General features: G+C 41.2%; 4 protein-coding genes across 6 annotated transcripts in view; 2 read left to right on the top strand and 2 right to left on the bottom strand.

Moving 5' to 3' along the window:
* LOC120533472 (gastrula zinc finger protein XlCGF26.1-like) overlaps positions 1–2,982 on the bottom strand; it is a 48,382-nt gene extending 45,400 nt beyond the window's left edge. Inside the window, exon 1 of the mRNA XM_039760387.1 lies at positions 2,899–2,982. The gene's annotated coding sequence lies outside the window, so the exon portion shown is untranslated. The remainder of the gene's footprint in view (positions 1–2,898) is intronic.
* A 14,684-nt stretch (positions 2,983–17,666) lies between these two features.
* On the top strand, positions 17,667–37,694 carry LOC120533458 (gastrula zinc finger protein XlCGF7.1-like). Its single transcript, XM_039760369.1, has 3 exons — positions 17,667–17,760; positions 26,552–27,009; positions 32,955–37,694. The coding sequence occupies exons 2-3, from the start codon at positions 26,589–26,591 to the stop codon at positions 33,485–33,487; spliced, it is 954 nt and encodes a 317-aa protein (XP_039616303.1). The 5' UTR covers positions 17,667–17,760; positions 26,552–26,588; the 3' UTR covers positions 33,488–37,694.
* A 9,720-nt stretch (positions 37,695–47,414) lies between these two features.
* Positions 47,415–71,099, bottom strand: LOC120533393 (gastrula zinc finger protein XlCGF26.1-like). The gene is made up of 3 exons (XM_039760245.1): positions 71,072–71,099; positions 55,038–55,493; positions 47,415–49,764 (listed from the first exon to the last, which is right to left on the bottom strand). Exons 2-3 carry the CDS (start codon positions 55,450–55,452, stop codon positions 48,257–48,259), a joined length of 1,923 nt encoding a protein of 640 aa, XP_039616179.1. The 5' UTR covers positions 55,453–55,493; positions 71,072–71,099; the 3' UTR covers positions 47,415–48,256.
* A 23,204-nt stretch (positions 71,100–94,303) lies between these two features.
* Positions 94,304–117,934, top strand: LOC120533432 (gastrula zinc finger protein XlCGF17.1-like). 3 transcript variants are annotated; one of them, XM_039760317.1, is made up of 4 exons: positions 94,304–94,417; positions 105,746–105,985; positions 106,067–106,386; positions 116,481–117,934. In XM_039760317.1, the coding sequence occupies exons 2-4, from the start codon at positions 105,858–105,860 to the stop codon at positions 117,257–117,259; spliced, it is 1,227 nt and encodes a 408-aa protein (XP_039616251.1). In that variant the 5' UTR covers positions 94,304–94,417; positions 105,746–105,857; the 3' UTR covers positions 117,260–117,934. The 3 variants fall into 3 exon arrangements, with proteins under 3 accessions (XP_039616251.1, XP_039616253.1, XP_039616252.1); XM_039760319.1 differs by lacking the exon at positions 105,746–105,985 and having other exon boundaries at positions 106,070–106,386; XM_039760318.1 differs by lacking the exon at positions 105,746–105,985.
* Positions 117,935–144,179: the final 26,245 nt, after the last annotated feature.

Below are 144,179 nucleotides of genomic sequence, written 5' to 3'. Positions count from 1 at the left end.
TGTAAAGGCTCAGCTCTTTTAATCTTTCCTCATAATTCAACCCCTGTAGCCCTGGAATCAGCCTAGTCGCTCTTCTCTAGACCACATCTAGTGCTGCTGTGTCCTTTTAGTAGACTGGAGACCAAAACTGCACTCAGTACTCCTGAAGAAGGGGCCTGAGTTGCCTCGAAAGCTTGCATATTGTAATCTTTTTAGTTAGCCAATAAAAGGTGTCATTTTGCTTGGCTTTTCTCTACATTCATAATGGCTAACACGGTACAACAACCTAGTACTACTAAGTGCTCCAGAAATCTGTACATACAAACTATATACATGATGATAAACTTCTGGAAATTATTTTCTTATCCCGCTCCCAAGGTGCAGCCCTATGAAGAGGAAGATATTCTATTTTTTTACACACGGAGCTCGAGTCACTCCTGAAAGAGTCTTATGTTTGTTCGAAGTGTTTGAATAACGTTTCTGTCTCTAAAATCTCCTGTGTATCTGTGCAACTCTGTGACCCAAGCGTGACAGCGTTTGTGGATTTCACTTTCACCAAACAACAAATCTTTTAATTCTCGCAGATTGGCCTCTTCATTGGGAAGAAACAGTACTTCTCCCTGATGGCAACACAAATTAGACGATCTACAAGTCTCTGACTTAAAGTTTAAAGCCAAACAATATCTACATACTTCTGTCATATCACCTATGTCCATATATTTTATATATTTTGATTCCATAGGTGGAATTACATCATGACAACGCAACCTATAACAGCTCATGAGTGAGTATCGTTTCTTTCTCTCTTACACAAACTGCGTCTGACAATAGCAGTCACACAAATGAGAAATGATTGAACCGTGTGTGTGGTTGTAAATGTTTTAGATGCAGGCAGGACTCTTCCCAAATCTCTTTGCATAAAGTCTTGTCTCACGGGCTTGAAATTTTTTCTCACGGGATTTCACTTTCACCAAACAACAAATCTTTTAATTCTCGTGGATACGCCTCTTCATTCGGAAGAAAGACGACTTTTCCCTGATGGCAACACAAATTAGACAATCTATAAGTCTCCAACTTAAAGTTTAAATCCGAACAACATATATTCGATCTCTTTTTGCTGCTCCGTTATTTCACAAAGTAATGATTTCCATTTGTTTGCGCTAATGTGATCTTTACTATCATTTTTTTGAGATTTTCGAATTTTCATACTTCCATTATCTCTAACCTGCTCTGCGTGTGCATCGCGCCAATGATTTTGAATTCTTTATGACGCTCTACTTTGTCATCTACTCTTTGTCTTTTATTTCCGGCCCTGGGTGTGGTTCAATCTCTTGGCACAAAGTCTGGTCTTACGGGACATGATATTGTCTCTTTGAGGAAATCATGCCTCTTCTCTCTTCCCAAAGTGTATTTATTATAATAGAGAGATGTCTATTAAATGTAGCTAGCATGATACAGTAGTAATAGCATGTAACAACATTACAGGGAGATTTCCATAGGAATTCTTAATCAAGTTCACTTTTTTGTTTGCTTAGCGCACTTCACCGAGCGCCGGCGCAGGGAGCTGCGACAAGTTCTCATGTAAACTACAAGTATAGACTTTGTAAATGTCAAAATACAGAATTAGTACATTGATTGAACTTAATCCCCAAGAATGAAATTTGGCTTTTAACAGAAAATAAATAAATAAATTACATTTTCACAGCTGCTTGGATTGATACCATTATTAAAGTTTTAGTTAAGTTTTACCGCAGGATGCCCTTCCTGACAATAGCCCTCTCTGTTTTTTCTTGGCTTGGGACCAGCACCAGGTTGGGCTGGCTTGCCACCTAGTTTCTAGATTTAAATAAATATATTAATAAATTATAATAATAGGACTAAAAAGGAAGAAAATTAAAAAGAAAAACACTTCAGACTTGGCAGTTGGTCCCAGAGAGTCATTATGCAGACGTAACCAACAACATTTGTCTAACTAATTGCTGAAATATGGCCAGTTGACAGCATGGAAAATGAAAAATATATAAGCATAAAACATGGGTCAATTACAGTTTTACATTACACTTAAACTAATTGGATCTGAAAAGCATTAATAGGATAAAAAAGAAAAAAAAAAGCATAAACAGCAACAGTATTAATATGGATTTTTAAATTAATCGAGATTGAAAAGCATTAACAAAGTAATTGATGTACCTTTTTTTCTTTCTATTGTGACATCGCAAACTCGTTAATGCTGTTGAATTATTTAATAACTCAGTACATCCAAACTGTACAGCTGATGGTTTCCTACTGGAATTACTTTTCTTCTGTCTATAAAACGTAACTAGTATGATGTAGTAATTATATTGCAAGGCGTTCGTCTGAGCTAAAGGAGACATTATCCAAATGTAATGATGTGTTGACAACTTTGAAGGTGGATCTTCGTATATTATTAAGAAAAGGATCAACAGATTCTGTATCCCCTTCATATACGAAATATGACAAGTGAGAGAAAACCATTCAGTCCATGCAGCTCTTCTCTTTAACCAACAGCTAAACTGTCCCATTGGCTGCCCTTTGACTGAACTTTGCGTCACTTGTAGCTGTGGGTTTTCTTGTAAACAAACAGGAAATGCAGAAAAGAACAAGGCGCTATTTCTGCGTGATGTTGCTTCCTTCTCGAGCTCAAGGGATTCGGCGATCAACAGAGGACACCAACGGAACGTGTCTGGGAACTTTGAGATGGAAATCGGAGTCGACAACGTGTCGTGTTTTGAGTCTCAAACAGGAGACCAGGCGTCCGTGAACGGCAAAGAGAAATTCACTGGAGCAGGACCCTTAAGACTCGGCTTGCCTGTGATTCAAATCGCGTAACACTGACTAGAGCAAATAATGAAAAATCCATCATCCGTAAAGTCACGGCCCAAAACTCGGATCACTTACCTTGTGCCTCTTGGTAATATGAGAAAGGCAACTGCCTCGTTCTCTGCTTGTAAGACACAGACACACGAGCCGACATCCCTTTTCGTCGCGTTTGTGACGTCACGCGGCTCGTCGCGTTGCCTGCCGTTTAGGCGCACGCGCGCTCTTTTGTTTACATGCAGCTGCTCGCGGCTGTCTCTGCTTCCCTTTAAAACGAAGAGTGAACAATTAGGAAAAATATTTTGTAAAGTGACGTAGATGTGCTGTAAACGTATAATCTGTGTGAACATTTTGCCTTACTTTAAGACAGAAAGCGTGATATTGCTTGAAGGTTTGTATAGATTCAAGTCTCAGTATTAGACATCAAAATGTTATGAGCATCTGTCTTTATTCTACTCGGATTTGAATACCGCTTTTCATAAACCGTTCGATTGTATTTTCCCTCGGTCTGATTTCTCTGTGACATAAGTTTACCAAAAATCTCATGGTTCTGACACGAACACCAAATAGAGTAAGCAGTTGAGTATGAAGTAAAATTGACGAGTCCATAAACCCGGGGACCCCAACTCCGGTCCTGAAGGGCCCCTGTGGCTGCAGGCTTTCATTCTATCCTTTTTCTTAATTACCAACCTGTTTTTGCTCCTAATTAACTTCTTTTGAATTCATGTCATTTGACTTGCTCTTAAAGACTCAGACCCCTTAATTGTTTCTTTTTCCTTAATTAGCAGCCAAACAATAATGAGATACAAAATGAGCCAAAACGTGACCAGCAAAACATGACCAACACTGTTGATCATACAATATCCGAAAATAAAGAGAGGTGAAGGCCTGAGTAATGCAGATCTGCTCAGGTCCCCAAAACATTTTGACAGCGCTCTTAAAAAAGAGAAAATCAACATATATTTTATATATATATATATATATATATATATATATATATATATATATATATATATACACACACACTCACCTAAAGGATTATTAGGACCACCATACTAATATGGCGTTTGACCCCCTTTCGTGGCATTGATTCAACAAGGTGCTGAAAGCATTCTTTAGAAATGTTGGCCCATATTGATAGGATAGCATCTTGCAGTTGATGGAGATTTGTGGGATGCACATCCAGGGCACGAAGCTCCGTTCCACCACATCCCAAAGATGCTCTATTGGGTTGAGATCTGGTGACTGTGGGGGCCATTTTAGTACAGTGAACTCATTGTCATGTTCAAGAAACCAATTTGAAATGATTCGAGCTTTGTGACATGGTGCATTATCCTGCTGGAAGTAGCCATCAGAGGATGGTGGGCATGAAGGGATGGACATGGTCAGAAACAATGCTCAGGTAGCCTGTGGCATTTAAACGATGCCCAATTGGCACTAAGGGGCCTAAAGTGTGCCAAGAAAACATCCCCCACACCATTACACCACCACCACCAGCCTGCACAGTGGTAACAAAGCATGATGGATCCATTTTCTCATTCGGTTTACGCCAAATTCTGACTCTACCATTTGAATGTCTCAACAGAAATCGAGACTCATCAGACCAGGCAACATTTTTCCAGTCTTCAACTGTCCAATTTTGGTGAGCTTGTGCAAATTGTAGCCTCTTTTTCCTATTTGTAGTGGAGATGAGTGGTACCCGGTGGGGTCTTCTGCTGTTGTAGCCCATCCGCCTCAAGGTTGTGCGTGTTGTGGCTTCACAAATGCTTTGCTGCATACCTCGGTTTTAACGAGTGATTATTTCAGTCAAAGTTGCTCTTCTATCAGCTTGAATCAGTCGGCCCATTCTCCTCTGACCTCTAGCATCAACAAAGCATTTTCGCCCACAGGACTGCCGCATACTGGATGTTTTTCCCTTTTCACACCATTCTTTGTAAACCCTAGAAATGGTTGTGCGTGAAAATCCCAGTAACTGAGCAGATTGTGAAATACTCAGACCGGCCCGTCTGGCACCAACAACCATGCCACGCTCCAAATTGCTGAAATCGCCTTTCTTTCCCATTCTGACATTCAGTTTGGAGTTCAGGAGATTGTCTTGACCAGGACCACACCCCTAAATGCATTGAAGCAACTGCCATGTGATTGGTTGATTAGATAATTACATTAGTGAGAAATTGAACAGGTGTTCCTAATAATCCTTTAGGTGAGTGTAAATATATATATATATATATATACACATACATACAGTATATGCTATTGCACAATGAGAGCAGCAACAAGTCATGGAATTAAAGAGCGGGTTGCGGGTTTAATCAACAACAAAAATTAGCACCTAATTAAGGTTGGAGTGAAATTGGTTGGAGTTTCAGGCCCTGACTTAGTTGGTCTTCTGTTGGCTCATTCACTTCACATTTCATTTCCCTTTGGGTGCAATTTAAGGAAAGAAATGAAACAATTCAGAGGAACAATGAAGAAATTCAGGGGAACAAATCTTAAAAAAAACAAATCAATTAAATTTAATTCAAAAGAAGTTAATAAGCAACAAAAACAGGTTATTAATTAAGAAAAAGGTTAGAATGAAAACCTGCAGCCACTGGGGCCCTCCAGGACCGGAGTTAGGGACCCCTGCCTTAAGCAAATGGGCAGATTGTTTGAAGAAACACTAACAGCGCTGCTCCTCACTTATTCGGTAGATTCAGCGAGCTGGTATAGTTTTCAAAGCGCATGCTCGACACTTCAAATTACATTCTTGATATTGAATTCATAAATAATGGTTGTTAGTATTACCGAATAAAAAAAAAATCTTGCATTTATTTTTAACACACATTTCACGTGTGCCTGTGGTGGAGTGTGGCGTGACGTCATCAAGTACGACGGACACTAAAGGTATACCAAGATAAAAAAGAATCCCACCACCTTCAGGCAGACAGAGATGGAGGGTAAGTGCTCGGGGTTTGGGTGACGACACTGCATATGGCTACGTGAATCTTCATTTCCTCCACTCAGACTTACCGCACACCTCCAACGTTCTGAAGATGCACAGTTTTACTTGACTGGCAAATCTAACTTGGCTTTGTGTGGCCTTGGACACGAATGCGAGTGACTTTGTAATTAGGACGATCTAGATGAGATCAGACTATTCAGCTCAACAAAGCTCGCCAGTCCTATCCACGTAATTCTTTTAAAACACCAAGTCGAGTTTTGAAAGTCCCTAAAGTCCTACTGTCTACCACACTACTTGGTCGCTTATTCCAAGTGTCTATCGTTCTTTGTGTAAAGAAAAACTTCCTAATGTTTGTGTGAAATTTCCCCTTAACAAGTTTCCAACTGTGTCCCCGTGTTCTTGATGAACTCATTTTGAATTCACCGTCTCGATCCTCTGTACTAATTCCCTTCATAATGTTAAACACTTCACTCATGTCATGTCTTAATCTTCTTTTGTTTAAACTGTAAAGGCTCAGCTCTTTTAATCTTTCCTCATAACTCAACCCCTGTAGCCCTGGAATCAGTGTAGTCACTCTTTTCTGGACCTTTTCTAGTGCTGCTGTGTCCTTTTTGTAACCTGGAGGCCACAACTGCACCCAGGACTCCAGATGAGGCCTCACCAGTGTGTTATAAAGCTTGAGCAGAACCTCCTGTGACTTGTACTCCACACATCAAGGCACTATATAACCTGACAGTCTGTTAGCCTTCTTAATGGCTTCTAAACAACACTGTCTGGAAGTCGATAGCTTAGAGTCCACTATGACTCCTAAATCCTTCTCATGAGCCGTACTCTCGATTTTCCGACCTCCCATTGTGTATTCAAACCTCACATTTTTACTTCCTATGTGAATACTTTACATTTACTGACATTAAACTTCATCTGCCACAAATCTGCCTAAGCCTGTTTGCTATCCAAGTCCTTCTGTGATGATATAATAAATTCCAAATTATCTGCTAATCCACCTATCTTGGTATCATCTATAGACTTTACCAGCTTGTTACTTATATTCCTGTCTAAATCATTTATATATATTAAAAATAGCAGTGGTCCCAGGACTGACCCCTGTTGGTCACCACTATTAACATCGTCCAGTTCTGATGAGGTTCCTCACACCATCACCCTCTACTTCCTGTGTCTGAGCCAATTCTGTACCCATCTACCCACCACACCCTGAACTCCCACTTGTTTTAGTTTGATGCCCAAACTCTCATGTGGCACCTTCTCAGATGCTCTCTGAAAGTCCAGATAAATAATCTCATCTGCTCTACTTTGATCGTATCCTTTTGTTGCCTCCTTATAGAATTCCAGCATGTTAGTAAAACACGACCTCCCTCTTCTGACTCCATGCAGACTGTTCAGTACAATACAGTACAATACAATACAATACAATTTATTTTTGTATAGCCCTCAAATCACACAGGAAGTGCTGCAATTGGCTTTAACAGGCCCTGCTTGACAGCCCCCAGCCTTGACTCTCTAAGAAGACAAGGAAAAACTCCCAAAAAATCCCAGTAGGGAAAAAATGGAAGAAACCTCAGGAAAGGCAGTTCAAAGAGAGACCCCTTTCCAGGTAGGTTGGGCATGCAATGGGTGTCAAAAGAAGGGGTCAATACAATAGACAGAACAGAACAAATCCTCAATACAGTATACAAATAAAAATTTTAGAAGTACGTAGCAGAATTTAACAGTAGATGATATCACATAATATGATTTGGATTTGTTTAGAGTCCTGGAGACCTCTTCCATCAAGCTGCCTCCCCCATTTGGCCATTCCACAGCCAATCCAATGAAAGGATCCCTCTTTCCCATGATTCCTGCGATCCTCCATCAGGGATGACTTTACCATAGGCAAGCACAACAACTTGGCAGGTGGGCCGTGACACCAAGAGCCACATTTGAGTACCGAGAAGAGAAACAGAATAGGTGAGGGTTAGTATCCAATTATAACAATCATGTTACTTATGTTTTAGTGCTGATGACTGACAACAGAGATGCAGTCTGTACAGTTAATCAGCAGCTCTAGTCAGGATATGCTAAACTGAAGTGGTGAGTCGGGATTTAAAAGCTGAGACTGATGGCGCATCTCTTATAGTAACAGGTAGACAATTTCGGGGCCCTGTAACTAAAAGCTTGACCTCCCACTGTTAGTTTATTAATCCTTGGAATCCCAAGCAGACCGGCATCTTAAATCTTAATGTGTGTTTTGGTTTATAACTCATGGTAAGTTCAGACAAGTAAGTCGGACCTTGGCCATTTAATGCTTTATTTGTTAAAAGGAGGATATTGAAATCTGCCCTAAACTTTAAGAACTGGAGTTATGTGTTAGTATTTTCTTGTTCTTGTGATAATTCTTGCAGCAGCATTAAAACTCCTGTTCTTGACATGTATGGTTGCTCAATCTTATTCTTAATAATAATGGCCCATAGTTGATTCATTTCCTGTACAGGTACTCAGGTTTTCCCCCCATCTCCCTATGACTTTAATGGCTAATGTCATATCCCATTTGAGCTTGTGGTGTACCAGATCATGTTGGTGATGTAGGAGATAAGTCCTGTATATGTAGCTTTATCATGTTGAGCCCATCTAGGCTGCATGCCACCAGGCACTCTTTGCTGAATGCAACTGCCAGGTCCTCTTTAATGTAATTAGAATATTTATGAGGATCAATAATCTTTTTGTCTGACTGCTCTATTTTGGGTTCCCTGTGGTAAATTGGTCAGTCAGGAACACAAACCTCCAGACAACAGAGCTTCTGATGAGGCCTCCACCACACTGAGCTCACACTACTGGAAGGAGCCGGCATGTAGTAGGTGTTTGTTGCTATGTTAAATATGACATTATTTATGATGTTCTGCATTTGTGTGCAACGTTTACTTCCACAAGATGAAAAGCGAGTCCATTTGGCTGAAATTTCATTGCATCAACTCCAAATTGTACTTAGTAGTTTATATGCCCCCAATGTGTTTGTATGCATGCCTGACAAAGTCCTAATGAGATAACAGATGGTGTCCTGAGGGATCTCCTCCCAGATCTGGACCAGGGCATCACTGAGCTCCTGGACAGGCTGAGGAGCCAGATGGACCCGAACATAATGTGACATCCAGAGGACTGAGGTCAGGCGAGTGAGTGGAGTCGGCCAGTAAGTGGTATCAATTCTTTCATACTCTCATAAACACATGAGGCTGGGCATTGTCATGCACCAGGAGGAGCCCCGGAGCCACTGCACCAGCGTAGGGTCTGACAGTGGGTCCAAAGATTCATCCTGATACCTAATGGCAGTCAAGGTGCCGTTGTCTAGCCTGTAGGGGTCTGGACCTCCTTCCATGGATATTCCCCCCCAGATATACCATCACTGACCCACCACCAAAGCGGTCACGCTGAACGATGTTACAGGCAGCATAATGATCTCCATGGCTTCTCCAGACCCTTTCACGTCTGTCACATGTGCTCAGGGTGAACCTGCTCTCATCTGTGAAAAGCACAGGGCACCCACCAGTGGTGGACTTGCCAATTCTGGTATTCTATGGCAAATGTCAATCGAGCTCCATGGGGCCCACTAGAGGACTTTGGGCCCTCAAGCCACCCTCATGAAGTCTGTTTCTGATTATTTGGTCAGAGACATTCACACCAGTGTTCTGCCTGCCTGCTGAAGGTCATGTTGTAGGCTCTGCCAGTGCTCATCCTGTTCCTCCTTGCCCAAAGCAGCAGATACTGGTGCATCCTGATGATGGGTTAAGGACCTTCTACAAGGAGCCCTGTCCAGTTCTCCTAGAGGAACTGCCTGTCTGTCTCCTGGAATCTCCTCCATGCCCTTGAGACTGTGCTGGGAGACACAGCAAACCTTCTGGCAATGCAACATATTGATGTGCCTGCCATCCTGGAGAAGTTGGACTACCTGTGCCACCAAACACTGTAGGGTCCGGGTATGGCCTCATGCTACCAGTAGTGACACTGACCATAGCCAAATGCAAAATGAGTGACAAAACAGATGAGGAGGGAAAAATGTCAGTGGCCTCCACCTGTTAAACCATTCATTCCTGTTTTGGGGGTCGTCTCTCTCATTGTTGCCACCCTCTAGTGCACCAAAGCAGCTGAAACTGATGAACAAGCCCCTCTGCTATTTCACTGATCAGATCAATAGCCCACAAGTGTCAGGGACTTGATGCTATACTCTGATTCAGAAGGGTTCCTTTCATTTTTTTTGAGCAGTATATATAGTATCGATAGATAGATAGATAGATAGATAGATAGATAGATAGATAGATAGATAGATAGATAGATAGATAGATAGATAGATAGATAGATAGATAGATAGATACACACACATACACACTATGGTCTGTACACACACCAGAATGAAAAAAAAGAAAGATAAGAGAACCTCTGTCTTCTCAGTCCCAGCTCCAGAGTGGCACCACACAGACGTTTTGCTGTTGATATAATGGAGCTCTAGTCGCGTTTCTTCACACACTTTTGCTAAATAATTTGTTGGCTGGATGTCCTCAGTGTTAGAGTGTTCTTTTTCACTATTACTGTATTATGTACAGCACCCCCACTAATTTTAACATCCCAAAACAAGTTAGTTCAGAGCCCATGGTTGCCCCAATCTAAACACAGACTAATATTCCAAGTTCAGCTAAGAACTGAAGACAAGTGGTTTTAAATTTCATAAACCAGCCATGCAAAGAGAGTTACTATTGGTAGGTTCATAAAAGTAAAAACATAAAAAATACAAAGTGAATTAAAGTTGGTGTCAAACATATGCATAGTTAGTGTAATAAAGAAGCATTCAGTTTCTCTGTGCTGCAAATTACAAAGTCATTAAAAAAATGCAGTTTAAATGTGAATTTCCCCTTGGAATTTAATGAAGTATCTATCTATCTATCTATCTATCTATCTATCTATCTATCTATCTATCTATCTATCTATCTATCTATCTATCTATCTATCTATCTATCTATCTAAAAATCCTGCAGACCCCCACCACTAAACTGAAGCTGCTTGTTCTTCTCCCCACCGTAGCATATCCACCGCTGACAGGTAAAATGACGTGATGGATGGCAGTAGAATATTTCCTCCTCGGCTCCAGATGAGACACATTCTCTGTGTAACGGGATCACTCTGTCTAACTGGATATAAATAGTAGGGGGTGTACTTTGTGTGGTGGTGAATTACAAACTAATAAAAAAAAAAATTCAAAAACCTGCAGACCTCCACTAGTAAACTGAAGCTCATATAACAAAAAATAAAAACGTGGTGCAAATTGAATTCAGCCTCTGAATGCCAGCCAAATGAAACCGCCACCCTAAAAGAAAAATAAAAGAAAATAAATCATTAAAACCTAAAGAAACAACAGCCAGCCACAGCTGAGAATAAAAAGAAAACGCATCACTCTCTTGTAATCAAGTTAGGGACGAGTTAGCAAACGAAGCTACGATTTTCCACTGCATTGTCTGCTGAAAGGATCACAGCACCAGCCTTAAATCCCAGTCCTTTAAAATAAAATAAAACTGAAATCATCAAATCCATTTAAAAACCACAAGCGGCACGAATGGTTACGTCACCCACCTGTCTCCTTCAATGCACACCATGACTTTAGCACAGTACAGTAATCACCTCCTGAGAAGAAGCACGTCCATTCATCCATTATCCAATCTGCTATATCCTAACTACAGGGTCATGGGGGTCTGCCAGAGCCAATCCCAGCCAACACAGGGTGCAAGGCAGGAAACAAATCCCGGGCTGGGCGCCAGCCCACCGCAGGGCACACACACACACTAGGGACAATCTAGGATCACCAATACACCTAACCTGCATGTCTTTGGACTGTGGGAGGAAACCCACGCAGACACGGAGAGAACATGCAAACTCCACACAGGGAGGACCTAGGAATCGAACCCAAGTCTCCTAACTGCAAGGCAGCAGCGCTACCCACTGCGCCACCGTGCCACCCCGGTTATCTTTTATTCACATTGTAAATGAGCAGCTACTAGCCTACTAAAGTACTGGCACTTGGGCATGATTTGACATGACATTTGACATGCACTCTAATAATGTGTAAGCCCTGTTACAAATTTTTTATTTTTCATTAAATTTTATTTCTAAGCATGTCGTCAAATTTTTAGTTGTGTCTAAACAACAGTGTACTGTACAGATTAAGTTTGGCAACAGTTTAGATAGAGTTCATATTATAGACTCATAGTAAGTAGCAAGCCGTGTATTCATCACAAATTTTAAGAAAATCATAATGAATAACGGGCCGTGTGGGCCGACCTCGTCACGTCAGTCGTTGAAGGATATCCGGGCCGGTTAGGAAGAAATCGTAATTATTATCTGATACTTAATCGCATTGTTGCATTTACTTGTGTACTGCACACAAACCTGCACACTAATGAGTCTATTAAGTAGGGCTGGGTGATATGGCAAATAAATAAAACCTGTATTTTTGAAAATAAACGTATGGACGATTCATGATTTGTTTAGATATTTCAATGCAAAAATCATTTTTGATTAGGAAAAAAATACAAAAAAAAAAATACAAAATGAGAAGGTTGCCCACATTTTGCAAACTGAAAATACACGACTGTATCCTCCTTAACATTACAAAAACATGTTGTGGTTGAAACAGAAGTCTGAACAATCTTTAAGAAGAATCTGGATGTTACTTACCCCTCCGGAATTAAGAAAGTACATCAAATCAGAAATCCAAAACGAGGCATTGGGGACAGCCTAGCTATTAGCTAAACAAACGGGCTCGATGGAGTGAATGGTCTCCTGCCGTTTGTCGAATTTCTTATGTTACAGCGTGTAGATTCGTCAAGGAAGAACGTGCACACTATTCTGTCATTTTCTTGTGAGAGTAATTTGTTTTAATTATAATTCTTTACATTTATGTAGCATTTTTTCACTACTCAAAGCACCTTTTCATAGTGAATGGGAAGCCACTTTAACCACCACTAATGTGTAGCATCCACCTGGATGATGTGGCGGCAGCCATTTTGGCTCCAGTATACTCACCACACATTAACTGGAAGATGGTGAAATGGTGAGATAATTAGCCAATTAGAGATGGGTGTGTTTAATGGAGTGGGGGTAGAATAGGCCATGGAGGGCAATTTAGCAGGTGTAAAAGCTAGGGGGCATCACTGAGCCCCAAACACAAACACACAAAACACCCTCAGGTTCAAAGCAAACATTTTTTATTACACAAATACTTTTGTAAAACAATTATATCAGGTTTATCCTTCTTTCTTTTTCTCTCTCCACACCTCCTACTCCTCCAATTGAGTGTTGCCTCTCCGAGCTATCCAAGTGGGCTCCTTTAATGCCAGACCCAGGAGCACTTCTGGTGATGTGCCATAGCCAGTTGGCTGCACTTCTGGGTCATAAGAAAACCAGGGAGATCTTTCCCCTGGCAGCACCCTCTACTACCACCAGGGACCCCTAGATGGCTGCACCTCTGGACTCCAACTCCCATGCAGCACTGCAGGACTCCAAAGTGGAATTCTGTATAATGGGCATTGCCACAGATTACAGTGGAGGATGAACTTCTCTCTGCTGTCCTCTCTTGCCGTTTCCTGTAACCTTCGGGCATCCCAATCAGGATGGGAATCATAAGGCGCCCCGGCTGGGTATTGCCCCCATTTTGTCCTTCCTTCCATTATGTAATGGCTCCACCTCTGTCCTAGGTGGGATGCCCAACTGTCCTCTGGGACATCAAGATACACTCCACTTTACGAAAGATGCCCAGGGATATTCAATGACCACAGAGTGTCAGGACCTCGATTTTACATCTCACCTGAAAGACGGTGCCATTTTTACCGCAGAGTGTCCCCATCACTGCACTGGCATTAGAATCCACATTCAGAGCACAGGGTAAGCACCCCCTGCTAGGCCTAACAAACACCATTTCCACTACCAACCCAGGCTTTTCTTAAATGGTCTCCCAGACCTGAACAGGTTTAGCTTCAGGTAGATGACCTCTTCTGAAATGCATGTGGCATGGCTGCCATAATCTACATTTGTGGACCTCATTCTTCTTCCCTGTGACCTCCACATTCCTTTCGCATCACTAACAGGGAATTTTCCTTAAACCTTGCAGGTTTTTCCCCCTACAAATTCACTGCTCTTCCATACAGCTCAGACGTGCCTTCAGTTACTCCTACAGGTCAGTTTTCTTTCTTTGGTTTTTCCTTCAGTTTAGCTTGCAGAGCACATCAGTCAGCTTCTCCCCCCTGCTATCACTTCAGATCTCTGGAGTGACCCTCCTGTAGTGAAATCTCTTACTCCACGTGTGCTCTGATTGCCCTCTGACTGCTCATTACAGATAGGCTGCTTGTTCTTTACCCCATCATCACCTGTCCACCACTGCAGGGCAAGATGCCATCATGGATGGCACCAGCATATTCCCACCCCAGACCCAGATGTGACACATTCTCTTTGGAATGGAATCACTAAGTCTAACTGGATCTAAATAGTAGGGAGTGAACCTTGGTTGGTGCGTGCTGAAGCAGAGTAAAGAAAACCCCAGAGCTGCTGGTCATGGACGGGCTTTATCTTCATCTGTTCCTTTCTCGCATTTGTCCCATTCCGATGGTGATTTCAGTTTTAAGTCGTGAAATGAATTCGATGTGCTGCCACTTTGAATTGCCAAACTTCATGTAAACCAATTCTAGAAAACCGACTTAACATTACAGCCTTTCTTTAGACTGAATCATTTGGAAGAGATGCACAACTCGTTAAAAAATAAAATAAATAAATAAAAAGTGATTTTCTTGTTTGAATATTACTTTAAAACAGGGCTCACCACCTCCAGTCCTGGAGGGCCGCAGTGGCTGCTGGTTTTCATTCTAACCCCTCTCATAAAGAGTGCCCTGTTTGTGCTGCTAATTAACTTCTTTTCCATTCTTTTTAATTGACTTGTTTTTTAAGATTTGTTCCCCTGAATTTCTTCGTCGTTCCTCTGAATTGCTCCATTTCTTTCCGTAAATGGCATCCAAACAGAAATGAAACGTGAAGTGAGGGAGCCAACAGAAGACAAACTAAGTCAGGGCCTCAAACTCCAACCAACTTCACTCCAACCAGTTGCTTAATCAGGGTTGTTAATTAAACCCGTTCTTTAATTCTGTGGTTTGTTGCTACTCTAATTGTGCAATAGCAGGCATCTCTGAAATTGTTGATTTTCACTTTTCTAACAGCACTGTTAAAATGTTTTGTGGACCTCAGCAGACTGACATTCTTGAGACCATCACCTTTCTTTGTTTTGAGATATTGTATGATGGACCCCAGTTGTTTTGGCTCATTTTGTATCTCATTATTGTTTGGCTGCTAATTAAGGAAAAAAGAAACAATTCAGAGGGTGAAGTCTTAAAGTGTAAGTCAATTAAAATGATTTCAAATGAAGTTCATTAGCAACATAAATAGGTCACTAATTAATAAGATGGTTAGAATGAAAACCTGCAGCCACTGCGGCCCTCCAGGACCAGATTTGGGGACCCCTGCTTTAAAACATTCATTCAAACTAAATGATTTAATTGAAACAAATGCACAGCCCTACTGTTACATATTAAACAATAAGGTAATTAGTGTTTTTTTTTTCAGATATCCTCAGCAGACTGTTACAGGGGCTTGAGAGATTTTTATCGATATATGTTGAAATTAATTGGATGACTTGGCAATGCATTATTATGTTTCCCATTGAGGAAAATGGTATGGAGTCTTCCTCCATATGAAAATTTCCTGACAGATGTTTTCAGGATCAGCATCTATTAGGATAACAAGAGATATAGTGGTGTGCAAAAGTATGGGCCCCCTTGCTTAAAATGTCTGCTACTGTGAATAGTGAAGTGAGCAGAAGATGCACGGATCACCATGAGGCATCAAGTTAAAGGTGACACATTTCTTTTCATCATTGTATGCCAGATTAGTGTTTTGTTTTTGTTTTGAACAATTGTACACTGAACCAAAGGAAAGGAGCCCCATGCAAAAGTTTGGGCACCCCCAAGATATTTGAAGTCTCAGATAACTTTTCCCAAGGTGGTCTCAGTCCTTCATTAGCCCAATAGGACTATGACTTGTTCACAGTCATTATTAGGAAGCCCTTGGTGATGCATGTACAGTATATCAGGGCGGGACTTGACTTTCAATGAGGTGCACCTCACTCTTTACATCAATTCAAAGAGTTCAGAGAACCATCCCATTTAAATTGATATTTATTTGTTTAGCGGACAGTTTTACCCAAAGGGATTTGGAAGTTAGGCCAACGTAATGGAATAACATCAGCCTAGTGATTGCTTTGAACAAGGGTGGCAGAACAGATTCTAAAAGTTTATCACTACAAGTGAAGAACCATAAAGCTAACACAACAAGAAAACATCAGTTAACAATATGAGAGAGATCCACAGAGCAAAAAACATTCATTAACAATTTGACTGACATTCACAGTTGTCAGTCACTTCTTAAACACATTGAAGAAGTCAGCAATTTGGCTGGTGGTCAGCAGCTCATTCCACCAACTAGGAGCTACACATGGATTGAGATTTGATACCATGCAGAGTTGGCATCATCAGACGTTGTTCATGGGCAGACCTGAGTGGGCTTCAGTCTTAAATGCACTTCCTCTTAATTTCCACCGGTGTCCTTGAGTATGTGGTTCACTCTTAAGTTGAACGAATTCAACTGGATCAATGGTATCAGTGCCATTGAGGACTTTGAAGACCTGGATTAGGTCCCCACACAGTCTCCTCTGCTCTATCACAGTAGGTAGGACATGTCAGTAAGTTCTGGGATGCAGGGCCACCTTAACATATGGGCACAATGGGCACTGGCCAGAGCAAAGGGGCCCAGGATATTTCTGATGCCTATGTATGTTTCTGTTTTGCCATCAAAAGAGGGGTCCCAGCGCATGTCTTTGACCAGGGGTTTACGATGCTGGTAAGATGGCCTTTGGTTGATCTTCTCTCCACGGCTTCAAGTGCTGCTATGTCTTTCTTTTAGGATGGTGACCAGAATTTCCCACAATACTTCAGATGTGGTCTCACTAGTGAATTATATAGTCCAGACATAACACCCCTTGATTTATGATCAAAAATATATTTGTATGTGCTTTCCAAGAACTATCGGTGTCTCCCAGTGACATCTATTCCATGTCAACACAATTTTTGCACAGGCTTGAGAAGCTGGATGAAAGAAAAGTAGTTGGCTTAAATCCAGCACAGCAGTTGCTTATAGTTTAGAATAAAAATGTCTGAATAGAGGAGTGAGAGGAAGCTTGCAATCAAAGCGGCTGGTGCAGGTGTTTCTGGGAGTTCTTAGGAGTCTGCGTGCCAGTGTTACCTCAAACGGTGTCGGCAGGAATTGGGCTATTTGAAGATGAGGACTTGATATTTCATCCCTTATCATATTTCTTACCATTTGCATTTATACTGTATGCATGGCTTTCCTTTTTCTGACTGGTGCCACTATACTTTCCAAGCAAAATTTTATGCAAATGGACGTTTCTAGTTTCTTTTCTCCTCTTGGAAGGCAAGTAAGGTTTACTTTGACTGACTGACGGTCCAATCGAACAAACTGTTGATTAGAAAAATAAGTTTTAGTTTTACTCGCTTATCTTATATCGGCTCTTGAATCATTACAAACTTTCAAGCAAGAGAAAGCTTTTTTTGTCTTAAATGTTCTCACGGATTACACTTTACAAATGATTTTTTTTTTTTAATCATCCTTTCATCGTTTGAAAGGAGAACTCGGCACTGAGACGGAAAAGACGAACGGCCGCGCGCAGCTTCGAATAAACCAAAGCGAGTGATGCGCGTGCACGTAAAAGGCGACACATGCAACGTGCCAAATGACGTCATCAAGTGCGACGAAAACAGACAGGAGTAAAGCGGAGGCGGTAGAAGAAACAGTGGGCTCTTGCCGTTGTTTGTGTCGGCTTTATCGTTATCATCTGGAGACAGAGGGTAAGTTATACGTGTTCGGATCCATCTCTTTATGGATGTGGGCTTTTTTATTTCGTTTTTGGTCAGTGGTACGGAACTTGAATAACGGCCAAGAGAAGCGTAAAGGACACTGATCGAGGGATATTTCTTTTGCATTGTGCAGTTCCTGAGGGGATAGGAAGTCGTCGGGTGTTTACAAGTGAGACAGGAGTGCAAACAAGTTTAGACAAAATCCCTTCACCGAGGGACAGACCGAAGGTGAGTGCACGGGGTCAGAGGACGACACTTCATGGATGTGAGAGTTTTCAGTAATGCACGCGACTTGAATAAGGGGCGAGCAGCGCGTTCGTGTCTATCAGCCCACCGCCGAGCTATGCTCGAGTGAATCCCCCCGTGACTTCCTCTTTGTTATTCAGCGGTGTTGTCGCTTCACCTCAAGTAATCGAGTCCCATCTCTTCTTTACATCGCCGCTGCCTCGTCCTCCTCCTGTTTGTTCCTTTCCGTTTATTCCTTCAGTCGTGTCCTTCTCGAATCATGGACTTCGCACACGAAGCTCTTTGATTTCTGCCTCCCTGTCTTTATTCAGTTCGTGTTGTGCAGTTCAAAGTGATTGTGGAAAAGAATCCCAATACGAGCTCAAGAAAGAATATATATTATATATAAGTGAGAGAAAATTCTAGTGCCATACTCTTACTCCTCCGTTAACTGTAGAAGCATAAATTGAATGTTAACTGACAAGAGTTTGGGCATCTGTGTGTCAGATGGTCTAAAAGCGCCTTAATCCCGTTTAGACGGCATATATGTATATACGAGGGGTGTTTAATAGTTTATCCATCCGACTATGAAAGTAAAATCTGATGGTCAATTTCGCCTCATTACTTTTCAGTGCAATCCCTCTTGACGTTCACACTCGCTCCATTTCCCTACTGTAATATAATCCGTTTGGAACTGAAGGATTCATCCCTGGTTCTCTATCCAACCTATCTCTTTGAAGTCATTATTGTTATGAAATCTGCATCCATGTAGCAATGTCTTTAGGTCTTCAAAAAAAGAAAATGGCCATTGAGGACCAGGGGCCTCATGTATAAACGGTACGTACGCACATAAATGTTGCGTACTCCCGTTTCCACGCTCGCATCACGATGTATAAAACCTAAACTTGCCGTAAAGCAGGCAGATGCGTGGTCCAGTCCCAACCTCTGGAAATGACCCTCGACCCTCTATTTCCCCGCAGCCAGGTGTTACGTGGGCGACTCCTTGGCCTGGTCCAGCCACTCGGTCCCCAACAATCAGCCGGATCACCCTCGGGGAAACGCGCCACATGGCCATAGCGCTGTAACTGACGCTCCTTAACAATGCAGGTAATGTGACTCATTCGGGACTTCATGAACAACCGATCATTCAACACAAAGTCAAACCAATGGTACCCATGGATTTTCCGGAGAGACAGTTTTAGTGTGAATTCTGCGTATGCCGTTTTGCATGAGGCCCCAGGTCTGGACTGTAAGGTGGATGGCTAAGCTCTCCAAAGTTACATTCCTTGTTAGCAGCCTTTGGTTTTTGGGACAGTGTGGTTTTGTAATGCAGCTGCACACCCATCGACAGTTTCCCATGATGTTTCTGTTTGAATTCATGTAATGAATTCGTTGTGGATGTGTAGGTTTCACCAGTGATGTTTGACTTGTGTGACGTGAATCCCAACATCAGAACAGCCCAGAAAGCTGTCACCATGGCTTTCTTGGGTGTTGGAGACCCCTCATGCTTCCGTTCAATCTACTCTTGTTTGGTGTCTGGGTCATAGTGGTGAATCCATGTTCCATCACCAGTAACATTCTATTAGAAAATGTTAGTGGAATTTTCTTGAAGAAGGCCCAAATTCTGATGACGTTCTTTCTGATCCGGTGTCAGTATGTAGGGAACTCTTTGGGAGCTGACCTTTGACATCATCAAATGAATCTGGATGATTGTGGAAACTGTGCCAGTTGAAATGCCTACTTCATATGCCATAACATTAAACTTAACTCTTAAATCTTCCACAGTCACGGCCTCCACTTTTTAGGGCATTTCCTGTGGAGATGCCTCCACTGGATGTCCCTGTGTGAAGGGTTCATCTTGTTGCCCACTGCCTCCTGACTCTGACTTGACCATGTGTGGTAGTGAGTGGGCTTCTTTTTAAACCAATGCTTCCGGTGTCATGTTGTATCTTTGTGGACAGCATACCCCCGGACACAGACAGACCGACACTAGAATGTCCAAAACACACTTCTTTATTAATTCTCACTGCACCACGATGCCTTCTTGTACCAACTCTTTTCTTTCTTTTCTATTTTGTCGTCTTTTATTGTCCTCCTGTCCCCTCCTCACAAGCTTCGTCTGCTTCCTCCCAACTCTGGCTCATCTACTAGAGGGAGGCGACCCCTTTTATCATGACCCGGATGAGCCCCAGGTGCTCCCCCTGACGTCACTTCCTGGTGTGGCGGGAGTTTCAGGAGAGCACCTGGAAGCACTCCGGGTGCCCCTGGAATTACTTCTGGCAGCACTTCCTGGTGTGGCGAAAGTGCTGCCATCCAGGATTCCCCAATTGTCTGGCCGCCCCCTGGCAGTGGCCACGTCCTTCCATAATGATGAGCGTCCCAGCTCCTTTCCTGTGGCCCCCAAATAGACTCAGGCGGCTGTCCTCTGGTGGCGGAGGAGAAGTATCGTCCAACTCGAGGACTGTCCAGGCGTCCCGGCCGGGCAGTGTCCCCGCTCATCTGTGACAGTCTTCCAGGAACCATAAAGAAAGTAGGGAGGAATGCACCCTCTAACATTACCCATGGAACCTGTCAGGGCTGCACTTTCGGACTCCCAAGCATCTCGACTGGGTTCCCATGTGAGGACCACTGCCACCTGTCATATTGGGGATTGAGCTGCTTCTGACTCTCCGCTATCTCCAGTCCTTCCATTAATTAACACTAACTGGATACAAAGTTATTCATTTGTTCCACCAGTCAATCTGTCTACATTGTCGTGCTGAATTTCTGCCTGGGCAATGGCGTCTTCTCTTTTCAGGCCAGGATGCCCGTACTCCTCCCACACTGTTTAACAATGAAACGGTGGAATGAGAGAATTTTTAAAACCGTTATTACCCAAACTCAATTCTTTTCTGTTTTTCCAGTAGCTGCTACTGTGCAGTACTGAATAAAAGTAAACTGCCTAAACACGCCTAAAGCACCAGAGTAGGCTTTGAAGCCACCCCTGAACAAAATAAAGTTTTACTACTTGGCCCACCTGCCAAGTTGTTCTGCCTGCCTAAGGTAAAGTCAACCCTGATGGAGGATCGCAGGAATCGTGGGGTAGAGGGGTCCTTTCATCGGATTGGCTGGCCCAGCGCTGTTTCAGCCATAGAATGGCCAAATGGGGGAGGCATTTTGATGGCTGAGGTCTCCAGGACTCTAAACAAATCCAAATCATATTATGGGATATCATCTACAGTTGAATTCTGCTCCATTCTTGTAAATATTTTATCTTTATACTGTATTGAGGATTTGTTCTGCGTATTGTATTGGCCCCCTTCTTTATGACACCCACTGCATGCCCAACCTACCTGGAAAGGGGTCTAAATTTGAACTGTCTTTCCTGAGGTTTCTTCCATTCCCCCCCCCCTAGGAGTTTTGCCTGTTGTCTTCTCAGAGAGTCAAGGCTTGGGGGGTTATCAAGAGGCAGGGCCTATTAAAGTCCATTGCAGCACTTCTTGTGTGATTTTGGGCTATCTATACTAATTAAAGGCAAAGCCCTCACTCACTCACTCACTCACTCACTCACTCACTGACTGACTGACTGACTGACTGACTGACTGACTCATCACTAATTCTCCAACTTCCTGTGTAGGTAGAAGGCTGAAATTTGGCAGGCTCATTCCTTATAGGTTACTTACAAAAGTTAAGCAGGTTTCATTTCGAAATTCTACGCATAATGGTCATAACTGAATCCTACTTGCGTACATGTATACGTCCATAGCCTGCAGCTCGGTCACCATGTGAGGTGGAGTTGCGTCCCCCACGCCTCTCACTTAATTGACTGCCTGCCCATATAAGGCCGTCCGTCAGCAGCAATCCAAGCTGTGAGAAAACACTAAAAAGGAGGCGTGTCAGACGTCGTGGTACATTTTCTGACGCAGCTAGACGGAAACAACTTTGTGACGCTGCCGCCAAATACTCACAGAAAAATCCGCAAGTTAATAGACACACTGTCGCTAAATACTCACAGGCAAATCCACAAGTTAATACCGGGAATGCCTGTTAAACATCTTAGATTCACGAGTAGCGATTTGGGTGGTGAGATGTCAATCGAGGTGATCACCATCGATCAAAGAACTGTCACTTACTGAGTGGTTTCCATGCCCGGAGATGGCACCTGCCTTTTCCATTCTCTTTGTTACATATTGCACGGCCATATCAGGCTCACTCTTGATATCCGGAGGAACATTGTGTCTTATGTATTGAATGACTGGGACAGGTTCAAGGTGTGGACTGATGACGGTACAGGAGATAATTAGACTACACAGGAGCACTAGAAGAGTGAAATGCTTAAGCCCTTCACCTATGGTTCTGCATGTGAGTTGATGGCTGCCGCTGAATTGTTCGGTTGTCGCTTTCAAGTGTACCGAAATGGCCAAATATTTTACACCTTTGGACAACCGCCAATGCCTTTTAAACATCTTAGATTCACAGGTGACGATTTCAGTAGTGGACACTTTGATGTTTATGAATGTTTAAACTCTCAAAAGCTGGATGTGAAGTTATTGATGAAACTGGTTGTATACTTACAGTGCTTGACAGATGCCGAATGTCTCTTCAACACAAGTCCTACAAATACTGTCGTAATTGAAACAAACCATGAAACTCAAACCAATTATGACAGCAGCAATCCAAGCTGTGAGAAAACAGTAAAAAGGAGGCTTGTCAGACATCGTGGTACATTTTCTGACGCAGCTAGATGAAAACAACTTTGTGACGCTGCCACCAAATACTCTCAGAAAAATCCACAAGTTAATAGACATGATGTCGCTAAATACTCGCAGGCAAATTCACAAGTTCATAGAGACACTGTTGCTAAATACTCACAGAAAAATCCACAAGTTAATAGACATGCTGTCGCTAAATACTCGCAGGCAAATCCACAAGTTAATACCGGGAATGCCTGTTAAACATCTTAGATTAACGATTCGCGATTTTGGTAGTGAACACTTCGATGAATGAAACCTGTTATCTTTACAATGATTGACAAACACGGGATGTAACTTGAACACAACACATCCTCCAAATACAAACCTGATTGAAAGTAATAATGATAATCAAATCCTTGATGACAGCAACACTCATATCAGTGACAAAACAATTACATTGACAATCATGTTACGTTATTTTTAAAATGTTTCCTTTTCTTTTTCATTACTTCTTTAACACGCTACTTCTCCGCTGCGAAGCGCGGGTATTTTGCTAGTACAAAAATAAATTGTACTTCTGACTTTGCTCTACCATCTTGTAAGCATAAAACCCTAGATGACAACATTACAGCATGCAACAAATTATCAGTAATTTAAATCAATTTGACAATGTGCAATGTTTTTAATTAAAGGTCCGGCACAAGAGCAATCGGCACCAGCTGCCCCCCAAGGCTGTGTGCTGAGTCTTCTGCTCTATACCCTGTTTACCTAGAACTGTGTGGCCTCACAGAACAACACCAGCACCATTCAATTTGCTGATGACACTACAATCATAGGGTTGATTACTGGGTGGGTGTGAGGTGGAGGCAGACTTTAAGACAGAGGAGGCAGGACTCGTGGCCTGGTGTCAGGAAAACATCTCCCTGAATAGATAGATAGATAGATAGATAGATACTTTATTAATCACATGGGGAAATTCACATAATCCAGCAGCAGCATATTAAATTAATACAGATAAAACCAAGGAGATGATTATCGACCCAAGGAAGAGGAAGCTGCAGTACACTCCCATTTACATCGGTGAGGCTGAGGCGGAGAGAGTAATAATCTTCAAATTCCTTGGAATCCACATCAGCAAGGACCTGAATTGGTCTTACAATACACAACAACTCAATAACCAAGCACACAAAAGACTGTTCTTTCTGAGGAAGTTGAAGAAATTTGGCATGCCAACCAAAATTCTCGCCAGTTTCCACAGGGGCACAATGGAGAGTGTTTTCACCTGCTCTATTATTGTATGGCACGGTAACTGCTCCTTGTAGGAAAAGAAGGCACTCCAGCGTGTAATTAAAACTGCACAGCACATCTGTGGGGCAACCTTCCCCTCCCTACAGGACATCTACACTAGTAGGGTCATCAGAAGGGCGTGCAACCTAATTAAAGACAATACTCCTCCTCAACACACGCTTTTCACGCTGCTTCCCTCAGGGAGGTGCTACAGGAGTGTGAAATCACACACCACAAGACTGACGCATAGTTTTTTTCCCCACAAGCAATCAGACTCCTCAACAATGCTAAAAGTTAAAGTCACAACTCATAGCCTCATAAATGGTACTGACTGCTGCGGTATTTCATCAGGCACCTTATTGTGTAATCTTGTAATTGTAATTGCTATTTGTTTTTCTACTTCTTTTGTCTTTCTGTCTTTGTATATTAAGGTGAGCAAGCAAAGTAAGAATTTCATTACATGGTTTTAACATGGGTTTTTACTGTGTATACAACACTAAACTTCTTGTATCTTAATTTGAATAGATTTATTATACACACATTCTGTATAGCAAACATTGTGTAAATATATACCAGGCGTCCAAATATTTTAGCACAAATTCAATCTGCCATTCAATCTACAAGCACAGGGGACAGCAGAGTACCTTGTTGAGGTGGTGGTGGTACAGATCACCGCCACAGAAAAACTAGAAAAGAGCAAAGTACAGATTAGTATGGGACTGCTGAACCCAGAGGAAAATGATTATTTAGAGGCCATATAGACTAGTAGAGATACATCCAAAATGTAACTACGAGAAAGCCATTTTAAAATAATGTGTTTTTTTTTTTTTTTAAATTATTCCACCATATTAGCCTGGCAAATTTCTATTGGTAAAGTCTTCCAAATTTTAGGTGCATAACAGCAAAATGGCCGCCTCACCACATCTTTTCAGGTTTGCTCTTGGAATTATCAGCAGACCCTCATTTGAAGATCTGAGGTTCCAACTTGGAGTGTAAGGGGACGGACATTCAGAAATATTGGACTGGGCGAGATTACTTAAGGCTTTGTAAACCATTAGTAGGATTTCAAAGTCTGTTCTAAATGACACGGGTAACCAGTGTAACAACGCTAAAACTGGTGTGACGTGCCCAGATTTTTTTTTCCTAGTTAAGGTTCTGGATGTTGCAATCTGCACTAACTGTAACCGATTGATGTCTTTCTTGGGTACTAAGATTGTCTTAACTTCAACTTCATGGCCTAGTAGTTTTTTTTTTTCCAGATTTCCACAACTCTTTGCATAAAGAAGTGCTTCCTGGCTTCAATCGTAAATGCATTTCCAGTGATGTCCTCATGTATGCAATTCACCCTTAAGCTGAAAGAATGTCGTTGAATCTCCTTTATCAATACATTTGAGGATTTAAATAGCTGGATGAGGTTCCCCAAGCTCAGACTAGACAGGCCTAACTCTTTGAGTCTTTCACAGTAGGACATGTCCTCGACCTCAGAGATGCACATGGTTGCTCTCCTCTGCATATCTGCTGTGCTATGCCTTCTTTTTTGTACAGTGGTGACCAGAACTGCACAAAATACTCCAAATGTCTTCTCACCAGTGCATCCCATAATCTAAGCATAACTTTCCTTGATTTATAGTCAACAGTTCTTGCAATGTAGCATAACATTTTATTAGCCTTTTTAAATTGCTTCTGCACGTTGTTTAGATGACGGAAACATTTCTGCATAAACCAACATTTGAAGTATGTAGCTCAAATTACTTTACACAATGTTAAAGGAAGTTGCAAGAAAAAAAAACGTTAACATATTAGAGATGGATAAGAATATGAATGAATACAAGACATATCAAAAATAGTCGATAAGAATTCATCAATATGCCCTCAGGTTTACATTACATCTAAAAGGTCAACCTGTAACCATTTTGAATGGATTTAGCCTTAGCTTAGAGAAGTCATCAGGTGGTCACCAACCTTCACAGAGCGTTTTAACCCTTGGCCACAGAACTTTTCATTTAGCAAGTCCGAAGTGGTGGTCAGTCACTGCCCCCCCCATGTCCTTTCTCCTAAACCAGAGGCAACAGAGGGCTCCTTCTCCCACTCCTCCCAATCTCCTGCTCTGATGGTTTTCTCTTGTGGCTTCTCACTGCAATTCTTGTCCGCAGACTTCACACCAACTGAGGTGTGTAGCGTGTGGCTGGGGCACAGACACTACTCGGCAAGCCAGAGTCTGGAGGAGTGGAGGAGAAAAAGAAAAGAATTGTGTTCTGTTTTGTAGTGCTGTGCTTTGGATTGTGCTAAATTTGTGGGAAACTGGGGAAGGGGGGACCCCTCTGTTTAGTCCAAATAGTGAATACTGCTGACCCACAACTGTGGGAGGAGGTCTTCTTGTTTCAGCCAGTTGGACCTTCACTCCACTTCCAAGTTTGTCTTTCACTTGATAATTGAACATGAAGAATGACACGTTTCTGTCACCGTGTTCCAGACCTGTGTTCTCTGAAATCTCAAACTTGACGTAAACCTTAACTAGAAGGGTTGTTGTAAAACTTACATGTCTTTAGATCTTAATAGTTCAGTTTCTGTGGACTTAAATTTTGTTCTTTCCACAGAGAGAAAGGAAAAGCTGCTCTTTACTGTAACGTCTAGATGGATGTGAAAGAAGAGACGTGTGAGGCTGACATAAGTTTCACGGAGCAGTGGGCTGTACGTGTTAAGGTGGAGGAGGAGGAGGAGGATGACAGTGGATGGGAGTCTGTCCACCTTAAACAGGAGAGGCTGTACATTAAAGAAGAAGACTGTGACCTGGGGTCAGTGGGCATTAAAGAAGAGGCGGAAGAGACGACCGTTAGCATTGAGACGCACAAATATGAACGTGTTGAGGAAGACGACCCTCCTGATGGGTGTGAAGATGGAGCAGTGGCCGGGTTTGTCTCATCTCAGGGCAGACGCTGTTCTTCCATCAAAGTTAAGTCTGAATCGTTACAGTCAGACACAAAAAGGACTGACGAGGTTCCATCTGTCAGAACTCTGGAAGATCAGACACCACCTACAAATAAGTCTGGAGAAAGTAAGTGTGAAGTAAATGTTAATATTGTAAGGTTCATGTGCTAACATTTTAAGCCTGTCTGTGGTAAAGAATGCTGGATGAAAGGATTGTTGAGCCCACTGGATCTCTCCGGATTTCTGTATCAAATCCTCCTAACAATGTGCTCTGATCTTCAAGTAAGCCTGGACAACAGGCTGACACAATTGTCCTAAAGTAATAAGACAAAGACCATTGTTAGTTCAATTTTCCCAATTAGATTATTCTTTTTGGTTTACTTCCTTTTTTACATTTTCTTTATTGTACCTTTTGTAAATTCTGTTTGGAGAGTATAAGAAGACGTCTTCTTCTGGCTGCTCCCATTATGGGTTGCCACAGCGTATCACCTTCTTCCATATCTTTCTGTCCTCATCATCTTGTTCTGTCACCCCCATCACCTGCATGTCCCCCTCACCACATCCATAAACCTTCTCTTAGGCCTTCATCTTTTCCTCTTCTCTGGCGCTCTATCCTTAGCATCCTTCTCCCAATATACCCAGCATCTTTCCTCTGCACATGAACAAACTAACATAATCTCGCCTCTCTGACTTTGTCGCCCAACTGTCCAATCTGAGCTGACTCTCTAATGTTCTCATTTCCAATCCTGTCCGTCCTCGTCAACCCAATGCAAATCTTAACATCTTTAACCTTGCCACCTCCAGCTCTGTCTCCTCTTTTTTTAGTCAGTGCCACCATCTCCAACCTATATAACATAGCTGGTCTCTCAGCTGCTGATACCCGTCTGTCACAAATTATTCCTGACACTCTTCTCCACCCACTCCACCCTGGCTGAACTCTCTTTTTCACCTTCACCAACTCCTCCCTGCATCCTCACCATTCCACTGACCTCCCTCTCATTTACACACATGTATTCTGTCTTGTTCCTACTGACCTTCATTCCTCTCCTCTCTAGATATCTCAGCCTCTCCAGGGTCTCCTCAACCTGCTCCCTACTATCGCTACAGGTCACAATGTCATCAGCAAACCTCATAGTCCATGGGGACTCCTGTCTAATATCGTCTGTCAACCTGTCCATCACCATTGCAAATGAGAAAGGGCTCGGAGCCAATCGCTGATGTAATCTCACCTCCACGTTGAATGCATCCGTCACTCCTAGCACAGACCTCACCACGGTCACACTTCCCTCATCCATATCCTGTACAACTCTTACTTACTTCTCTGCCACTCCTGACTAACTCATACAATACCACAACGCCTCTTGAGGCACCCTGTCATGTGGTTTCTCCAGGACCACAAAGACGCAATGCAACTCCTTCTGGCCTTCTCTATATTTTTCAATGGTTTACTTAGCCCTTATTAACTTCTATCTAATCATTTGAATAACTATAACTGTAAATTGGTGCTTGGTATATTGGAGTGCTCTTCATGATTTCAATCCCGCCTGTCACACAAACTCATGCTGACCTGCGCCCAAGGAGTGTGCCCTGTCTACGTTTTCTTGTTGATCTAGCTCAGGGCGACACCAGACGTGAGCCGTTAAATTTAAGAGACATGAAAATGAACCCGCCCTGCCAGTCGGCATCTCTTACACACTGTCTTCATGTGCACTGGCGTAGCAAAGAATTGTGGCATTGTGCAAAGCACTAGGGCTTACGAGCTTATGGGGCCCACTCGGAGCCGTGTAGATTTTTAAAAAAACTGTTAACGTAACTAAAACGGCGGTTTCACTTTCTCAATGCAGTGGCTTCAGCGTTCAATGTCTTGTTACCATGAACTCTGACCTCGATGTATGTTCCTGCTGATCTTCTCATTGAACGCTATACTGTTGCACCAACATTTCACCGGCGTGAAGCTGAACTGTTGCTGATACTGTCGATCACTGTGCACCGTCGTCTACGTTCAGTGACGTTTGCATGGCTTACATGTTACTGCTGACTACACCAATGATTGTTGCTGCATGTGAACGATCAAAACCCATCAAAAACAACCTCCAAAGCACCCTGTAGCAAGACAGACTTAGTGGCTCGGCTGTACTTTCATTCAAAAACGAGTGTGTCAGACAACTTGATGTGCCAAACATTGTTGAGAGTTTTGCGCAACAGAAGGCACGCAAGCAAGCATTTTATGGTACCCGCTGTGGTAAACCCTTAACGGGAGCAGCTAAAAGAAGAAGAAGTGATATTCTAAGTCTCATGATTTGTGACTTCTCAGTCAGTTCCATTTTTGTAGGAGGAGGAGGTTAGGAGCAGGCACTGATGCAGTGCATTGCCGCACCCATCACACGACAAACCAACTCAGGATCCAGATTAGGACCCGAGTGCAACCATGCAATGGGTGACACCTCAGCACCACTAGTTCATTTTTGTATGCTTTAACAGTTGCTTTACTGTGCATTAGTGTCACTGCTGTGAGGATTTGTGAGCGTCGCCACTTTATGATGTCCCTTTTCGCAGAACTTGCGTATAACAGGTCGATTGTGTAGTACTGTAGTATCCTGTCAGCCGGTGTTACAAATTGAAATGGCTTCATTTTATATCGCAAGACAGTTTGTACTTTCTAGCTTAGGTTTCATTTTAATCATCTTCTTTCCTTCACAAAGTTGTCTTGGAAAAGTAATTTTGCATATATTTATGTGTTACTACTGCTACTACCCACACCTCCTACACTCCATTTCCACAGTTTATTTTTGCTAGCACACAGCGGCTGTAGTAAAGCGATTTAAAAACTTATTACAAATTTCATGGTTGTCACCAGTGTGTGATCTGATAGCGATGTGGTCGCGGATGCCGCTGCCCAGCCCGCCCCTAGCATCTAGTTGCGAATAAGTTACTAACAGTTATGCTAGACAGGAGGGGCCCACCACAAGGCACTGCATGGGGGACATCTACGACACTGCTCATGTGCGTCGGGAAGTGTCGGAAATACAAGTTTCCCAGTAAGAATTTCACACAAACGCCCTTCATTTGTGGTAGCTCCCATTGAGACAATATGGAAATCATCTTTATTACCTTCATTCATTTTCATGCATCTCTGATTTATCCTATCCAATCAATACATAAAATATGAATTGTCCCAGTGGAAAATGTTTGGCATCTGCGGCTTACTTGGAGCAAACCGATAAACACTTCATGTGTTGGCTTTGCAGCTACCTTTCCTAAGGTTGGCGTATTAGGGTGGTTGATGTGCTCCACCGACCCTTAACACTAGAATCCCTGAAGCCTACGAAAATGCTTGTAATCCCGGCTCACCTTAAATTTCTTTACACCTCTCTGTCAGCGTCTTTTGTGTTGTAAATATGTCGATCAGCACAATTAGCAAGCAGCCTGCTATCCCATCACCCCACCAACGGAGCTCAGCTTGGACAAAACGTTCTCCCAGCTCAAGTCTGTTGATCTCGATGTGAGGTGCCTGGAGTTGTAGAGGGTAGATAATATATCGTTATTTGGAACGAGTGCATTTCATGTATGTTCCATGTCTACAAAGATCTGGGTAAGTGTAGGATGACAGGAAACGCGAAAAATGCAAGAAATGTGGAACACATACCTAAAGCAGAAACTTTTTCCATGTTATACTAATAATGACGTGAAGTCCAAATATCAAATAAACACGTGCACTTTTATTCAAGAATATAATCAAAGGAGGGAAAAAATCAGTTTACATGTTGTTGTCGGTGAGTTACAAACCCAAGCTCAAATGTCCATCGACAGAAAGTTAATACATATTCTTGAGTGGTGCAGAGGTCTGAGCTCCTGCCTTATAATAAAAAGGTTGCCGGTTCAAGACTGGGCGTTCTGCGTTTTGAGTAGTGAGCTGCTATTATTATTGTTATTAATATTGGTATATAATATAATAACATTTGATTTGAGTCTGTAACACCCGGTGTTAAATTTTGGCTACTTGTGAAAGTTAGCGCTTTATTTTTATTATTCAATTTTATTCTCTCACTGACGTTCACATGGTACAACGAACTTGCCTCTCCCTCTCTGAGTTGATGGCATTTATCTTCATTCTTTTCAGAAGAGCAGTGGTGTAGCTGATGCCTGCTCAGAACTATTTGCTGCACTGGCAATCACAGATATGATGTCCCCTGATGGCTGTCAGACTGGACAAAGGCAGGACCATAACAACAGACAGCTTCTTCACAGCGCTTTCGCTGGCTAATAGACTGATGCACTCTGCTTGGCACCATAAAGTAAAATGGGAATTCCATCTACAGCTAAAGTCACTTCGGTACGCGAGCAATTTGCCACACTAGCGTTTAGATCTGACGGTGCCATGCTGATCCACTGTGGTGACCCTTAACTGGAGCAGTAAAAAGAAGAAGTGATGACAGAAACTGAAGAGTATCATTTGCACACTACAATCTATTTTGTATGCAATTTACAAAAAACAACAACAACAACAACATTTATTTATATAGCACATTTTCATACAAGTCAGGTAGCTCAAAGTGCTTTACATACAGTAAATGAGCAGGACAGAGATTCACAAGATCAATCTTGACAATCTAAGAATCAAAACCAAATCGTTTTAACAAAAAATAATGGTTAATATAAAACCTTTTAGTATTTTTACTCAGGCCTAGTGGAGACACTGCTCTATTTAGATGATGATGATGCCTTTAAATTTACAGATCGGACTCCATTGTATTCCTACCTACAAGCCTGTTATCAGAGGGCAGCAGCTCTCTTATTATCCAAGCCAGAAGTTCTTGTGTATGTTAGGGAGGTTTTGGTAAAATAAGAAGTAAATCTTATTAGTCTCATAATAACAGAAATAAAATTCACAATTGCAAAACTCACTAAAAGGAAAATTCCTGGAAAATTAATTTTGAAGGAATTAATGGCTCATGGCTAGTAATTTATTTTTTAATTCTAATTTATTTGTACAGTAAAAAGAAATAAGATGAATGGATGCAGTTGCCACATCCACGGAAACCAAGAGAGGACTTGCAATATCGTTATTTTTTATAATTGTTTCCTCGAGATAATGGGCTCATTTTATTGAGATCTCGATAAAGCAAAAGATCTTGTTTTCTCGAAATTATGAAATAATTGTATCTAACGTTTAATGTTTAGCCTATTGAAGCCATGTCCTGTTTGAAATGGCAGGAGAGCAGAACTGTATTGTATTTGCTTGTTCAAGGGCTGACACAGGCTGAAATATTTTTATACCTTAGTTTAGAAAATAATAACGTTAGTGTTCATCAATTAAGAAGACAGTTAGCAAGGCTTCAGCTGTATAAGCATCGCAGTCTAAACGAGCCTGATGCCAGGAGCAAAGGTTAAGTTTCGTTTTGGGTTGGTAAGGCCAGCAGAGGACTCTTTCCCTACATTTTTTTTTTTTGTGCGAGTCTCCCAATGTCTCAGTGCAGTGTTGGGACACTTTGCCATGAAAATGACGCAGCCCTTTGGATGAGATGTAAAACTGAGGTCCTGGCTCTCTATCGTCATGAAAGTTCTCCTGGGCATCCTTCACATAAAAAGTAGGGTGTATCCCAATGTCCTGGCTAAATTGCCCACCATGGCCTAGTCATTCTGGACCACTAATCAACCCTGGTCTCTGATTGGCTAACTTTGTCACAACTTCACCACCTAACAGCTAACATGTGGTGAGCGTACTGTGCAAAAATGGCTGCAGCCGCATCATGCAGGTGCATACTGCACATTAGTTGTGGTTGAAATGGCTTCCCACTCACTACATAAAGTGCTTTGAGTAGTGAAAAAAGTTTTATATAAATGTAAAAATGTTTTGTTTTTTTTCTAGTGATTATGTTAACATGATGAGTATTTGTAATAAAGAAAGTAAAATTAACATCTTGAGGGTCTGTCCACGTCTGTTGCAAATCCTTATGCTTGTAAAAGGTTGTCCATAACTTCACCCAGCATTAATTTAATGTTATGAATTATTGTCAATAATAGGACACTGAATTAAAAAAATAATGTTTTGTTTTTCTTTTTAAACTTCAGAAATCAAACCTCACTGCTGTTCTGAATGTGGCAAACAGTTCAGTCACCGGTGCACTCTTCTGAGACACATTCGAATTCACACCGGAGAGAAGCTTTATTCCTGTTTTGAATGTGGTAGAGAGTTTCTACAAAGAAGCCATCTTGAGAGCCACATAAGAATCCACACCGGAGAGAAGCCATATTGCTGCTTTGAATGTGGCCGGGAGTTTTCGGAAAGAAGCCATCTACAAAGCCACACAAAAATTCACACGGGAGAGAAACCGTATTGCTGCTTGCAGTGTGGCAAACAATTCTGTCGCCGGAGTCATCTCTGGAGACACATTAAGATTCACACGGGCGAGAAGCCGTATTCCTGTTCCGAATGCGGCAAGAAGTTTTTGACAATGAGCAACCTTCGGAGCCACACAAGAATTCACACCGGAGAGAAGCCATATTGCTGTTCTGAATGTGGCAAGCGGTTTGCGCATCTGAACAGTCTTAAGATGCACTCTTCAGTCCATATAGGAGAGAAGGAGGAAATTCTGAAGGAGTAAGTAGTTTGGTGAAGAAGGAAGAAATGGAGGAATGAATGAATGAGATTTAACCCTCTGAACTACTCGGATCTTGATGAGTACCTTCACATGAGGGGCTTCATTGTGCAAGATCTACACCAAACCTCATAAAGGCAAAACTACCCTTCTAGTATGAAAAGGACCCACAAAAAATCAATTATTCAGACTGCACATTTCTCAAGATGAAAAGATGGCCACCTTCTTTCTTGGCACTTGGGAAGCTAATGGTGATAGCAGGAGTGCAAGACCTGCAATGTGGTGGAAGTCCAGATGGACAGTGTTGCTGGCAACATCACCGTGGAACTGATCAGACCACGAAAGCACAACTTGAGCAAGAAATTGAGAGGGCTGGACACAGTCCAGTGGTCACTTGAATATAAAGAGGAGACCACATCCTGCTACTTTTTATATGTTAAATCCAACTAGAGGATATGCCTTGATGGCTTGTATGAAATTGTAATCTTCAAAAGGCATCCCTATACTCCAAATTAAGCAAGGGGATTAATGTAAAGCAAAGATCACTAATTGAATTAAATAGAGAAAGTAGATAAGTTAAAAGCAACACAAATCTGCAACAAACAGAAAGAGATGAATCAATGCAGGAAAAAAAAAAATCAACACCCAGAAGCAATGAGAGAACACCAGCCAAAGGTCTTGGATGAAGGGGGGACCTCCTTATGGTGTGGCATGTTTGTGAAAGGAATAAAACAAGTAAAGAGAATGCCCTTCTAAACCGCAGAAAAGACCCCATCGGTAGAGGACATGAAATCCAGGAAATTAAAGAAGATCTTCTGGATCTCATCGATCTGGACAACTACACAGTAATTATGAGAAGAGAGAAGTTATTTAAACTATCATTAACAATACCATACAAAAAACTGTAGCTAAGGTCAACAAGACCATAACGGAAATAAAGCAAAGACAACCATAGATGGTAGGACATAGCAAGAGACAACGGGATCAGAACTGGGCAGCATAGCCCATCACGTCTACTGTACCAGTGCAGAGGAAAGTCAAAGTAAGGAGAAATTGACAACTCTGCAGTCCACCATGGATGAAATAATCGATGAAGGGATATGTCGTAGTCAAAGCTAGAGGGAAGTTGTGAAATGGCACCTTCATATAACAACTGGTGTCCCATATGAAGAGTTGAATTTCACGGAGGACAATTACAAATTCAGAATCCTAGCAGAAGTTTGGAGGTTAAGATGCATGCAGAGCAAGAGTATTCAGGGGTAATCGGAAAAATGTTGTACACGATGTTGGGTGGGGTACCCTTGAAGTACCTACACCACCAGATGATAAGAGATTTACATATTTTAAAGAACACAACCATAAAGAAGCAGACTGGTTAAACAAACTACAGACAGACCTAAGATAGAAGGAACTTTAAGAAATGGAGTGGCCCGAGGTGGCAATCGGTGAACAAGAAACCACTGCTAACTGGTAAACACTCAAATTAGACGGCCTAACCAACTTTTGACCCAAACATTTCGTAGCAGTGCATCAGGATGTGGCTGAATATGGCAATGTGTTTGTGAAACATCTGCAGTTGACGCCACAGAGGCTGACCACAGGAGAGACATCTCTGCTTCCAACATCAGAGCAAACCAAAACACCAAAGGATTACCATCCCATAACTTACTTGTCCACCGCATACAAGCTCTTCAGAGCAGTAGAACTTATCTTCTGAATCACAATTAACATAATGGCAAGAGAACAGAAGGGGAAACAAGTAAAGGTCATATGGCACAAAGGTCCAGCGGTTATTAAGAAACATAATTATGGAGTACTTCAAGATGGACCAACATCTGAGCATGGCATGGATAGAATTAAAAAATAAACAAACAACCCTGCGACTCCACCATGACAAGGACCAGATCAAATCATAAATACAAAAGTAAAAGGAGCAACATTCCACGTTGACTTCTGATCACCATTCTTGTGCATAGAACTAAACCCACAAAGCACCCTCAACTTCTGCTCAACCCTAGATCTCGAAATTAACTGAACCCTCAAACGTTTCTCTCGCAAGTTTCTTATGGATGAGTCGAAGCTGCACAGCACCCTAGGAGAATAACTGCACTTGGTAAAACAATTTTTACTTGCTGGTAGTCCTTGCCTTGACATTCAGTTTTAAAATTGTAGACTGGCTTGGAAGCGAATCCCACAAACTGCACACCAACACAAGAAAACTGTTGCATGCACTAGAGATCAACATTAGAGATTTTACATCCTGAAATCTGAAGAAAGTTTTGGCCTGTGGGAAACGGATTACATATTCAGATCAACACTCACAGTGGACCTGACCTGATGCACTCTAAAAGATTGAAACGTATGGAAAGTTTTAACCATCAAACAAAAAATGTTGAGAAATTCGAGGCATACCAGACATTCTCCTGCCCTGTGTGCACTTGGTCAGTAGGACTCGCTAGGCAGCCGAAGTGACAATTTCTTAAATTGGACCAACAGAAAAGACAATTGGCAAGACCTCAGATGCAGTTAATAGGGCCTGGCAGCAGACGTCAATCGTGAGGCCGCTGCCAGACCCTTCTAAATACGGTGGAAAGTGTGCTGCCCTCCTGCTACAGCCCTGTATTGAAGTACCCTGGTGTGTGTGTGTGTATCCTGTTGATATCATTATTGTAAAGGGAGGAATGCCATTGTTCTATATACGTGACAACCTGAATTTTGCACCTATAAACCTTGCACAATCGTTTTGTTTGCTTAACTTCTTCTCCTGCTACTCCAGTTTTCCTCCTTCAAATTCTTAAAAAAAAAAAAAGTGCATATAATATTAATGCATGTTAGACATGAAATTAAAAATTACATACTTGAAATTAACTGAATAAAATTTAGCATTCGGCCACAAATGTAAACTGTGCTCTCTTTCTGGGAGACGTTTTTGGTGCTGTGGCTAAAGAGTGTAGGACACAATTGGCAGTCGTCCATGGGTCCAAAGACAACTTCATGCTCTTAACCATCTGGTTACCAATCTCACCCGCCATTGTGTCCATCCCCTCCAATTGGGGCTTAACGTCATGACGCTGGCCACATGTCACGCCCCCTTTCCCAGAATTCTCCTCCTAGCGAGTTCCCAACTAGCATGCAGACATGCCGTCTCCCTCTCTCGTAATAACCGATGTCCTGGGTCCATTAACACTTGCGACTTTCCATCAAATGAGCAAACCTTCTGTTTACCCGCAGTGTCCACGTGGCACAGTTCACTCACACCCGTGTGTCTGCTAAGTTGTCATCTTACTAGAGCCCCTTGCTCCTGTACTTCCTCCTCTACCCAAAGGTAAACACTTCTCTTCATAGCTATTTAAACATTTAAGAAAGATGACTATAAATAGGCAATATATAAAAAATGCATTATTATTATTAAATAATTATTTTCATTCTCTCGTTGCTGCCCTGTGACATCGCCCATCACAGCCTGCAAAATTCTCTTTCTGGCGGCACCCAGTTGATGGGTTGGTTTTTCCATCTTAAACAGTATCTGTGGGAAAGAGAGTAGAAATTTTATTTAGTGGACGTTTACGAAAACCAAGAACGGGTTGGCCTGCACTTATTAGTTTTTAAAGTTTTCTGCTTAGTGATGGCCTGTCTTCTGCATCCAAATTAAGATCTGAGCAGCTTAATTGCTGCCTGCATCAGGAGATTCCGATTCATGACTGCCGCATTAGACTGCTTGTGAAGGATCGACCGTACCGTGGCGCTATACGTTACGCGGAGTGCACGGTTCCATTTTTATTTACATGGTTGTGTGTTTTCTTTCCATTTGAGCAAATGACTCTAGTCGCAGAACTTCACTCCATTGAGGAGGTTGTTGCTTTACATTATACGTCAGTGAAATGCCTCGTTACACTATGGTTAAGATTAGGGTTGGGGGAGGAGTTATCTGACTCAAGTCGAGTAAACCAGGTGACAAAAACCTGCAATCCAATTGGCTACTGAATCTCAGAGCTGTGGACCCTTCTCCATTTGTGTAGTGTTTAATTTCACACTGTTTTATTGCACCCCCTTTCTTTTTCATTCTTATTTTTTTTAAATATCGTTCTTGTAAACCATTCCCTGGTTAGAATGTCACAATTGAGCTTGTATTTATATCTGTACTGTATATGAAATGGAGAAATTATTATCTTACCTGAAATGTTTAAACTTTATTAAACCCATCCGTCTTGCACATTTTTGTCCATGCGCCTTAACTTTGAAGACCTACTGTTGGCAGAGGCTCAGTGTTCCGGATGAACTCTTCTAATGGTAAGTTCAGTGGATTAACAGCTGCCTTTATGTGTTTTGTGTTTTAACCGAAGCAGCATCACACGTCAGCCTTGGGGTAGTTTGACCTGATCTCAAGTGTTTCGACAACTAAATGTGAACGAGGTGGTGCATTAACAGTGAGATTTTATTAAGCGCGTTAGCAACGTGCTGTGGTAGGCCGAGCTCCAGAAGAGGCGCTCTTGAATTTTTGATGCCCACTTTTTTGGTGGTGTTTGTTTTATTTTATGATCTGTTATTTCACGACGTTGTATTTTCTGGGTTGTGTGATGATTCCCTGTGTGTGTGTGTGTTTGTGCTGGTGCCACATTACACATGTTTGTTTGACAAAATATGCATTTAGCTTGTTCAAGTACAAATCTATGACGCGCTGTGCAAGCTGACGTTTCTCCTCTATGACCTCCATGGGTCCAGACTGTGTCCCATAACTGACCCTGCCTTCTTAGTCAGCTTGTTGATTTGGTGGTCCTCTCTTGAAGTGATGTTACCAGCTCAGCACACGATGATGGCCATCACAGAGTTGTAGAAGATGTGTTATGAGACCAGTCCAGCCTGTCATTGACGTGGACCCCAAGTACTTGTAGGAGTGGCCCACCTCTACACCCACTCCTTGAATAGTGACTGGACATAGAGACTCTTTGGTGTGGTGAAAGTCAATCATGAGTTCCTTAATTTTGCTGATGTTAAGTTGCAGTAAGTTCTCAAAGTTCTCCTCCTGACTCCTCTCCTTTGTCTCATCCCCCTTACCAATACACCCCATAAGTGCAGATTCATTTGAGAATGTCTGCAAGTGACCTGACCTGCTGTTATCTTTGTAGTCTGAGATGTTCAGTGATGTACACCTCAGCTTGGTGCTCCATTCAGTCCTTGTGTCTCACAAACTGCGGTCTGACCCACAGATGTCCATTATCAGGACACCAGAGGCTCATCTACCTGCAGTTGTCTGACTAGACCCCTTTAGCAAGGATGACTGGATGGTACTGAAGGCGCAGGAGAAATCAAAAAACATCCTCGGTGTGCTGCCAACTTTATCTAGGTGTGAATAGGCCTTGTGGAGCAGATAGAGAATTGCATTGTCCACTCTAATCTTTGATTGATCGGCAAACTGCAGTGGGTTCAGGTGGTCTACCACAAGAGGATTCTGTAAGGCAGCAGCACTACCACTGTGCCTCCATGCCTCCTACAGTGTGTATCTTTATTAGAAAATAAATAAATAAATCTGAAATGTTGTACTCAAGTTAATTTATTATTAGTTTTCTGAAAACATTGCAGGATCAATGATGTGGTGCTCAAAGTTCCCGCATGTGTTCTAACTCGGCCCCACTTACCTGCCTGTCAGCACTCAGGATCGACTCCAGCTGGGAGCTTCTCTGAGTTGCTTGTTTGAGGGAACTCATTGGATTGTCCAACACACTTGACGATGGCCAAGTCTAGGGAGCTCAGTCCAGATGTGATGAAGAGGACTGCAGGCTTACACAAGTCAGGAATGTCTCTTGTAGGCCTCCCTAAACCACTTGACATTCCAAGATCAGCAGTTCAAATCCTTTTTTATTCAGTTAAATAATATTTACAGCTGTAGTACCTTTGGCTTGGTCTGGAAGAAGACCCACACTGCCCCCCTAAGCAGAGAGGAAATTGGTCAGGATGGCCAGACACACTCCAAGGCCCACCAAGAAACATGTCTGCTAGAAGCTGCTAGAACCACCAGCGTGCCTGTCCACAGTCGATTGAGTTTTAGATCACCATAGGCCATCCAAGAAAGAAGCCCCTGCCCCAAAATCGACACCCTCAAACTCCACGTGGACAAAGAAAAAGCCTTCTGGAGGAAAGTTGAATGACCAGATGAGACAAAGACGGGGTTGTTAGGCCACAGTAACATATCAGATGGTATCTATGGAGGAGAAAAGGTGAGGCGTTCAACCCCAAGACCACCATAATGCCAATTGTTCAGCATTGTTGCGGTAGCATCAGCTTTTATTGGTGCACTGCACAAACTGGGGTGGAATAATGGAGAAGGAGGGTGACCTCAGGATTCTTCAACATAAATTCCAACCATCAATTAGAACAGGGGGTCCCCACCTCCGGTCTTGCAGGACCACCGTGGCTGCAGGTTTTCATTCTAACCCTTTTCTTAATTGGTGACATGTTTTTTATTGCTAATTAACTCCTTTTCCTTTCATTTTAATTGACCCAATTTTTTTTTTCTTCAAAAATTTGCTGCCCTGAATTTCTTCATCCTTCCTCTGAATTGCTTCATTTCTTTCCTTAACCAGAAATAAAATGTGAAGTGAGTGAGCCAACAGAAGACCAACTAAGTCAGGGCCTCAAACTCCAACCAATTTCACTCCACCACGTTGCTTAGATGCTGATTCTCATCATTAATGAAACCCATGACTTGTTGCTACTCTCATTGTGCAATAGCAGACATTTCTGAAAGTGTTGATTTTCTCTTTTCTAACAGCACCAGTAAAATGTTTTGTGGAACTGAGCAGACCGACGTTCCAGAGACCTTCAACTTTCTTTATTTTCAGATATTGTTTGATGGACACAGTTTGCTGGTCATGTGTTGGTTCATTTTGCATCTCATCATTGTTTAGAACATTAGACCAATCTAGACTAGAGCTGGCCATTCAGCCCAACAAAGCTCGCCAGTCCTATCCACTTAATTCTTCCAAAGTAACACCAAGTCGAGTTTTGAAAGTCCCTAAAGTCGTCCTGTCCACCACACTACTTGGTCGCTTATTCCAAGTGTCTATCATTCTTTGTGTAAAGAAAAACTTCCTAATGTTTGTGTGAAATTTCCTCTTCACAAGTTTCCAACTGTGTCCCCCGTGTTCTTGATGAACTCATTTTAAAATACCAGTCTCGATCCACTGTACTAATTCACTTCATAGTTTTAAACACTTCACTCATGTCATGTCTTAATCTTCTTTTGCTTAAACTGTAAAGGCTCAGCTCTTTTAATCTTTCCTCATAACTCAATCCCTGTAGCCCTGAATTAGCCTAGTCGCTCTTCTCTGGACCTTTTCTAGTGCTGCTCTGTCCTTTTAGTAGCCTGGAGACCAAAACTGCACCCAGGATTCCAGATGAGGCCTCACCAGTGCATTATAAAGGTTGAGCAGAACCTCCTGTGACTTGTACTCCACACATCAAGGCGCTATATAACCTAACATTCTGTTAGCCTTCTTAATGGCTTCTGAACACTGTTTGGAAGTCGATAGCTTTGAGTCCACTATGACTCCTAAATCCTTCTCATAAGATGTACTCTCAATTTTCCGACCACCCATTGTGTATTCAAACCTCACATTTTTACTTCTTATGTGTAATACTTTACATTTACTGACATTAAATTTCAGTCAGTCTGTCATTTTCCAACCTGCTATATCCTAACTACAGGGCCATGGGGGTCTGCCAGAGCCAATCCCAGCCAACACAGGGTGCAAGGCAGGAAACAAACCGCAGGCAGGGCGCCAGCCCACCGCAGGGCAAGTTACGACCTTCTCTCCACCATATTGAACTATGCACCTCACCATCACCTCTCATTCGTGTGAATGCTTTTGTCAGACACACGTTCTTTTCTCTCAGCTCTTATACATTTTTACGATTTCCTCACTTTAAGTTCTCAATTAAAGAAGATGTATTATGTCCAAATCTAATTTAAGAATTTCACCACTAAGGGTTATCAACAGTAAAAATGAGTACGTGGGCAATCCTCGCACCGACAAACAATGAAGTCAAATGAATTAACATGAAAATTGTCAATCAGTTACACGGCAAATTGGTTAAATGCGTATCAATAGACTGTGGTGAAACAGTTGGTGGTGATTGTGTGGAAGATAAAAACATCAACTTACAATATCACGAAGAATATCTACAACCGTTAACACCGTCCGGTCTTCTACTGCACAAATTACTGTTGAAAGAGGGATGTATCGTAATGTTATTGTGTAATTTATGTCTGAGTGATGGACTATGTAATGGGACAAGATTAGTTGTTAGAATTGTTCGACCAATTTTAAATACAAGTAAAATTTTAAGAGGCGACCAGAAAGGTAATGTAGTACATCTTCAGGGGATAACATGAGACACCAAAGGAGAATTTGATATGCCATTTGTATTAAAACGTTTACAGTTTCCTGTTACAATAGCTTTTGTAAAGACAATTAACAAATCACAGGGACAAACAGTCCAAAAAGTCGTTTAATTTATTAGAAAGAAACGAAATTCACTCACGGGCAGTTATACGTTGTGTTGTCACGATGCAAGTCCAAACACGGAATCAAAATTCAATGCGATATTGACAAAAAGTTAATTCAAAAGATTGTTTTTACTAGGGTTAGGGTTAGGGTTAGGGTTTGTAAGTTTTACAATAAAACTAAGTTTAAAAAGTATTTGTGTGTTAATTTCAAACCTAAATAGAACAAAATCGTATAACTCAACGAATACCTCAATAATGCAACATGAAACATAATTTACTTTCAAATTATTACATTTTACTATTTTTTAATATGATTAATTACTCGCTGTAATATAAAATAAATAGTTTTATTCTATATACATATGTGACAATTCCCATGAAAATAATCTGTTTAAATTGTACATCTGCATCGCCATACGCGAGCGGCAGAGCTGCAAAGAGGTGAGCGCGTAGCGTAGGCCCGGCGGTGGGCAAGTGAAGGGAGCAGGGGGCAAAGCCCCCTAGTATTTTTTAAAATTTCTAAAAAATGCTTAACTTTAAAATGTGATTTCACGTGACAAATGCATTTATGCCATATTTTTGAAGAAATAACTTAATCTTGAAAATGATCAAACTTATTTGTTAAATTTGCCGCTTATCAGAGGGAATAACAGTCGGCAGGCAGGCTTTGATTTGATTTGTGAGCGGAGGCTCCAGTTGACCAGTGGATGAACTGAACTTCATAATCAGTTCCAAGTTTTCAGTAAGTTTCCGTTGGAAGACTAAAGCCACACAGAAGAGCAGCTGGTGGCAGACCCACACCCCTCCTTGATGGCAAGTCACTCCGCACAGCGTCAGACAGCGCAATCTGCGAATGGATTGTTGCAATTTTATTATACAAAATATTTCAAAAAGCTCATTAGAAGTATGATGATACATGCTGGTTTAAGGGGATTAAAATAATATCTTCACTTTAGAAAGAGGTTTATGGATGTGGTGAGAGAGGACATGCAAGTGGTGGGTGTAACAGAACAAGATGGAGAGGACAGAAAGATATGGAAGAAGATGATCCGCTGTGGCAACCCTAACAGGAGCAGCCAAAAGAGGAAGATGACTGCAGAAAACCAAAAAAAAAAAAGAGTTCTTGTATGGGCTTCACCTGCACTGGTGATGTTTACAGAATAGGAAATTGAGCACCGGAAATGATGAAGGAGGATAATAATAATGAAGTCTAACAAAAATGAAGTCCAATTTGTAATCCGTAATAAAATCATTAACCAAAAGAGCTTTGATGGTAATAGAGCGGATGCTGAATAAGGCTAGTTTATAACACTGCATGTACATATTGTAAGTAGCACCTGGGTTTGGACGGGCATCCCAACCAGAAGACGGCACGGTTCCTTACCTGGACGTGAGGCTCCTAGTAGGCAGGCAGACAAACATCCCAGCCAGGGGACAGAAAGGTGCCAGCCCTGGAAGAGATGGGCAGAGTGGATGGACTTACAGTCCTTTGAAAGTAGATGTCACCGGGGACTCTTTATTCCCCAGGATGCTAAATGGCAGGGGCCCTGGATATCGGTACCCTGTAGTGCATGCTGGGAGATGTAGTCCGACAGAACATCCCTACTGGGGTCTGTGGGTGCCACCAAGAGGGCACTGCTGGGAGACGTTGCTATGTGCTCCAGAAGTGCTTCCAATGGGCAGCAGCCCTGGCACCAGTAGCACTCCCTGTCGGCAATAAAAGGGACCACAATCCCTTATTCAGGCAAGTCAGAGCTGGGGGGAAGGAAGGCAACACTCGACTGGAGGAGGGCAGTGCATCAATGAGAGCGGAGAGTAATTGTGGAGTACTGGAAGGAGAGAAAAACCTGCACTTGTGCTTATGGTCACCTTTTGAGAGGTACTCTGTTGAATAAATACCTGTTGATTTGAACACAGGACTGTATTGGGTCATCGTGTTTGGGGTTCCCAGGTTCCATTACAGTACATACAGCCAAAGGAGTTAATACACAGCGGCCGACATGCCAGGCAGAGTACTCCAGGTATCAATGATCAACAGACCAGAAAGAGCAGACAGTTTTATTGGGCTGACAACACCTTGGTGGTAAAGAACGACGACGCCTCTGTTTCTGAGAAGGCTAAGGGGAGCTAACCTCCTCCAGAAGCTGGGTGGTCTACTTTTACAGATGCACACTAGGCAGCATTTTGAGTAACTTAATGACAGCCTGGTACAACAGCTGCACCAAAGCCACCAAAAGAGCCCTGCAGCGCGTTGTAAAAACAGCACAGGACTTTAATGGTGCTGAACTGCCAGCACTTGAACATCTACACCAGAGTCGCTGTGTGAGAAGGGCATCACTCATCCTGGACATTTAAGCTCCTCTAAACAATCCGTACACATACAGATACACTAACTGCCATGAACCTCTTCAGCTCTGGTACGCATCTCCTCAGTCCCAATGTTACCCAATGACAAATGAAAGTTACCAGGAGATCCCCAGTGGATGTATTTCAGCCGCTGAAGAAGGTCTCGATGAAACACAAGATCTCATGGAGGCTCGTATCGTGTCCAGTTACGCGCCCACTTTAATCTTTTCCACATTGTCTTTGAACAGTCTGTTCTCTACGTTTTCTTTTGTGCCTGTTTATATCCCGTCTTTTGAGCTTCTGATTGAATTTTAGGTTTTTTTGTTTGCCACTGCAGTTCTTCGTACTAAACCCCTACTCCCTCTCCTGTTCTCTTTCCGGTTTTCTGTCACCACCACCTGATCAGGGCACCGTGAGGTCCCTCCATTGATGGATTGAAGGCCGGAGGTCCACACGACCATCATCTTCAAATTCTTCCACGTGAAGCCTGAAAACCATGAGGACTGATTGTGGTCACTGTTGTTAGGCAGAATGACCAGAGGTGGCTGGGTGGTCTCGTGGCCTCAGGATCCCTGCAGATTTTTTTTTTCTCTAGCCCTCTGGAGTGTTTTTTGTCCTCCCTGGCCATTGGACCTTACTTGACTCTTTGTTAATTATTTTTTTCTTTTTTCTCTCTCTTCATACTGTAAAGCACTTTGAACTACACCACTTGTATGAAAATGTGCTATAGAAATAAATGGCGTTGTTGCCGTGTATTAATATGCAATGCTCTAATTTCACCTGTTGAAGTTTTTCTAGGACTTTGTAATTTCACTCCGTTCATATATTTCTTTGATTAAAGCCACCATGCTGCATAGAATCTTTATTTTATTTTTATTATTTTTAACAATTCACTTCATCAAGGTAAGGTCAGGTCAGGTCAGGTCAGGTTGGGGAGCATGCACTGGTACAGCGTGTTGCTGCACCCACCACATGATGAAACAGCTCAGAATCCTGGTTGGCACCTCCCCATGTAGACACGTGGTGCAGTCCCACCCTCCGGAAATGACCATTTATCTAAATCAGCCAGTGTTAAGGGGGCGTCCCCTTGGCCTAGTCCAGCTACTTGGGTCCCCTTTTTTTTTTTTTCAAAGGCCACTTATGAATGATTTGTTTCATTTATTTTTGTCATTAAAGCCCCCCTCAGCTCAGATTGGGTGGCCCAGCATCACCCTGGCCCTTAGATACCCTCACGCCTGCCCCTCACCTTTCAGTTTTGGCCTGGTCTGGCCACTCAGGTCCTCAACAGTGAGGGTCCTGCAAGCCGGATCACCCTCGGTGAATTGCACCACATGGCCATAGTGCTGTAACTGACGCTTCCTCACAATGCAGGTCATGTGCCTCATTCAGGACTCTGTGAGCAACACAAAATCAAAACCAGCATCAAGGGTGGAGTGTGACTTTGTTGAGCTTTCCTTACTTTGAGCTTCTTCTCCTCTGTTACTTTGGAGGAGATGAGTTTTAACTGCACACAAGCAGATCCCATGTACTCCATTATACAACCAAACAAGTTGGGACGCTTTGTAAAATGTAAATAAAAGCAGAATGCAATGATTTGCAAATCGTGTAAACCCGTATTTTATTCATAATAGAATATACAGTAGGAAACACATCAAATGTTGAAAGTGAGACATTTTACTATTTCATGAAAGCTATGAGCTCATTTTAAATCTGATGGTAGCAACACATCTCAAAAAAGTTGGGACGGGGGCAACAAAAGGCTGGACAAGTAAATGGTATTGAAAAGAAACAGCTGGAGGAACGTACTGCAACTAATGAGGTGAATTGGCAGCAGGTCAGTAACACGATTGGGTATAAAAAGAGCATCTCAGAGAGGCAGAGTCTCTCACAAGTAAAGATGGGCAGAGGTCACCAATTTGCAGAAAACCGTATCTACAAATTATGGAACAATTTCAGAATGATGTTCCTCAACGTAAAATTGCAAAGACTTTAAATATCTCATCATCTACAGTACATGATAACATCAAGAGTCCAAGAATTTAAGGAGAGATTGTGCACAAGGAACAAGGACAAAAATCAGTACTGGATGCCCGTGTTCTTCAGGCGGCACTGCATCACAGATAGGCCTGATTCTGTCATGGAAGTAACTGCCTGGGCTCAGCAACACTTGCAGAAATCATTGTCTGCAAACACAGTCCACTGTGACATCCACAAATACAGGTTAAAGCTCAATCATGCAAAGAAGAAGCCACCATATGTGAACATGATTATGAAATGCTGCCATCTTCTCGGAGCCAAAGCTCATCTAAAAACGGACTGAAGAAAAGTGGAAAACTGTTCTGTGGTCAGACAAATCAAAATTTGGAATTCTTTTTGGAAAATATGGATGCCGCGCCCTAATAACTAAAAAGGAAAAGGGACTATCCGGCTTGTTATCAGCACTCAGTTCAAAAGCCTGCATCTCTGATGGTGTAGGCGTGCATTAGTGCCTGTGGACTTGGCAGCCTGCACGTCTGGAAAGGCGCCATCAATGCTGAAAGGTATAGACGTGTTTTAAAGCAACATGTTCTCCCATCCAGGTGACGTCTTTTTCAGGGAAGGCCTAAAGCAATGCTAAAGCACATACTGCGTCTATTATTACAGCATGGTTTCGTAGTAGAAGTGTCCGAGGGCTAAACTGGCCGTCCTGCACTCCAGACTTTTCACCAGTTGGATTTGGTGGATCAGGTAGTGAAAAATACAACAAAGAAGACCCAGGACTGTTGAGCAGCTAGCATCCTCTATCAGACAAGAATGAGAGAACGTTCCTCTTCCAAAAGTCCAGCGACTGGTCTCCTCAGTTCCCAGACGTTTACGGGCCGCTGTTAAAAGAAGAGGGGGCGCTACACAGTGGGGTAAACACGGCCCTGGCCCAACTTTTTTGAGATGTGTTGCTGCCACCAAATTCAAAACAACTTTATTATTTTTTTTGAAACGGTACATTTTCTCAGTTTAAACATTTGATATGTTTTATATGTTCTATTGTGAATAAAATACGGGTTTATGAGATTTGCAAATCATTGTATTCTGTTTTAAATTTACATTTTACACCGCGTCCAAACTTTTTCAGAACTGGTGTTGTACTTTGCTTCCTCACAGATACTTTACTTGTAGTATCCCGTTCATTACAGTTTATTGTTATTCTTGGTCACTCCTCTCTTCTTATTGATTTCAGTAAACTTGTTCTTTGAATAAATTCAGGAGTTCTTCTTTATGATTTCCCAGATGACTTTGTCCTTTGATGATTGTGTAATTTCTGCTCTGGACGTCTTCCTTACTTTCTCTCCTTTTCTGTTTCTTTGTGTCTCTCTGCTGTTTTTCGGATTCTCATTGCCCCTCTTCTTCACCCACTGCCTCGATCTTCTCTTGTGGTTTTCTGGCACTTTCAGTCGAGTACAATCTTTTGTTGCCACGTTAAATCTGCTGTATCTCCGTCCTTCTCTTCGGAATTCCTTCTTCTCACTTTTGGCATTTCTCTGTTTTAGAATCAATTGCTTTTGAAGACATTCCATTTCTGGCTGGTATTTTTCTCTGTTTATATTTGCGTGTTTATTTCTGAATTTATTGTCAAACATGTACATTTCCTCCTTGTTAGGCAAATTCTCTGCTGATGCTTTCATGATAGTATCATTGCTTCATTCCATGTGTTATTCCTTCTTTTGTTGTTCCTTGGAGTTCTACTTTCGTCGGACTAATTTGTTTTCGTTCTTTAAATATTTCAGTTAAGTATCCTAAATTTGCATCAGTTATCTTATCTAACTTGGAAATTGTGATAACATTTCTGCACTGTGTTTTTGCATAAGCCCTCCTGGGGTACCCTGCTGCTACTCACGACCAGTTGTGTAGAAGTTGTAGTCCGTGACGTCCTCTTTATCTTCATTTGATCACTGGACTGAGTTGAGTCCTCTTATTTTCTTGCTCACTGTATGCTTGTGTGATCTTGTTTGCTCCATTGTTGTGGGGACATTATGACTCTTTTGATGGTTCTGAAGATAGCTCTTTTTTGAAAATTGTTTGCCACAGTCAGAACAGGAATAAGGCTTCTCTCCTGTATGGACCCTTTGGTGGCTCAGAAGATTGCCCTTGTGTGAAAACTGCTTGCCACATTCAGAACAACAATATGGCCTTTCACCCGTGTGAATTGTTTGGTGGAACTTGAGTTTAATCTTTTGTGAAAACTGCTTGCCACATTCAGGACAGCAATAAGGCTTTTCTCCTGTGTGAATTACTTTGTGAATCTGAAGAGCACTCCTTCTTGGAAACTGTTTGCCACATTTGGAACAGCAATAGGACTTCTCTCTGGTGTGAATTTTAATGTGCGACCCAAGACGACTCCTGTCACAGAACGATTTTCCACATTCAGAACAGCAAAACAGCTTCTGCCTGGTGTGAATCTGAGTGTGATTCTGAAGAGAGTCCTTCCGACAGAATCGTTTGCCACATTCAGAACAGGAGAATGGCTTCTCTCCCGTGTGAATTCGAGTGTGGTTCTGAAGATTACTCCTCTGTTGGAATCGTTTGCCACATTCGGAACAGCAATATGGCTTTTCTCCGGTGTGAATTTTTGCGTGTCTGTGAAGACAGCTCATTGTTGAAAACTTTTTGTCACATTGAGAACAGCAATATGACTTCTCTCCAGTGTGAACTCTAACATGAACCCCAAGCTGACTCCTGTGTCGGAATTGTTTGCCACAATCAGAACAGCAAAATGGCCTCTCTCTAATGTGAATTCTAGTATGGTTCTGAAGAGTACTTTTATCACAGAACTCTTTGCCACATTCAGAACAGCCAAACGGCTTCTTTCCAGTGTGAATTCTAGTGTGTCTCTGAAGAGTGCTCCTGTAACGAAATCCTGTGCCACATTCAGAACAGCAATAAGGCTTCTCTCCCGTATGAATTCGTTGGTGGCTCTGAAGACTGCTCTTTTTTGAAAACCACTTGCCACATTCAGAGCAGCAATACGGCTTCTCGCCCATATGAATTCTTTGGTGGCTCCGCAGATTGCTAATTTGCAAAAACTGTTTGCCACATTCAGAGCAGCAATGCGGCTTTTCTCCTGTGTGAATTCTCCTATGACTCTGAAGAGTTTTCCTGTCAGAGAATTGCTTCCCACATTCAGTACAGCAATAGGGCTTCTCTCCGCTGTGAATTCTAGTGTGTCTCTGAAACGTCGCACTGTCGCTGAAGCATTTACCACATTCCAAACAGCAATAGGGCTTCTCTCCAGTGTGAATTTTTTTGTGCCTGTGAAAATTACTGTTATGCAAGAATGCTTTGCCACACTCAGAACAGCAATATGACTTGGCCCCAGTGTGAATTCTACTGTGTAGCCGAAGATTTCTCCAGTTACCAAATTGTTTGCCACATTCCAAACAGCGGAAAGGTTTGTTTCCTGTATGAAGATTAAAAGGGAAAATAAAAAAGTTTATTTTCAACCCACTGTTCTTTTACTCACATCAAGTCACAACATTAAATAAATGCAGGTTGACAACATGAGCATTAGCTGGTGTAAAACTCATAGTAAGTTCCACATAGAAAGACACTCAACTTGCAATACAAACGGACAAATTAACGAGCGCTAATTAGATGGATGCAATCCCTATAGCCAGGAAGCTGAAACAGTAAACTAAAGAGATCATTTGTGATTGACGCAATTGACAAGATCACTGATCACATTTCGTTATACACATTACAGAACTGCATTAGCAGTTTATCATCATACTCTTCAAAAAGTGTTCAAAATTATAGTCATATTTAAAAGTAAGTATACCCTGGGAGTTTTTTCTTATTTAACATAATAATAATCAAGGACATATCAAACAGCAGCATACCTCCATTGGACAATATGCAAACACTATAACATCCAAGTCAAAGACAAATGTTACAAAAATGAGCCGTCAATAGTAACTGAAAATGATGAGGTGAATATATTATGGGATACGCCCATACAAACTGATAAAGACAACAAGATGAACAAACCCAATATAGCAGTGAAGGGCAAGGAGGATGGATCTTGCTTGCTCATCGACAGGTCTGTCCCCATTGAAAGAAACATGCATTACGGTGCGACATTGACACACAGTTGCTACGACAGCTACGGTGGCACAATGGATGAGTCCATTTTGAGAAGTGAGCTGCTCATATTCTTACTATTTTAGAATAAAAACATACCAGTCAATAGTTGATACCATTGTGCCCCTGAAGCTGTCGTAGCAACTGTGTGTCAATGTCGCACCCTAACGCGGGTTGTTTATCTGCAGTTATATTTTTGAATGGAAGCACATTTGTTCTGTTATATTTATACCTTTTGTGAAAATGTTTCTTTGATATTTGAATTTCAGGCTTCACACATTATACACTTCATGTCTATATTTTGTCAATTATTACTAAAACATGAAAAACGTTTCCATTTTAATGATGTGTTTATATAGGTCATTGTAGACACGGAACACACATGAAATGCAAGTGTTCCAAATAACGATATAGTATTTATAAAAGGTGTCATTTTGCTTGTCTTCTCGCTCTATACAACTCTGAGCAACTGACACACAGGTAACCAGACTTGAGCTGAGAATACTGTGCGGAGAGGGGGGATGTGATAGCAGGCTGCTTGCTGTTTGCTTCTTATCAACACATTTAAAGGACAAAAGATGCTGACGGAGAGGTGCGAAGCATTTTAAGGTGGGACGGATCTATGAGTTTTTTCATAGGCTCTGGTAATTCTTGTGTTAAGAGAGCTGTGCATAAACAAATGGTCACAAACCTCAATGAACTGAAGCAACGTTGTCAAGGAGACGGGGCCAAAATTCCTCCACCATGACGTCAGAGATAAAGTCAGACCAAAAATGATGACTTCAAGTTATTGCTGCTCAAGGTGCTTCTACCAGCTATTGATCATGGGGTGTAATTAGTCTTTCACACATGGCTTCTCCATTTTAGCTTCATTTTTGTTAAATAAATAATGACACGGTGGAATCTATCAAGTGCCGTTTTACACCTGAAGTTAGATTGAAATATTTTTAGAACCGTTAATAAAAATAATTATCTGCTCCTTATGTCCTGAGACATAAAAACATAGAACTGTAAATAAAATGGTGTACTTTCTTTTTCACATGACTGTATGCTTTTCACAGAATAAACTAATCCAAAGATAAAACACTTTTCCAGGAGTTACTTGCATTAAATGAATAGTTAGCAATTTCTCCAGACATTTTAAGGAAAATTAGAATAATTATATGTGTTGGCTATATTATGTTAATGCTCGCTCTCTCTTGAGTTGTGCCAAGATGTGTGAAGTTGACTGTACATTTTGAAGACTACTGCATAAGTAAAATTAACATAGTGCAAATTTTGCATTTGTAAAAAGTAAATCCAATTCTACATGTCACTATCTAAGCCTGAAGCATTTAGTTTGTTGCTGACGTGCACATTATCACCATGCCAGGGTTGAAAGGGCTCTCGGAGGCATTTAGAAAGAAGGTTCTAGATGCTTAGCAGTGTAAAAAAGGCATTTGCAAATATCTCCAAATAATTGAAAACAACTATTACACTAGAAAAATCATCTAGGAGTGGAGGAGATTTTAAAGATCTGCCAACTCATGCAGGCCTCCCCAGGAAGTTCAGCCTGAGATTTGAGTGTAATAAGAAACCTAAATGTTTGTCATGGGATCTGTAGGAAGCTCTTAACACTGTAGATGTCAAAGTTCTTAGGTCTACCATTAGAAAGAGGCTGCATACATAAAAGTCTACATTGGAGGTGTGCCAGGAGGTAAACAGACAAAACAAATGAAAATTTCCCCATTAACACTTAGGCAAAAATCAGATCTTGTGGAACAATGTTCTATTGACAGGTGAAGCAAAATGAGTGTTATATGGCCACAGTATGAGAAGACATATTTAAAAATCAGCAGCAGCATTTGACCAGAAGAACCTGCCAAATTTCCCGCTTAGGGATAAATAAAATTAATTTGTTCACTCATCTATCTATCTATCTATCTATCTGAGAAATCCCACCAACTACTCCAAATACTTTCTAGCTATTTATCCATGTAATCCTGCCAACTACACCAAATACTTTCTATTTATCTGAGAAATCCTGCCAACTACACCAAATACTTTCTATTTATCTGTGTAATCCTGCCAACTGCACTAAATACTCTCTGAGTAATCCTGCCAACTACACCAAATAGTATCTATGTAATCCTGCCAACTATACCAAATATTATCTATGGTAAAGTATGGTGGCGAGAGTGTTTTGGTTGGGAGTTGCTTTGATACATCCTGGTGGGCAGTTCATTATCACAAAATCCACTAGGAATTCTTTTTTTGTTCAAGAGGGCGCTTGAAGATAACACGAGACAACCTGTGATAAGACTGAGGATCAGCCACAAGTGGATTTTACAAATTGACACAGACTCTAAACATACCAAGAATTCCACCAAAGAATGGCTATAAAGAAAGAGATGGGAAGTTCTGGAATGGCCCAGCTCTGAATCCCATGGAGATGCTGTTGCTGGGGGGATTTGAAACAGATATCTCTCAAACGTCACATAGTTTTTCCCTCTCCTCCATTGAGCTTTCTCCAAGTCAATGTCAGAGAACGCTAGACAGTTCTAGAAAACAAGGTGGCAATACCAGCTAGTAGAGCCGAGGGAGGCCTATTTCCACAGACAGAAATGGCATTTGTTTATATTTCATTGAATACGTTATCTCAAAGTCAAATTTTCATTGCTTTATTCCCCAATTCCATCATGTTTATCCACCGATACTGTATAAATGAAGATCAGATCTATATGTCCACATCTGCTTAAAAAGAAAAAAACATGTCATGGGGTGTCCTTACTTTCTCACATGATTTTTCTCATCTTATTCAGTTAATAGAGTTAAAAATAGATCATTGCCATTTACAGCAATATTGAAGAGGGTTTTAATTATTAAAATAATTTATTTATTATTAATTTATTAAACAGACTGCTATGCCACCTATAATAATGTTCCTTTCAAAATCAGAACATGCCCTGAAATTTCTGCATGCTCAGACAAAAGCCACTTGACTCCAAAATGTATGTCAAAATATTAATTTTAAATCACTAAAGCAAAATGGAGAAATCGTCTAGGTGACAGTTATGCACAGCAGCTGCAGTTGTCTGGAAGAAGAAATTAGGAGATGAGAAAATCTGAGATCAGCACAGTTACTTGTGTCTGCTCTCGTAGGGAGTGGCAGGTGACACCAGCACTGGTCAGTTTAGTGGCACACTGGTGACATTTATACTGTACTTTCCATTCTAATGTTAATGAAGATATACGGTCAGGATTTATTTATGTGAATCAAATTAAAATTTGCCTTATTTTAATGTGCACTTAATGTAATTTGTGTGTTTTTCTGCATCCATTTTCTGCACCTTATCCAGATCTGGGTCACAGGTGGCAGCAGTCTAAGCAATGATGCCCAGAAATTCCTTCTTCCTGTCACCTCCTCTCGGGTAATACGGAGGCGACCCCAGGGTGTGCAACTAGAAAGGAAAAACAGGCCACTTTATTAGGTACGCCTGTTCAACTGCTTGTTAACACAAATATTTAATCAGCTAATCACAGGGCAGTAACTGCATGTATTTTTGCCTGTAGACGTTGTCAAAGACGACCCGCTGAAGTTCAAACTGAGCACCAGAATGGGGAAGAAAGGGGACTGAAGTGACTTTGAACATGGCCTGGGTGTTGGTGTTGCTCCAAGTATTTTAGAAACTGCTGATCTACTGAGATTTTCATACACAGCCATCTCTAGGGTTTACAGAGAATGGTCTGAAAAATGGAAAATATCCAGTGAGGTCAGAGGAGAATGGCCAGACTAGTTTGAGCTGATAGAATAACAACATGAACTCAAATAAGCACTCATTACAACTGATGTGTGCAGAAGAGCATCTCTGAACACACAACAAGTCCAACCTTGGAGCAGGTGGGCTGCAGCAGCAGGAGACCACACCGGGTGCCAGCCAATAGACATCGCCACTCCAGCGTGTCCTGGAGACCCCAAGGCCTCCTCTTGGTTTCCCAGGTAGGCATCCTTATCAGATACCACGTTGTCATTTAGCTCCATTCAATGCCCAGGAGCTGAACTTGGAGCAGGAGTTGGAGCAGAACATTTCTTACTTGAGGACCTCTGTAATTTGAGACTCATCCGAATCGCTCACATCCGTAACTTTTCATGGACTACACGTTCACGTCTCAGTAAACATTACAGAGTCAGTTACCTTCTACAAGGTCTTTAAAAAAACTCCAGTCCAGTGTAAATTGATGTGTCAGTAAAACTGTCTTTTGAGCAATTCATAAGGGGCTTAAATTACATTTACATTTATTTGCTTAGCAGACACTTCTATCCAAAAAAATGACATTAAAAAGAGGCCAGATTGAAGACCACTGGAATATTGTTAGCTAAAATTGCATATTTAACAGAGATGGATAAAGGGTTTACACACTTCTTTTTGCAAATGCACTTTGGTGTAACACACTTTTCTGGGGAAAGGTTTGTAATAAACGGCAAACTGCTAAATTTTGCATTAATATAAATGAACTTTCAAACTGATAAAACTCACAAAAAACTCAAGGTCACCACTTCAGACTCATAACCCTCAGCATGTAAACTGGCACATAGCTGTATTTTAAACTTACCTTCTCCAACCTGATTTGTAGGTGCTGGTTGATCTTCCAGAGTTCCAGATGAAATTTCTTCTTTTCTCTTTGTGTCAGACTGTAATGATTCAGACTTCACAGCAGTAGAAGACCCTGGAGAGGAACAGTGTGTGCTTTGAGAAGAGACCAACTCGGTCACCAGGCCATCTTGACTTCCATCATGAAGGTCCTCTTCCTTGACAATCTCTACACTTGCATGGTTGTGTGTCTCACTGCTGACGGACTTCTCTTCAGCCTCTTCTTTGATGCCCGCTGACCCCAGTTCACAGTCCTCATCTTTAACGGCCAGACTCTCCTGTTTCGGATGGAGATATTCCCACTCACTGTCCTCCTCCTTAACATTTATGGTCCTTTCCTCCATGTTAGCCTCACATGCCTCCTCCTTCACATCCATGTAGATGCTACAGTAAATGGCAGTTTTGTCTCTCTCTCTCTCTGTGACAAGAACAGGACAGAATATCATCAAAACTGTAAAATTAGGACCTAGAGACAAATTGACTTTTATTTACAAACCTCTGTAGGTTCAAACAGTTCACAGCATATTAGCAGAATCTCTCAGTGCTTCATATCAAACTATCAGATGTAAAACAAACTTGGTAAGTGGAATGAATGGCCAACAGGCCAGCAGAGGACCATCTCGCACAGTTGTATTCATTACTTGGATTAAACATGCACCACTGTTGGGGGGTCCTAGAATTGTGTTAGGAGCTATGCTGAAAAATGTTGAACATGTAGGCCCTCAGGATTGCGTTAAGAAACGGGCACATGTTAGGAAGGAGGAGATGCCAGATGAAATTACCTTTGCTGGAATGTGGGGCCTGCAACAGGGGAAAGCGAGCAGGTGAAATAAGAGGTTTGATAATGTCTTTATATACACTACGCTACCGTGGCTGTCCGTTTATTTGTCCAGGTGTAATAAGTTTAATAGGTCATTGTGCTCTGAACAAAATATATTTTATAAATCCACTCACATGTACAGCTAATACAAGGCCTTATTTAGCACACAGGGGCTCATCATTTAGAACTGCTAGACAAGCATTAGAAGACAAGAAAGGGACAACTGCGAAATGGGCATTGTACTATTTCTGTGTGCCAGAGTCAACATGACATTGGTTCCTTTCTTTGCCTTGTTTGGAATGGCATGATTTACCTAAGTAAGGGCCTGCACATGAAGAAAGCCTTGGAACATTGCCCGGCACACCTTTGAAGCCGACGGATGGATGGGAGATAACGTCATCCGATCCTGAAAATCCTTCCAGCACAGCAACGAAAATGGCAGACTCTACACAAGGTCTTGTCATGGCTTCCTCGTCCGTTATGCAGCGTAAACCATCATTAAAGAAAGCGAAGTTATTTTGTCTTATGTGATTTCTTACCGCCGTACTACACAGCGAGGGATGTCGCCTCGTTATAATAGAAAAGAACTTATTCCAACTAGGGAGCTAGCACCCCCTAGAAGAAAACACCAGGATTTTAAATCGCCTGTAGCTCGCAAATCGTTTGACCTATTGACCTGAAATGTGGTACACATGTACTACGTGACGTCTACTGTCTACTTTTAGGGTGATGATTGACCTCCAAGGTTATTCCTCTTTTTATTTTTATTTCATTGTAAAATCAACTCTCGGCAGCGTGCTGCAGGGCAGCTGTTCGTACGGACGCCGTTCTCATCCCTACCACCTTCGCCGTCACTTCCCCTACCTCTTTATATCCTAAATCATTCTTGAGGCAGACTGAAGACTAAAGTACCAGCAAATGAAAATTAAGGAAAACATACTAAGTAATTGCAACACAAACACTAACTTAATCAGTTTTAACATGAAAAGATGCAGACGAAAGAAGAGAAGCAGCGGGCTGCTAGGCTGGAGAAAAGAAGAGCTGCTCAGGAAACAGCAAGCGCATCAACTTCTGAGCAAACAAATGGTAAACGTGCAGAGAAAGAGGATGAAAACAATAAGTCAAGTGTATTCCCTGCACGTTATTGTGTAGTGTGTCGTTACTGGTGGGCTGATGTGTGTAATCCTTGAGACTTACCTTCAAGTTTCGGTGGTGGATTAGGCAAAGACTTTTGCACGGCAACTGATAGCGCCAATCATAAAAAGGCCAGCAGTTACAATACAATTTATTTTTGTGTAGCCTAAAATCACACAAGAAGTGCCGCAATGGGCTTTAACAGGCCCTGCCTCTTGACAGCTCCCCAGCCTTGACTCTCTGAGAAGACGAGGAACAACTCCTAAAAAAACCCTTGTAGGGAAAAATTTGAAGAAACCTTGGGAGAGGCAGTTCAAAGAGAGACCCCTTTCCAGGTAGGTTGGGCGTGCAGTGGGTGTCAATAAATCAACGCAGAACGCAACACAAGTTACCTTATTGCTCCTTGTGCCACTGATCAAAAGTGCTTTGCTCTGGTTTACTTGACTTGAGCTCCTAGGATATCGTTATTGCATCGCCGTTAGAGAGGTGGAAGCAACCGGAGATTAAAATATAAAGTGCCGTATGGCAAGCCACTGGATTTGCTTAAAATATTAGCTTAACTTAAAAAAAAACACACGCATTGAATTTTTATGACACTTTAATAGAAACAAACTCACATACAGCTAACCCTTGCCATCCAAACACAAGCTGTCCCAGAAAACTGATTTTTAGACTGACAAAACCTGCAATCCATTATCTTTAATGAAAATAATTATCAATGCATTTCCACCTCGTTCAAATTTCTCCAAAAGATTTTTCCCCAAATATCACTATTAGTCACCTATTGACAAGTCCACCAATGATTGCTGCATAAGAGTAAACACTACCCTAATTAATGTAATACTTAATCGACCCAGTAATGTGCATGTTTGTGTGCAGCGCACAAGTAAATACAAGAATACTACAATGTATTGTATAAAAATGATCACAACAATGAACACGAACTGTAATTTGATTCAATTGTAAAAGACAAGTAAAAAAAAAAATATATAGTTGGAGCGACACTATGACCCGGCATATTATGAATGAAAAATGATAAATGACAATGATAAAATTAATATCCTATAGGAAGCAAGTTTCAGACTAGACTGGCAGGCCTGACAACACTTCCTGTTAAGGACAGACCAGGCAGGCAGAGGCAGAGGTGAGCGGGTTGTCAATCATCCAGTCTGTAGCGGGAGGAAGAGAAGAGGCATTAGTATACAGCGCCACCTTGTGGATCGGTGTTGAATTCCATCGCCAGAGCCTTTGAGTTGTCCTCAAGGTGAACTTCTGTGACACTATCTATAATAATAATAATAATAATAATAATAATGTAGTGTGGCCGTGAATGTGGGCCAGCACCACTCTCTGAAAACACTTCATGATGACTGGAGTGAGTACTACTGGCCTGTAATCATTCAGGCAGGTGGGTGGGCTTTTTTTAGCAAGGGGGGCAATGCACTTACTCATGAAGGCTAACAGCATGTCAGGTTATATAGCGCCTTGATGTGTGGAGTACATGTCACTGGAGGTTCTGCTCAACCTTTATTACACACTGGTGAGGCCTCATCTGGAGTCCTGTGTGCAGTTTTGGTCTCCAGGCTACAAAAAAGACATAGCAGTGCTAGAAAAGGTTCAGAGAAGAGCGACTAGGCTGATTCAGGGCTACAGGGGATGAGTTATGAGGAAAGATTAAAAGAGCTCAGCCTTTACAGTTTAAGCAAAAGAAGATGAAGAGGTGACCTGAGTGAAGTGTTTAAAATTATGAAGGGAATTAGTTCAGTGGATCAAGACTGTGACTTTAAAATGAATTCATCAAGAACACGGGGACACAGTTGAAAACTTGTTAAGTGAAAGTTTCACACAAACATTAGGAAGTTTTCCTTCACATAGAGAACCATAGACATGTGGAATAAGCTACCAAGTAGTGTGGTAGACAGTAAGATGTTAGGGACTTTCAAAACTCGACTTGATATTTTTTTAAGAAGAATTAAGTGGATAGGACTGGCGAGCTTTGTTGGGCTGAATGGCCTGTTCTCGTCGAGACTGTTCTAATGTTCTAATAAAATGCTACTTACTGTGTGTACCAGTTTCTCGTCCCTCCAAGCAATCTGATTGGACAATTTCACTTTGGTTGCTCAGGGGTGCGGATACTTTAGAAGGAGGAGGAGGTTGGGAGCATGCACGGATTACGGCGTGTTGCCACACCTACCATACAAGGAAGAATTGAAATTCCTGACTTTAACAACTTTTTTGTAAAATAAAGTTTAAAAAAAAAATAATAATAAAATGGAACATTTCAACCATGACAAATCAAGTAAATTGCCTACTGACATTGGGTTGCTAAATCTGAATGAAGTGCAACCCGAGTTGCCTTCAATGACAGGAAATATCTACAAGAATAGGAATGATGTTTTCACAGCAGGTAATGGGGGCCCATCAACCATTAGTTGTAGTCAAAAAGAAGACAGGAGGTGAGCAAGGTACCTCGAATTGACCGGGTCTTACAGGAACACGACTGAGAGAGGAAGTGTTGGATGAGAGAAATTAAAACACACGTGGATAATGACGAAAGGCACCTGAGAAAAGCCGAGGGTGCACATAAGGCAAGAGAGGATGAGGCACGTGAGGATACCAAGAAGAAGCGTGAGCCGAACGTTGAGGGTTAACATGGGGCATGCGAGGATACTAAGCAGACACGCAGGATGAATGCTATTTTTTAATTAATTCCATTACCTGTCTTTGAAAGTTAAGCATGGGTAGTACATACATAAAATGCTAAGGTCTGTCAATCTGTCATGTTATTACTTGTTAATTACTGGGGCTAGAACCTTGACCTTGGTCTTAACTGGAACCTTGTGACAGGATACATTCTAGAAATTCAAAAAAATGTGAAGTAGCCACAACCTTGATGATGTGACCTGTAGTTTTATGGCAAAGTAATCATTAACGCAAGTGACATGGCAGAATGAAAAAAAAAAGGAAGAACGGGGACACCTGCTGAGCATTAAGCAAATCGCCGTGACAAAGAACGTCATAACTGGAAGAAAAATAAGAGCAGCGACATCTCCTAAGCATCAAACAGATTGCAGAAAACACTTAAGTAATGATGAATGAAGACAAGCAAGAAGTAATCTTGAATATGAATTAATTTACCAGTAGGAATTGTGGAAAAATAATAAATAGTTTGATCAATCTGGTGTACGTGACAAAAGCCATGCAGACCCTGTCTTGTCCATAGTGCACATGACAAGTGCAACTTCTTGTTTCTCCTAACGAACAAAAAACCACAAGTGACCAACTGATGAACTAAAACCACAAGTGACCAACTGATGAACTTAAAGGATGTGGTAAATGCTGATCCAAGCAAAATGTTGTAAGATGTAATGTTTTGAAATTCTTGTGCAACTAAAGTCATAAGACAAAGGCCCTATAAAAGATTTGGGACACCGACCCCTCGAGGCAGACGAAGGGCAGGTGTCCTAGGACTGTGCTTCTCTGTCATTTTACCTTTGCCTGGTGTGTATTAATAAAAGATTTTTTACTAACTTTAATTATATCTCTCTGTCTTCAGTCACAAGAAATGACACTATAGAAAAAGTGTCAACGGAATACATGATGGATTTATATGTATGGAAGATAAAGTCCAGGTAAAGAAGGGTCACCCCCTCAGGTCAAGTTATATACATGTTCAGAATTTATAATCAAACATGAGTTTTGGGTTAATTGCTCATCAAGCTTCATTAAAAGTGAACAAAAGACAGTAAAGTTGACCAGTGCTTGTGTGTCTACAGTTAAGCAAGAACAAGTGATAACTACCATAGCTTTGCACTTTCCGGTCGCATGAAAGCTTGACAAACAGATGGTACCGGACCCCAACAGGGCTGCCCTTCTGAACTACAATTCCCAGGTAACCCTGCAAGTGTCCGATCTGGGGCTAAGCCAAAGGAGCGCTGCCACCTCTCATACTGGAGGTGAATGGTCCCAGTTATTAAAACTCCCCAAGTCCATCCATTAGCCTTTCTCCCCAGCTGGGTGACAACTGTGAGAGCTGATTTTCAGTGATAAATATGACTTTCACAAATTGCATACATGAATGATTTCTGTCCTTGTTAACTGTTAGATTTTGCCTTTAACACTCTAAAAAATGCATTTTAATGAAAGCCTCTTGACCTGTGACCCAGTCCTGCTGCCACTTTAGCACAAGGACAAGTATTGATATATAAACCAGTATAATCTCATGTAGCAGAATCCTGACTTCAAGGGTCCGGTTTATTGGTAACTAGCAAGGACATGAAAAATGAAACTAATCACGCACTTCTGTAATTAATAAGTGTGTTTCAGAAATGCTTTCAGCTTCAGTCAGTCCTATTTTTCCATATACAGAGTGACGTGTCGATAAAGGATATTTTTCTCATCCTCAACCAACTCTGACACACCTCCATCCCAGTCTTGATACCTGTCCATCGGTTATGGCATCTATCTTATATATAAATGTCTACGTGTGGAAGTATGTGGATGTGTATGTCTGTCCGGCCCGGAAGTGCGAAGCTACAGTAATGAAGCTCAAAGAGCCGGCAGGGCAGCTCCAAGTTAGCGAGTCGGAGACAAACTTGCTTAGCTGCTGAGAGACAAGGGAGGCGAGCACGTCCGCAAAATGAAACACGCCGACTCTGCATTTAAATTTTATTTCTGACCATTTCAATAATTTGTAGGAGCCCGGGCTTTTTACAGCACGGGCTTACACAGCTAGCAACTATATGTTTTTTTGTTTCTCACTCTTCTTGCTGTATGAATGTAGGAGCTGGTGAAGATCTGGAATGTTAAAACCTTAAAGGAGGAGTACTAAGGGTTAAATGGTTTTTATAACCCTGCAGCGGTCTTCACTTGCATTTTACTTGAGCCCATATTGTTCTGACTTGCTTAAACCCAGGTTTGCTTACTCCGGACTCTTACCTTAGCATATACATTGACTTATGAAAAAAACGCAACAGCAATGTTAAGACCCTTAACGTTTGTGGTTTGTACTTAGCAAAGTTAGCCTTCCTGTTAGTTTGGAAGATCATTTGTTCTTCCAGAGAAATGACGCTTGTTAAGAGATACGTGATGACGTATGTGTGAAGGCAGCCTGCTCAATGCAACGAGCTCACAGACACCTTAGGGGCTGCAGCAGGACCCTAGCAGGGTGTAGGATATTTGTGCGTGTCTAGCAATAAATGCTTGCTTCAGACTGGTCAATGCTTAAAATATCCCATTTCTTTTATTTAGGTGACTTCTTACTGAATCCTTTCAAGAGCTATGGTGAAGTTCAGTACATTCAGCGGGTCATTCCATGTCAAACCAACCAATGGCCCAACTCAAAACATTCTGGTAAAAATGACCAGGTGTAGCCAGGAGAACCCCTGTAAAATGTTTTTGATGGAAGATCAATACTTTCCAAGATACAGCCAGTTTACCAGTCTCATTTTTTCATGAAATTTCACATGTCCATGGTGTGACGATGTAGGTTCAGCTCCACGCTCCCATCATTGTTTGGGAGCCCTTAAACCCAACACCGTCAATAGATATAACCAAGTTGAGCTAGACAGTGGAGGCAACAACTGAGCAAGGGGATGGTTCAAAGAATGCAAAGTGCTTTTATTAGGACAATCAAAAACAAAGTGTTCAATAAATAGTGCAGTGCTTTCAAAGTTCAAATAAATAGTTCAATACATCTTCATTAAATGAATAATCCAATTAGAAAATGTGGAGGTTAAAACCAATAAATAGAAAAAACAATCCTTTAAAACGAGGTTAAAACGTTCCTCAGGAAGCAGTTTTTAAAACAACGACAAGCTCAGTGCTTCTTCTATACTGGCGTCTCACCTGCTTCTCCCGACTAGGCTTTGCAGCAGGCGAGACGCTCTCTCTGCAGCTGCCCTTTTTCCATTCGTTAACACACGGGACTGGAGACCTCCCGATCTCTGGCTTGGGTCTGGCACTCATCCCAGCCTCGAGACTTGGTTCCCACCAACGGCCAGGACGCTCACATTGGATATTCCCCGACCAAGCCTCCCGACTCCCGCGGCCAGTCGCCTTTGCCTGGTCACTCCCGCTACCTGATCGCTCAGCAGGAGCAACATCAACTCCGACCCCTGGGTGTAGGCCTAACACCCAGGCCCTCGCAGCTGCCCGCGAGCGCTCGTTCGCTCGCTCACCCACACGCTCTTCGTGGCTCTCTCTCTCTTGCACCAATAGGCTTCCCTATAACCTCCGTCACCTTCTCCTTTTCTCTCTCGTTCTTTCTTGATCTGATCTTTCTCCCAACCGACTAGGGATTCTTTTATATTGCGAGGGGCCATAGCAGCTGCAGCACATTAGCCACGGGAACAACCGCGGATGTGGGCAGTCCCTCACCTGTGCACTAGGTGAGAAACGCCCACACCGCAGATCGCCCCGCGGCTTGCTACGACTACTACGCCCCCTCACGAAGCCGCGAGCGCTGTGATTATTTTTTTAAAAAGAAACGGCCTTTGCTCAGCGAGCTGTGGACCCATAACACCACACATGGCTCAAGAAGTAAACCACGAAGCAGGCTAAGACTTTGCACGCCGGTCCATTACTTGGTGTGGTATGTGACAAAATAAAAACATTTAATAATAATACATTTTATTTATTTGTATGCGCCTTTCTAAACACTCAAGGACACCAAACAATAGACAAAACACACATTATAAGCAAAAGTAAAATACAAAAATTAAAAAACAGACAGAGCAATTGTAGTCAAAGAGAAAAAGCAGTTTTAAACAAATGAGTTTTAAGTTTAGATTTGAAAAGTGAAAATGGTTCAATATGTCTAAACTCAGATGGTAGGGAATTCCAGAGCTGGGGAGCAGAGCAGCTGAATGCCATGGCGGTAAGATGGGTGAAGGGAACAATCAAGTGGATGGAGGAAGAGGATCTAAGGGTGAAGGAGGGAATGGCAACATGGAGGAGGTCGGACACATATGGAGGGGCGAGGGTGTGGAGAGCCTTAAATGTTAGTAGGAGAATTGACCAGGTGGGATATTACCAGGGCCGATTTTCTGGGTGGGGGGTTTGTCCCGGATTTCAGAACTTACGGAGAGTGTCGATGGGACCCACAGAAATGGGCTGGTCTCTGTGGGGGAAGCGACAGCGACTTATTATGCTCTCTCAGAGGAGAGGGCTGCCCTCCCCGCTGGGGTTTCCCTAGACCAGCAGGTGAGTTTTCTGCAGGTGTGGAAGCTGGTTCCCAAGAGATCTACCCATGAGCAGGTTGATGCTCCTTGGGAAACTGTTGGTGAGTGGTTAAAACCCTCTGAGTGCTCCACCTTTCAGATCATGAAAAAAGTAGCCTGCTTTATCTTTATGAATAACCTTCCCAACCATTTCACCCAGCCGGTCTGGGGAGAGTTTTCTAGTATGAACAAGCTCATCAGATTTGTGGAAACAACTAAGACAGCCTTACAATCTGGGAGAGCAGACCAGTCCTTTAGCAGACGCTATGGAGATTACGTCCCTACTAATCTGTCCTCTCGGCATAAACCAGAGTTTGCGCTGGAGTCCCCGGGTCTGCGGGTGCACCACTCACCTGGGGACAAGGAAGAATGGAAGTGGAGAGAGGGAGGTGGATTGTGTGCGCTTTCAAACCCCCTGTCAATACATCATACGGAAGTGGTAGTTGTTAACGGATATAAGGTGAAAGACCTCTTCGATTCCAGCAGCAACATTGTACTGCAGCAACAGTGGATGAAATTAAAGACCTATATAACTTGTGTCCACGGAGATGTCCGATACTATAAAATCGCCCAATGTTTCATCAGCCAGGGAGTGGAAAAAAGTGAAAATGGTTCAATATGTCTAAACTCAGATGGTAGGGAATTCCAGAGCTGGGGAGCAGAGCAGCTGAATGCCATGGCGGTAAGATGGGTGAAGGGAACAATCAAGTGGATGGAGGAAGAGGATCTAAGGGTGAAGGAGGGAATGGCAACATGGAGGAGGTCGGACACATATGGAGGGGCGAGGGTGTGGAGAGCCTTAAATGTTAGTAGGAGAATTTTGAATTGAACGTGGAACTGAACTGGAAGCGAGTGAAGCTGCTTCAAGACAAGAGTGATATGGTGAATAGAGGGGGTTCTAGTAATGATGGGATTTGTGAGAAAGACCAAAGAAAAGGGAATTGCAATAATCCAGACAAGAAGTGACAAGGCTATGAACAAGGATAGCAGTGGTGTGGGGAGTGAGGGAGGAGCGAATGCGATTAAAGTTACGCAAGTGGAAATATGCAGACCAGACCGGGAGAGGTTATTGATGTGGGACTGAAAGGATAAAGTACTGTCAAGGACGACGCCTGTGGGGAAGGGGAGACAGAGGAATTGTCAATAACAAATGAAAAGTCATCAGTTTTGGATAATATTAATTTTGTACCAATGAGGAGAACCTCAGTTTTGTCACTACTTAATTTCAGAAAATTTGAAGAAAACCAGGATTTGACTTCTGCTATGCAATCAATAAGTGAGGCGGGTGGAAAGGAAACAGTAGGTTTGCTAGTGAGATAGAGCTGGGTGTCATCAGCATGACAGTGGAAGCTAATGTTATATTTATGAAAGAAGGGGAAGGAGGTAAATAATGAAAAGGAGGGCCCCCAGGACAGAGCCCACCTGAAGTAACAGCGGTGGGTTGGGATGTGAAAGTGTTAAGCTGAACAAACTGAGTGTGGCCTGAGAGGTAGGATCTGAACCAGTCTAGTGGAGTGTGGGTAATGCCAATCGAAGATAATCTATTGAGAAGAGTCGTGTGACAAATAGTATCAAAGGCCGCACTCAGATCAAGGAGGATGAGAATAGGAATTAGACCGGAGTCAGCTGGTCCAGATGACCCCGCATGGTCAAAGCAGCCCCTTGAAACTGACCAAAATGTAATCTGAGTTGTTGGCTTTGCTATGTTTAGGCCTCAGAAGCACACATTTGTAACCAACACAGACTTTTAACTTTTTTTTTCCCTTTTTCAGATAACTATATAGGCCATCTGTAAAAGCATTAAACAGTAAAGTAACGGTATCACAGTTTAGATAGATAGAGAGATACTTTATTAATCCCCAAGAGGAAATTCACACCAAGGGGAAGTTTGAACAGCAGACCACTCACATCCAAAAAACCATTTTGCATTTAATTTTCAGAGCACCCTAATGACACGTGGGAATGTGCAGATCATTTTTTAAATATTTTCCCTTTATTCTACATTGTCCCTCCTTTCTCAAAACACCAACCTTACTTTTCTTATGCAAATCTTTCAGGCTTATTTTCCATCGTAAATGTAGGCTGTAGGCGCCAGTGTCAATAATGGTAATCATTGAGTTTCCAATCACTAAGTAATCAAAAATGGCAAAGTTGATTTCCATATCAAATGGCGATGTCTGGTCTCATGTTGCTTAACAAGAGAATGCAGTTCTCCATGGCCAAAGGAGTAGTTGCTACTCGAGAATACCACCGTTACAGATACCAAACTCCAAGTCAGCAGGGTGGCTGGTGATGACAGTCAATTGACTGTCTGGATATTCAGCACTGAAGCAGCAGCTGAGCTCCTGCCCTCTCAACATCACACTCCGCATGAATCAGACACGTCCATCACATTAGACCAGAGTCCTATTGGACGCCATGCTGGGTGCATCTTTGATGAAAAAAAAATGCTGGATTGGTGTGATTCGTGACAAGAGTGACACCCTGGTATGTCTCATGCACTGTCTTTCCATCGGCCACCCAGAGATGAGATTTGCCGGGTGCCAGCAACGGTCAATGGAAGGCTATAGGACCATCTAGATCTCAAAGACAAAGATGCCTTGCACTCTGCACTTGGACTGAAAAAGAAATGAAACGGGTCACATAGCTGCTGCTGCACTACCAAGATGTTAACATTTCATTAGAACTCGTGTTTTATTTCATGATAAATCAAGCAGCCGTCATTCACGTGTTGTACTTAAATGTGCCTTTGGCGATTTATTTCTTTCCATTAATCCAATACTCGAGTGAGTGATGAAGAACTTGATAGTTATCATTACTGACAAATGGAAGATAGAAATGAAAGATTCAAATAAGAAAGGTAAGACTCGTCTTTTGAGAAAGAAAGGATCGTGAAGGATACAGAAAAAATAATTTCAAAAAATGTCTGGACATTCCCACGGTGCATTAAGCGGGTCTGAAAATTAGACCCCAAGTGATTTTCTCCCATTTGACAGGTGTGCTGGTTTGTTTGTTTGTTTAGAACCTTTTGAAAAGCCCCGTGTAGCAATCTAAACACGGAAAACATTTCAGAGGGCTGCGGCTGCTTTCTGAAGGCCTAAACATGGCAAAGCCAAAGCCACCATTTTCTTTTTCTTTATTTTTGAAGGTCTGCTGTTACCGAGCAGCGACATCTGGATCAAACATTTTAATTTTGTTATGCAATATACATATAAAAGGTACCAGTATGCAAAATCTGAGCCTGCTAGGTGGTTTAGTTCATGAGATACGGCCTTGTGAAATTGATGAAAAAAATAAAACCGTGTCAAATCTGAGACCCGCCACTCCCTTAACAAAATTGGCTGTGTCTTGGAAAGTATTGGGCTTATGTCAAAACAAGGAAAAAAAATGACAAGGACTCTCCTGGATAACATGGCTACACCAGATATTTTTTTTCAGAAAATTGTGAGACTACCGTGCATGGAGTTCCTGGAAATTCGATTGATTTGATGTGGAGTGATTCTTGTAGAATAGAATGCATGATGAATAATAAAATGACAAGCCAGTGGTTTTGTTTTTTTGAAGAAGTTCCAGCAAAAGTTGGATGCGGTGAAGTTGGGGTACATATCATTATTTTATATGCATGGGAGAGTGAGTGCAATGTATTTACTTTTTGTTTGGAATGCTTAGTTTTTGTTTTTTTAACAAAGGGTGTTTTGATTTTTAATCAGAAGCCAGTCTTTGAGCCATTGATTAATCGCGCTGATCCCTGCAATAGGAGTTATTGATACAGAGGGGCAAAGGGTGAGAGGTCTACATCGGTTTTAAAAAGTAAATGATATGCTTAATTGAAGTTCTGTGGTCTTATGAAAATTCAAATCTCCCGTTTTCTTGACTTTAGCTTTGTGAACCTGAAAACAATTCTTTTAAACCCCATTGTTTAAGCCAATTCACTCTCCGCGGATGTGATTGCTGAATAATGACGCCAAATCATAAGGTTGCAAACTGCGTGCTGACCAGTTTAGTGGTTTGGCATTGGAGTAGGTTTGCTCCTCGTCTTGTGTTGTGAAATATCATCGATATTAATACCACACCATCTTCTAAGCTCTAAACCTGGGCAGTGTCACGTGTGGCTGGGCGTCTATCCCAGGAAACATTGGGTGCAAGGCAGGGGCAAACCTTACACAGGGCATCCGCCCATCACAGGGTGAACACACTCGCATACAACCACACACACACATTAGCGCCAATTTAGTGTCACCAATCCACTTTGCCTGCATGTCTTTGGACTGTGGGAGGAAAAACACACCCACACGGAGAACATGAAAACTCCACACGTAGAGAGAGAGCTTACAACCGTAGTCTCCTTAATGCAAGGGGCAGAGCTACTACTGAGCCACCGACATCGTGCTTAATCAAAAAAACTGCTCGAGGTGACAATGCACTGTGCGTGAAAAATAAAGGAAGAGACAGACAAATTAGCACACGCATCCAAAATGCGTGCAGCCAACTGGAATCCATCCTGTCTGGTGTTGTGTTGTGTCATAATGAAGTCAACCAACAGGCATACCGAGGGGAAACAGAAGTTTAGATCCCTTTCCAGAAACCAAATACGTAAATAAAAGAATGGGGTGTCATACAAACAGCGGTCCTGGAGTAGTGGTTTCCAAACTCAGTCCTGGGGACCCCCTGTGGCTGCAGTTTTTGTCACAACCAGCTTCTGTTTTCTGCCTAATTAATCGAGCTGTTTCCCAGTTTCTGTGTTTAGGTGGGTCAATGTAGAAATTACACAAATATGTTTGATCATTTTTTATTAAAATGTATTAAAGCAGTTAAATGGAGATATATATTTTTTAAACTTAATATTTTCATTCTTGTTTTCTGCTATTTAATCCATTATTTACTAATGAGTGGGTCCAATGTTCAAGTAGTTGCCGCCTTTCATCATCATTCAGTGTTGTTTGCTCAAGTGTCTTCTCACCTAATTGTAATTTGACGTTATTAGGATACAATGACGGTAGCAAACTACACAGAAAAGGAGGAAAATAAAAGGAAAACAATAAATGAGAGTTAAGCATTTAAAGGAATAGCAGAAGTAGACATACTTGTTTTTCTGACTGCAGAATATGAAAAGAGACAAAAAAAAGCCAGCTAATTAAATGAAATCAGTTATTATCACTGAATGTTAATGTGGATGAAACAAAAACCTGCAGCCACAGGGGGTCCCAGGACCGAGTTTGAGAGCGCCTGTCCTACAACATCCACCATGCGGCTGGCCCCCGTTTTTTTTAACATAACATACAGGACTAGTTACAATATACTATACACATTTCGCCAGAACATAACTATATGCACTATAAATAGCCTCGCACAATAAAAATACTCCGAGTTTATAATGGTACATATTGTTAACAAAAAATAAACTAGCATTCACTTTACAGAAACAACTACAAAAAGGAGCAAGGCGTCATACGAACAGCTTTTCTATTCAAATAATAAATCAAATCGATTACTAATGATTAGAAACACAAATTCTTTATACACGAGGCACGTTGTACACCACGCTGAATTACATTACCCCACGTTTAGAGAATAAACGCTAACTTTTAAAATAAAACTACAGTTGTAACTCATAAAAAATTGCATGTAAGATCTCAAAAAAAGCATGGCTTATGTACTTAAGCATTTGCACGTAGTGTACATGTCAAATCAAATACGATTTAATAAGGCTGAGAGAAAACTGAAAAACATGACCTACCCCGAAGAGCAGCCACTAAGCGTTTGACAGAATAACAGAGGAGTGCCAGCGGTCTGTGGGGTGTAACATTGATTAGCGTCCGTACTACAACATGCGACCGGTATGCTGCTAACTATATAAAGGAGGAAATGATTTTGGGAAAGTTCATAACTGAAAGCTACAAACAGTTAGAAGAGACAGATTACACTTGGCTACGCATCAACAAAATTAGGATCGAAAAATAAGAGAAAAATAATGAAAGGGAAACAGTACCATATATAATAAAAGTAAAACAAGCACGCACTTGACGAAATAAAATGTATTATTATTATTTTTAACTAAAAAAATACATAAACAAGAGAGACTCCCTAAAGCTGCGTGCGGTAGTTCCTGTGATTTGGAAGACAGCCCTTAAAGGGCTCGTGTAGGTCGTCAAACGTCTCCAATAGAACATGTTATAAAACAATATAACAGGTTTAATCGGCGTCCCATTGTTTTATTGAGTTCGAATGCCCGTAAATGGGGATCTTTGTTGTTTAAAATATGCCCCCAGGGCGATCACCTAGTTGGCCTAAATAGTAAGGCATTAAGAATAAAGCGTAAATCCGGACTCCTCGCTTCTCTTTCAACTGCCGGCAGGTAATGTGTCCAATTCAGCCCGCCTCCGAAGAAATACCAGTCAAAAATCGAAATGAAACCAACAGCTGTTGCCAACTCGGCGATGGTCCACCGTAGATCGGATGGAGAAAGGAAGGTAGAAATCAAAGTGCTCTTTGTGCGAAATCGGCAATTCGAGAAGGACACGACTACTGGAATAAACAAAAAGGCAGCGCCTTGAGCATGGGAAAGACGCTATATTATTATTATTTAACAAAATGAGATGGCGATTTGAAATTAACACTGAAAACATTTAAAGTGAACCGCAGACAAAGACGCAAAGGAATATCAATGACACGGGGGAGCGTTACTCGAACAAAGTTCGGGGGCGGGCTGATAGACACGAACGCGCCGCTCGCATCTGATTCAGGTCCCGTGCAGTAATTCAAAATAGCAAAAGAAAACTCACACATGCATAACAGCGGCGACCTCCAACCCCGGGGACTTACTCTCTGTCTCTGTGCGATGGGTCGCCCTCGATTACATGGCATGCCGGGTTGCCAGCTGTTAACGTGCACGCGCGTTCGCTCCTGCTAGTTTATATGCACCTGCATATGCACCTGTCTTTGCGGCCTCTGTTCTCGTTTACATGAACTTCATTGTTATTGTCCTAAGAAGGAAATTTGGTTTGTCAGCAGGTTTTATAGGGAAACCATGATATAAAATTAAAAGCATATTAACACAAACGTAGTACAAATACATTATAACAATGAGCAATAATGCTTATGATGGAAATCAGATTAAACATATTAGACATAATATAAGGAATTTATTGATGATTGATGGGAATGCCAACTCTTCGCCGTATGATTTAATGGATGTTTATTTAAAATGATCTTATTTTGAAGATTAACAGCAGTTGGTATGAAAAAGTATATGTAACAAATGCTTATTATCCCTGGAACTTTGAACCTGTGACCTAAAGGTAACAACAGAAAAAGAAAATGCACAGGGTGAGTCCTTGTCGATGCTTTCCATAATATTTGCTTGTTAAACAGGACTTTGACTTTGGACTGTTGAGGTCCTATTTATTTATTTGTTTGTTTGTTTGCTGCACTTTTGTGTGCTTAAGAATTTCTTCTGAATGCCTTGAGATCATTTCATTTATTTTTCTTCTTTTTGTCTCCAGTGCCTCCTGACTCACTGTTACAAGAAACACCCCACATATTATATACTGTTTGACTCGTCTTGATGTCCACACTCTTAAAAATAAAGGTGTCAAGGTGGTTCTTCAGAGTGGTGCCATAGGGGAAACCTTTTTAGCTCCCAAAAGACCCATCCAAGTAAAGGCTCCAGAAAGAACCCTTTCCTTGATTAGATCCAAAACAGTAAATGACCATGAATAGATGTTAAGAGATTTGGAAATACCAATGGCTCCTGATTTTAAAAGGACTCTTGCTGCATTCAATAACACAGGCTACGTGCAAGTTTTCTTAATTGATTAGTGTCCTTTTTGGCAGGTTACCATACATGAAAGATCACGCCCACCCACACACAGACATTTCAGGGTGTTTTTCAAAGCACAAAAAAAAAAACTTTTTTTGCAAAGAACACATCCTAGAATGAAATGGCCCTTTGTCAAGTGAAGATTCTGCAAGGAACCACACAGTCCTGTAAAGAACCATACAATGCCATTACAGAAAAAACAACAACCACATTTATCTCTATAGCACATTTTCATACAAATAATGTAGCTCAAAGTGCTTTACATGATAAAGAAAAGAGAAATAAAAGACAAAGTAAGAATTAAAATAAGAGAATACTAATTAACATAGAATAATAGTAATGTCCACTGGTCAGGGAGGACAAAAAAAAAAAACCTCCAGATGGCTGGAGAGAAAAAAATAAAATCTGCAGGGGTTCCAGACCATAAAACCACCCAGCCCCCTCTAGGCATTCTACCTAACATAAATGATCAGTCCTCTTTGTACTTAGGGTTCTCATGGAAGGACTTGATGATGATGGTCATCTAGATTTCTGGCCTTTAATCCATCAATGTAGGAACATCACGGTGCTTTGATTAGGTGGTGGTGGTGCAGGTCACCACCACAGAAAACCCGGAAAAGAAACCGAAGAGAGAGTAGGGTTTAGTGTGGATTTTAGAGTCACAATGAATAGTTATTATAATGAATTGAATATACAGAGTATCAGGATTAAATGAAGGTGAAGTTATGAGAAGGCCATGTTAAAGTAATGTGTTTTTAGAAATTTTTTAGAAGTGCTCCACCGTATCAGCCTGACAAATTCCTATTGGCAGGCTATTCCAGATTTTAGGTGCGTAACAGCAGAAGGTTGCCACACTACTTTTAAGTTTAGCTTTTGGAATTCTAAGCGGACATTCATTTGAGGATCTGAGGTTACAATTTGGAATATAAGACACAGGAAGCAGAGGGTGATGGTGCGAGGAACCTCATCAGAACTGGCCGATGTTAAGAGTGGTGTTCCACAGGGATCAGTGCTGGGGCCGCTGCTATTTTTAATATATACAGGGAGTGCAGAATTATTAGGCAAGTTGTATTTTTGAGGATTAATTTTAATATGGAACAAACACAGTGCTATCAGTCAATCCAAAATGTTAATAAACCTGAAACCTGAATGTTTCACAACGGAAATGTGAGTGTGAACATCATCAGGGGAATACATATGTGCGCACAATCATTAGGCAACTATTAGTGTGCAGATTTATTATGCAACTAAAGGAAAAATGAAAATTTCCCCATCTCACTTGTTTATTTTCATCTGTTATAGTGAGAATAATAAACAAACACCTCAAAATTTACAAATAAACATCTCTGACATTTAAAAAAAAATCAATCAATCAATCAATGACCAATATAGCCACCCTTCTTTCCAATAACAGTCATAAGCCTTTCCATTCATGGAGTCTGTCAGTTTCTTGATCTGCTGACGATCAGCTTTTTGTGGAGCAGTGACTACAGCCTCCCAGACACTCTTCAGAGAGGTGGATTGTTTTTCTCCCCCGTAAATCTAGCGTTTAAGAAGTGCCCACAAGTTCTCGATAGGGTTTAGGTCAGATGAGGAAGGGGCCATGTCATTATTCCTTCATCTTTAAGGCCTTTACTGGCTGGCCACGCAGTGGAGAACTTCGATGCAAGTGATGGAGCATTGGCCTGCATAAAAATCATGGTCTTTTTCCTGTATCACTGTTTGAAGAAAGTGTCTTCGAAAACTGGCAGTAGGTTTGGGAGTTGATTTTGAGTTCATCTTCAATGCAAAAGGTCCAACTAGCTCATCTTTAAAAATACCAGCTCATACCAGTACCCCACCTCCACGTTGGAGTGGAGCTCTGTGCCCATTACTGATCCACAGGTCCATCCATCTGGTCCATCAAGAGTCACTCTCATCTCATCGGTCCATAAAACCTTTGAAAAAATCTGTCTTCAGATATTTCTTGGCCCAGTTTTGACGTTTCAACTTATGTTTCTTGTTCAGTGGTGGTTGGGTTTCAGCCCTCCTTACCTTGGCCATGTCTTTGAGCACTGAACACCTTGTACTTCTGGGCACTCCAGGTAGGTTGCAGCTCTGGAATATGAAAGTACTGGAGGATAATGGGTTCCTGGTAGCTTCACGTTTGATTCTTCTCAAATCTTTGGCAGCTAATTTGCGTCTTTTGTTCTCAACACGTTTCTTGCGACCCTGTTGACTATTTGCAACAAAATGTTTGATGGTTCTGTGATCACACACCAATATCTTAGCAATTCCAAAAGTGCTGCATCCCTCTGAAAGACTTTTTACAATTTTTGACTTTTCAGAGTCAGTTAAATCTCTTTTTTGGCCCATTTTGCCTGAGGAAAACTAGCTGCCTAATAATTCTGCACACCTTGATATAGGGTGTTGATCTCCTTAGGCCACACCCTCCCTCATTACACAAATACACATCACCTGACGTGCTTAAATCCAATAAGCATTCAAGTTAATACAGCTTGGAGTTGGAATATACGCATTAAAAATGATGATATGGTCAAAATACTCACTTGCCTAATAATTGTGCACACAGTATATAAATGATTTAGATAGGAATATAAGTAACAAGCTGGTTAAGTTTGCAGAGGATACCAAGATAGGTGGATTAGCAGATAATTTGGAATCCATTATATCATTACAGAAGGACTTGGATAGCATACAGGCTTGGGCAGATTTGTAGCAGATGAAATTTAATGTCAGTAAATGTAAAGAATTACACATAGGAAGTAAAAATATTAGGTTTGAATACACAATGGGCGGTCGGAAAATCGAGAGTACACCTTATGAGAAGGATTTAGGAGTCATAGTGGAGTCAAAGCTATCAACTTCCCAACAGTGTTGAGAAGCCATTAAGAAGTCTAACAGAATGTCAGGTTATATAACACGATCTGTGGAGTACAAGTCACAGGAGGTTCTGCTCAACCTTTATAACACACTGGTGAGGCCTCATCTGGAGTACTGTGTGCAGTTTTGGTCTCCAGGCTACAAAAAGGACATAGCAGCACTAGAAAAGGTTCAGAGAAGAGCGACTAGGCTGATTCCAGGTCTACAGGGGTTGAATTATGAGGAAAGATTAAAAGAGCTGAGCCTTTACAGTTTAAGGAAAAGAAGATTAAGAGGTGACATGATTGAAATGTTTAAAATTATGAAGGGAATTAGTCCAGTGGATCGAGACTTGTATTTTAAAATGAGTTCATCAAAAACATGGGGACACAGTTGGAAACTTGTTAAGGGTAAATTTCGCACAAACATTAGGAAGTTTTTCTTTACACAAAGAACGATAGACACTTGGAATAAGCTACCAAGTAGTGTGGTAGACAGTAAGACGTTAGGGACTTTCAAAACTCGACTTGATGTTTTCTTGGAGGAAATAAGTGGATAGCTTTGTTAAGCTGAATGGAGAGTTTTCGTCTAGAGTGTTCTAATGATGTAATAAGGTGTCAGACATTCCGATATATAAGATGGGGCGAGATTATTTAATGCTTTATAAACCATAAGCAGAATTTTAAAGTCAGTCCTGAATGACACAGGTAACCAGTGTAGTGACATCAAAACTGGAGAAATGTGTTCAGATTTTCTTTTCCTAGTTAGGATTCTAGCAGCTGCATTCTGTACCAGTTGCAAACGATTGATGTCTTTTTTGGGTAGTCCTGAGAGGAGTGCGTTACAGTAATCTAGTCGACTGAAAACAAACGCGTGAACTAATTTCTCAGCATCTTTCAATGATATAAGAGGTCTAAGTGTTTCTTAAGTGGAAAAATGCTGTCCTAGTGGTCTGATTAATATGTGATTTAAAATTCAGGTCACAGTCAAACAATTACCCCTAAGTTCTTTACCTCCATCTTGACTTGTAATCCTAATGTATCCAGTTTATTTCTAATAACCTCATTATATCCATTATTGCCAATCACTAAAATTTCTGTTTTCTATTTATTTTGTTTGAGAAAATTACTATTCATCCATTTAGAAACACAAGTAAGACATTGTGTTAGTGAATCAACAGATTTGGCGTCATCAGGTGCTATTGATAAGTACAGCTGTGTGTCATCAGCATAGCTGTGGTAGCTCAAGTTGTGCCCTGAGATAATCTGACCTAACGGAAGCATGTAGATTGAGAAGAGCAGCGGACCCAGGATAGAGCCTTGTGGAACACCATATCAGATATCATGTGTCTTTGAGATGTGATTACCACAACTAACAAAGAATTTTCTCCCTGTCAGGTAGGATTCAAACCAATTTAAGACACTGCCAGAGAGGCCCACCCATTGACTAAGGCGATTTCTAAGAATGTTGTGATCAATGGTGTCAAATGCAGCACTCAGATCTAAGAGGATGAGAACAGATAAATGGCCTCTGTCTGCATTTACCCGCAAGTCATTTACTACTTTAATGAGTGCAGTTTCTGTGCTGTGATTTGTTCTGAAACCCGACTGAAATTTATCAAGAACAGCAGGTTTATTGAGGTGGCCATTTAGCTATATAATGACTGCCTTCTCTAGAATTTTACTTAAGAAAGGCAGGTTAGAAATGGGTCTAAAATTTTCAAAACCAGAGGGGTCAAGATTATTTTTCTTGAGTAGGGGTTTAACTACAGCAGTCTTGAGACAGTCTGGGAAGACCCCCGTATCTAATGAGTTTACTATGTCAAGAATATTGTCAATTAGCACACCTGATACTTCTTTGAAAAATCTTGTTGGTATCGGGTCAAGGACGCAGGTGGAGGGTTTCAGTTGAGAAATTATTTTATGTAATTCAGGTAAATCTATCCTGGTGAAAGAGTTTAATTTGTTTATAACGGAGTACTGGGGCTTAGGAGGATCCGCAGTGTTGGGGGAGATATACTATGTTATCTCTAATATTTATTTTTTGATTGAAGAAAACAGCAATACCCTCAACAGGTTTCACTGGAAGTATTTTGGAGGCATTCCTTTGTGTTACCTGGTTTAGCAGACGATCAATTGTAGAAAATAAGACTCTGGGATTACTAGCATTGTTATTTATAATCTTAGAGAAATAGCAGCGCCTGTCAAGACGGACTGTGTTATTGTATTCTGTTATTTTAACCTTCAATATTTCATAGTGGATAGTTAGTTTAGTTTTCTTCATTTACGCTCATCTCTCCGGCATGTTCTTTTTAAATCAGACACTCTTTGGGTCTTCCATGGTATAACAGTGCTAGAAGATTTTTTAACTGTCTTTTCGGATGCAACTGTGTCAACAGCAGCTCTCACCTTAGTATTACATTTTTCCACCTTACTATTTACATTATCCTCGCTATTGTAGTTAGCACTATAAACGGACTGATTGCTTAAAATGTTTGTAAGTTTTAAAACTGCTGATGAATTAAAGAAGCATTTTTTTAACAATATGCTTCTCATGAATGTTTTCTATCAATCTCTATATATAATCTTCATTTGGGTCTTGATCTTTGTTTGTCCGCGAATGAATTAGAAGAAGCACTAGATGGCAGTAGAGAGAGAGCTAAAACATAGGCATTGCATTAAGAATCTCCTCCAGGCTTAGACTACTGATGACTGTAGTACTCCAGTCACACCTCAAAACACAGACATTCAAACTAAACAAATTGTTGTGCTTTAAATTAACTAAAGAGATCTTCATTTAGATCTTGATCTTTGTTTGTCTGCGAATTCCACCCATGCGTAGACCACCTTCCAGTTTAGTACCTTGTTGTTACTCACGGATGTCAACAATGTGCCAGAATAACGAAAGGGGTGTTGGACAGTAATACGCTGGTTAGCTCCTGAGGCCTGGTTAGAGAATGAGATTTCCGAAGATAAAAGGTACGTGCCTACGTAACATGGATGAAAGAAAGACAGTGGGTAAAATGAATGACAACGTGACAGCACGTTCCGGAAATTATTATTGCTACATTGTAGCCAGCGAGTGCTGCGCGTCTCACAGTTGTACCGTGCCTTGCTCACATGTCAGTGAAGTGATCCCTATGTATACCTTAAAGAGCCTGAATACCTATGTGTCCCCCTTTTATAACCATTGCTCCGTGTATATTGCCTTACTCTTTGGATTGCCACAAAGCAACCTGCGAGATTGGAGAAAGGTTGAGAAGACATCGTGAGAGAAAACGATAGCATCGTGAAAACGAGACGGACTGTGAACGGACAGAAACAGAAATGCTCCTACACCACCACATAATTACTATTCGGACATTGATTCCGAGTGGGCCGTTCCTATCAAATCAATGTCCAAGGGTTTTCTTTTGTAATTTTGTTTCCCTTATAAAAAATCATAATGCTGTGCGACGAAGGGCCCAGTTCACGACTGGCAGCCGCATTTAAACAGGGAGCCCTTCACAGACAACTTTAACACGCGCAGCGTAGTTGGGCGCACACAGCTAGTATTTATATATTAAATAATAAAAGAAAATGGTCTGATAGACTGAAATCAAATATCTGCTTTACATCAACTTTTAGTCTTTTGGTAATCACTAAGTCTAACATATGACCTACTTTGTGTGTAGGCTGACTAATGTGCTGTCTCAAATCAAAAGAGTCCAGGAGGTTCATCAATCCTTCTACTTTTTGGTCACACTGATTATCGATATGAAAGTTAAAGTTGATGACTATTAAGAGTGTGAAACCAGGATTTTTAAGAATGTAGAAAAGTAAAATGTCAAGCTTTTTACCACCCCAACACATTTTTGCCCCTCTAGACCCTCCAAAAATGTATTTTTGGACCATATTTTGCACAAGAAAATGACACCCTTATGATAAAGAGTAAACAAACAGGTGTCTACAGCAGATATCATAAAATCGTGACGTTGTGCATGCCTCATCATTGGGCTCACCCCCTAAAGGGAAACGAGAGGGTCAAAGTTACTCCTCTTTGCAAGATTTTGAAGAAAATAGGAAGTTTAATATAGGCACGTGGTGTGTGGTTTTATGCTATTTTGAGGTTGCTGATTACAAATATTATGTATGATTTGATGGATGCCCCCACCCTCCTTGAACCCCCACCAGCCCCCCCTGCTTGGCCACCTGCATTGCCCCATCTCACTAGGGCAAGTTCAGACATGCCCAAGGGCTGCCTAGGCCCCCCTTGAACCCATCACCACCCCCACCACTTCCCAGCCACCACCCCTCTTCCAAAGACAAGTTCAGGCATGTTGCAGCGGTCCCAGGACAAGTTCAGGCATGTTCCTATCCATACCCAGACTGAATGGCCTGCCTAAGCCTCACAGCACATGATGTCTGGCCCCTCCACTTCCTGGGCCATTTTTCGAGGACATAACACACACACACACACACACACACACATGCTCCGTTCCTGCCAATATTGCTTTGGGTAAGAATCCTTATATCTATGTAACAATTATTTTTAAAATATCTATCTATCTAATCGATGCTATATCATTTGTATGCCACTTTTTATTTTTTACCTAAGCCCACTTACAGATCAAGCCTTTTCACAGAACAACAGCCATCTCACAGACAGGCTCTGAGTTTTAAAAAGCCTTTCAACATCGCACACTGAAATACAAGCAGTCTCTGCGCAGCCCCGCAGGCACACTGAAATACAAGCTGTCCGGCTCTCAGATCAGACAGCCCCCTCGCTCCAGAAATGGTCAGGGGCGAAGCTCTACGCAGCCTCCGAAAAGATACGTAGCTGTAAACTGCAGCCTGTATGTCCCTGCAGCGCTGACGAGGATTGATTCAGACCCTACTGAAGCGTGCGCGATTGTCTTAACACAGATGCCAAAACCCCACCTCCCCACGCCCGCTCAGCGCTGATTCAGTCCAGGAGCGTACATGCTTTTCATCAGCTGAACGTAAGCCCCCATCCCCATGCGCTTAGCACTCAGATACACAATTCAATCCCCCGACGCATGTTTCTTAAAAAGTTAAAGGCTTTCATGATAACGTGTAAAAAACGTGATAACTAGTTCGCTATAAGTCCTTTAAAATCACACAGTTAAATAAGATGCAGCAGTTCCCTTTTAAAGCACATTGGAGACGTCTAAATGCTAAATGAATTAATATATTTATAATTTGTATTAAAATCGATCTAAAACCAACCCTTTTTCTACCCCTGTTAATCCTCCCCTCATGAAGAAAGGCGTTTAGTTTTTTCTAAAAGTTTGAATGCCTTAATCAGAGCGGATATCTCGGGCTGTGGTCTTTGGGGAATCGGTGGCACTTCCGCATCATAAACGGCCTGAGCCGCTGATGACCTTTAACCTCGGAGCAAAACAGAATGCGTCTGTTTAATCAAATCTACCAGTTACAACGGAATCTATTAATCAAATTCCGGATAACCCTTAACTTTGTGACCGGATCAAAATTTTTGCAAAGGTGAAAAGGTCTTGCGGAGATACGATACAGATGTTTAAACAAATCTATTAACCAAATTCCTGACTTTTTTAGCGTCCGCCGAAAGTGGTGCCTAGACACCGGACAAAGGCCATTATACGGATGTCCGATTAAAATGATTGGGGCACATTCCAAAACACCCAGCTTTTTGGGTCTATAAAAGTGTTCAGACTGGTCCATTACTCAGCAGGCCGTTAATACTGAAAGAGGACACGAATCTCGTCGGAAACATCAAGGATCACGGTATGGCATATTTTTGATTATTATATGCGCCAAACAAGTATGTTTTTAGAAAACGGATGGATGAACCCTTATATTTTATTCTTACTATGAATAATTTCCAAGTTTATTCTCAAGTGCGTGCGTGCGTGCGCTCGTGTGGTAAGACGCATGAGCGCGTATAATATAAGATGTAGCATTTATATCCATCTATCTGCGTGTACGACGATTAATGTACAAATTCATAGGACTGAAGCAAACAATATTAGCTTTTTCATACCGAAAAGGGCTTTACAATCAAGTAGTTTTGTCTCGGCGTCTGAAAATTCAAACAGAGCCTCTTCTCTGAGAATACTCAGGCATGGTTTAAAAGCGCAGGCCGGTTGTGTATCAGCGCTGGCGTAGTAAGAGGTCAGTATTCTGAACTACGTACAGAAGGGTCCCGTTTGTGAAATGCGTACTCTTTCGAATCGGGCTTACTGTAGCAGGGGAATGTCTTGCACCAGGGTCCGCATGTTTCTAAAAGTCTGGGATATCGAAACATTTTAACTTTATAAACTCTCATTTGTTACAACCGGTTGGAGACAGCCTCCAATGATGAACGGGATCCAGGAGCATATATCGAAGCGAATGCTTAATAGACATAAGGCAACTGTGTTTTCATTCATTTCGCTAAATGAAAAGTAATTATTTTAATACGGAATAGTAGCCCCACAAAGGCCGGGTGATTTTAGACGTGCGAGTAATATAATTAAGTTATTTTTAAAAGTAATCCCACACTGCACAAGAGACAGATTCCACGTGTGTTTTAGGATTTGCTGCGGTCAGTGATGATTTTAATTTTTTCCTTAGCTCATTTCTATAACATAGGAGCCTTTTGACAAAGGAAAACTCTGTAAATACACTTGTGCATTAAAACGGAGATTTAAGAAAGCAGGTTTCTACCTTAAGACAGATTACTCACCTTAACCCAGTTTTGTACGTGCATGTAAAAGCACTCACTGTTGTTACACTAGCACAAAATTGATATTTTCTGTCTACTCAAAAACTAAAATTATTTCTATTAACACAGGTGATAACTGGAAAGCATTTTCACTATTTTTAATTAAAAGTTAAACAGAAAAGCTCAATTATGATTTTTGTTTTGTCATGCTAGGGTCCTAGGGTGACACTTGTGCCCTTTATACTCTCTTATGTAGACCTTAACACATATTCTTACCAAAATAGTTCATCACTTCCCAATTCCTGTAACTTCAGGTAATTAGACAGAGTGAGCTCCATAACAGGCAAGAGAAAAGTATTATAGGTCAGATACACAGAGCCATAAAACAAAAGCACTGAACGCCACACAACCTGGTATTGCTAGATGTATTTTGTTACCTGGAGAAAGAAGAAAAAAAAAAAAAAACATTTTTAGTAGTCACGTAAAATGACCAGTTGCTTTAACATGAAAATAAAACATCTTTAGAAAATAAAGCATCTAAAAGCATCTTTGTAAAGGACCGATTTTAAAACATAAGAAAAATCCTTGTTTCCAAAAGAGTTCTGCCCATTTTTTCCAGCAGTTTTCTTGACTGATCTCATTTTAAATGATAATAGCCAGTATAAAGTCCGTAAAGGAACTGGGTAGGAACTGGAGACATCTGATATCTTCTAGCATATCTTTTTTGCGAACAGAGTTTTCATAACAGTTTTAATCGAGCCCTTAACTTTTTTTGAAAGTAGACCACTATTACCAATATGTCCTTTTTTAAAATTAATGATATACCATAGATGCATATTTTATTATAATTACTTAACTTTTATCAACTTTTATCTAACTCAATATTTATTTTTCTAGTATCAGAATGTAGTTCAAGTTATTTTGTTTTCGGTTCAATAGATGTATTTTTCATATTTGATTCTTTGTTTTTTCACATCTTTGCCTTTTTGTTACTTCGCGCCCCCTAGGGGGCCATCCCCACAGTTTGAGAACTACGGTTGTAGGGGATTATTTGTAAAACGCTCTGTGGCACTTCAAGCTAAATTAGATTTCCTTGGTTATTCAGCCGTTCATCGGTGTTCCATTTTGTTATAAATTGTATTTAGTCTTCTTTATTTACTAAACATTTTATATTTTGAATAGAAAACAGTTATTTTGTTCAGGCTTTAATTTAAAACCGCATTTTCATCAACAGGCTATAATCACTTTGGTACTTAGGATGCTTTGTATAATACAAAGTTTTAGAAATTCTGTTAATGCTTGGTAATAGCCTTCCATTTTACATCAGTTATGAACCCCTGAAAATAAGAATGGTTATAGTAGGTTATAGGAGCCTGTACACTACAGGGCCGATGATTAGGCTTATACTGGACACGTTAGGCAAATCAGGATGGACATTTTTTAGTAAATAGTTACATAATATTATATGTGTTTTACAAGGATTAAAATTTTACTAAAACTTTGTGGTTTATTCTTTCTTTTAGTTAGTCCAGGTTACATAGGACAGCTATCATTGAAAACTGCTTTTCCCCTCTGTTTGTGAAAAAGCACCCTTGGTTTTGGTAGCATTCAGGGTGAAGGGAATGTAAGTTTAAACTGTGATTCCAAGAGTCAACAAGTGTCTGCAAACGTCTTGAATACGAGTCAAAGGACCAGGGTTTGTGCAGGGATCATAGTCAGGGGCAGAGTTACGCTAGACATTATTATTCCAAAATGTAACATTGACTCGCCCATATCACAAATATAAGATAGTAAAAACTAAAATTTACAAATACTAAGTCACAGAGGAGATTAAAAACATAATTAAGACCGGATCAACAAGGGATCACCCCAAAATCACAGCACACTACAACAGAACCTACGTTTTCTGAGGTATATTATCAGCTAAACTGTCATCTGTTTACCAGTTCCACGGGTTGCAAAGAGTTAGGGAAAAACGTTATTTAACATCTGCTAGTATGAGGCTGATTAACATGAGCGGTTATTGTTAGAATCTTATCTGGAACTAAAAGTCAGGTTTGTGTTCCTCCTGATTCAGGAAGAATATTAAATATTGGAGTTTAGAATATGAACTAGACTGGTAAGGACATTTATGCCTAAATAAATAAATAAAGTTAATTATGAAATAAATAATTACATGAAAAAGTGGATTTATAAAGGAGTTATTACAATTTGATTTGAAAACTGCTGTGATGTATAAAAAACATTGATAGGTGACAAAACCAGCACGAAAAGAAACCTTTTGAAATAAATAAGCTTTTTTGACATGCGTAGTCTGGAATAGTCTGAATATGTCTTAAAGAGTTCATTTTTTAATAAAACAAAAAGGCAAATTAAAAATAATAAATAGTAAACCCGAATAAAACACAGAAGTATCATTTAATGATATCAATTAGTGTTAAGTATTATCAAGCACCGGGATCTATTTATAAGGATTATTTAATTTAGTTATAAACAAAATGATTGGTTGCATTTTGCTTTGAAATTAACAATAGTTTGATACCGCTTTAAGAATTAGAATGCAAGACAAACCTATACACTTAATAACAAATATTGCGGATGCAATAGGAGTATCTCGGATCTCTGTTTTATTTTAACCTTTTGACAGGGAAGTATACCACCTATATTGAAAATGAACAGCGCCGACATGCTAACTAAATAGATATAATCGAAGATGTTTTAGAATATGGACCTGGGCACTAACCCATGATTCTGACCAACTAAAGGGTCTTTACTTAATTGTCGAACTTCCTGTGGGTGCTATGGATCTCGTAATGGAGAGTGCAAAAGATTCTAGAATCTTTACTCTGTAATGGTCCATATGACGGAGATCTAGCCCTGTGTCCACAGTGTTAACCAGTCATAGGACATGATGTTCAAAATTCACCTAGGGTTTTTCAGAAGAGATAGGACAAGTGCGGTGTGTGTTCTGTATTCTCTTTTCTGTATTAACTATTCACAATGACCATACTCCCGAGACCTTAGGTTTTTATGCAGAAGTACATTTCACAGACCCGAATAAGAGACATCCATCAAAATGTTCTTGACACAAAGGAGGCCCAATCAGGCCGGTGGGGTGGGAGTCTCTTTTCAAAGAGTCTTTGCCCCAAGCGCCTGGATTTGTTGGGCTATAAAAAATTTTTCAACGACCCTCCATCCTTGACGCGTAAAGAAATTAGGGTTAGAATTTAAAAATCAAATGGTACTTTATTGGTCATTTTCAAAAACAATATTAAAATTGAAAGAGGTTTTACCAACCACTTCAAAACATATTACAACTTAACAGCGTGATTAAAAGCAGACAAAAACTGGTGATCTCACGGTACATTCAGTTCAGACACTTCATCTGATTTTCCAGGACGTATACCCATAAAACCTTAAAGGTCCATCAGACCTATTAGGTCCATAAAATGGCGTTTAGAGAAAGTCTCAGCTATTTCAGGTATTTTTGAGTAAGAGTCAGCATCCATGTTATGAAAGGCTTGTACAATCAACTCTGAATAGACTGTTCATTTTTCCAATCATCGACAGCACTTTGTACAAAGGCGTGAATCTGGTGAAAAGTAGAAAGATGTTGAAGCAGCACAGAGTCTTTATGACTAGCTCCTGAGCCACGGTTTGTGGAAAACAGACAGCAGCTGTTGCTGAGCCGGTCAGTGTCAAACAGACACGTAGGCCGTGTCTGGCTGGGTTGGTCTATTAAACATCCCTGCCCGGTACTTTTTAGGTGCCTATGCGTTATTATATCCGGCAGAACTGTAATCAAACTCTTGAACAGCTATTGAGCCTTTCGAAATGTCTCAATCAGGGTCCGTCAGTTTGTTCAGGGCCAGGTCTGCATAATCCCATCCTTGGGTGATATGTTCCAAACGGCTGGTGCCTGTACCAGGTCATCCACGGCCTGAATGGCTATCTCCTCACCTGCTAGGAGCCCTGGAACATCATTAGCAGATACAAAAATGTCAGGTACTGCGCGGTTCTCCAGGAAACGATCCGACCAATACATATCACCATGGGTAGGTACCTGAGGCTCAGGATCCTAGATCTGGTCAGTTCAAGGCATAAGAAGGTCTGGCCAAGAAGATTGGTCTGGAGGTTAGCTGTTAGTCGTAGAGTACTCGGAGTCGGGCACGATAGCCTCAGGTCAAAACAGGCCATCGTAGGTGGCCGTCTGGTCCTTAGACCATCATGCCTGATCAGGAGCATAGCCGGAGAGATGTTGATTGTTAACCGTTCAAAAACACGTTGTTGAAAAATTTTTTTATAGCCCAACAAATCCAGGCGCTTGGGGCAAAGACTCTTTGAAAAGAGACTCCCACCCCACCGCCTGATTGGGCCTCCTTTGTGTCAAGAACATTTTGATGGATGTCTCTTATTCGGTCTGTGAAATGTACTTCTGCATAAAAACCTAAGGTCTCGGGAGTATGGTCATTGTGAATAGTTAATACAGAAAAGAGAATACAGAACACACACGCACTTGTCCTATCTCTTCTGAAAAACCCTAGGTGAATTTTGAACATCATGTCCTATGACTGGTTAACACTGTGGACACAGGCGCTAGATCTCCGTCATATGGACCATTACAGAGTAAAGATTCTAGAATCTTTTGCACTCTCCATTACGAGATCCATAGCACCCACAGGAAGTTCGACAATTAAGTAAAGACCCTTTAGTTGGTCAGAATCATGGGTTAGTGCCCAGGTCCATATTCTAAAACATCTTCGATTATATCTATTTCGTTAGCATGTCGGCGCTGTTCATTTTCAATATAGGTGGTATACTTCCCTGTCAAAAGGTTAAAATAAAACAGAGATCCGAGATACTCCTATTGCATCCGTAATATTTGTTATTAAGTGTATAGGTTTGTCTTGCATTCTAATTCTTAAAGCGGTATCAAACTATTGTTAATTTCAAAGCAAAATGCAACCAATCATTTTGTTTATAACTAAATTAAATAATCCTTATAAATAGATCCCGGTGCTTGATAATACTTAACACTAATTGATATCATTAAATGATACTTCTGTGTTTTATTCGGGTTTACTATTTATTATTTTTAATTTGCTTTTTGTTTTATTAAAAAATGAACTCTTTAAGACATATTCAGACTATTCCAGACTACGCATGTCAAAAAAGCTTATTTATTTCAAAAGGTTTCTTTTCGCTGGTTGGTGTCACCTATCAATGTTTTTATACATCACAGCAGTTTTCAAATTGTAATAACTCCTTTATAAATCCACTTTTTCATGTAATTATTTATTTCATAATTAACTTTATTTATTTATTTAGGCATAAATGTCCTTACCAGTCTAGTTCATATTCTAAACTCCAATATTTAATATTCTTCCTGAATCAGGAGGAACACAAACCTGACTTTTAGTTCCAGATAAGATTCTAACAATAACCGCTCATGTTAATCAGCCTCATACTAGCAGATGTTAAATAACGTTTTTCCCTAACTCTTTGCAACCCGTGGAACTGGTAAACAGATGACAGTTTAGCTGATAATATACCTCAGAAAACGTAGGTTCTGTTGTAGTGTGCTGTGATTTTGGGGTGATCCCTTGTTGATCCGGTCTTAATTATGTTTTTAATCTCCTCTGTGACTTAGTATTTGTAAATTTTAGTTTTACTATCTTATATTTGTGATATGGGCAGTCAATGTTACATTTTGGAATAATAATGTCTAGCGTAACTCTGCCCCTGACTATGATCCCTGCACAAACCCTGGTCCTTTGACTCGTATTCAAGACGTTTGCAGACACTTGTTGACTCTTGGAATCACAGTTTAAACTTACATTCCCTTCACCCTGAATGCTACCAAAACCAAGGGTGCTTTTTCACAAACAGAGGGAAAAGCAGTTTTCAATGATAGCTGTCCTATGTAACCTGGACTAACTAAAAGAAAGAATAAACCACAAAGTTTTAGTAAAATTTTAATCCTTGTAAAACACATATAATATTATGTAACTATTTACTAAAAAATGTCCATCCTGATTTGCCTAACGTGTCCAGTATAAGCCTAATCATCGGCCCTGTAGTGTACAGGCTCCTATAACCTACTATAACCATTCTTATTTTCAGGGTTCATAACTGATGTAAAATGGAAGGCTATTACCAAGCATTAACAGAATTTCTAAAACTTTGTATTATACAAAGCATCCTAAGTACCAAAGTGATTATAGCCTGTTGATGAAAATGCGGTTTTAAATTAAAGCCTGAACAAAATAACTGTTTTCTATTCAAAATATAAAATGTTTAGTAAATAAAGAGAGACTAAATACAATTTATAACAAAAATGGAACACCGATGAACGGCTGAATAACCAAGGAAATCTAATTTAGCTTGAAGTGCCACAGAGCGTTTTACAAATAATCCCCTACAACCGTAGTTCTCAAACTGTGGGATGGCCCCTAGGGGCTAAGTAACAAAAAGGGGCAAAGATGTGAAAAACAAAGAATCAAATATGAAAAATACATCTATTGAACCGAAAACAAAATAACTTGAACTACATTCTGATACTAGAAAAATAAATATTGAGTTAGATAAAAGTTGATAAAAGTTAAGTAATTATAATAAAATATGCATCTATGGTATATCATTAATTTTAAAAAGGACATATTGGTAATAGTGGTCTACTTTCAAAAAAAATAAAGTTAAGGGGCTCGATTAAAACTGTTATGAAAACTCTGTTCAAAAAAAGATATGCTAGAAGATATCAGATGTCTCCAGTTCCTACCCAGTTCCTTTACGGACTTTATACTGGCTATTATCATTTAAAATGAGATCAGTCAAGAAAACTGCTGGAAAAATGGGCAGAACTCTTTTGGAAACAAGGATTTTTCTTATGTTTTAAAATCGGTCCTTTACAAAGATGCTTTTAGATGCTTTATTTTCTAAAGATGTTTTATTTTCATGTTAAAGCAACTGGTCATTTTACGTGACTACTAAAAATGTTTTTTTTTTTTTTTTTCTTCTTTCTCCAGGTAACAAAATACATCTAGCAATACCAGGTTGTGTGGCGTTCAGTGCTTTTGTTTTATGGCTCTGTGTATCTGACCTATAATACTTTTCTCTTGCCTGTTATGGAGCTCACTCTGTCTAATTACCTGAAGTTACAGGAATTGGGAAGTGATGAACTATTTTGGTAAGAATATGTGTTAAGGTCTACATAAGAGAGTATAAAGGGCACAAGTGTCACCCTAGGACCCTAGCATGACAAAACAAAAATCATAATTGAGCTTTTCTGTTTAACTTTTAATTAAAAATAGTGAAAATGCTTTCCAGTTATCACCTGTGTTAATAGAAATAATTTTAGTTTTTGAGTAGACAGAAAATATCAATTTTGTGCTAGTGTAACAACAGTGAGTGCTTTTACATGCACGTACAAAACTGGGTTAAGGTGAGTAATCTGTCTTAAGGTAGAAACCTGCTTTCTTAAATCTCCGTTTTAATGCACAAGTGTATTTACAGAGTTTTCCTTTGTCAAAAGGCTCCTATGTTATAGAAATGAGCTAAGGAAAAATTAAAATCATCACTGACCGCAGCAAATCCTAAAACACACGTGGAATCTGTCTCTTGTGCAGTGTGGGATTACTTTTAAAAATAACTTAATTATATTACTCGCACGTCTAAAATCACCCGGCCTTTGTGGGGCTACTATTCCGTATTAAAATAATTACTTTTCATTTAGCGAAATGAATGAAAACACAGTTGCCTTATGTCTATTAAGCATTCGCTTCGATATATGCTCCTGGATCCCGTTCATCATTGGAGGCTGTCTCCAACCGGTTGTAACAAATGAGAGTTTATAAAGTTAAAATGTTTCGATATCCCAGACTTTTAAAACATGCGGACCCTGGTGCAGACATTCCCCTGCTACAGTAAGCCCGATTCGAAAGAGTACGCATTTCACAAACGGGACCCTTCTGTACGTAGTTCAGAATACTGACCTCTTACTACGCCAGCGCTGATACACAACCGGCCTGCGCTTTTAAACCATGCCTGAGTATTCTCAGAGAAGAGGCTCTGTTTGAATTTTCAGACGCCGAGACAAAACTACTTGATTGTAAAGCCCTTTTCGGTATGAAAAAGCTAATATTGTTTGCTTCAGTCCTATGAATTTGTACATTAATCGTCGTACACGCAGATAGATGGATATAAATGCTACATCTTATATTATACGCGCTCATGCGTCTACACGAGTGCGCGCACGCACGCACGCACTTGAGAATAAACTTGGAAATTATTCATAGTAAGAATAAAATATAAGGGTTCATCCATCCGTTTTCTAAAACATACTTGTTTGGCGCATATAATAATCAAAAATATGCCATACCGTGATCCTTGATGTTTCCGACGAGATTCGGTGTCCTCTTTCAGTATTAACGGCCTGCTGAGTAATGGACCAGTCTGAACACTTTTATAGACCCAAAAAGCTGGGTGTTTTGGAATGTGCCCCAATCATTTTAATCGGACATCCGTATAATGGCCTTTGTCCGGTGTCTAGGCACCACTTTCGGCGGACGCTAAAAAAGTCAGGAATTTGGTTAATAGATTTGTTTAAACATCTGTACGTATCTCCGCAAGACCTTTTCACCTTTGCAAAAATTTTGTTCCGGTCACAAAGTTAAGGGTTATCCGGAATTTGATTAATAGATTCCGTTGTAACTGGTAGATTTGATTAAACAGACGCATTCTGTTTTGCTCCGAGGTTAAAGGTCATCAGCGGCTCAGGCCGTTTATGATGCGGAAGTGCCACCGATTCCCCAAAGACCACAGCCCGAGATATCCGCTCTGATTAAGGCATTCAAACTTTTAGAAAAAACTAAACGCCTTTCTTCATGAGGGGAGGATTAACAGGGGTAGAAAAAGGGTTGGTTTTAGATCGATTTTAATACAAATTATAAATATATTAATTCATTTAGCATTTAGACGTCTCCAATGTGCTTTAAAAGGGAACTGCTGCATCTTATTTAACTGTGTGATGTTTAAAGGACTTATAGCGAACTAGTTATCACGTTTTTTACACGTTATCATGAAAGCCTTTAACTTTTTAAGAAACATGCGTCGGGGGATTGAATTGTGTATCTGAGTGCTAAGCGCATGGGGATGGGGGCTTACGTTCAGCTGATGAAAAGCATGTACGCTCCTGGACTGAATCAGCGCTGAGCGGGCGTGGGGAGGTGGGGTTTTGGCATCTGTGTTAAGACAATCGCGCACGCTTCAGTAGGGTCTGAATCAATCCTCGTCAGCGCTGCAGGGACATACAGGCTGCAGTTTACAGCTACGTATCTTTTCGGAGGCTGCGTAGAGCTTCGGCCCTGACCATTTCGCGAGCGCGGGGGGCTGTCTGATCTGAGAGCCGGACAGCTTGTATTTCAGTGTGCCTGCGGGGCTGCGCAGAGACTGCTTGTCTTTCTGTGTGCGATGTTGAAAGGCTTTTTTTAAACTCAGAGCCTGTCTGTGAGATGGCTGTTGTTCTGTGAAAAGGCTTGATCTGTAAGTGGGCTTAGGTAAAAAATAAAAAGTGGCATACAAATGATATAGCATCGATTAGATAGATAGATATTTTAAAAATAATTGTTACATAGATATAAGGATTCTTACCCAAAGCAATATTGGCAGGAACGGAGCATGTGTGTGTGTGTGTGTGTGTGTATGTCCTCGAAAATGGCCCAGGAAGTGGAGGGGCCAGACATCATGTGCTGCGGTGAGGCTTAGGCAGGCCATTCAGTCTGGGTATGGATAGGAACATGCCTGAACTTGTCCTGGGACCGGCTGCAGCGTGCCTGAACTTGTCTTTGGAAGAGGGGTGGTGGCTGGGAAGTGGTGGGGGTTGGTGATGGGTTCAAGGGGGGCCTAGGCAGCCCTTGGGCATGTCTGAACTTGCCCTAGTGAGATGGGGCTATGCAGGTGGCCAAGCAGGGGGGGTGGTGGGGGTTCAAGGAGGGTGGGGGGCATCCATCAAATTGCCCTTGACAGCTTCCTGGGGAAAACAGATGGCATGGGCTAAAGGTCAACAAACAACCGGTGGTTGGGGGTGGGGACTTCCTGTCATCAATCAACAGGGGCCTGGATCAAGGTCATCCAAGGTCAACAAAACAACCGGTGGTGGGGGAGGGGACTTCCTGAAAGGTCATCAAGGTCAACTAACAACAGATGGTGGGTGGGGGCGGGACTTCCGGTCTTCGATTAAAAAGGGGCGTGGTTTAATCTCATCAATCAAACTCGGATTAAATTTTGACAGAAGCCGCCTGACATTATACTACTTGTATGTATTTTTTTTATATTTAATTGTTTACCAGTGGTCCTAACCCTCTAAAAGCCACTCCCAGAAAGTAAGCAATGATATATTTCAAACATAACTATGTGGCGTATCTTTTTAAAACATTTCAAGGCCAGTGATTATGAATATTCAGGGGTGGTCTACTATGAAGCTAGTGAAGCTTATGGTTCGGGGCTCCTAATTCTAGAGAGGCCCCAGAAGTGACCTTAGTCCACATTGCTTAAAAATATTGGCTGTCTACTGTATAAGGAGAGGGTTTTAACAAACAATAATACAGTGTAATTTAATATAAAATAATAATTAAAATAAAAATGTAAAGGCTATTAAAGTATATAAAAAAAATTGTGGTGATCTGTTGTGGAACAACCCTACTGAAGACGATACCAGTGGTTACCCAGACCTCATTGCTCATTGCAAAGGGGCCACCATAACGGTTTAAAGCTTCAGGTCCCCAGAAATCAAGGTCTGTCACTGTGAGTATCATGTTATTTTTGACTTTTGTTCCTTGGGGATCTAGCCCTCTATGGACCTCTATCAAAGGGTGAAGAATGACAAATTTCAATTACAATTGAGAATATTTAGACTTTAAAGATTTAAAATGAAGCACATATTTGAATATTTCAAATATTTGATGTAGCTATTCTTGTTTATTATGTACTTCTACCTCATGAAGTAAATCATTACATTCCTTATGATCACTCCGACTAAGGGCGGCTTACGCTAATTCAGACTTTTTTCTTGCCGACATGAAATTTTCCGAGGACGTCCACGTTAGGTGAATTGATGAAACTCATTTGGCCCATGAGTGTGTATGTTTGTGTTCACCCTGAGATGGACTGGCGCTGTTTCCAGGGTTTGTTCCTACCTTGAGCTCTTTGAGTAGTGAGAAAAGCGCTATATAAATGCAAAGAATTATTATTATTATTTGCGCCCTATGCTAGCTGGGACAGGCTTCAGAACCCCCTACTGCCCAGTGACCCTGGTCTGGATTAGGCAGGTTAGAAAATGAAATGACATAAAGATTTCCAACAGAACACAAGTAGAGACCAACTCAATACATCATTTCTAAGAAAGTGACTTAATGGTAGGACTCACACATTAAAAAACTCTTCTTCCTTTAGCAGTGTAAGCGCTGCTGTTCCTTTTGCAGGGGGCTTCTGAATTTTCATTATAAGTAACTTTGATTCTCTAACTGTTCCCAGAGATATTAATAACTGTTAGCATTCTCCACTGCCTTTTTTTTAATCTATTAGTTATTGTAACAGAAAGCTTGGTCTTGCTTGAAAGTTTGCAGTGATCCAAGTCCGATATAAGATAAGACCTTTAAACTCTGAACTTTCCTTTAATCAGATTTCATAGAAGCTTTTCATAAAGCATTCGATCTCTCGCTCTGGTTTCTCCGCGACATAAAAAAAATGTCAGATCTGAAACGTGCAACATTGAAAATAAACAGGTAAGCCGTTAAATGAACGGGCGGATTAATTTAACACAAGCAGGCAGGCAGGCAGCGCTGGCAACTCTCTTTTCCAGCAGGCCGGCTCAATGTAGGCGGGGCTTATCATAGACCTAGAATTACTAGACGCCGCATGACCAGCAGCATCGTACGTCAACGTCGCCACCATATTTCGAGTGGCACTGCTGTGGAGTGAAGTAATCGATAAAGATGCCTCACGCATGTACTGCTTGGGATTGTACTCACCGCTGTACGCTTCACCGCCTCACGCTGTAGTGAGGTTGTGGAGAGCTTTAAATGGAGCCAGTGAAGTGAGAGAGAATAGGTGTAATATGTTCAGTGGATTTAGAACAGCAGGTTATTATCCTGGAAGCAGAATTTTGAACAAATTGTAAGCGATGGATACGTTTTTGTGGGATGCCAGATAGAATAGCATTACAGTACGTGAGGTGACTCGGGCATTAACCAATACTTCAGTACTGTGTTGCGTAAGAACAGGACGAAGTCTAGAAATGTTTCGGAGATGGATGAAGGCAGTCCAAGAAATGTTACTTATATGGGAGGAATTATTTAATGGTAATAATTAATTGCCATTATTAGTGTATAAATGGATATAAATAATTGCTTTTAAACGATTCGCCAAAATCTGTTGTATGTAAACGATACTGTTTTAAACGTTAATGTTTTTTCATCAGAAAACCCGGATTCCACGTCTACCTGTATTAGTTTTAAATGGCACTTTTGCCACTCGCAATGGGCGGACGCGCTGACGTATCGTGTCGACTTGGCAACACAGTGAATGCAGTGTCTTATCTATATACAGTATGTCTATGGGGCTCATGGGCGGAGAAAACCTTCACGTACAGAAATGACGCGACGTGCCGTGTGACGTCATGTAAAGCGACGAAAACAGAAGTTGGCGTGCGCCTCGTGTCAGCTGCTTGTAAGCAGTTAACGTGATGGTGGGTTCTTGCTGTTGAATCAGACGACTTTAAAAACCTTCAAATCACCCAGACGTAGAAGGTACGTGATACGAGTTTGGGGTCGTCACATAATGGATGTGTTTTTTTTATTGCTTTCAGTCAGTGTTACAGCACTGGATTTCTATCACAGGCCAGCGGAGTGTTGAAAGATTGTGCTGGACTGAATTCCCGGTGTCTCGCGGTACTCGCCATTCATTGTCCTCTGTTTGCTGTTTCTTTCATATTATTACGATTATGATTATATGAGTCCCTTTGCAGTAAGATCGCTGTCAAAAATAACTCGAAATAATGGAAGTCAAATTTACATTTCAAGCGTGTCAATTACGCTAGTGCTTCTTAAAGTTATGCTTGCATATGCAAATTACGAGTACAATTCTCAAGCGTGAACAAACTGTCAAAAATACGGCAATGGACGCGCGATTGATAGTTGTTACTACGCATGTGCCACAAAAGGTGAAAAGAGGTTGTATTTTGACAGCGATCCTACTCCATATGTGGGGGATAAAGCTTTGGTCTTCAGTTCAGTTGCCGCCTCGGTGTTGCGTGTTTGTGATCTAACTGGAGGTCTCGGGGACCAGAGGTTTCCTTAGCAGCGTTTAGTGAACGTCCGTGGGCAATCGGCCCAGGCTGTAAGGCTAATCCATCACGGGGGTGCGCCATTGGACCCTCTCTTTACTTCACATGCGAGTCTTCGGGAGGTCTGGCGTAAAGCCCACGGAGATATGGGGAGAGCGTGACCGTTTCACGTGAGCTTAAAGTTATTCGCTTCCAGCCAGTTTCTTAACGTGTCACTAAAGTGGGCCCTTTAGTTGAAAGAAAGAAAAAAAAAAAAAGAAGTCGGTCTTCCACATTTTGTACCTGAGTGGATACAAAGGACCAACTCTGATATTTAATGGGCACGGTAAAGCGGCAGATGATGTTAGGCAGCCCTCATTTTCACTGTTTTGCGACAACACAGATGCCTTTGTTATACCTGAGTTGGGCACATTCGTCAAATTGGCAGGCTCAGTTGGCACATTCCCTTACCTGGTGAATGGAATTAGATGTTTAATGGGCACTGCAGAGGGTTAGATGGCATTGGGCTACACTAGTTTTGAGAAAAGATCAGATACCTTTGTTAAATTGCAGTTGATCTTGGCCTAACCCAGTGTGGGCACATGGGCCAAATGGACTGTCAAATTTGTCATATTCTTTTATATCTAATGAACAAATTCAATGGGATTTTTGACTGGCATTACGCAGAGTTGTATGCTACTCTAATTTCCCAGAGAATTGTGAATAGTTTTGTTAAAGTGCAGTTAAGTTTAGCTGTCCCAGTGTGGTTACATGGGTCAGACTGACTGGCAAACTTGGCAATGAAGGAAATTAACTGTGATGTTTAATAGGCACTGTAAAAGTTTAAATGGCATGGGACCACCCTAGATGTTCCAGCTTTGAGAAAATCCAGATTCCTGTGTTTCCTTTGTGACAAGGCAGATTCTTTTTTTATGTTGCCGTTGGGATTTGCCTGGGTCAAATTGTCTGGCACACTTGGCATATCCAATGAATGGGTTTCACAGTGATGCTCAGTTGCCTTTGTAAAGGGTTAAGTGGCACTGGACTGCCCTCATTTTAATAACTTTGTGACCAGATGGATGCCTTTTTAAAATTTTGGTTGAGTTTTTCTCGGCCCAACATGGGTTTACATGGGTCATACAGACTGGCATATTTGGCACCCAGTAATTAGATGAATGGGATTTGTGTGATGTTTTATTGGCACGGAGATAAGAAAAGAGCTTTATGCTTCCTAAAATTGGCTCCAGCTTCCCTCTGCTCGGGAGGGGCTTCGAAATTGGATGGATGAATGCATACATCTGCAGATAAAATGAAAATAAATAAATAAAAAGTATTGTGAAAAGTGACACTAAATAAATGCTAACAACATGAAATGCAAGTGGGTGGCACAGTGGGTAGCACTGCTGCCTTGCAGTTAGGAGACCCGGGTTCACTTCCTGGGTCCTCCCTGTGTGGAGTTTGCATGTTCTCTCCCCGTGTCTGCATTGGTTTCCTCCCACAGTCCAAAGATATGCAAGTTAAGTGCACTGGCGATTCTAAATTGTGCCTAGTGTGTGCTTGGTGTGTGTATGTGTGTGCCCTGCAGTAGGCTGGCACCCTGCCCGGGGTTTATTTCCTGCCTTACGCCCTGTGTTGGCTCCCCGATGTCCCTGTAGTTCGGATATAGCGGGTTGGATAATGGATGGATGGGTGAATAAATAATTACATGGGTCAAGATATGCCTTTGGTTCCTCATTCCTTTTTGCGGGTCAGTCGGCCATTTTCAAACCCGCTTGGTCCTGAACAGGGTCATTGGGGGGTCTGCCGGTGCCCGTCTCAGCCAGCATGGGGCGCCAGTCCATTGCAGGGCAAACACACACACACACACACACACACACAAGGGACAATGTAGTATCACCATAGCGCCTAACCTGCCTGTCTTTAGACTATAGGACAAAACCCCCCGAAGACACGGTGAGAACTCCTCTATTTAATGTCCTTATGTATTTATTGCTGTATCTCATAGTTGTTTGATTTATTTTGCTTAATTATTTCTGCCCTGAATGTTCTTCTGCACACTCCGCACTCTTTTGTTAACCTAACTCAGTGCTTCCACAGCAAAATCGTGAACTTTAAACGAACTCATTTCATTTAAATGCTGCTTCAGAAGCTTATATTTTTCAAAGCCCTCAATCTTTAAGTCTGTTTTGTATCTATTATATCCTCCTGGGGCGGGGGCTTAATTCTGAGCCTCCCATCACAACCTCAAATCTCTGACCAAGAGTGCCGAAATCCAAAGGTTGGGAACGTTCTGCAACATCTCTCTCGCTCTCCTATACACGTATAACAAACATCTGGATACTCGGCTAAGACGTTATCTAAAGTTTAAAACGGTTAATTTAATGCTCTCGCTTTTTATTGTCACTTACATGTTGTCATTGTTTAATTCATTTCGTTGTGACGGTTTTATTTAGTTTTTTTGCGTTTTGCCGTTCGGTGCCACTTTAAGGGGGGCTAAGTATGAAGTACAATCGCTGTCAAAAACAACTCCAGCATTCTACCTTTGTGGCACATGGGCAGTAACAAAAAAACGGATGGTTTCCTCCTCGATAGCGAATGCCCCGTGTGTCCAATTTTTGACAGTTTGTTCACACTTGAGAATTTTCAGAAGCAAGCGTAACTTGCATGTGTGAAGTGTAAATCTGACTTAAAAATATTTTTGATCAATTTAGGTATGTTTGCAAACCTTAAGTTTTACCCCATTGGTCATGCTCTTCCTCTCAGGGTGGGGGTCGACTTGTTCTCAATCCTATTTTTTGTAAAAACTGATTGATTTGTATGGAATGATTACAATAAAATTAACAAAAAAAATATATATATTTTTGACAGTGATCTCACTTCGTAAGGCCCGATTCTACTTCAGAGCACCCAGACACTCCGCCATCCCTTGCCATGTTTCTCGTGGGTTCGTCCAAGCACAAGGAGGAGGTGATCTCCCATGGAAACAGCACTTTGATACCCGATTTTTTTTCCTCAGTCCAGTGACTGGTGAGAGCAGTGTGACTTTAGAGCCATTGTGTCCCCCAAAAAAAAAAACAAACAAGTAAAAGGAGGCACACACAAAGAGCAGTTAGGTCTCATGCGGCCAGACGTGACTCTCAATGGCTTGGGACAACCCGTTAAAATAAATTCTGCAAAGGCGACATCCTCCCCTGATTCCTTTAGTCCCTGCACTAAATGAACTCGTTGGGGTTCAGAAAGAGAACGAAAAAAAGATACATAAATAAAAGACTTGATACTGAAAGGAAATAAATGCTAAAACTGCTCAAAGGTGCACCTCTTCTCTGTTGATAAGCTCATTGAGATCCTGCTGTCCAAATGGTTTCATCATCACCTCTCCTGGTTGAACTAATAAGAGTTCTGCTGCTGCTGCCAAGCAAGCACGGGACACGACGTGGCTTTTTCTTGTCCTCCCTCCTTGTGTTTTAAATTGCTGCCTTTTGTTGGACCCTTTTAATCCAACAAGGCTGAAGTTTGCCACTTATTCACAGCTCTTCATCCCCCTGGCTACTTATTCTCTGCTACATATTCAGCTTCTAATTCTGACACTTTGTGTAAACTTTGCCAAGCTGCAGTTGAGCTTTTCCTGGCCCAACTCTCTACCTGCTTCACAATGACTGGTAGAGTTGGCACACTTCCTGTATCTAATGAAGTGAGATTTACTGTGATGTTTAAAGGTCACTGTAAAGGGTTAAAAAGCACTGGCCCACCAAAATTGTCACACTTTTCAGAAAAGACGATTGAGTTTTGCCACACCCAACATGGGCCAAAATGACCGGCAAAGTTGAATGAATCGGATGCACTGTTATATTGGATTGGCACCGTAAAGGGTTCAAAAAAACACCGGGCCACCACAGTTGTCACCCTTTCCAGAAAAGACAGATACCTTTGTTAAGTTTCGATTGAGTTTTGCCCCATCCAGCATGGGTGGGTACCTGAGCCAAAATGAGTGGCAAAGTTGAATGAATGGAATACCGTGTGATATTCAAATGGCACTGTAAAGGGTTAAAAGCGTTGGACCCCCCCCCCATTGTCATACTTTCAGAAAAGACATGCCTTTGTTAAGTATCAGTTTAGTTTTGCCCCACCCAATGTTGGGATGCACTGAACTAAACTTGTCTTATTAAATCCGAGACACAAGAATCCCCTCCAATGTGTCCTCCGCATTAAAGAGGCTTTTATATCCGTCTTAAATATTTGCTGAATGAAGATTTCCTACGTCTGTGCTAAAATATTTACCTTCATGTTAAACTGTCAGGCTTAGCTCGAGTTGTTGAAATCATAGCTGAGGTTTTGTTTTAGAGACATTAAAGAAAAGTCTGTAAATGTGTACAGCGACTCGTCCCATGTAGCTGCTGCCCTCCATTATACACTTTTCGTTTTTTTTGTTTGTAAACCTTCTGCTGACCCCTGACACCTCAGTTATTCACTCCCTCCACGATTCTTAAGACCGTGAGGTCAAACTTTCTTCTGTTGCTGTGTACATACTGTATATACTTGCGTATAACTCGAAAAATTGATCATAACTTCAGACCCCGATTTATACACCCGTACACTTAAATATTTTTTTGTTTTTACATCTTCTCGCCTCCTCCGATCTCGCATCACTTTCTCAGACACATCAAATTTTGTGGCAGCAGTGTAGTTACCAATTTCTTTTGCCTCTTTTAATTTAAAACCAGCTTCCTATTTTCTTCTTATCGTAGATAAGGGATGCTCTTACGATAAAGGTTTATGACGGTGTGAGACACAAAAAACACAAAATAGTGCAAATGTCACTTCGGAGTAGCTCGGGTATTACCGTGTGGTCGCATAGGCACAATACATAGAAATAAAGGCTGTGGGCTCCGTAGTTACTATGGTGGGTGTTGGCATATCGTAATCTCCTGGACCAATAGCGTGAGTTTTCCATATTCGATTTATACGAACCGCAATATAAAATACCAGAAATTATGCGGTAAAATCAAGGCCCGGCTTATCCACGGGAGAACTTAAATGCAAGTGTATACCGTAAATGCAATTTGGAATAATGGGTTGGATGTAGTTGTATGAATAAATTAGTAGTGCATTGCTCAAATGAATATTGATGATTTACCACAAACTTGCTATTAAGTGGCAGAACACTGAAATATTTGTGATTTTTTATTTATTTTTTGTAGTGTGTTGTAAGTTTCTTATACTGAATGGCAGCAGAATACTGTTTTGAGAGAGTTCTTCCAGCTTAATGCTATTACACATCAAGCCGAGTCTGACTTGGCCTTAACTTTAATTACATAGAATTCCAAGCCCTGAGTCATGCTTGGGGTCAACGCCAAGGAAGTTAAATTTGTTAGGGACAATTTCAGTTCCACTTGATGTTTACCTTCTTAGGATACATATATTATATAATATATATATTTTTTTCGTTATTTTTTTTTTTTCTTCAAGTTGCTGGTTTGATTTTCTTGAACCAATCAGTCCTGTTACACTCTGCTTTGAAATCTTCACTCTAAAACGTGCCTTATAATTGCTCTGCCTGTCGATGTTGCCATTTAACGTATGTTCTGTTTGACTCTCACACTCCAAATTTTCCACAATATGCCCCATGCTGCTATTTTGTTCCATTAAGTTGTCATAGATATTCAAGCAAAATGACACCTTTAATTGGCTAACTAAAATGATTACAATATGTAAGCTATAGAGGTAACTCAGGCTCTTTCTTCAGGCAAGACGTAGTACACAAACTGGAGTTCCCTGTGTTTATACAGTATAGTGTAAAAGAAGAAGTCTCGACACACAAAAAAATGTTTGGGGCAGCCACTCGTATATTGTCCCTGACTGCAAAAAGGAACAGAAAATAAGAATGACGGTCTTAAGTCGAGTTCCAAGACTGAACTGATGAGGTTTTGGAAGATGGTGGTTATATAAGCCGTGAACCGGAAGTGACATCAGTCTGGGCACCTGAACCGGAAGTGCTGTCAAATCAGGCAGGTTTTCCCGTATTTGACCTGCAGAGATAATAGAGGTAAGTTTAGTGCACCCCACCACCCCCTGGGCTGGCGGGTAATTATCTCCACTTAGTCCACTCAGCTCCTTCCTAGTCACACGTGTGTGACAATAGACACTCGGACTGGTACAGAAATGCAAAACCTTTAACACTAGAATTACCAAAGCCTATAAAAAAAAAACTTGTAGATCTGACCCACCTTAAATCCCTTCGCCACCTCTCTGTCAGCGTCTTTTGTCTTGTAAATGTGCCGATCAAGACAAGCAGCAAGCAGCCTACTATTCCATCCCCTCACCGCTGCAGAACGTGCACAAAGTTCTCACAGCTCATGCCTTGATTATCTGGGAGTGAAGTGCTGGAGTTTTAGAGTGGAAATAATAGATCCTTATTTGGAACACATGCATTTCATGTTTGTTCTGTTTCTACAATAATCTGTGTAAACACAGTGTTTAAACAGAAACGTTTTTCATATTTTAGTAATAAATGACAACATGTAGGCATAAACTCTGAGGCTGGGGATCTGCACTGGCAGTTAGGAGGGTTGCCGGTTCAAATCCCGTAAATGCCAAAAGGGACTCTGCTCAGTTGGGCCCTTGACTAAGGCCCTTAACCTGCAATTGTTGAGCACTTTGAGTAGTGATTAAAGTGCTTTATAAATGCAAAGAATTATTATTATTATTATAAACTACTAGGGGCTTTGCCCCCTGCTCGCTTCGCTCGCCAACCCTTGTGTTTATTTTTCTGGATACACACTTTTAAGATTTTTTTTTCTTTGAATTGTTGCTATTTCATTAGTTTCACTTTTATTTCAGAACTTCTGTAAAAACAATATTTGCTATCTTTTGAGTCCCAACATGCTGAATCTTTTTAATGAGGTCAGTGAGACGTGTGTTTAATGACTTTGTACCATAATTAGGACAAGTTTCTCTGTTTGGAATTTCAGCACAGACAAAACGATCGACATCATCAGCAGTTAATCTTTTTTTTTGCAAAGTAACCAATAAATGCATGTGAGGTAAACTCCGTTTTTGAAATTCTCTGACTTAAACTTCAAAGCCTAGCAATATTTACATACTTCTGACATATCACCTGTGTCCATATATTCGATCTCTATTCGCTTTTTCGTTATTTCTCCGAGTAATAAATTCTCTTTTTTTGCGCTAATGTGATGTTTACTTTTTAACACTGTCGTTTTTTTCTGCTTTCATATTCTGTATTTTACTCTGCATGTGTTTCACGCCTACGTTTTTTTTTGAGTCTTTTGAATTCCACTGTTTTCATTATCTCTGACCTGCTCCGCATGTGTTTGGCCCCCTTGTTTTTTAACCTCTTTATTGTGTTTTACTTTTATTTCTGACCTCACTTTGTCCTGCTTTTTTTTCCAATGACACCTGGTCCGTGGTGATTATTTTCCCTTTTTCGAGTAATAATTTCTGTTTGTTTGCGCTACTGCGATCTTTACTTTCTTTTTTTTTTATACTTTCTGATTTTCCTACTTTCATATTCTTTAACTTTCTCCACATGCGTATCACACCGTTTTTTTTTTTTGGGAGCCTTTCGAATTCCACTGCTTTTATAATCTCTAACCTGCTCTGCATGCATATAGCACCAACATTTCTGAACGTCTTTATGAAGTTCTACTTTGTCTTTTACTCTGTCTTTTATTTCTGAGCCCAATTGGATGTGCTTTTTTTCAGTTTCACTTGTTCCAGGCTGATAATTACTTTCCTTATTTTCTGAATCTGCACCTAGATTATCCTTTTTTTGTTTTGCTCTTTTTTCTCTCCAACACTTTTGAGTCACTTTTCTTCACGCTGCATTCTTCTTTGCTTAGTCGTCGATGTTTCATTTATAATGAATTGTCCTTGTATGCTTTTTATATGTGGAGAGCCCCAGATCTGTGTGTGCACCCTTTACACGACTGGGTGTTTTGCTGCCCGTGGTCTTATTTGATATTGATTGTAAGTAGGACAACAACAACATTTATTTCTATAGCACATTTTCATACAAACAGTAGCTCAAAGTGCTTTACATATTAAAGAATAGAAAAATGAAAGACACAATTATAAAACAAAATAAATCAACATTAACATTGAATAAGAGTAAGGGTCAATGGCCAGGGGGGACAGAAAAAACAAAAAACTCCAGACGGCTGAAGAAAAAATAAAATCTGTAGGGATTCCAGACCATGAGACCGCCCAGTCCCCTCTGGGCATTCTACCTAACATAAATGAAACAGTCCTCTTTGGATTTAGGGTTCTCACGGAAGGGCTTGATGATGATGATGGTCACGTAGACTTCTGCCTTTTAATCCGTCCATCATTGTTGGAGCATCATGAAGCTTTGAGTAGGTGGAGGTGGCGCAGGCCACCACCACAAAGAAACCGGAAAAAGAAACAGAAAAGAGAGTAGGGGTCAGTACGGATTTTAGAGCCATTATGAATAGTTATTATGATGAATTGAACATACAGAGTATCAGTATTAAGTTAAATTAAGTTAAAGTGAAGTTATGAGAAGGCCATGTTAAAGTAATGTGTTGTCAGCAGTGTTTTAAAGTGCTCTACTGTATCAGCCTGGCGAATTCCTATTGACAGGCTATTCCAGATTTTAGGTGCATAACAGCAGAAGGCCGCCTCACCACTTCTTTTAAGTTTTTTTCTTGGAATTCTAAGGAGACACTCATTTGAGGATCTGAGGTTACGATTTGGAATATAAGGTGTCAGACATTCCGATATATAAGATGGGGCGAGATTATTTAAGGCTTTTTAAACCATAAGCAGAATTTTAAAGTCAATTCTGAATGACACAGGTAACCAGTGTAGTGACGCTAAGACTGGTGTGATGTGTTCTGATTTTCTTTTCCCAGTTAGGATTCTAGCAGCTGCATTCTGCACTCGTTGCAAACGATTTATGTCTTTTTTGGGTAGTCCAGAGAGGAGTGCATTACAGTAATCCAGTCGACTGAAAACAAACGCGTGAATTAATTTCTCAGCATCTTTCAGTGATATAAGAGGTCTAACTTTACTTATGTTTCTTAGGACGTGTCTTGCAAGAATCTCATGTTCTACGTCATTGCGAGATGGTCCTGAATCAATCTCTTGGCACAAAGTCTCATGTTTAAGGTCCCTGTGAGACACTTCGTCTCGCGGGTCTTTTAAGTGTCTTCCGTGATCTTAATGTGAAGATCACGTCTCGTCTCCCATCTTTCTCTCACAGGATTTTTATTTTTTTAATAGAGAGATATAATGTCCAAAGATCAAATAAACACTTTCACAAAAGGTTCAAGGACGATACAACAGCCTCCGTGGCACAGCGGTAAGAATTGCTGACTTGTAGTCGAGAGTTCCCTGGTTCGATCCTGACTGCCTCCTACATTTACCGTTTTCAATAGTGAGCTGCTGTTATTGTTAATATTATACAATAAAAACATACATTTGATTTGTGTCTATAACAACCACTGTAAATGTATAGTACTTTGTAAAAGTTAGCATTTTGGGTTTTTTTTCTTCTCAGTCACGATCGCGATACATACTTCGGCCCCCCACCCCAGGATCTGACACTGTTAGTTTTCATCTGAAACTGGGAATAACTGTAGATGTGAGTGGTGTTTTGAGACAATGGAACTGGAAATTCTCTGATCTGGAGGGATAAAAGCTGACACATAAACCCTGGCGAATCTGCCTACTTCGTATCTCACCGTCACTTTAATAATTTTTTATTCAGTTTTATTGAGTGTCCCTGCTCACACTGAATTAGTGTGCACTTTATGGCCCGTGATGTCAAAGCCGCACTGACAAAAAACAGAGACAGAGGCATATATGATATTTGGAATAACTCATTTTATGACCTGTGTAGTACATTTCGGAAAACATTGTGGCACAGAAGAAACATTATTCATATTATTTATAGTCATTCGTATAACTTGCAGTTGTAATCCGTGACCACGTGTCTTTTTTTTTCCCCCCCTGATCTTGCCAGTCCCCACATGTTGTTGTTTCTTTTGTACTCCAGGACATGCAGAGGAAAGAATAGTACAGAGAGGTCAGTTCAGTGCTATATGCAAGCATCAGACTCAAATGTTAACAGTTCACACACGCGCAAGGACCGTCCTTCCTACATTTACGACATGTGCACCTGTTGCAATGTACACACTTCCTGGTGAAGTATAAAAGGGGCCAGCAGCCACCACTCCATGAGCCAGAGTCGGGAGGAGGAGGACGACAACGCTTGCCAGGAGGACTGGTGGTGGAGATCAGTGTGTTTTGTGTAGTGCTTGTGGTGCTTTTGGGACTGTGTACTGCCTGTGGGACACGGCGAAGACGTGCCTCACAGGTGAAGAAAAATAAAAGTTTGTTGGCTTTTATACATACCTCCAGTGTCCCTCTGTGTCGGGTTGACACCTATATAGCGCTTTGTTACATTGCATATCGTAATCTTTTTAGTTAGCCAATAAAAGGTGTCATTTTGCTTGGCTTCTCACGACATCCATAATGGCTAACACGGTACAACACCCTAGTACAACATAGATATTCAATAAACACATCATTAGTTAAACTAATACAGGAGTAAATCTAGTGGCTGGCCTTTTACTTTTAAACACAATTACCACAAACACAAGTCTGATGGACCTTCACTCTACACTTCTGAGTTTGTTCCACACCTGTTAATGTGGTATGAAGTGTGAAGATGAGTTGCTGTCAGTCTGCTATAACAAGGTTTCTCTAAACTGTTTGACTTGACCTAAACCTTAGCTAATTTTCTTCTTCTTTTGACTGTTCCCATTAACAGGTCATCACAGCGGATCATCCATCTCTGTTTTCATCTCTCTTTCGGTCCTTTACATCATTTTCTGCCACACCGACCGTCTTCATGTCCTCCGTCACCTACACCTCTTCCCTTCATGCCTGCCGGTTCCATCCTCCACACTTTATCTGATGGACCCCACATCTCTCCTCTACATGTGCCCAAACCTTCTCAAACTCCTCTCTCTCACTTTGTCACTCTTGGACCTAAACCTAAGCTAATAAGGTACTAAAAAAAATGAAACTGAAATGTTTTTAGAGCTGACTGGTTTGATTTTAATGAAATGAAATCTGGTTCTTTCAACAGCAGTGAAGAAGCTGCTGCCATTTGTTGTAACGCCAAGATGGATGTCACCGAGGAGAAGTTTGAGGCTAATATGAATAGCATGGAGATAATGACTGTGAGTATAAAAGAAGAGGACTGTGAATGGGAGTCTGTCAACCTCGAGCAAGAGAGTCTAGGCATTAAGGGTGAGGATTATGAACTGGTGACCGTGGGCATTAAAGAAGAGGCTGAGGAGATGGCCGACAACTTTGACGTGAGGTCTGAAGCATTGCAGTTGGACACAAAGAAGAATGTGGGAATGTCATCAGTTAGAAATCTGGAAAATCGACCATCATCATCCGGTAAGCATAACATAAAAGTCTATTTAAGTTAACGTTTGGTTGTATCGACCTGAAAAGATAGTCTTGTACTTTTTATGTGAGGTTCTGGAACTCCAGGATTCAACATTGACACGATTCATGTTGCTGCCATCTATTAGATGGTCCAGTACACATTTACGACTTTGACGAATGTCCAGGAGGGCTAAGGTAGGGGATCATCAGAACGGCATGTTTGTTTCTTCAACCTGACTGTAGAGCCATGACTTTTATTTTTCTTCACATGTCGACTGGAGTTTTTGTTTTTTTTTCTCTCTCATTTCCAACTGGCCACATCTCTTTACCAGTATAATGGACTTCTCCAGGATCGGTTTATGCCAACCATGGGGTAAAACACCATTTACCTTAGTGTTAAACATAGAGATAAAGTTTTTTAGAAAATGTTTATTCATTTGTATATAAATGTTTTTTGAGTTAAAAAGTACAGCTAATACATTACACATTAGTTGTAAATGTGTGTCAGCATTGGGAGCCATGAAGAGCATTATGTAAAACTAATCAGAGCCCTTTGATTTGTTTAAATTCAAGATTACGTGGTGGTGATCTTTTTTTGATTACCATATTTTCCCACATACAGTAATACCTCATCCAACGTTGATTTGTGTCAGTCAAATTTGACCTTACGACGGTTTTTGGTTAAAAATATATGGACAAAATACAAATCATCTTAAGCCGGTTTACACAACCTTACATAGGTCAGTCGTGTGATAAGTGGTCTGTGGTGTTGTGCCGAGTTTAAATAAATAATCTCGTCTCGCAAAAGTGCAGGCTGTAATCGGGCGTGAGCGCATATCGCTCAAAGGACGGCTGGGGGTGCCTACCTGATCGCGAAGACACGTGCGAGTGAGCGCCTCGGGCAGGTGCCTCATTAATTCCTCGGAGGGCAGGGAGCGTTTGCATCTGTGCCCCCTGAGGAGCTTTAGAATAAGAGGAGCCTTTTTATGAGAAAGACAGAAGCAGAACCGTGGGAACCGAATCAGGAGGAGTAGCGGGATGAGCCAGCCAGGGCGTGAAAGGCAGCCCCGCCACAGAGTGAAGGATTGTCGCTTTGGGGGCAGATTGTCTCTACTGATTTATTGTTGCTCTGTAGTGGGAGCGATCGTGATGGAGTCCTACCCCAGAGGTCCAAGGTATACAAGGGGAGATAGAAAGGAAACGGAAGGACAAACGACCCCGAATGGGCTGGCCGATGCCTCTTGTGGCAGCCAAGATGGGTGTCAGGTGGGGGAAGACATCTTCATTAGAACACTCTAGACGAGAACGTCCCCCAAAATACAATGCATCCTTCTTATCTGATCTGATTGAACTTTTAACCCACCTAAGCTCTTACTCTCAGAGAATTATCCTTCTTGGTGATTTCAACATCCATATTGACATTACTACATCTAAACTGAGAAATGAATTCCTATCCTTACTGGACTGTTTTGACTTGACACAACATGTTGATTTTCCCACCCACTCTGGTGGTCATATATTGGATCTGATCTGCACTTCCGGATTATCTGTTGCCAACATTTACAGCACTGATCTTGGGACTCTCTGACCATAAAGCAGTATTTTTCACTGTCTCACTGCCTTTACCTCCTCTTACCTGTAAACGACAAACTTCTTACAGAAACATTAAAAATATCTGTCCCTCTATCCTTTCTGGATCCATTTCTTATCTTTTACTGTCTGCACCTATTCCGTCAACACTAGATAGTCTTGTTGACCACTATAACTCAGCCCTTCATTCAGCATTAGATAAAACAGCTCCTTTAAAACATAAGGAGGTTTCCTTTAAACGTTCAGCTCCTTGGTATAACTCAGAATTGCGATCTATGAAAGCAGCTGGCCGGCCTTGAGAGAATGTCACGTAAGACTGGCCTCACGTGCACATCCAGTCTTTCTCTGACCACCAAAGAGCTTACAGAGAAGCACTAACTGCTGCTAAGAACACCCACTATGGCAGAATAATAGAAAGTGGCCATGATAACCCAAGGGTTTTGTTCTCTGTAGTTAATAAATTACTTCAACCTGCATCTGGCCCAACTACCTCTTCTACTGAAGTCTGTGAGGATTTCCTCCACTTTTTCCGTAACAAAATTAAAGATCTAAATAATTCAACTAACATAAATACATCATCTGTTTATATCTCTCCCTGTTTTCCCACTCCATCCAGCTCCTTCTCTAAGTTCTCACCAGTCACATCTGCTTTGTTAATAACCTGCTTTGTAAGATGAGGCCGACTACTTGTGTACTGGACCCCATCCCCAGCACACTACTTAAATCCTGCCTTCATGCCATAATCCCGACTGTTACAACAATAATAAACTCATCCCTTGACACTGGCTCTGTGCGCTCACTTTTAAAATCGCTTCTGTAACCCCAATGTTAAAAAGTCTGGTCTTGATGCTGACAATCTTAACAATTTCCGCCTATTTCCCACTTACCTTTCCTGTCAAAAGCTCTTGAGCGTGTTGTAGCCTCCCAGCTCACCAATTACTTAACTCTAATAATTTGATGGAACCCTTTCAGTCTGGTTTCAGGGTGCAGCACAGCTGTGAAACTGCTCTGCTACGGGTAACCAATGATTTGCTTATGGCAGCAGACTCTGGACAAACCAGCATATTAATTCTGTTAGACCTCAGTGCAGCATTTGACACTGTCAGACATGACATTCTACTGTCCAGAATGGAGAACATGCTGGGTATCTCTGGCACTGCCCTCCAGTGGTTCAAGTCCTATCTGACTGATAGGCAAGAGTTTGTTAGTCTTGGCAACAGCAGATCCAGCTCAGGCCAGTCACACAAGGAGTTCCTCAGGGCTCTGTCCTCGGCCCTCTTCTCTTCTGTATTTATATGCTTCCCTTGGCCATATTATTCGTAGCTATGGACTGGGCTATCATTTTATGCAGATGATACTCAACTCTACTTCAATGTTAAAAGTGGAACTTCATCAGAGCTTTCTCAACTCACAACCTGCCTTAGTGAAATTAAAACCTGGATGGAGCAGAACTCTTTAAAATTAAATTGCAACAAAACTGAACTCCTGCAAATTGGGACTAAAATGCAACTTAATAAAATGAGCTCCTTCCCAGTCCATCTTGGCGGTGATCTCATCAGACCTGCCTCTACTGCAAAGAATCTTGGTGTCATTTTTGATTCCTCCCTCTCTTATTCCACCACATAAATCACATTAAGAAACTTTCTTACTTTCACCTCCGTAACATATCACGTGTTCGCTCCTTCCTCTCCTTTTCTAATGCTGAGAAACTTGTCCATGCTTTTATCACATCCCACATGATTATTGTAACTCGCTGCTGGCAGGTGCCCCTTCTAATCTTATATCACAGCTCCAGCTTATTCAAAACTCAGCTGCAAGAGTCCTTACTCAGACCAGCAGCAGCGAGCACATCACACCCATCCTGCTCCGCCTTCACTGGCTCCCTGTGTCTTACAGAATCGAATATAAAATCCTACTAATAACCTACAAAGCCTTAAATAACCTCGCGCCAAACTACATCAGTGACCTCTCCATCACTATGTGCCTGTCCGCCCACTAAGGTCCTCTGATTCTGGCCATCTTGTTGTGCCCCACACTAATCTACACTCCATGGGTGACAGGGCCTTCAGCTGTATAGCAGCCCAGACTCTGGAATGACCTACCGAAATTAATCAGGTCAGCTGACTCCATGAATTCTTTTAAAAAACAACTCAAAACTCTTCAGTTCAGGAAGGCTTTTAGCTCTACCTGACTTTATTACCCTTCTCTCAGTTTATGTCAAGATGTAACCTGTGTGTGTGTGTGTGTGTGCGAGACCATCAATTCTGTTGTCTGTTAGGCTTTCTCTGAATTTACTGTCTTAATCTTCTTTATTTATTTGTCTGCTTTGTACAATGCTATATACTGTATACCCTGCCGTTCTCTCCTAATCTCTGTGAAGTGCCTTGAGCATGGGAAAGGTGATATATAAATAAAATGTATTATTATTATTATTAACAGGCCATTCAGCCCAACAAAGCTCGCCAGTCCTATCCACTTAATTCTTCTAAAGTAACATCAAGTCGAGTTTTGAAGTCCCTAATGTCTTACTGTCCACCACACTACTTGGTTGCTTATTCCAAGTGTCTATCATTCTCTGTGTAAAGAATAACTTCCTAATGTTTGTATGAAATTTACCCTTAACCCTTTAATGTAACCTCCTCCTCCTCCTTGAACTTCCATGTCATCCCCAGCATAAGTGCCATTTGCCAGTTATTTAAGTTATATTAAATGTCTATAAATTAATGCATAGTCCATGAGAGGTTCTAATAGCCCCCACAAGTTGAATTGAATTGTACAAACCGGATTCCAAAAAAGTTGGGACACTATACAAATCGTGAATCAAAACTGAATGCAATGATGTGGAGGTGCCAACCTCTAATATTTTATTCAGAATAGAACATAAATCACGGAACAAAAGTTTAAACTGAGAAAATGTATCATTTTAAGGGAAAAATATGTTGATTCAGAATTTCATGGTGTCAACAAATCCCAAAAAAGTTGGAACAAGGCCATTTTCACCACTGTGTGGCATCTCCCTTCTTCTCACAACACTCAACAGACGTCTGGGGACCGAGGAGACCAGTTTCTCAAGTTTAGAAATAGGAATGCTCTCCCATTCTTGTCTAATACAGGCCTCTAACTGTTCAATCGTCTTGGGCCTTCTTTGTCGCACCTTCCTCTTTATGATGCGCCAAATGTTCTCTATAGGTGAAAGATCTGGACTGCAGATTGGCCATTTCAGTACCGGATCCTTCTCCTATGCAGCCATGATGTTGTGATTGATGCAGAATGTGGTCTGGCATTATCTTGTTGAAAAATGCAGGGTCTTCCCTGAAAGAGATGACGTCTGGATGGGAGCATATGTTGTTCTAGAACCTGAATATATTTTTCTGCATTGATGGTGCCTTTCCAGACATGCAAGCTGCCCATGCCACACGCACTCATGCAACCCCATACCATCAGAGATGCAGGCTTCTGAACTGAGCGTTGATAACAACTTGGGTTGTCCTTGTCCTCTTTGGTCCGGATGACATGGCGTCCCAGATTTCCAAAAGAACTTGAATCGTGACTCGTCTGACCACAGAACAGTCTTCCATTTTGCCACACTCCATTTTAAATGATCCCTGGCCCAGTGAAACGCCTGAGCTTGTGGATCTTGCTTAGAAATGGCTTCTTCTTTGCACTGTAGAGTTTCAGCTGGCAACGGCGGATGGCACGGTGGATTGTGTTCACTGACAATGGTTTCTGGAAGTATTCCTGAGCCCATTCTGTGATTTCCTTTACAGTAGCATTCCTGTTTGTGGTGCAGTGTCGTTTAAGGGCCCGGAGATCACGGGCATCCAGTATGGTTTTACGGCCTTGACCCTTACGCACAGAGATTGTTCCAGATTCTCTGAATCTTCGGATGATGTTATGCACAGTTGATGATGATAGATGCAAAGTCTTTGCAATTTTTCGCTGGGTAACACCTTTCTGATATTGCTCCACTATCTTTCTGCGCAACATTGTGGGAATTGGTGATCCTCTACCCATCTTGGCTTCTGAGAGACACTGCCACTCTGAGAAGCTCTTTTTATACCCAATCATGTTGCCAATTGACCTAATTAGTATTAATTATTGGTCTTCCAGCTCTTCGTTATGCTCAAATTTACTTTTTCCAGCCTCTTATTGCTACTTGTCCCAACTTTTTTGGGATTTGTTGACACCGTGAAATTTTGAATCAACATATTTTTCCTTTAAAATGACACATTTACTCGGATTAAACATTTGATCTGTCATCTACGTTCTATTACAAATAAAATATTGACATGTGCCATCTCCACATCATTGCATTCAGTTTTTATTCACAATTTGTTTAGTGTCCCAACTTTTTTGGAATCCGGTTTGTATATTCTAACTATTTCTAACCTCTCTAATCACAGATTAGTCTCAGTTAGTGATCTGCTGTGCCGTGCGTAAGGCATGGAGGGCACACGGTTTTAAACCGGGCCTTGACATGCCCAATAGGATGACATGCAACGTGTTCTGTGCAGCGCCGTACATTTAGAGTGTACTGATGGCGAAGTAAAGCATCTTTACGTATAGAAACAAGACAAGAAAGGTTAAGTTTAGGGAAGAGAGATATTCCTCCAATTTTTTGCTTCTTTTTCTACGTGTTGTAAAAGATGACCTGAGACAGCCAGCTGTCCAAAACACAGACATTTATACAGCACAACACAGCCACGATAAACTTCCATGGCTCAGTCCTTTTGCTGTTCTTTTCTTTACTGCCTCCACTCCTTTCTTGCAAGCTCCATCCTCTTCCACCCGACTCCGGCGCCCTGAATGGAGTGAGGCGGCCCCTTTTATAGTGCACGAGGAAGTGCTCCAGGTGCTTCCCAATTAACCTCCGGCAGCCCTTCCGGGTGTGGCGAAAGTGCTGCAGATCTTGTTTCCGGAGCTGTCCAGGTGCCAACCTGGCGGTGGCCAAGTACCACAACGGGTTGGAGCTTCTCAGCCCCAAGCCTGTGGCCCCGATGCATCCCAGGGGGTTGCCCTGTCATATGCTGGGGTATAAATCGCTCTTCTCCAGGTCTCCCGGTAGGGCATGATCCCTGGCCTTCCATCACAGTGTGTAACAACCTTTTTTCTTTATTCTTGTGTGGACTGTTTGCTTTGAATTTTCACTAGATCTTTTCAAACAAACTTGTGAACTGAGAGATTTCTTTCAGCCCGTGCTTGATCCTGCCTTATGCACCAGCAGCTACACCCAGCGAGCAACATTGACATTGCTCATGTAAAAAAATTTTTTTTTTGGTACAAAAATGTTTGTTTTTCCTGTATACACTTTATTAATGCTAAATTAAGGAAAATGCTCATTCGGTGTTTCTAGGGGGGCATCTAAATCATTATTAAGTGTTTTTTGTGTTAAGTCATGCCTTTTGGAATTAATCCCTGAACTAGAGTGAGGTTACTACTGTGTGGCCCAGATCCAGATATGCCCTGCTCAAAAAAAAAACACACTGTATAACAAGCACGTTTTCTCTTATGTTAAAAATAAAATATCCAGAACAAATTAAACTGTAATCAACGATATCCTCAATGGGTTTCTCTTGTAGCCGCTGTGTTGCTCACCATAGAAGTTCCTCTTTAAACAACAGCATTGCCTCTTGCAAACCATCCATCCATGCATTATCCAACCCACTATATCCTAACTACAGGGTCACGGGGGGTCTGCTGGAGCCAATCCCAGCCAAAACAGGGCATAAGGCAGGAAACAAACCCCAGGCAGGGTGCCAGCCCACCGCAGGGCGCACACACCCACCCACACACCAAGCACACACACTAGGAACAATTTAGGACCACCAATGCACCTAACCAGCCTGTCTTTGGACTGTGGGAGGAAACCCACGCAGACACAGGGAGAACATAAACTCCATGCAGGGGGGACCCAGGAAGTAAACTCAGGTCTCCTTACTGCGCGACAGCAGCGCGACCACAGCGCCACCGTGCCGCCCGCGCTCTTGCAAACCACACTTCATAATAAAATAGAGGATACTCTCCATCTAATTGATGCTTTGGCGAGGCTGATGTGTTTTGTTCTGTTATTTTTACAACTCCACGATACCCGCCACGAAACATCAAACTTCACATTACTAACCACAGGCTGAAACGGCTCCTGACGTATGGGTGCCATGTATCCGGGTGTGCAACCCAATTCTCTTTGTCAACTCCACACACACTATTTGACTGTTCAGATGCTATTACGTGCACCTGTAAACAGTCAGACTTAAGTCCAGTTTGGATATGGTTACACACAGAGGCATCAAATGTTGAATTCTGGTGTGAAGGAAACCGGGGTGTCAGTGAGCCCCAAAACCCCTGAACACCCACATACAGTGAGTCCCAGGTTCAGATAATGGCAGGTTTGATTAAATTCACCCCCACAAAGTAATGAAAGCACACAATCTTCAGGTTTTCTCTCCTTGACAGCACTCTTCTACTTACCACTGTACTGCCCTCCTCCAGTTGAGTGTTGCCCTCCATCCTCCCAGCTCTGACTCGCCTGGATGAGGGAGTACGGTCCTTTTTTATTACGGACACAGGAGTACTTCCGATGCCAGGATACCCAGGTCACATGGAAGTCCCATAAATTAGGGAGTGCAACTGTAGCCTCAGTTGCCTGTTCTCAGCTGACAGGAGTGCCCCCCTTGCGGCACCCATGGTCCCCTGCAGGGCTGAATTGGCAGACTACATCTCCCAGCATTCCCTGCTGGTTCCCAAATTGGCACCTTCATGAAGGGCTGCTGCCATCTAGCATCTTGGTAATAAACTCCCAGCGACATCTTGGTTGGCTGTCCGTCCATCCCTGCTGGTCCTTCCTTCTAGGTCTGATCCCCTTCTCCACCCGGCCGGGATGCCTACTAGGATCCTCCCGTCTGGGTAAGGAATCATCCCCTCTTCTGGCCAGGATGTCTGTCCCGCCCATGTGGCCTCTACACTTAGTTAAGTCTTCATTCAGCCACCTGTTCCCAAAAGGAGACTCTGTTGTTTTCAAACTGCACTAAGCACTCGCCCTTCTGTGCCGTTTTTCTGATTCGATAAGAGTGGCATTTCTAAACGGGGTGTCCCTATTCCATCCTGGTGCATTGAACAGAATGTAAGCATATTGAAATGATAGGCTGATTCCCTCCTTTTCCTCTCTAATGGGGAAAATAAAAATGGACTATCAAGTTTATAGGCTCACAGAAGGACTGGCGAAGGATCCTGATTGGCTGCCTGCTGTGTTCTAACCTAAAGAGAATGAACCAATGGGGATGTATTTATTATGTCATCATTACAAAGCAGAGAATCGGGTGCTGGTTTGCACTTTTTTCCCCACAATCTATGAATGCCTTTATATAGACTCCCCAGAAACACCTCATTTAGAGGGCATCATTCAACACTTAAACCTCCATAACCTCCATATGTCAAGGGCTCGATAGTTGAATTTCACTCTTTTGGTAATTCAGATATACAGTGGAACCTCTAGATACAAGTTTAATTTGTTCCAGCATTGAGCTTGTATAGCGAATTTCTTGTATCTAGAACAAAACTTCCCCATTGAAAATAATGGAAATCCAGTTAATCCGTTCCGCACCCCCAAAAATATCAACATAAAGTTTGAACTTCAGCTGATCGTCCTGACAATGTTCAAAATGCATGGAGTTACTGTCATGTGATTGGATGATTAGATATTTGTGTTGTTAACAAGCAGTTAAACAGGTGTACCTAATGAAGTGACCAGTGAGCGTATGAGGCTGGTATTTCACAAAGCTGCCAAGTCCTGGTTTCGCACATAACTTTGGTGATCCTGCGTTTCTCATTCTTTAAATACTTGTCCCACACCCTTGCAGTTCCTATAAGCATGTACATTAATATGTATGTATTCTTTTCTTCTGCTTTGGTGAATAAATAAGCCTTTTTGATTTACATTTTGAAAGGTGCATTTCACATTTGTGGGATGGTGCTCTCTTTCAAACTAAACGCTCCTCAGAATCAAGATACCTGGTGATTAATACATTTCCCTCCTTATTTGAATAAAATGAACAACATGGAATTTTGAAAAATTTGGGACTAGGATGGTAAATTGTGTATGCAGTTTTGGGAACCAGTGTAGTCCTTCTCAGATGGTGCGCCCACCTTGCAATAAACAGGGACCCTGATAGGGCCGAACTTCAGACTCCAGTTCCCATGAACCCCTGGGGGTGTCCAAATAGTTCTGTAATATAAGTATTAAAATCCTTCCAGTAATGTCAGTTTAGTCACTCACATGTGATCTGTTTACCATTTCACCTTCTTAGCAGCAATGTCTGTGTTTATGCCGTGATTAGTTGTAATAGAGAAGACATTGTTATCAAGATTAGTGTCTTCTGTAATGTATTTTTAGATTTTTTTTTAATGTTTTGAAAATCTTGTTCATAATTTCAACAAGCATGTATTTAGTATTTTGACTTAATGTCAGCAGTAGGACTAAAGACAATCTTTTCTTTTTCCTTTTCAACTTCATACAGGAGACAAACCTCACTGCTGTTCTGAATGTGGCAAACGTTTCTCAAAACTCTCAAATCTTCATACCCACACCAGAATTCACACCGGAGAGAAGCCGTACTGCTGTTCTGAGTGTGGGAAACAATTCACACGATTAGCCAGTCTTCAGATCCACACAAGAATTCACACTGGAGAGAAGGTTTATTGCTGCTCAGAATGTGGCAAATGGTTTCAACACGAGTGCAGTCTTAGGAGGCACAAAATAATTCACACTGGAGAGAAACCGTATAGCTGTTCTGAATGTGGCAAGCGATTCTTACGGATCAACAGTCTTCAGACCCACACAAGAATTCACACCGGAGAGAAGCCGTATTGCTGTTCCGAATGTGGGAAACGATTCACACGAATCACCGGTCTTCAGACCCACACAAGGATTCACACCGGAGAGAAGCCATACTGCTGTTCAGAATGCGGCAAGCAGTTTTCTGAAAGGAGCACTTTTCAGAAGCACAAAAAAATTCACACAGGAGAGAAACCATACTTTTGTTCTGAATGTGGAAAACAGTTTTCACACAAGTCCAGTCTGAGGAGGCACAAAAGAATTCATACAGGAGAAAAGCCTTACTGCTGTTCAGAATGTGGCAAACGGTTTTCACACAAGTGTTATCTTCAGACTCACGAAAGAACTCACATGAGAGAGAAGCCATATTGCTGTTCTGAATGTGGAAAACGATATTCAGTGAAGAAGAGTCTTTTGGCACACATTAGCACTCATTCCGTTGATAATGAGCACACCAAGTAAATTTGAAGGAATTAACCCAGAGAGAGGCCATTCTGAGTGCGGAATTGACTCTCACAAAAGAGCCATCTTCGAGAGCCGCAGAGGAATTCACAGTGTAGCCCCAACAACAACGAACAGAGCGTACTGTGATCAAGAAAACGAGAGGACTCGACACGGTCTTGTGATTAGTTGAAGATGATTACGAGTTTGTTTACAGCAACTTTTATGTAACAAATCCATTTTCCACTTAAAGGATACACCAGGACAGCATGCAGAAAACGATCATCCAGATCAGGAGTCTTTACATCCAAATTAAGTAAGATGACTGACACAGCCTTTACAGCTCTGTTTGAAATAATTGATAGAAAGAAAGCAAATAAGTCAAAAGAAATTGGAGAGAACAGCAAAAAATAATACAGAGGAGGTAAAAAGCCTAGTTTATACCAACATTGATGTATCCTAGGTCATTTGTAACAACTGAACCATCCGAAAGCAACCTCCGAATTGCTGTGAGCTGAAAGATCCTCAACCCCAACACACACAACCACCGGTTCCAGAGGGCAGTTCTGATATTGGCGCCTACCATCTCTACAGTGTGGTATGACGGCACGTCAACATACGTTAGAATTTACTAACATGCTAGACTAGGGGTGCCCAATACGTCGATCGTGATCCACCGGTAGATCAGAAAGGTAGTGCAGGTAGATCGCGTTGCATTCAAAAAAAATTTTTTTTAAATGTTAGTCTATCATGTATCCTGCCTATGGCATTTGTCACTTCAGGGCGGCCAGTCTGAGATCTCTTTTCTTCTAAAACACTGGTCATCCCGAACACACGATCAAATGCGTGAGCTACTGTAAAACTAAGTGATCTAGTTAGCCTTCCATTTTATATCAACTAAAGAAGGGATTTAAAAAAAAATGTGTTGGTTATGGGCTGGATGTGGAATTGGAAGAGGATTTTTTTTTCTCACAATGTCACAATCGCAGTGCGTTTGTCTCATCTGTCAATCAATCATTGCTATTCCAAAGAAGGAAAATGTGGAAAGGCACTTTCAAACTGTTCATAAAAACAACCAAACTGACTTCCTTCTAAAAAAGCGATCTGAGAAAGAGAAAGGAGAGGGAACTAAAATCGCAGTTAATCGGACAGCCGTCATTTTTCACTCGGCTGAATTCAAAAGCAAAAGCAGACGCACCGAAGCATCGTTCTGGCTGAGTCACTCGATCATGAAGCATAAGAAGTCCTTCCAAGATGGAGAGATGATGAAAGATGCCTTCGTTGAGACAGATGGCTAGGGAGAAATTCCTGCTGAGATTTCGAGACCCCCTTTTCATTAAACATGCAGAATACAAGCAACTTAATAACGATCAATGGCCGGTAGACTTGGCATTTTTATTCCGATCTGACCAACATGTTGAATGAGCTTAATTTACAGCTGCAAGTAAAAGAGAAAACCATGGTGAATATGATTAGCTCGATTCATGCTTTCAAACGAAAAATGCAACATCTGCCCTCAAAGCTGCAGCGCCTTGATTTGGGGAACATCCAAAACCTCGCATCAGAGCTGGAGACGCAATGGAAGGCGTGTGTGCAACTTGACAGTGTGAGCTACAGTGCAGATTGAAAATTGTCTGTCAGACTTTGACAGACGATTTCAAGACTCAGCTTTACTTGAGCCAATCACTACATTTAAGTGCAATCCATTTAGGGAAGATGTTGAGGGCGATTCACCCGCATCAGAAATTGCAACACTGTAAACGCCTCCACAGTGGAGGATGAGATTTTGACAGTACAGGCTGACATTCAGCTGACATCTGGGGCTCATGGACAGTTTTGGAACTTACTGACAGAGGAAAAGTACCGAGACATGACGAAATGTGCAACCTCCTTGACTGCATTATTCGGCTCTACTTATTTATGCGAGTCAGCCTTTTCCCACATGAAGATTATTAAATCCAAGTACAGTAGTGACCATAAATGTATTGAATTGTTATTGTGCCATAAAGGTTATTCAGTTATGCAAGGTACGACAACATATATTTTATGTATAAAGTATACTCAGTATATATATATATATATATATATATATATATATATATATATATATATATATATATATATATACAGTATATATACTCAGCAAAAAAAGAAACGTCCTCTGACTTTCAACTGTTTTTACTTTCAGTAAACTTAATGTGTAAATATTTGTATGAACACTAAGAGTCAACACCATAAGACATAAACTAAAAATGTTTCACAATGTGTCCCTGAATGAAGGGAGGCTCAAAATCAAAAGTCCCAGTCAGTATCTGGTGTGGCCACCAGCTGCTTGAAGTACTGCAGTGCATCTCCTCCTCATGGACTGGACCAGATTTGTCAGTTCTTGCTGTGAGATGTTACCCCACTCTTCCACCAAGGCACCTGCAAGTTCCTGGACATTTCTGGGAACGGCCCTAGCCCTCACCCTGCGATCCAACAGGTCCCAGACGTGCTCAATTTCTTCAACGATAAACACAAATCCGTCCATCACCCCTGGTGAGACAAAACCGTGACTCATCAGTGAAGAGCACTTTTTGCCACTCCTGTCTGGTCCAGCGAAGGTGGGTTTGTGCTCATAGGCGGCGTTGTTGCTGGTGATGTCTGGTAAGGACCTGCCTTACAACAGGCCTACAAGCCCTCAGTCCAGCCTCTCTCAGCCTATTGCGGACAGTCTGAGCACTGATGGAGGGATTGTGTGTTCCTGGTGTGACTCGGGCAGTTGTGGCCATCCTGTACCACCTGTCATGCAGGTGTGATATTCGGATGTACCGATCCTGTGCAGGTGTTGTTACACGTGGTGTTCCACTGCGAGGATGATCAGCTGTCCTTCCTGTCTCCCTGTAGCGCTGTCTTAGGCGTCTCACAGTGCGGACATGGCAATTTTTTTGCCCTAGCCACATCAGCAGTCCTCATGCCTCCCTGCAGCATGCCTAATGCACGCTCACGCAGATGAGCAGGGACCCTGGGCCTCTTTCTTTGGGTGTTTTTCACAGTCGGTAGACAAGTCTCTTTAGTGTCCTGCGTTTTTAGAACTGTGACCTTAAATGCCTACTTTCTGTAAGCTGTTAAGGTCTTCACGACCATTCCACAGGTGCATGTTAATTAATTGATTATGGTTAATTGAACATGCATGGAAAACATTGTTTAAACCCTTTACAATGAAGATCTGTAAAGTTATTTGGATTTTAAAACATTATTGTTGAAATACAGTCCTGAAAAGGGACCTTTCTTTTTTGCTGAGTATATATATATATATATATATATATATATATATATATATATATACATACACACACACACACACACACACATACACACACACACATATACATACAGTGGGATGCAAAAGTTTGGGCAACCTTGTTAATAGTCATTATTTTCCTGTATAAATCGTTGGTTGTTACGATAAAAAATGTCAGTTAAATATATCATATAGGAGACACACACAGTGATATTTGAGAAGTGAAATGAAGTTTATTGGATTTACAGAAAGTGTGCAATAATTGTTCAAACAAAATCAGGCAGGTGCATAAATTTGGGCACCACAAAAAAGAAATGAAATCAATATTTAGTAGATCCACCTTTTGCAGAAATGACAGCCTCTAAACGCTTCCTGTAGGTTCCAATGAGAGTCTGGATTGTGGTTGAAGATATTTTGGACCATTCCTCTTTACAAAACATCTCTAGTTCATTCAGGTTTGATGGCTTCCGAGCATGGACAGCTCTCTTTAACTCACACTACACATTTTCAATTCTATTCAGGTCTGAGGACTGAGGTGGCCATTCCAGAACGTTGTACTTGTTCCTCTGCATGAATGCCTTAGTGGATTTTGAGCAGTGTTTCGGGTCGTTGTCTTTTTGAAAGATCCAGCCCGGCGCAGCTTCAGCTTTGTCACTGATTCCTGGACATTGGTCTCCAGAATCTGCTGATACTGAGTGGAATCCATGCGTCCCTCAACTTTAACAAGATTCCCAGTCCCTGCACTGGCCACACAGCCCCACAGCATGATGTACCCACCACCATACTTTACTGTAGGTAGCAGGTGTTTTTCTTGGAATGCTGTGTTCTTTTTCCTCCATGCATAACACCCCTTGTTATGCCCAAATAACTCCATTTTAGTTTCATCAGTCCACAGCACCTTTATTCCAAAATGAAGCTGGCTTGTCCAAATGTGCTTGAGCAGACCTCAAGCGGCTCTGTTTGTGCTTCCTCTGCATCACTCTCGCATACAGCATCTCCTTGTGTAAAGTGCGCCGAATGGTTGAACGATGCACAGTGACTCCATCTGCTGCAAGATGATGTTGTAGGTCTTTGGTGCTGGTCTGTGGGTTGACTCTGACTGTTCTCACCATTCGCTTCTGTCTATCCAAAATCTTTCTTGGTCTGCCACTTCGAGCCTTAACTTGAACTGAGCCTGTGGTCTTCCATTTCCTCAATATGTTCCTAACTGTGGAAACAGACAGCTTTATTCTCTGGGACAGCTTTCTGTATCCTTCCCCTAAACCATGATGGTGAACAATCTTTGTCTTCAGGTCATTTGAGAGTTGTTTTCTGACTCTTTCTCATTATAGGATTCACCTGTGTATGTAGGTCAGGGGTCACTGAGCTTACCAAGCCAATTTGAGTTCCAATAATTAGTTCTAAAAGTTTTGGAATCAATAAAATGACAACGTTGCCCAAATTTATGCAACTGCCTGATTTTGTTTGAACAATTATTGCACACTTTCTGTAAATCCAATAAACTTCATTTCACTTCTCAAATATCACTGTGTGTGTCTCCTACATGATATATTTAACTGACATTTTTTATCGTAACAACCAACGATTTATACAGGAAAATAATGACTAGTAACAAGGTTGCCCAAACTTTTGCATCCCACTGTGTGTATATATGTATACATAAAATAAACAAATAAATACATTTTTAATGTCGATAGATCATTTTGACCTGGTCATTTTAAAAGTAGCTTGCAAGCTGAAAAAGTGTGGGCACCCCTGATCTAGACTAACGTAACATCATTTACAGTGGAACCGAATGGGAAATAGGAGGAGGTCATATGGATCAGAAGACCAGCTGTTGTTGAAAGAGGTTATCATGGGGCTGCAAACAAAGGCAGAAATCGTAATGTGGCTCGGATTGATTCTGATCCTCATAAAATGTACCTGTTCTGATCAAGTTCACCACAACTGTGAAACACTTTCAAACAGCTTTGTCTCAAAAAGGACAGATGATATTTCCAAGTATAAGAGTTCCGAGTCTCCTTGAAATGTGCATCTTATTTCCACTCTTGTTGTATATAGGATTAAACCCACTTAGCATACCCCCCTCAGAAACCCCTGTCATGGCGTCAACATCCACCCTTCATATCAACTGAACTTTCAAATATTCAGTCACCTGTTATTAGAGAATGACTTTAGACTCTGCAGCTCCAGCAACCAGCTCCTAGGAGAGCAGCTCTGCTTGGTGAAAGAATTTGTGAATGGCACCCGAATGACATTTAGGCACGAAGTGTGCAGAAGTAACTTTCATTAATTAAAAAAATATAATATTAACATCCACAGAACAAAATCATACCATCAGAGAAACTTTTAAATACTTGGCGACTAATGCAGCTGTAGATCTACACCAGAAGACAAAATGTGTGTCTTTTGGCAGAGAATGCAGCTGTTGGATGAAAGAACAGCCGGTAACCTACTAGCAATCCCCGTCTCGACTCTTCTGTTTTGTGACAAATTTGGAATTCCAAAGCTGTCTCCGTTAACTGGACACTAAACTAGGAAAATCAACTTACGAGTCAGCGAGTTCCACAAGAGCTGTCTAACTGTGTAGCCCAGTATCATACTGGTATTGGCTGCCAAATGTGCGGTAACGTACAGCACTTCATAGCAATCCTCTCCTCTACTGATTTTGCCTTTTAATCCCCTCTGCTAATCATAACTCACAAAGCCGGCAGCTTAGGCTGTGGTTTTCATGAATGAGACCCGCTTGCTGGAGTCGACTTTAAAGTTTCTGGAATATGTCTGATTAACATTCAGAAAGAGAGGATGTGCATTGTAATTGTTTAGTTTTTGTTATTATTGATTATTTAATATTAGGTGTATAAATTATGACGAGATGAACTGTGATGATGTGTGTGGTTTCCTTTGACAAAACAGAAAAGCAAGTAAATGTTTAACAGTAATCATAATAATAAAGACCCTCCATCATATATACGGTATGACAGTAATATACAGTAAACTGCCATCTTCCTCCTCAGTTTGCCCACCTCTATGTGAGGTCGAAGTGCTTGATGAACCTTCCCCAAGCAGCTCAGTCCTGCAACTCCTCACAGGTCAACTCCTTCATGTCTTCATTGAATTTATCCATCCACTTCTGCTTTGGTCTCCCTTACTTTCTCTTGCCCTGGCCTCCCATTCCCATCACTCTGTTGCCCACATATTCCTTGTTGGGCTTCATCCCATCATCCATAATACTTCCACCTACATTCTTGTTCTTTCTTAGCTATCTCTTCCACTTTTGTTGTGCCTCTGATTTTCTCATTTCATATTCTGTTCTTTTTTTAGATTTCTGAAAGTGTGTTGTGGTATTTGGCACAGAGTCATTAACAGCAGATCCTTGAAGTCCTGTAAGTTACAAAGTGGGGGCTCCATGGGATGGACTTGTTTTTGCAGCCATCCCAGAGATGCTCGACTAAATTGAGATCTGGAGAATTTGGAGGCCAAGTGTACACCTTGAACTCTTTGTCCGGGTCATCAAACCATTCCTGAACAATTTTTGCAGTGTGGCAGGGTGCATTATATTGCCTGCCATCAGGGAGTGCCATGAAGGGGTGTACATGGTCTGCAATGATCTTTAGGTAGGCCACAGGTAGGTGGTACTTTTTCAAGTAACATTCACATTAGGGCTGGAACATTGCCCATAGCATCATATTGCCTCCACCGACTTGACCTCTTCTCATAGCACAGCTTGCTGCCATCTCTTACCCAGGTAGCACCTGGTCATCCCCATAATCTAACAGAAAACATGATTCATCAAACCAGGTCACTGAGTTCTGACACTCATATGCCCATTAGAACAACCTAGACGACAACAGACCATTCGGTCCAACCAAACTTGCCAGTCCCATCCACTTATTCTTTCGGCTGTTCTCATTTAGGGTTGCCACAGCGAATCATGCGTCTCCATCTATCCCTGTCTTGCAACTTTTTTTTGCTGCACCCATTGCCTTCATGTCCTCCTTCATGACTTCCATAAACCTCCACACCGAGTGCCTTCATGTCCTCCGTCATAACCTCCATAAACCTCCTCTTTGGCCTTCCTCTTCTCCTCTTGCCTGTAGTTCCATCCTTAACATTCTGTTCGTGATGTACCACTCCTCTCTCCTCTGCACATGCCCAAACCGTCTCATCTGGTCTCTCTCACTTTGTCACCAACTGTTATACCTTTGATATTCCTCCAATATATTCATTCCTAATTCTGTCTGTTCTTCATCTGGTCATATTTTGAAAGTCCTACCATCTACCACACTACTTGGTACCTTATTCCATGTGGTTGTGACTCTGTGTGTGAAGAAAAGCTTCTTTGTTTGTGTGAAATTAACCCTTAACAAGCGCCATCGTAGTAGTAATAATAATGCATTTGATTTATTTGGCACCTTTCCTATGCTCATTATAGGCACTGTCAGTGGTGGGCAGGGTTCAGCATGGGATGCTTCCGTCTCTCTTAAGATCTTCTCATTATACAAGTTACACAGGACTGGAGAAAAGCCACATCCTAGTCTATCTCGCTTCTTAAATGGAAGAAAAGTACCAGCCATACGTTCAGTTCTGACTGCCTCAGGTTGATTCCTACCATCAATATCAAGCCCTTCAAGCAAATCCATCAGGTCATCATGTTTCACACTATTGAAAATCTTTGTTTGTATACTTTGTTTGTATAATAAAATTGAGGTGGACATCTTTTTTTTGCTTTGTGCCTTGTGGGCCAACCTACCCCACCATAGGGGGAGGAGCAAAAGCTTTAGAGTCGTCCAAAATTTTGATCTCCAGTTTTCGGTAGATCATGACATCTCAGGGTGCCCTGATACCAAAAACATTGCTATCTCGATTATGGGTGTGTGTGTGTGTGTCACAGTTTCTTGAGGATGGTTTAGAGCACGGGTGGGCAAAGTCGGTCCTGGAAGGCCGCAGTGGCTGCAGGTTTCTATCCTAGCCCAATTGCTTAATTAGAAACCAATCCTTGCCAATCTGAGACCTTATTTAATTCTATGACTTAGTCTACAATGTTAGGTTCTTATTTTGTAGATTATTTTCCTTTCTAGGGATATCATCGAAATGATCTGAAGCCTAAAAACTGATCATTTTCAATCTGTCAAATGTTCTATTAAGTGATTTATTAAATCAAACAGAGCATGATGAACACACAAAGATGAAATGGAAACAAGCTAGATGGAGAACTGCTGGCCGCTTGTCATTTACATCTTATTGCCAACTAGCAAAATACCTGCGCTTTGCAGCGGAGAAGTAGTGTGTTAAAGAAGTAATGAAAAAGAAAAGGAAACATTTTGAAAATAACGTAACATGATTGTCAATGTAATTGTTTTTTCGAGTGTTGCTGTCATATATATACAGTGGTGTGAAAAACTATTTGCCCCCTTCCTGATTTCTTATTCTTTTGCATGTTTGTCACACAAAATGTTTCTGATCATCAAACACATTTAACCATTAGTCAAATATAACACAAGTAAACACAAAATGCAGTTTTTAAATGATGGTTTTTATTATTTAGGGAGAAAAAAAAAACAAACCTACATGGCCCTGTGTGAAAAAGTAATTGCCCCCTGAACCTAATAACTGGTTGGGCCACCCTTAGCAGCAATAACTGCAATCAAGCATTTGCGATAACTTGCAATGAGTCTTTTACAGCGCTCTGGAGGAATTTTGGCCCACTCATCTTTGCAGAATTGTTGTAAATCAGCTTTATTTGAGGGTTTTCTAGCATGAACCGCCTTTTTAAGGTCATGCCATAGCATCTCAATTGGATTCAGGTCAGGACTTTGACTAGGCCATTCCAAAGTCTTCATTTTATTTTTCTTCAGCCATTCAGAGGTGGATTTGCTAGTGTGTTTTGAGTCATTGTCCTCTTGCATCACCCAAGATCGCTTCAGCTTGAGTTGACAAACAGATGGCCGGACATTCTCCTTCAGGATTTTTTGGTAGACAGTAGAATTCATGGTTCCATCTATCACAGCAAGCCTTCTAGGTCCTGAAGCAGCAAAACAACCCCAGACCATCACACTACCACCACCATATTTTACTATTGGTATGATGTTCTTTTTATGAAATGCTGTGTTCCTTTTACGCCAGATGTAACGAGACATTTGCCTTCCAAAAAGTTCAACTTTTGTCTCATCAGTCCACAAGGTATTTTCCCAAAAGTCTTGGCAATCATTGAGATGTTTCTTAGCAAAATTGAGACGAGCCCTAATGTTCTTTTTGCTTAACAGTGGTTTGCGTCTTGGAAATCTGCCATGCAGGCCGTTTTTGCCCAGTCTCTTTCTTATGGTGGAGTCGTGAACACTGACCTTAATTTAGGCAAGTGAGGCCTGCAGTTCTTTAGACGTTGTCCTGGGGTCTTTGTGACCTCTCGGATGAGTCGTCTCTGTGCTCTTGGGGTAATTTTGGTCGGCCGGCCACTCCTGGGAAGGTTCACCACTGTTCCATGTTTTTGCCATTTGTGGATAATGGCTCTCACTGTGGTTCGCTGGAGTCCCAAAGCTTTAGAAATGGCTTTATAACCTTTACCAGACTGATAGATCTCAATGACTTCTGTTCTCATTTGCTCCTGAATTTCTTTGGATCTTGGCATGATGTCTAGCTTTTGAGGTGCTTTTGGTCTACTTCTCTGTGTCAGGCAGCTGCTATTGAAGTGATTTCTTGATTGAAACAGGTGTGGCAGTAATCAGGCCTGGGGGTGGCTACGGAAATTGAACTCAGGTGTGATACACCACAGTTAGGTTATTTTTAACAAGGGGCAATTACTTTTTCACACAGGGCCATGTAGCTTTGGATTTTTTTTCTCCCTAAATAATAAAAACCATCATTTAAAAACTGCATTTTGTGTTTACTTGTGTTATATTTGATTAATGGTTAAATGTGTTTGATGATCAGAAACATTTTGTGTGACAAACATGCAAAAGAATAAGAAAACAGGAAGGGGGCAAATAGTTTTTCACACCACTGTATGTATATATATGTATATATATATGTATATATATGTATATATATATATATATATATATATATATATATATATATATATATATATATATATATATATATATGTGTATATATATATATATTATTATCCTTCGGAGATCATTCTTGTAATAAAGATGGCATTTTGGGATCCACCATCTGTAACAAAACCACAGCTGGAGATGTCCCAGGATGCCTTCTGTGTTGGGCTGTCCTCATGAATTCTCTCAGTTAAAACCTTAGTATGTTGATTAGCGATTCCTCATTGGGTGCAAGCGTTGGAATTTTATCATCTGTGTGGAAAATAAAAGAAACTTTTACAAACATCTCCATCTTGGTTCACATCACAAATCACTGCAACCTCCCCAACAGCCAAACTAAGATTGGAAGCAGACACCCACCACATGCCGAACCACCGGGATTGGGACAATCAAACCAAACCAATTGTTATTTGTCACGTAAAATTCTACACACGGTACACTATGTAGTAAAATGTGTACTTGCTAAACCCCAAGGAAGAAGAATTTGAAAAGACAATAATAATTCATGACTTTAAAAATATTAATAAAATCATCCCTTAAACCTAAATAACTTAATAGGAGAGAATTACCTTCTTGTAGCTCTAGACCCTGTCCTCATTTAGGATATGGATTTACTGTTGAGATCTCCTTGGTCGTTCTTACAGAAAGTGGTCTTCAGACAGTGGTAATGTTTCCCTAACCGCAACACAGAGAAGATGCCATTGTTGGTAAGGCTGGTATCTCATTATTTTCCTGAATACAAACCCAGTGATGCCTTCAGCTGACCACACCACTCTCTGCAGAGTCTTGTGGTTTCCAAACCCATCAGGATACTTACAATGGTCAAAATGTAGGAATTCTCTAGCAGTTTGGAAGGCAGCCTGAGGTGTTTCAGGTGGTAAAAATGCTGTTGTGCCTTCTTCACCGAGGTGTCCATGTCCTTGGACCAGGTCAGGACCTCTGGGATGTGGACACCGAGGTGTCTGAAACTGTCCACTTTCTCCACAAGAGAGGCCAGTTGTATTTCAGCTCCTCTTCTGTTTTCTCCCCTTGTCAACAATCAACCTAATTTCTCCTGCTGACATTCAGGAGTAGATGGCATCCTGACACCACTGTGACAAGCTCTCCTCTTCATCCAGGTGAGCCTTCTCGCTGCTGTTAGGGATCAGGCCCACCACAGGTGGGCCATCAGCAAACTGTACAATAATTAGAGTCGTGAGCAGCCTTAGAGGGAGTACAGTTGAGGACTCAGAACACAGCCCTGTGGAGTCCCCTGTGCTGAGAGCAAGAGACCACCTCCTCACCTACACATGGAGGTAATTGGGAATATTTTGGACAAAATGAAATGAATATGCAAATAAACTAAAATTGCATGAAATATGAGCAAAGATTAATAAAGGTATTGTTATTTATTGAACTTTGTGCGTAATATTCCTCCAAATGCATCATGCAATACTGCTTTAACTAAAACTGTCACTTTAACTCACCAAAGTTGAGAGGGTGGGCTCTGGCACATGCTTGTTTCATCAATTATTGTAGTCCAAATATGCCCGCCAACATTCTAATTTCTTCTGAGAAATCTTCAGTTTGTCTAACTAAGATATGTGAAAACTTTGGCAGAATCAATTTCACCGGCAGCAGTAAGGATTTTTCTAATTAATTCTTATGCTCTCTCTTATTTACCTCCATCTCCCATACTAATGGACTGAATTAGGCAGGAACAATCTACGGAACATGATTCACCAATCAAATCACAGTGCGGTAATGTTTATTTCATGTAAGATTTCACATAGATAGACATTTGTGAAAGGCCCTATATGATAGATAGCATTTGGTGTAGTAGGCAGGATTACATAGGTAGACAGACAGACAGACAGACAGATGTTAAATGCCCTATATGATAAATAGCATTTGGTGTAGTAGGCAGGATTACAATGGCAGATAGATATATGTGAAAGGCACTATATGATAGATAGTATATAGTGTAGTAGGCAGGATTACATGGCTGTGAAAGGCACTATATGACAGCATTTGGTGTAGTAGGCAGGATTAGACAGATCTGAAAGGCACTATATGACAGATAGCATTTGGTGTAGTAGGCAGGATTACATAGGTAGATAGATAGATGTGAAAGGCACTATATGATAGAAAGCATTTGGAGTAGTAGGCAGGATAGATAGATAGATAGATAGATAGATAGATAGATAGATAGATAGATGTGAAAGGCACTATATGATAGTATTTGGTGTAGTAGGCAGGATTACATAGATAGATGTGAAAGGCACTATATGATAGATAGATAGATAGAATCTGTTGTAGTAGGCAGGATTGCATAGATAAGATCGATAGATAGATGTGAAAGGCACTATATGACAGATAGCATTTGGTGTAGTAGGCAGGATTAAATAGCTAGAATGAAATGTTTGGCTTAACTCCAAGTGTCACTTAGGCACAGAATTCTATGTAAACATGGGTAACCCCAAGTAATATTTGGGGAGAACTGTTTTGATCACACATTACAGCATTAACCCCAAATAATGCTCAGGACAGTATTTTGCTGCCATCTTGTGGATGAAATAAGTTAATGTTGCAGAGAAATTGTAATTTTTTTTTGTATTTTTTATGCAGTCTGCCACTCTATGGTAACTCAGCAATATTCATTACTGCAGGGGTTCTCAAACTCGGTCCTGGGGGACCCCTGTAGCTGCAGGTTTTTGTTCCAACCAGCCTCTGTTTTTAATTGGACTCCTGGGCTAATTAAGTGAACTGTTGTTTCCCAGGTTCCCTGTTTTGAGAACAATATAGCAATTAGAAAACTAAGTTTGGTAAAAAAAAAAAAGTATTAAAATGTACTAAGCAGTTATATGTATTTTTTCTTTTTAACAGTATTTTTATCTTGATTGTCATTCTACTTAATGCTTAGTGCTCTAATTGTTTCATTAATCCGTTATTTACTACTTTGTGGGGCTGACACTAAAGTAGTTGCAGCCTTTCACGATTGAGTGTTGTTTGCTTGGGTTTCTGCTCTGCTTGTTTTTAATTGTCATTATTAAGATTCAATGAAGGGAGCAAACTGCACAGAGAAAGGGCAAAATATAATAAAAAGAGAGTTAAGCATTTAAATCCATAGCAAAAACAGAAATATTTCTAAGTTTCTTATAAATGTAAAAATAATGCTGCTGTGCTTTTCTGAATGTAGAATAAAAGATAAATAATACCAGCTAATTAAATGAGCTCAGTGCTATCAGGTGTTGTCACTGATTAGGAATCTGGTTGGAACAAAAACCTGCAGCCACAGGGGGTCCTCAGGACCGAGTTTAAGAACCCCTGCATTAGTGGAGCCGAGCCTAAAAACATAATGGCATGTAAAAAAAAAGCTGTTTACATTCATATCAACCAAAGGTTATGACGATGTGAATTGGTCATCAGATGTTGATAGATCTTGGTGTAATGAAACTGATGCACATGACTCTGTGAAGATACAGCATGGTGCAGTAGCTGCGAGGCAAAAAGGCAAAATGATTGCAATCAAGTAGAAGGACAAGAAAGAAGTTGGCCTCCTAAGCACTAGAACAGAATACTAGATAAATCATGGTAGGTTCCAGTTGCTCCCCTCAAAGCTAACACAGAAATGGAACGTCCCGCTCTATTATCTTGTCTTTCAGGGCAGCAGTGACTCAGTAGCAGTGACCTGAAGTGGCAGCGTAAGGTGCTGTAGGGTTTTCTGATAACCGTACAAATGTTTCAGTACTAACAAAATGGCATGAATCCTTCATAATTATAAGCATAGACATCCAGAGCTGTTATCACTTCAAAGGAAACTTTTTATTTATATTTTGAGCATATGGATTTTCTTCTTTTTACCTTTTTATACATTTTTAAGTTTTCCTAATGTTTGAAACACATTTACTTAGATTTTGGAGTTTGTTATTCGGAGGTCTAAATGCACAAACCTCTGCTATCCCAGTAGATGTATGACATGGAATAGAAATGAGACAAAACTACAGACGATATCGATCTAGACACTGACGTAATAAGTATAAGTACAGATGAAATATTCACTGGGGTTAACAGCCTAAAAATATTTCACGGCCCATCATTTTTTAAAAATATAAATTGAAAAATGGAAACACCGGAAGAATGAATCTTTACAAAACTTTCACGGAATGATGTTCACTTTGTATGTCGCAGTGGTAATATTTATTGTGTTTTACTTTTATGATTTTCTCCTACTGGGTTTTCTCTATTATTTTTATTATCAACGTTTCCAGTTTTAACTCTTTCGAGGCGGGTGTCGACTGATAACGACATATAGTGGCATCCTCGCGTGGCTGATGGCTACCACACGAATGCATTAAGCAGTAAGATTAGCTGGTACGTCACTTTCATTTTCAATCTCCAGATCACGTGCATCAAAATCGGAGTGTAATAAGTCAGAGTCTGCATTGATAAGGAAAACGCTGTCCACAGAATATTTTGCTTTGTGCATTCGCTTTGCTCTCTTGCCTTTAGCTCCGGTGGCCGGCAGCTGCTCTGCTGCATGTTTCTGATGGCCCCCGAAAAAATATTCGGCCCTCAAAGAGTGAATAATACAAATGCTGGTGTTGCTGCTGTGCAATAAGGAGACCGGGGTCTGTGTCCCCTTGGAGTTGTTGTGTTCCTTTTTCCTAATTTTTACATCAGCTCCTTTTTTTTTTAGCACTCATTTTGAGTTTTTCTGGGTCCCTTCAATTCAAGTGTCCTAATCCCTTTTTGGTTTAATTCTGAATTTATTTTTAACCGTTTTTTCAGTTTGGCAGTCGCGGCCCTTTTGTGTTGGGGTTAACGCATCAGTTATTCATGACATACCCTCTGAGGTCTTGACCACATTGCAGTGGGCATGAGGGTCGCTTCCACCTACGAGCTGCGGATTTCAAACCCAAATCTCTTTTTGCTTTCTGCTGACTTTTCTGGTATTTTGGACCTCTGCTCGTGTTTCCCGAGCACAGATTTTTGTCTGCTGTTTTTGGCTTAGACTTATGTTACCATTGAACTTGTTCAGTTTGACCCTTCTCCTGGCTTTCGTTCATTTCCTGGCTCACCTTGTCTGTTTTTGCACCCCGGTGTTCCCTTTGTGGAGTTTGCATGGCGTGCTCCCATTTTTTCCCAACAACAACAACAACAACATTTATTTATATAGCACATTTTTATACAAATGTAGCTCAAAGTGCTTTACATAATGAAGAAAAATAAAAGACAAAATAAGAAATTAAAATAAGACAACATTAGTTAACATAGAAAAGGAGTAAGGTCCGGTAGACAGAAAAAACAGAAAAAAACTCCAGACGGCTGGAGAAAAAAAAAAATCTGCAGGGGTTCCAGGCCATGAGACCACCCAGTCCCCTCTGGGCATTCTACCTAAAATAAATGAAACAGTCCTCTTTGGATTTAGGGTTCTTATGGAGTCACTTGATGTTGATGGTCATACAGACGTCTAGCTTTTATCCATCCATCATTGTTGGAACATCACGGTGCTTTGAGTAAATGGAGGATACTGGAAAAGGAAACAGAAGAGAGAGTAGGGGTTAGTACAGATTTCAGAGCCACCATGAATAGTTATTATAATGAGTTAGATATACAGAGTATCAGGATTTTAATTAAATTGAAGTTATAGAAAGGCCATGTTAAAGTACTGTGTTTTCAGCAGTGTTTTGAAGTGCTCTACTGTATCAGCCTGGCGAATTCCTATTGGCAGGCTATTCCAGATTTTAGGTGCATAGCAGCAGAAGGCCGCCCGCCTCACCACTTTTTTAAAGTTTTGTTCTCTGAATTCTAAGGAGACACTCATTTGAGGATCTGAGGTTACGATTTGGAATATAAGGTGTCAGACATTCCGATATATAAGATGGGGCGAGATTATTTAAGGCTTTATAAACCATAAGCAGAATTTTAAAGTCAATCCTGAAAGACACAGGTAACCAGTGTAGTGACATCAAAACTGGAGTAATGTGCTCAGATTTTCTTTTCCTAGTTAGGATTCTAGCAGCTGCATTCTGCACTCATTGCAAGTGATTTATGTCTTTTTTGGGTAGTCCTGAGAGGAGTGCGTTACAGTAATCTAGTCGACTGAAAACAAACGTGTGAACTAATTTCTCAGCATCTTTCAATGATATAAGCGGTCTAACTTTACTTATGTTTCTTAAGTGAAAAAATGCTGTCCTAGTGATCTGATTAATATGCGATTTAAAATTCAGATTACAGTCAACAATCACCACTAAGCTTTTTACCTCCGTCTTGACTTTTAATCCTAATGTATCCAGTTTATTTCTAATAGCCTCATTGTATCCATTATTGCCAATCACTAAGATTTCAGTTTTCTCTTTATTTAACTTGAGAAAGTTACTATTCATCCATTCTGATATACAAGTCAGACATTCTGTTAGTGAATCAATAGAATCGGGGTCATCAGGTGCTATTGATAAGTACAGCTGTGTGTCATCAGCATAGCTGTGGTAGCTCACGTTGTGCCCCGAGATAATCTGACCTAACGGAAGCATGTAGATTGAAAAGAGCAGCGGACCAGGATAGAGCCTTGTGGAACACCATATTGGATATCATGTGTCTTCGAGTTGTAATTCCCACAACTAACAAAGAATTTTCTCCCTGCCAGGTAGGATTCAAACCAATTTAAGACACTGCCAGAGAGGCCCACCCATTGACTAAGGTGATTTCTAAGAATATTGTGATCAATGGTGTCAAATGCAGCACTCAGATCTAAGAGGATGAGAACAGATAAATGGCCTCTGTCTGCATTCACTCGCAAGTCATTTACTACTTTAACGAGTGCCGTTTCTGTGCTGTGATTTGTTCTAAAACCCGACTGAAATTTATCAAGAGTAGCAGGTTTATTGAGGTGGTCATTTAACTGCATAATGACTGCCTTCTCCAGAATTTTACTTAAGAAAGGCAGGTTAGAGATGGGTCTAAAATTTTCAAGAGCTGAAGGGTCGAGATTATGTTTTTTAAGTAGGGATTTAACTACAGCAGTCTTAAGACAGTCTGGGAAGACCCTCGTATCCAAAGATGTGTTGGCAGTGCTTAGATTTGCCCATGTGTGGGTGTTGGCATGTGAAGGACTAGTGCCATGTCCAGGTGTTGCTCTTGATTGCTCAGGTAGGCTCCAGCTTTCCTACGACTCTGCCCAGGAGGAGCAGGTTAAGAACACGGATGAACAAATAGATAATAATAATAACCTTCACATCCCAGAAATGTAAGCTGGCCCTAAAGATGACCGGTAGAACAGAAGCACGATTTATCTTATGTTGTGGATAAGTGAGGTGTTTCGCTGAAGCAGACTAAAGTGGAAACTGTGAGAATTTGGGCCGAGCCAAATGAGCAATCAAAGCCTTATTTTTAAAAAATATGTTGATTTAGTTGATTGATCTCATTTTACTATTTGCTTGCCGATTCTCTCCTGGTTTTCGTCCCTTTTTCTGCTCTCACGTCACGTCTCCTTGGTCTTTAGTGCTTTAGCTGGCATTGAGAGCTGCCCCTACTGTTAATCAGACTGTGAAAAGAAAATGAAGCAGACATGAAAAGTTGACCTGATCCCAGTGGAAGAACATGCAGAAGTGGCCAAACGTTTTGGCAGGGACACAAATGTTGTGTTTTGCAAAATGTTTTTGTGGTGGACATTCCCATTGTTTTTAGATTCTTGTGCTGAATGATCAGATGATTATGAATCCATTGCAGAGAGCTTTATTAGCATTAAAAGGTTCACTTTATCATCAAAACCCCTTTTCACTTCTTTTGGCCCTGGCACAAAGTGTCCAGCTAGCACCAGGCCTGTCTTAATCTCCTGAGTACTCAGCTACAGAATGGTGTTGTCTGCCACCCGTGCAGAGCCTGCTTAGTATTGTCAGCAGGTGAGGCCAAGACTTTCGGGTAATGGCCTTGCGTGAAGAAGGGCAGCAAAGAAGTCCCCTTCTTTCCAAGAACAATATCAAGGACAGACAGAAATTCTGCAAGAAGTACAAGGACTGGGGCAAAGTTCTTTATTCAGATGAATGTTTGGGACATCTGGAAAAGTGATTGTCCAGAGAAGGAAGAGGTGAAGGCCACCATGAGTCCTGTGTCACTGGGCCAACGACAAAGCATCCTGAGACCATCCATGTGTGAGGTTGCTTTTCATCCAAGGCAGTGGGCCCAACTCATAATGCTGCCCAAGAACACTGCCATGAACAAAGACTGGCATCCAAAGGTCCTCCAAGAGCAACTTCTCCCAACAATCCAAGCGTAATTACAATGGAGCCACCATGTTGCCAGGCAAAAGTGACAACGCAGTGGCTTGGAAATCATTGAGAACCTGTGGTCAATTCTCAAAAAGCAGGCGGACCAGCAGAAGCCCACCAGTTGTGATCAACTCCAAGCACTAAAAAGGCAAAAATGGACCACCGTCAGTCAGGACTGGGCCCAGAAGCTGATCTCCGACATGCCAGAGTGAACTGCAGTCAAAAAGAATAAGCATCACCACTGTCAATGTTGACTCTTTACATAAATTTGATGTATTTGCCAATAAAAGCTTTTAAAATGTATGAAATGTTTATAATTGTTTTTCAGTATACCATATAGGAACACGCTAAAAAAAAATCTGAACACTCTGAAGCAGCAAAGTTGACAAAACACAATATTTGTGTCACTTGCAAAACCTTTGGCCATTGCTGTAGACACAATGAATAACATAAATCGTTGTTTTAATTAGACTGATCCGTCATGTCCACATTTCCAAAAGTGGTGGACTTTTCTCACTTTCATTTTGTGAAGGTTAACATCCATCTGTCGCACTGTTTCTCCGTTTTCGATGGCAGCACCTCTTCTTTTCCTGTTCGGTGTGTTTGGAGGTCCTGAAAGAGCCGGTCATTCTCGTATGTGGGCACAGCTACTGTCTGGACTCTATCTGGGACCCGTATGACATGGTGTGGCCTAGAAGTGTCCTCAGTCTAGATGATCGTTTAATGTGTGGAAATACTGAATTAAGAGAACTGATGGAGAAACTGAAGGAAGTGAGAGCCAATGGGCTGAATATATGCTGAACCCACCCAATGTGTCCTGGAATCTTTGTACTGAGAGAAAACTGAGAGATGTGAAGACCTTCCTGACCTGCATGGCCGCCTCCTGTGAGATTCAACTACAGTCACCCAGGGAGCATAAAGGTCTGAAGAGACGCAAAGTGGAGGAAGCCCTTAAATAAATGAAAAAAAAACCTCTTTGAGACATATCAGAAAGTTCTGTACATCTTCTGCAGGACCAACCAGACCTGCGTGTAAGCTATGATAAAGTGACAACCAAAGAAGAAAGAGCTGGGAGACGGGTGTGGGACAGAGTAGAACTGGGAAGAACTGACCAGGAAAAGAAGCTTGGGGTCATGGATACTGAGTAGTGATGAGGGAACTAAATCCAACAAAATTTGCATTGCCAAGAGTTTGGTAAAAATACAGAAAGGTTTGGGAATTTCAAGGGGTCTCCATGAAATGAGTTGGTGCCAATGGAGAAGAAGGATCTTAAGTTGTTTTGAGTGGATTATAATGGTGCACTGGTGTCTCTGAGGACTAGGAAGTTGTCTTGTCAACTATGCTGGGACACTTATTGTGACCAAAACTGTGACATGAACTGTAAGGCAGCAGCTAAGTGCCCACTGGTCCTTTACCACTCTCCGGTCACTACGTCTAAATAACAAAGAGTCTGTGATGCAAGGAATAAGCATAATGAACTTGGGGAGCTGCCCTGTCACTACCCAATCTGCGTTACATAATGTGGAGTGTATCGTACCTAATCCATCAGACAAGACACAATGCACAATGAATTTAGGAAGAAATTCATCATCATCATCATCATTATCCGTTCCCCCTTCTAGATGGGTTTTATCCATAATGCTCAAAACTGCTCCTTCTACCCAGTCAGATCCTTTTGTTTTTAGTTTTTTTTTTTACAAATCTTCAATTTACGTTATCCATCTACCTTCACTTTGGTTTCCCTCACTTTTTCCTCCTCGTGTCCATCACTTCCTTGCCCACATATTCCTGGTCTCTCCTCATCACATCTCCATACCACTTCAACCTCCTTTCCAGTACTTTGTTCAATGTCTCTCCCACTTGTGTTGTACATCTGATGGCCTCATTTCATATTCTGTCCTTTACTGTAGCTTCATACTCAACATTCTCATTTCTGACACATCTGACTTCTCCTTCATTGCCCAGGTCTCAGCTCCATGCACCGTTGCTGGTCTTATGACCATTTTAAAATCCTCACCTTTAGCCTTCAACTTTAATTCTTCAATCACACAATACTTCTGATACCTTCTTCCAATTGTTCCATCCACACTGCACTCTATGGGTTATCACTGCATCTAATTCTCCATCTTGGGCTACCACTCCTCCTAGATATTTAAACTTCTTTTAAGTTAAGCTAACTCCTGAATCTTGATCATCATTAAACCTCACTTCTTCCTATTCATCTTCAATCCTCTTTCTTCCAAACCCATTCTCCATCATTGCAACTTTTCCACTGCCTCTTTTCTGATGCACAAAGCAGTACTGGGGGACTGGTCTTTTATCCAGCGACTCAACGTGTCCATAAGCAGATCAAAGAGGTGAGGACTTATCATTTTGATGAATACAGATTATTAAACCAATATGTACGGTGCCCTGCATAATGTTTGAGACAAAGTCTGGAGAGTTGGAGGCAGAATAGCAACCTGGCACTCAATTCCAAGTAAACAATGGAACTGATTCTGGACTTCAGGAGACTGAGCTACAGCAATCTCCACTCTATCAGCATTAACGGTGTGAGGGTGGACACAGTGCAGCGTTTCAGATTCTTGGGAGTCCACATCAGACAGGACCGGTCATGGACAACAAACACGACAGCATTGGCCAAGAAAGGTCTTCAGAGGCTTCGCTTTCTGACATGCCTGAAGAAAGCACATCTCCCACAACAGCTGCTGGCTAACTTCTACTAGTGCACCACAGAGTCTGTCATCTCATACTGCATTACAGCGGGGTACCCTGGCTGCACCTCTGAGAACAGGAAGACCCTCCAGCCTGTCATCAAAACGGCTCGGAGAATTAGTGGTGCTCATCTACCATCATTGGAAGAAATCTTCACTACCCACTGCAGAAGAAAAGTAAACAACATCTGTAGAGACTCAACTCATCCTAGCCATGGCATTTTCACTCCTGTGACTCTGGCTGGCACTTTGTAGCCCTGAATGCCCGCACTACCAAGCTGAAGAACAGCTATTACCCCCCAAAAAAAAAAACAGTTTTCTGAAAAGCAGTGGTTTAACATAGAAACCAACATAAAACGTCTGTTGCTGCATGCTGTGGCTGCCAGTTTGCCAAGAATGTGCCAGGCTGTCTTTGTGTGGCTGGGGCAGCAGCAACGGTGCATTGCATTCTGGTTTCTACCTCTTATCGTTGTTAAGTGGCAGTCCTCCCAGGCAAACAGTGGCATAGGCGTGTCAGCTACATGAACCTGTTCAGCACCACGGATAACTGGAGACCAGTCAGCTGAAGCTGGAACCTCACATTTGTTTTTTGATCGCTTGTATCAAAATCAGAGTCCAACAAGTCCTAGTCCAATTCAGAGAGAACAGGCAAAATGTCCACGGAGTATTTTACTTTACATGTCTGCTTTGGTCTCTCACCAGATGTCAATGCCATTTTTGCCATTGTTTGTGCCTTGCTACTCAAGCGAGAGCAGGAAATCTCGGTCAAAACCAATGAACCTAAGTTTCCTTCTTGCAACGAAGGGCCAACTAAAACGTAATTCTCCTCCAAGTGAGAATTTCAAATCCTTATATATAATTTGATCGTATCCGTATGTATGGTATTCGCAACAATACCCCGTATGTATGACGATGTATGGTGTTTGCGTCAATACCTTGACTCAATACAAGTTAGAACCATGCAATTGGACTCTGTCTCTGTAGTTAGAACATAACGTGGCAAACACAGACGCAGTATTGCATGATTGGCTAAGAATGTTCGAATGCTTCAGTGACGCCGCTGGACATCTGAGTATAGCAAGTTGGAGTTGGTTCGAGCAGATAACAGTAAGTTCGGTGTTTTAAAATGTGTTATTGAATCGAGCTGACGAATATGAGAGGGAAGAGAATTCCAGAGTTGAGGAGCACAATGAGAGACGCTCGAGCTCCCATAGCACTGAGTCTGACGTGTGGTACAGAAAGTGGAGCTGCAGATGAGGATCTGAGTAAGCGAGGAGTGTAAGTCTGGAGGAGATCAGTGAGGTTGTGGAGACCTTTAAATGTTAAGTGCGGTATTTAGTATTGTATTCTGTACTTAACAGGGAGCCAGCGAAGTTGAGGGAGAATATGTTCAGTGGATTTAGAACAGCAGGTTATTATCCTGGCAGCAGAATTTTGAAGAAGTTGTAAGCGATGGATACGTTTTTGTGGGATGCCAGATAGAATATCATTACAGTAATCAATACAGTGAGATGACTCGGGCATTAACCAATACTTCAGTACTGTGTTATGTAAGAACAGGACGAAGTCTAGAAATGTTTCGGAGATGGAAGAAGGCAGTCCGAGAAATGTTACTTATATGGAAGGAATTATTTAATAATAATATTATTTTTATTATTATTAGTAGTATTATTTAATAATTGCCTTTATTAATGTATAAATGGTTATAAATAATTACATTTAAACGACTCACCAAAATCTGTTCTATGTAAACGATACTGTTTTAAACGTTATTGTTTTTTCATCAGAAAACCTGGTTTCCACATCCACCTGTATTAGTTTAAATGGCACTTTTACCACTCGCAATAGGGCAGACGCGCTGACGTATCGTGTCGACTGGGCAGCAAAGTGAATGCGGCGTCTATCTATATATGTCTATGATTTGTTCGCTTTGCGACATAGTGTAAATAAAGTGAATTCATCTCACTGTGGTGTGTATTTCGTATGTACTGTAATACCATGTAACACATTATAATTCTCCTGCTTTACGCGAATATACCCATGCCACCGAGAAAAAGATGTACAATTCCACGGTCCACTTCAGATGCCAGAGAAAAGTCTATTTCGAGGGCGTCTCAAACGTCACAGCAGACTCAATCCAAAGTAGAGGAACTTACAATAAAATGTGAATCAGAAAACTGTTTGTTCTGTTTCTATGTTCTGTTTCTTTCATCGCCGTAACGCCGGGTACTCCTGCTAATAGTATATAACATCAGTTACCCACTGACTTAACAGAGGTGAGTAGGATTCTCCCTGTTGAACAAGAGAAGTCTGCATGCCAATAGTGTAGTAAAGTCGATCACAGTTTGTTTGTCCTTCTCCACTTTTAGTCCCTCTGTGAGCCCACCACCACAACAACAACATTTATTTATATAGCACATTTTCATACAAAAAAAATGTAGCTCAAAGTGCTTTACATAATGAAGAATAGAAAAATAAAAGACACAGTAAGAAAAGAAAATACGTCAACATTAATTAACATAGAAGAAGAGTAAGGTCTGATGGCCAGGGTGGACAGAAAAAACAAAAAACACTTCAGACGGCTGGAGAAAAAAATAAAATCTGCAAGGATTCCAGACCATGAGACCGCCCAATCTCCTCCCCACCAAACACTCTTATACTCTTATCTCAGGCATCTATAGGCTTGTACAGTGACAATAAAAAAAAATATATGTTGCTGCTTTCTGGGAAGAGAGAGAAGAAAAAAAGATGGAGAGCAAGGGTTCTGGTTCACATATCGAGGTTACCTCAGTCTGAGGGTTCCAATAATAAATTAATTGTTTTACAAATTTTACACATACATTTGCACTTCACATATTTTACACCACAGAGGAACACCCTGTATCCCAAACCTAAGTACTCTGTGATCCAAAACTCTCTTTCTCCTCACCACACTTCCTGTGTCTATCAAGGCCTTGTATTGTTGACCCACCACAATAACCCATACCACCATTTCCCCTGTTCTGAAAACTTTTCTTCTTATCTGGCTGTGGGCAAGGCTATAAACAAAGTTTAGCCCCCTTGCTTCTTGTTTGGGCAAAACCTATAAAATGTGGCTGTTCTGATTACAACCATAGCAAGTCACACCCTCCCCTACCAACTTTTGTTCCCTGGACCATGACCTATGTCAGCCTGAGACATACCTTTGGGCTGTTCCATTGATCTTTGCTTCTTACCAACTCTGTCAGCTTTGCAGATGATGATGGGAAGCCAGGATGCCTTCCAGAAAGTCTTCAGCAACCTTGGTGGTCCTAGGGTGATGCTGCTCTACCCAGATCCTTTCTGCAGGTTCATCTGGAACTGGGGAATGTGACTGTTGCACCAGATTAACCCTTCCCTGCAGCTGGATGAACTGGTGTTATAGGTTCTTAAGATGTTGCTAGAACCTCTGGTCCTTGTCCTCCTGGATAGCAGTGAACTGCCATAACAGCACCTCCACAACTCTGATATTGTGGAAGTAACCTCCGAGAAATACAGGAATAGTTCAATCAATCAGTCTTTATTCAGGCACCAGTGAGTACATACAGTAGGATCCATGCATTGCAAGGCAGAAGAGCAAAGTTCTGCTTTTTCAGTCAGCTTTTTGTTTTTCTTTCCTCCGTCCCCCTTCCCCTTACTTATCAAAAAGCATAATATCGTTTACCCAAGTATTTCACCTTGTATTACGCAATGTGGCCAACCGTTTCTGTTTTGTGTATGTGTCAGATGGGGCCCTAAAGAAGGAAAAGTCAAAAAGTCTGACGGACGCGTTTCTAAAAAAGGAAGTTGTCCTCGGTCAGCTAATGGCAGACACCTGTATGAATAACCTGCCATTAGAGCAAAACCGCTTTGTCAGCTTTTAACCCTTTGTAGCTTGCAAAGTAGTTACATTTTCTTTCACAATATTTTCTGGGCTGCTGGTGTCCTCAAATGTTTATGATGCACACGGGTCAAATCCATGGTCTCTATCAACGGTTTCAACTTCAGACGCCATACTGTACAGTTTTCATCTGTGTTCACAAAAGGAATAATGTTTCTCTCTCTCTACCTAAATCGATCCCACTGCTGCCACCAAATGTGATACCACATGCATTGGGAATGGGCTGTCAAGCTACCTTTGCATATCCCTACAAGGGTTTTTTTTTGGGAGTCTTTTCCTTGTCTTCTTAGAGAGTCAAGGCTGGGGGACTGTCAAGAGGCAGGGTCTGTTAATGTGCATTGCGGCACTTCTTGTGTGATTTTGGGCAATACACAAATAAATTGTATTGTACTGTATATCTTGCAAATTATGGACTGAATAAGATCAGAGGGAGAGATAAGACACAGAAAAAATGTTGGGGAACACAGTGGTGGAGTTTATTTATAGAGTGTCATGTTTTTAAATAAACACAGCCTTTCTGCACTGGCACACAATCAAATTTACAAAAGGCAAAGGGGAAAATAATTAATGTTACATAATGAACAAAAAAATCCACAAAAGTAAGGCAGTCTTCCACCTTCACATACAGTTCAGGAAGATCCTTAAAGAAAAAAACAAAATAATGTGTGTATACAAAATAAAAAAAATACCAGCACCAAAACAATCCCAAAACTACATGTACATCTCCACCCAAAACTAATAAGCACATGCATACAAAAAAAAACCCCACTGAAAATAACAATGTATACCAAAAATCATTCAACAGATGTAATCTCCAAACTTCATTCCTGTGACCAACTAATGACCCCTGTTGGCCAGAAACTGATTTTATAAGCCCATCGACATCTTCCAGCAATTCACTGACCCCTGTTCACAGATCGCGACAGTTGCAAACACATTCACGTCACATGGCATTGCATGTCTAAGGAAACCTGCTATTGAATTCATTATCCTGCTGCGGGTATGCGTGTCAATTCTACGAGCAATGTGCAGACATGCCAAGTTCAACCATGCCGTCACCACTCACAATGGTAAGTTATGTCCCATGCTTTTCACGTGAGTAGGTTCAGGATCACGTTTTACCGTTAAGCTACACTCCTTAGAAGCTATGAGATCCCCATTTCTTTAAACTAAAGTAAGGAATTCAATTTTTCTTAAGTCAAAGTAATCTGCACCACTCTCTCCAACAGTGATGGTTGGCTGCAAGACACCAGCGCCTGGATCCGAGTGATGTGGGAATTCATGCAGGCCTTCAACTTGTTTTGCCTTGAAGTGTGATTCTGCCAGATTGGTGACACGTGCTTGCGGCGGCGCTTCCGTGCACATTAACTCTTTCAAGGAGAGTGTTAACTTATAACAGCTTTGCGCAACTGTTGGCCGCTACACAAACGCATTCAACACTACGATCAGCTGGGGACTGATCAGCCGATGCTGGTACGTCACTTTCGTTTTCGATCTCCGGATCACTTTTCTCACCTCACCTTCCTCATGGTCGTCCTCACCCTGTGAGGCAAGATCTTGCATGGAGCACCAGACCGAGGGCGATTGATGGTCATTTTAATATTTCTTCCATTTCTGAATAATCGCACCAACAGTTGTCACCGTCTCATCAAGCTTCTTGCTGGTGGTCTGGTAACACATTACAGGCTTGTGCAGGTCTTATCCCTTACGTCCTTTGACAGCTCTTTGGTCTTGACCAT

Source organism: Polypterus senegalus, chromosome 8, assembly GCF_016835505.1.
Source record: "Polypterus senegalus isolate Bchr_013 chromosome 8, ASM1683550v1, whole genome shotgun sequence".
Lineage (NCBI taxonomy): Eukaryota > Metazoa > Chordata > Cladistia > Polypteriformes > Polypteridae > Polypterus > Polypterus senegalus.
The sequence above is the reverse complement of the archived record's forward strand: the minus strand, read 5'-3'. Positions and strand labels throughout refer to the sequence as shown.

Excerpts from the sequence above, each read along its gene's own strand:
- LOC120533458 (XM_039760369.1), top strand. The coding sequence starts at position 26,589 with ATGGATGTGAAAGAAGAGACGTGTGAGGCTGACATAAGTTTCACGGAG. Across the intron at positions 27,010-32,954 it reads TACAAATAAGTCTGGAGAAA|AAATCAAACCTCACTGCTGT; the intron begins GTAAGTGTGAAG and ends TTTAAACTTCAG.
- LOC120533393 (XM_039760245.1), bottom strand. The coding sequence starts at position 55,452 with ATGGATGTGAAGGAGGAGGCATGTGAGGCTAACATGGAGGAAAGGACC. Across the intron at positions 49,765-55,037 it reads TACAAATCAGGTTGGAGAAG|GAAACAAACCTTTCCGCTGT; the intron begins GTAAGTTTAAAA and ends ATCTTCATACAG.
- LOC120533432 (XM_039760317.1), top strand. The coding sequence starts at position 105,858 with ATGCCTGCCGGTTCCATCCTCCACACTTTATCTGATGGACCCCACATC. Across the intron at positions 105,986-106,066 it reads CCTAAACCTAAGCTAATAAG|CAGTGAAGAAGCTGCTGCCA; the intron begins GTACTAAAAAAA and ends TTCTTTCAACAG. Across the intron at positions 106,387-116,480 it reads AAATCGACCATCATCATCCG|GAGACAAACCTCACTGCTGT; the intron begins GTAAGCATAACA and ends AACTTCATACAG.